This window comes from Molossus molossus, unplaced genomic scaffold, assembly GCF_014108415.1.
Source record: "Molossus molossus isolate mMolMol1 unplaced genomic scaffold, mMolMol1.p scaffold_m16_p_16, whole genome shotgun sequence".
Classification (NCBI taxonomy): domain Eukaryota; kingdom Metazoa; phylum Chordata; class Mammalia; order Chiroptera; family Molossidae; genus Molossus; species Molossus molossus.
The window spans coordinates 63,210,724-63,354,902 of NW_023425351.1; the positions used below are offsets into that span (position 1 = coordinate 63,210,724).

Consider the following 144,179-nt stretch of genomic DNA (forward strand, 5'->3'; position numbering starts at 1 on the left):
ACAGAGATAGGGAGCTGGGGGCGAACTCACAGAAAGGGCACTTCCTGGGAGGTGCCACCTCTCGGGATGGGGCAGCCTGATACGCACCCCCCTGGCCACTGCATTCTAGACAGGAGCCTCTCTCTCCCGGGACTAGTGCTGGGCGCTGTGCCTCCTGCCCTGCTGACCTGCCTCGGGTCCGAGAAGCTCACACGTGCGAGTGCGTGTGGGCACAGTCAGGAGCCCTCGCTGGTCAAGGTGAGGCCACTGCTCTGTTTCTCATCACTGAGCTCTGTCAGCCGGCTCTGCGAAGGCCGGGCTGCTGGTGCCTGGGGTGCTGCTCCTCCTGTTGTTCTTAGAGACCCGGGCCATGATGGGTGAGGTCCCAAGCAGCTCAGAGCACGGGCGCTGGGCTTCAGACGGGACCCAGGCCTTCCTTGTTGTTTGTATGGAATAAGCTTTCCGGTGAGTCTCCTGGGTCTGAGGCCCAGGACTAGGTGTGACTTCAGACCCCTTCTCCTGGGTGTTTCCAAGTTGACGAAGGGACAGACCCGGGATGCTGCTGCATGTTTGGGACTCCACACACGTTTGGAGCCTGAGCTGAAGCTGAAAGTCCATGGACAGTTACCCATGGAGAATTCAACAGGCCTGAGAGAGCTTCCCCTCCCAGGCTCAGACTCCAGCTTTCGTAGAAGTAATTTCAGAGGAAACCGAGCGGAGCCCTCAGGTACATCTCTGCCGAGTGAGGGGGCTTGGATGGGATTCTGTTGTTTCTGAGCCCCTGTGAGTCTCCCACAAAAGGCTGCCTCAAGACTGGCTGTCCCGTCAGGCCTCTCCAAAATACTTTCCGAGCTGGGTTTGATTGCATGGGTTGATACATGAGTCTTTGGATTTATTTCCCTCTATGCAGGACATCATTGAAAACGGAAGCAATGACTTTGTGGTGGGGATTTTTTTTTATTAATTGAGACCATGTCTTGGTTATGGATGACTGGAAGCTGTTTATAATTGTATTCAGTTGCCTCATTATATTTCAAGTTTTGACTGATTAGAGAGCTTCGTTTGACTTCACTAATTAAAATTTTTACTCTTGGAAGTAATCAGCTCAAGGGAAGTAGAATTTTTCTCTTCTTGGTTGCAGGAGCCACGAAAGAACTCGGACATACAGAGGAGACAAAATCCTTTGCAGCCCAGCCAGAGTGGCTTGTTGGTTGAGCTTCATTCTGTGCACCAAAAGGTTGCCATCCCGATTCCCGGTCAGGGCACAGACCTGGGTTGTGGGTTCTAACACAGGATAGATGGACATCCAGAAGTCACAGCAATTTCGATAAGCAGATATATGATCTTGACCCTTGATCTGGTTCCTACTTTTTCTCTGGGTCTCAGTTTCCTTATCTGTTGAATGAATAGGTTGATCTTGATTAGTGGTTTTCAAACTTAAAAAGTTCATTTACTACTCAAACTCCTCATGATATAAAACAGATAGAAATGGATCCCTTGGGTTGAAGGGATGGGGGGAAGAATGGAAGGCAGATTGAGCCACCTTGTCATCTACTTGGTCTTCCATTACTTCCTCTCACCCCTTAACCTTTGAGCAGACCCCTGGGCTTGAGATCATTGATAATCTCTCCCATCAAGTATCTGGAATTCTTTTCCTGCCCCTGTTTTCTCTCAACCTCTTCTCTCCAGTCATTCCGCCAAAAATACATATGGTTGTATTTATTATTTCTTTTTTTTTTTTTTAACCGAAATTGCATAGTTCTAGTATGATTCACTCTGAACTTTTTTGTCTTGGTGGAACTAATATAGATTCTTACTTCCGCTTGTTGCATGTTTGGGGAGTATTTGTAGTCATCGGCCTATTGAGTTGTTAGGTAGTGAGCTCCTTGTCACTGGAGGATCAAGGGCAAGGGCTGGCTTGTCAGTTGACAGTTTTATGTGTTTTATTAAATGGATACCCCTTGAATACCTAGTATGTGCAAAACACTGAAGCACGGGGGAGTGCCAGACAGCGCGCGAGGCATGACCTGCTTCATTAGTTGAGGTTACAGGTAAGTCACATTGTCTCCTACCATTCAGAGTAATTGCTTATGCAAGTGAGAAGAATGTTCAGCTTGCTTTTCTTGGAGGTATGCTTTCCTACTCTCAAGTTTCTCTGGAGGCATAAAGAGCAGTAGCCAAAGAAACAAGATCAATCCATCTGTAGTCACAGATTTTGCTTCTGTCTCTCAAAAATACATTCCTTTGGAAGGGAGTCCTTCTTGGATAAAGGATGGTCCTAGGGCTCCCGTAGGCTCTCACACCTTGGTTTGTACTTGGATGCTCAGCGGTTTTAGTACTGAGGCCACCGAGTTGGGAGGGGCTTCCTGTCCCAGCCACCCCCTGGGCCAGTGCTGATCCTTCTCCATGACTGTCTAGTCTTGGGACTGGGCACTGGTCATCAGTCCAGACTCATTGATCCTCATGGTGAATCCCGCTTTCTTTCCATCACCATTCCGGGGTGCTTTGTTGTTTATTCCAGCAAGTGAACCCCAGCCAGAGACAAACACAATCTATCAGAATATTTCTAATAATGCAAAAGGGTTAAAATCTGTGACCAAAATCATGCCTCACGTACTGTCTGGCACTCCCCCATACTTCTCGTAACTGCCGGGACCCCATCCAGACGCACCTATTCCTCCCAAGCAGCCTCTGAAATCTAGTACTCAAGGGCATGTGGAAGCAGAACTTCTGTCAAGACACAAAAAGGAGCTGCTTCTCCCGAGACCTCCCCACCTTATAGCTGTGGAACTAAGAGGCACTGGTCAAGCCATGTGCCCTTGAGGAGCATCTGCTGCCGGGAGCCCTGCTGGGCCTGTCTAGTCAGAGAAGCAGCTGCCAACTTATAACTGACAGTTCGGTGACGTTTCGCCTGCTAAGTCCTCAGCTCAAACTACAAGAGAGTGGTCCCAGGTGGGACTGTTGACCGAGAGGGATGGCACTGTGGAGAGAAGACAAGATCCCTAGGCACAGAGTGCCCCTGTTGAACCCTTTAGTGACTCCCTATTGCTCTTAAGGTAAAATCAGAGTCCCTTCCCCATGACCTGAGTTCCTGCATGACCTCCCTCCTGCCCGTGGCTCAGGCCTCATGCTCCTCTCTGCCCCTCCACGCTTTGCTCCAGACGTGCAGAGGGGCATGTTTCGCACTGTGTTCATGTTTGTCTCCAGGCTTTCACACTCGCTCTCCCCTCTTTCTAGAACCCCGACAGAGTGGCGAGGGATATTTTAAAATGCTATCCGAGGTGTTTTCCAGGCCTGTGGAGGGAAGAGAATGGCAGAAGGTCCATGCGAACCTTGTGCCTGAGCGTCGTGCCAAGGGATACTTTCCTTAAGTATCTGTGTATGTACTGTCCCCACACGGCAGACACCTTCCAGAATGGAGCCAAGAGCCATTTGAAACTGCCACTGCAGTTGATTTTTAGAGAGAGAGAAAGGGAGAGGGAGAGAGAGAGAGATAGAAACATCAATGAGAGAGAACATCAATTGGCTGCCTCCTACATGTCCCCCACTGGGGATCGGGCCCACAGCCTAGGCATGTGCCCTGACCAGGCATCGAACTGGCAACCTCTTGGTGCATGGGTTAATGCTCAACCACTGAGCCACACTGGCCGGGCTCAATTTCTTTTCTTTTTTTTTTTTTGTACAGATAGAGAGGGAGGGAGAGAGAGGAAGGGAGAGAGAGAGAGAAACATCGACGCGAAGGGACACATCGAGTGGCTGCCACCCGCATGACCAACCAGGGCCGGGGACAAACTGCAACCGAAGTACGTGCCCTTAGCGGGAACCGAACCCGGGTCTCTCCGGACCGCAGGCCGACGCTCTAACCGCTGAGCCAAACCGGCCAGGGCTCAATTTCTTTTCTTTAAACTGAGACTAATATTGTCTTCGTTCAAAGTCTTTGTGGTCATTCAATAAATTATCACATGTAAAGGAACCTGACACAAAGTAAGTATCGAATCCTTTCCACCCATCTCTTCTGTGCTTCCAGGGTCTTATTCCTTTTTTAAGACAAACTAAAATATTACCTCCTCCTGATGCCTTCCTTGGCTCTTCTTGGCCCGTGTCAGTCATTCTTTCCTCCATTCTCCAAAAGCACTTGGTACCTACCTATGATAGCATTGCTCTTCTGCGCCTGCATCAGTGCAAGCATTCTGTGAGCAGCTCTAAGGCTAAGGACCCTGTTAGATGTATCTCTTCACATCAGCCCTATTTGTGTTGGGACACAAATAGGCTCTGTATACTTTTGTTGAATCACCATCTAAGGACTGGTGGTGGAGAAATACCAACCAATAAAAAGTATTTAGACATGATAAAGAGAAAGAAAAAGGAGGATGTATTAGAAAAGGGAGTGATTTTAAGAAATGGATGGAGACCAAGACTGGGTGACAGCCAGAGCTGATGCACCATTTAATGGAGAACAAATGGTTCATCAGGCCCCAGAGAGAATAATTTCCTCTTTCTTCACAGCTCCAAGTTAACTGTTAGGGCAAGGCTTAGCAACTGATGTTTTCGATTATTCTCTTCTCTCATTATGCTCTGTCTTGGAATGGCCTTAACTCTTTTCTGTCTGCTATGATACATTTTTTTAAAGAGAGCTAAAGAACTTCCAGTGAATTCTTATGGAGTTTTCTAGAAAAAATGTATCCATGTGTCCAGTAGTCATTGTCTATCTGTCTATCTATCTATCTATCCATGTGTCCAATAGTCATTGAGCCCTACTATGTGCCGGGCATTATGCTAGATACTGAAGGTATAGATGTAAGTAGGCATGGTTACTACCTTCAGAAGCTCAGTATCTAATAAGGGAAAATGAATGTTTTAAAGACTGTTGTAATCTATGGGATAAATGCAGTAATAGAGATAAGAACAAAGTGCTAGTGGAATCCAGAAGAATGCGTGACTTGTTCCTCCTTGCAAAGCTGGAAGACCCATCACATGCAAGGAGGTAGTTGAGTTGGACCGATAGATTTGGGTGTTGACAGTTTGAGATGGGAGAAGTCGCTTTCAATGGAGGGCTTGGAGTGAGAAAGGGTTCATGGGCACACGTGTGATGAATTCAGGAAGAGCTGTCCATTGAGCTCGAGCACAGTGTTTGGGGAGTCAAGTGCTGGACTGGTGGGCTGAGGCTGAATTGTGGGGAACCTTAAGGGACATTCACAGAATATTGATCCTATTCTTTTCATTTTATTAACATGTATAGGATATGGCCCTTTATTATTATTTTTCTTTAATTTTTAGAGAGAGAGGAAGGGAGAGGGAGAGAGAGATAGAAACATCAATGAGAGAGAACATCGATTGGCCACCTCCTGCACGCCCCCCCACTGGGGATTGGGGCCCACAACCTGGGCATGTGCCCTGACCGGGCATTGAATTGGCAACCTCTTGGTGTATGGGTTGATGCTCAACCACTGAGCCACACCGGCTGGGCAGGATATGGCACTTCAGTGTTTACAAACAGGAGTTACATTTTTATTTCATTTAATCTTTACAACAGCCTTCTAAGAGAGACACGACATATCCTCCAATTTACAGATGAAGAAACTGAGGTGCAGTAAGGATAAGGATTTGATCAATGTTACATAACTAGCAGGTGGCTGAGCTGATACGCAAAGCCACGACTTTGGATCTCAAACCTATGCTTTCAAAAAATTAAACATTTTTTTGAATCATGACATATACACAGAACACGCACATACAAATCACAAATGTATGTCTTGAAATTTTTCACAAAGTGAATATAGTAAAGAGTAATCTCTAAATTAAACTGGGGAAGTTTGACATCTTCCCAATATTACATTTTCCCACTCATGCGCATGGAGTATCACTCCATTTATCTTATTTTCTAATTTCCAGTGTAGAGGCCTTGCTCATATTTCTTAGATTTATTCTTAAAATTCTGATGCTATTATAATACCTTTTATTTGTAAGTTTACTTTATAACTCTTTGTTTTTAGTATAGAGAGGTACAATTGAATTTTGTGTGCTGACCTTGTATCTTACTATCCTGCTAAATTCACTTATTAATTCAAATAGGTGAACTTTATGGAACTGGTACTGGGCTGGATAGGAGTGAGTGACAGTGAACATCCTTGTGTCATTGTTTTAATCGTAGGGGGAAGTCTCTCAATCCTTACCACTGGTATGATGTTGACTCTAGGGTTTTTGTAGGAGTCCTTTATCATATTAAGGAAGTTCTCTGCTCTTCTAGTTTGCAGATGTCTGCAGAATGGAGAGTAGTTTGCAGGAAGGAGAGAGGACGGACGCAGGAGGCCAGTTAGGTACTGAACTAGAACAGGAGCCGTGCAGGTGCAGAGGAGGAATTAAACGGGACCTGGGAGACCAGGCCTGGGATCTCTGTCTTCTCAGTGGTTCTTGCTTGTTCACTGCTCACCTCATAAAAGTTTTAAAAGAGAAAAGAGAGCTAAAAGTTGCCAAGATTCTCTTTCTCTGGGTATCCCCCGAAGTGTGCAGATACTTGATGTTTTGAGATAAAGGGGTGATCAAATTAATTTGAAAAAAATATGAATACTGTATTACCCTCTTAGAGAGTCACACTGAATGGCAGCATATTAAAGGCTCTGAGAACATACCATAGCAAGGGTGGTTACTTAATTTAATTTCACACAGGACCTGTCTTCAGTATCCGTGACTCCAAAAAATGAGATTTAGAAGGAGTTTCATTAGACCTTCGTTTTACCCAGCTGGAGTTAATGATTCTCACTTGTAACAAAATCTGTTCTATGTCAGTGTATTGTCAACCCTAAGGCTATAACCATATCCTTCTCTTTCCCCCGCATGATCAAAACCCACTGAGAAATAGAGATCAAAACATCGCCATTACTGCTGGCAAAGCTGGATGGGAGGAAGCTGTATGGACTGGAGTCCAGTTGGCTTTAGATACTTCCCAGTGAATCAGATGGACTCATGCACCCGGCTGCAGGGAGGAGAAACCCCGCCTCAGTGACTTCCTTCCAGTTGGAAGTAGGGCAGAAAGTAGAATACGGATGTTCTGTGGGGAGGTAGACCCGAAGAAGGGAAGACCACATGGGCATAGATAGGAACCTTGGACCTTCATCTTACCCAGGTGGAGTGTCAACAGTGGGTCCCATACTCTTATTGTTCTGCCAAAAGATAACCATGAAGATGCGGGCGGAGAAGGTTTGGGGAGTAAAGAAAAGCAAAAGCTTAAAAAGGGTGGGAGTTTGAAGACTTGTTTGTGTTGGGACACAGGGAGAGAGCAGCTTGTTCCAAATGTTGGGAAGCTGCTTGTAGCCTCTTTTTGGCTTAATCGTTGATTCTTTTGTCTTTAGGAGAACAGAGATCATGGCTCTGATTAGCCTGGCTATAAAGATGGAGGAGGAAAAAGGAACATTTTCTTAGGGGCCCAGGCTAGAGAAAGGTTGGGGTTGGGGAGCACCCAGCAGCCGTAACTGTACAGAGTCTTTGGTACCACCTGCCAATCTGTTTTCCTTGCACCCTACTTGGTCATGTGCTGATCTTAGCCATAGAGGAGAAGGACAGGAGAGGATGGAGGCCAGTGACCAGAGGCAGCAAAGGGATCCTAACCCTTGGAATGGCATCAATAGTGGACACTTTGAGTGTGCTGCAGGGTGGGTGAGATGCATGCGAGGAAGCGTCCCCATTTTCCTGGGGCAGAACCATCCTCCTACCTTGCCCTTGAGCATTTGGCAAAGATCTTGAAGGTCCGGCTTAACCTGGGCTGGCTTTACACGATGTGGCTCTGAATTATTCCTGATGCAGAGAAACCACAGGAGGAGGGTTCCTTAGCATCCTTGGAGGTGCATTTCCTAGGCTCAGCTGACTCTCTCCGGTGAATGTCAAGGCTCTCAATGATAGTCTGTTGAGTTGGTAACATTTGAATTTTATTACGATGACCAATGGGGAAGGAATGTGCACAATGAGGACCTATTAGAGAAACATCTACTTACCTCAGTGAGGTGGTTGGTTCCAAATTGCAGTGGGCAAGAACGAACTGGTTCCCATGAGATAGGGAGTCAGTGCCCCATCCATTCAGGCCATTGGCTGGGACACTTTGACTCAGTTCCTCCAAGACTGAGCTGATCCTATGCATAAGTAGAAAAGTCAACCGATTCTGTGGCCTCCTTGCCAGGATGGGAATGAATGGAAGAGAAGTTGGGGTTAGACAATAAAGTTCATTCAGCTTACTCAAATATATCCACCAGCTTCTCTGAATTTCCTCAATGTCATTGTTCCTTTGGTTATAAAATTATCTTTTGAACTTTCTTTAAAAAATATAAACCTTCTCTTTGAGAGAACAGCTCATTGGTTCTGATTACTTAGCCCCAGGGGTTTGTGACTCTGGTGCATATTAGTATCACCTCGGGAACTTTAAAACTACTGGGCCGGAGCCTCATGGCTAACCAAAGAAATCAGAGTCTCTGGGATGGGGCCTGGCCATGGTGTGGGGGACAGTTTTAGAAAGCTCCCTATATGAGTCCAACGTGCAGCCACAGTTGAGCCCTAACGAAATAGGATATCAAACAAGTAGATTGTGATAGGAAGATCACAGGGAGAGAGGAAGAAAAGCTTCAGACTGTGTTTCTTTTTTTACAAAGAATTTTTATTGATTTTTAGAGAGAGAGGAAGGGAGAGTGAGAGAGAAAAACAACAATGTGAAAGCGAAATATCAATCAGCTGCACGCCCCCTACTGGGGATCGAGCCTGAAACCTGGGCATGTGCCCTGACTGGGAATCAAACTGATGACCGTTTGGAGATGGTAAGACTCCCAACCAGCTGAGCCACACCGGCCAGGGTGAAAGTTTCAGAGTCCTGACAAAGGCAGGATGTCATGTGGATTTCTATTTTAACAATCTTCTGTCAAAACCCACACTGTGGCTGTTTCAATGTTTGGTGGTTTGCCTTTAATGAGTATATCCCAGTCTCAGAAGTAAAGGTAAATACACAGACTGGATATTTCCAAGAAGGGATTTCCCAGAAGGCACCCAGGGAATTAGCCAAGGCTCTGTAGATAAGCTCAGAATGGTGGGAAAGCTTGGTTTTGTTTAGTTCTTAAAATAGACCTGTTACATGCAAATTTATCTTTTGGATAAAGAAATTGTATCAACTATATAATGAAACATAATTTATTTTTATATGTTTGTAAGAGTTTTCACATGAATAAGTTTACAAGGCAGCCAAAACAAATTTTATTTTTATTTTTTTTAACTTTTTTTTTTTATCCTCATCCGAGGACATTTTTGCATTTATCTTCAGATAGAGAGAGAGGGAGAGAGAGAGAGAGACATCGATGCGAGAGAGACACATCGAGTGGTTGCCACCCACACAGCCCCAACCTGGGCCGGGAATAAACCGCAACCGAGGTGCGTGCCCTTAGCAGGAACCAAACCTGGGCCTCTCTGGTCCGCAGGCCGACGCTCTAACCACTGAGAAAACCAGCCAGGGTCAGCCAAAACAAATTCTCAAAGTATTGGGGATTCTGCTCTGGATTTTGAGGGTGAGGTGCACAGGTCCCCTGTATCCTGTGTCCTCTTAGGTGGGGAGGAGAGCAGGGCCTGCACAGTTCACACCACTGACACAGGTAGCTTAGTGTGTTGTCCTGTGGCCTGAGCTGCTTCCATTCCCCACTGGCAGTAGGAGAGGCGAGCCCAGTGGGGGGATCTGGTGACACAGTAGGAAAACACATGCTGGCTGGAGCGGCTCAGTTGGCTGCGTGTTGTCCTCTACACCGAAAGGTTGCCGGCTTGATTCCCTGGTCAGGGTACATACACACTCGGGTTGCTGGCTTGATTCCCCGGTCAGGGTACATACACACTCGGGTTGCTGGCTTGATTCCCTGGTCAGGGTACATACACACCTGGGTTGCGGGTTTGATTTCCGGTCAGGGTACATACACACTCGGGTTGCCGGCTTGATTCCCCGGTCAGGGTACATACACACTCGGGTTGCGGGTTTGATTCCCGGTCAGGGTACATACACACCTGGGTTGTGGGTTTGATCCCCAGTTGGGGCACATACAGAAGGCAACCAACCGGTCCATGTTTCTCTCTCACATCCATTTTTTTCTCTCTTTCTCTCACCCTCCCTCCCTTCATCTCTCTAAGAATGTCCTCAGGTGATGATCTAAATAAATAAATCTCTTTAAAAAAAAAAAAAAAGAACACACGGAGACCCTGCCTGTGAGCCACTTCCTAACCCGGCCCCACCGAGCTGGGACGTGACACCGACGCAGGTGTTTGAGGGCTCTCACCAGTGCAGCGCGAGGGCTCAGCGAGGTCACATGAACAGCCCGGGAGAAGCGCGGAGTTCCCTGTGTTGCCACCTTCCACAGAAGCGGAGCCTGGAGCTCAGAGAAGTGCCCCTGTGACCTAGTTAGAACATGTGTAGATGAGACCCAAACTCTAGTTGTCCAGCTCTTCTTTCCGGGTGCCAGGCTGGCTGCCCTACCCCGCCCCCCAGCAGTGAGGGCCCCGGGCTTCAACAGGGAGCGCCGCCCCCTCGAACAGATGTGCTGCAGCAAGTCTAACATGTGCACTGTTTGCCATTCTTATTGTTTGGATACAGATATCGGAGTCATGGTAGCTTTCACCCTGAGGAGACCAGGTTGGTATGGGCGTTTCTGTGTGTCTCTTGACTTGTCTTGGGGTGGCCCTGGGAAGAGATTCAGTAGATCCTAAACCAGAGCGTCTCAATCATTTTATGAAGTGGGAGGGTCCCCACGCTGGAACCCTGGGCAGACTGGAGAGGGGATGATGATGGCAGCTACCCTGGAGACTTACCAGGTCAGTCTTCCTGACTTCCTGGAGGATCCCACGATGTGGGCTGGAAACCCTCGACAACCTGTCGTTTGTAAATGTGGATAATGACAGCATCTGCCCAGTGATACGCTGTGGGAAGCCTTGGAGATAAAGTGTGTAAAATGGTGTTCCTGGCACATCGTGAATGTCAAAACATTAAAAAAAATTTTATATGCATTTAGGGAAATATTCTAGCCCATTTCTTTGTCATCAGCATTGCAATAATTTGTAGCATGCTTTGCATTTTACAAGCAGTGTTTCCTATTTTAATGTCATCCTGTGAATTGGGTAAGAAACGTCCTTGTGTCACGTGTGCATTAAACATGCTCGTCAGGGTCAAGCATCCCCCCCCAATTCTAGCACCAGCAGGTGGGTGAAAGCTGGCCCCTGCGCTGTCTCCTGTCACCAGTTACTCTGTGCTCTTTGATATGCCAGCGGCACGGTCGTTCTGGGACGGTAAGCTGTGTGTCCCCTCTACTGGGGCTGTCATGGAGCCGAGGAGGAGAAATCAATTTTTATCAAGAAGGCTTTTATTTTTTATTTATTTATTTATTTTTTATCCTCACCCGAGGATATTTTTCCATTTTTTGTACAGATAGAGTGGGAGGGAGAGAGAGAGAGAAACATCGATGTGAAGGGATACATCGAGTGGCTGCCACCCGCACGACCAACCAGGGCCGGGGACAAACTGCAACCGAAGTATGTGCCCTTAGCAGGAACCGAACCCGGGTCTCTCCGGACCGCAGGCCAACGCTCTAACCGCTGAGCCAAACTGGCCAGGGCTCAAGAAGGCTTTTAAAAATATATATGTTTTTATTGATTTTTAGAGAGAGAGGAAGGAAGAAGGTGAGAGAAACATTGATGGACCGCCTCTTGCACACTCCCCACTGGGGATCGAGCCCACACAACCTGGGCATGTGCCCTGACCGGGAATCGAAACAGCAACTGCTTGGTGCATGGGTTGACACTCAGCCACCGAGCCACACCAGCTGGGCAAAAAGGCTTTTCTTGCTGGGAGTCAGACAAGGAGTGCCCTTGATGACTGACTCAGGGGTTTGAGCAAACACCTTGTATGTTTGTGAAGCCAACATCCACCTGCCCAAACAGCCAAGCTGGTTGTAAACCCTTTGGGCAACTCGGAAGGATTTCTCCAGTTTCCTCTGCAGGGGCTGAGCCACTCCTAGACCAGGGCCTCTCAGGCTGGTCTTCTCTGAAGCAGTTTAAGCTCCGAAAGTGAGTTCAGACATCAGCGTCTTTGAAGCGTCCTTAGTTGCCCCTAATGGATAGCAGGGCCAGCAGCTCTTGGTTCAGGGGGGCAGGAGTGCCCGTCTCTAAGAGGCGGGACCCCCCTCCTCCTCTCCTGCCTGCCACGGCCCACCTTTGTGCAGGCCCAGAGTCATCAGCTGCCCAGGGGGAGATTCCGAATGCGGAGGCCGTTGATGATGAAGATGTTCCAAAAGAACCTTATGTCTCCCTCTGGTAGATACTGTCATTTATTAGAAGCAACTTCCTATTTGAGGATGGAAGTAACTCAGCCTTTTCGAGTAGTCTGCAGAGACCATTGGCCAAGTTCCCAGAACATCCAATGCTGCCTCTGTGAAGCGATCATGGTAGTGAGCCCTTGGAGACCACGGTGGCAGTTCAGGGTCTGGAAGGGACTGACCTTGGGCCTTCTCCCTGGTAACTTTTCTTTGGAAACAGGGTAGCAAGAACTATTATTGGAAGGTTCCTTTGAGACATTTCAGACAAAAGGGATCCCCTTGTGTATATTCTCTTGACATCCCCAGGAGACTTAGATTATTTTTCTTGTCACATGGTGATGGCAAATCAAAGGGGAAAAAATGCTACCTCTTAGAAGGGTACTTTATTATTTTTTTTTAGCACTTTTTATATACCAGGTACTGTCCTGAGTGCTTTGCTTACTTTATGTCATTTTATTCTTATAAAAATCCTGTTAAGTAAGTATTTTGCTATTACCTCCATTGTACCCATGGGGAAACAGGTTCAGAGAGGTAATGACTTGCCCGATCTATCCATGCCTGGGTGGTTCGAGAGCCTATTTTTTCCATTCCACTGTATCTGAAGGTCTCAAAGAGCCCCTCAGGTAAACCCCTGTCTGATGTTTGTCCTTGTCACAATATCCTTTACCAATGGTCCCCAGGCCTCTGCTTGCACACCTCCAGGAATGGGGAACTCACCCCCCACCCAGTGCAGTCTGTTTCACAGTTCAGACAGACCATTGTGGAGAGATCCTTATGCTCATCTGGGTCAAGGCAGACCATAAACAGAATAAATAAACAAATAAGTGAATAAATGAGTAAGTGGACGTATGTGTCTCCTAGAAGCTTCTGCTCATTGGTCCTAATCCTACCCCTTAGAATAATAACAAGAATAACTCATGCTTATTGACCAACCAGTAGGTTCCAGTTGTCATACGAAATGCTTTACATTCATTGTCCCATCTTATACATGAAAGCCCTGAAGTTCAGAGATGTTACCTGACCCGCTCAAGGTTGCGAAGACAGGGCTGGGGTTAGAACCCAGTCCGTCTGACACGGGGTTCCTCATCGAGCCTCTGCACTCTGCTGCCCCCCGAGTCCTAAATAAGAAAGCAAAATGGAAAACTAGTCCCCGCACTCTTCCCGCATTGCTCCCGGACGGCAGAACTTGTGAGAGGCTTTGAGCCGTTTCTGCTCTCTCCCCCCTCCCCAGGCCTCCCTGTTCCTCTGCCTCCTTCCTCCAGGGCCGCCCTCCCCAGCCTGCTGACTCAAGGCCGCGACTTCCCCTGAACCGTGACTTTCCATCCTTCCCAGCAGGGCAGCCACTCTCCAGCCTCTCAGCCCCAGAAAGGGGCTCTCTCAGGAGGCCAGCAGAGGGTCAGGGATGCTCCTATTGTCTGACTAGGGCCTTTTCCAGCGATGAGAAGGTGGTCCCCAAACAGCTTCCAGCTCAGGGGTAATAATAACAATAACAGTAGCTGACATTTGTGCCACATACCATGTGTCAGCTTCGCTGCGTCCTTGTGGTGTGACTTCAGTGAATCCCAGGGCCTCTTGACCTTGGAAATGGTCTGAGAGCCTGGCTCTGAAGAGGGTGTTCATGTTGCTCAAAGGAACCAGCAGGCTCAAGGCCACCCACTGGTTAGAGCCTGGGCTCTGAAATCAGACAAGCCTGGGTTCCAGTGGTGGCTCTGAGGCTCAGGAGCTGTGTGACCTTAGAAACATGACCTGCCTTCTCTGGGCCTTGGCTTCTCATCTGTAAGATGGGTCGGAGAGGGTCGCTGTATTACCATCATGATTAAATGATGCCATTTGTCTTGCATGCATGGCACAGATAAGTGAGGAGAATTGGAGAAATGCCACTAGTGCTGTCAGTATTAGAATTATGTCTCATGTAAGTGTGATCGTAGGTGTACTTCACGATTCCTTTTTTTTTTCTTTTTTTACAATTTCTGTTCAGGTGGAGTTTTTGTGGTTTCTGCATAAGTAAAACTGTCTGGGTCCCTGTTGAGTCATCCTGACACTGTCTTCTGATCTCCATCCTGGGTAGATGCGGAGGCTGGTGGGCCTCCAGGAGAACTCAGTGTGTGCGTGTGCATGTGTGTGTTTGTTTTCTCCAAAGTATCTGAATGACTCAAAGTGACTCTGTGTTTAAGCTTTTCTTCTTTTTTTCAGAAAGGGGATGTTTGGGTTGAAGCTGAAGAAGAAGAAGAATAAAGCAGAGAAGGGGTTGATCCTAGCCAACAAGGCTGCCCAAGGTGAGGTTTTGTGTGTGTGTGGGGGGTAACTGATTGTTACTCTGCGGGTCTCACAGAGTGGACCCCTTCTTGGGTGACATTGGGGTTCACTCTCCATAGGGGTGAGGCAAGAAACATACTGCCTGCTGGGTCTTCATATCCTGCTGATGACAGGTGTGGGCCCAAGGCAGTCTGCCCCAGGATGGCTGGCCACCTGGCCACCTGGTCACCTGGTCATGGAGCCAACAGGGCTGGGTGGGCACCTGCTGGGCATGGGAGGGGTGCATGTGGAGGCAGCAGCTGGATTCAGGCTCCTCAGCGCTCTGAGCCTCAGTGTCTTCCTTCGTCAGATGGACATGATGTGGGTTGCTGGGCTGACCTCACATGGCCATATGGAGAATCAAGTGAGACTTTGAAAATAACAGCGAGCGAAGCAGCTGCTACGGGGGAGGCTTTGTATATATTGTCTCATTTAACCCCCCCATCTCTTACCAGTAGGTGTTTTTGTCCTAGTTTTAGCAACGAGCTTGCAGGGATGCAGAGAGAGTGAAGTGTGGGGAATTTGGACGGCCCTAGTGAAACACAAAATGCAAAGCCACTGTTAATGAATGACTAAGGGTTTCTAGGTGGTGAAGCAGAGAATTAAGCCAAGTTCGACGTGGTCCTTTTTATCCCAGGACCCTGTGTGGCTGCCGTGAACCTGCCCTCCATGGCAGGCACAGCATCTGGAAGCAGTCGGGTTGGGAGGTAAATCCAGGCAGAAATGCCCTGAGAATAGGCTACTTCCTTCTCCTAAAGAGCAGAGCCTGAGTTCGGTGTGAACTGTGCCAGCGACGCCAGGCCGGCATCCGCTTGACTCTCCTGTTCATTGAAAGAAATAGGAACACCTGCTTCTATGGGACAGGTCTGGGTGGTCCCGGGGGACTTCTGCTGGGCGACCCTGACAGCAACCAGTTCGAGGCTAGTTTTATGGGCCGTTTCTAAACCAAAATGGGGCAGTAGGTCTGCTTCATCTTTTACCCCTCTCGTCTCCTTGGGGGGAGGGGGGCCTCCTTCACCCTTCACTGCCATCTGCAACAGGTGTCCTGTGTCACCTGTTGCCCAACCTAAGTCTGCTCCTTGCCTCAGGAAAAACCTAATCTTACAATCAAATATTGTGGAAACTATTCATATTGGTAATAATGAGTCCGAGTCATCTGGGACGGGAGGGGAGAGGCATTACACTTTTAGTGGAGACAAGGCTTAACACTTCATGGAAGTACTTGTCTATTCAGTTAAGTTGAAGGGATCAGGGTGTGGGTAGAAAAGGCTCGGGGTCTTTCCTGGCGTCCTTGAAATTACAACGCTCTGGTAGGTCCTGGAGACACGTGCGCGAATAAGGCACAGTCCCTTCCTTTACGGACTTATGAAAAATAATATTTATGGCACATTTAAGAAGACCCTGATGCTTTCTACTTGACATGCATCGTTCATGACTCTAAAATGTAGATTCCTTTGCCCCTGGTTTACAACAGAGGTTCAGAGAGAGTGAGAGGCTTGCCCAAAGACACGCAGCTAAGAAGAGAAGAAGCTGGCCCCTGAGTCCAGGTCAGTCTCACAGCTGAGCCTGGGCTTTCGTACCCCTGGGCCATTCCCAGTTAGGAGCTCTCACTGCAAAGGGGGGAGGGACGAGCAGGGAGAGTCTTGGCCAGTCAACCCCAGGCATTTCTGAGGAGCTGGCTTCTGTGCTCATTCTCACTAGTCTTCAGCCCACAAAGCAAACAGGGCAGAGAGTCAGGTCCCTCCTAGAAAGTAAATAGCACCCATCCTGCTGGCTAGGGGCCACCCTGTAGGAGACTGACAAAACAAAGTCCAAGACCTGAGTACACATTGGTTTTTCCTTCTTGGCCTGGCCTGAAAAGTTAGGACTTTCCTGGGTGAAGTGTTTTGAGCTTCTTCAAGTCTGTTGCTCTTAGCACATCTACTTGGAAGCATACTGGCCATGCCTTGATTTTCTAAAATTCCAATGACCTTCACTCCTCCATTAATTAGTTACCCAACAAAAAGTTTTTGGGTACCTTCCATGATCATCCATTCATTCATCTACTCATCAGATAGTAATGGAATGTCTGCCGAGAGCGGGGTGCTGTGCTATAATGGTCTAGAAAGGGGGCAGCTCTGTGTAGGACTCTTCTGTTTGCTCCTCCAGATCTATTCTGCACCCTTTCCCACCTGTTCTCTGTCCCTGGAGGCTAACCTCTATGGATTCATGACCCAGATTCCGTCCCCCATGGAGCGTCCCAGCAGGAGGTCTGAGAGAGGGAAGAGAGTGAGGTTATGATCCATGTTGCTCAATGGAAGGATGGTTGCTGCTCCTCAGGGGAGATGACTGAACGCGACGTCTCCTTCTAGGTTCTGGTGGCTGCTCTCTCTCATTCTGTAGGGGAGGGCTCTGAGTGGTAGCAGCTTGGCTGCTGTGAGCCCCAGAGAGCTACACAGCCCTTTGTGGTTTTCCGACACCCACACCTTTGTGGAAAGAAGTCCTCAAATGGTCCTGCTCTAGATGGGCCATCTGTTACCTCTCTGGGCGCCGATGAGGCAACTGCATCACAGGCTGAGAAAAGGAGCGTCCAGACAGTAGACAGTGTGCTGGAACAGACTGTCGGGGAATGTCTTCCAGGGCAGTCAGAGGGGTTCTCTGGGGAGGTAACATTCAAGCTGAAAGTTCAAGGAAGAAGACGAACCCAGCAGGGGATGCACAGGATCAGGAGGGATGTCCGTGAAGACAAATTCCAAGCAGGAGGGAGCTTGTTAGGGCAGAAGGAACTGAAATAGGCTCGTGCGACTAGAAAGCAGTGATGGCAGGGACAGAGGGGCAGAGGGACAGGAGGAGGAGTCGGGAGCCAGACTGAGCAGAGCATCAGTCAGTGAACTTTGGCTTTATTCTAAGTACAATGGAAAGCCACTGAGGGTTTTAAGGAGAGAAGCAACACGAGGTGGGTGTTTTTAGACGGCCACTCTGGATGCTGCATGGGGAGTGGACTGCAGCGAACATGGCAGTAACTCAGTTAATGAATGAACGCATGCGTGCACGCTCCAGAAGGAGCTGACTGCCCTGCTGACCCGGGTCTGTGTCTGTCTCTAGCAGGTAATGCAGAGGGAGGGGTCCACATGTTGTCACCCTTCCGTCCTTGGCATCTCACCTAGCACAGAGTCTGGCACATGGAAGATACCTAAGCATGTTCACGGGAGACTTGAATTGATAACATTTGGTCCCCATCCTTGAGGCCCTTGTAGCCAAGTCAGGGAGAGAGGCTTCGTTGCTCCTGCCCCCGCAGGAGAGCAGTCAGGCGACCCATCCTTTCGGGTGTCTCTGCAGGCTGGCTTGTCTTTGTTTCCGTGGCAAGAGAAGAGTCAAAGGTGACTGCATTCGCTCAGTCTCCCTTTCTGTAACACTGAACACCTACAAATGCCTGTGTCTACGAGCATCTCGGCGTATGGGGTGCATGACTCCATTGGTTACCTGACTGGGCACTGTTTTCCTTGGTTGCGGATTAAAATCAGAGAACCAAGATACATTAAAACTGGAAGGATTTTAGAGATGATTAAGTTGACAAGTTTACCAGTTGGATCCCATGGAGCTCAAGGTTCTGAGGAGTTCTGAGGGGTACCTGAAGAGGGTGGTGTGAGGCCCTGTGGGATGTTCCCTGCCTGGATTTCACCCCAGGGCACACAGCTCTGTATAAATGGACTTGTATTATACACTGGCGTTTGGTATAAAATTACAGTCATGAAAGGGTTATGTAGCTTTTCAAAGCTTTAAAACCACTTTTCTTATCAAATCCTTTCATTTTCTAGCAAGGGGGAAAATGCCAAGAAATTCTGAGTGGCTTGCTCAAGTCACCCAACTTCAAGTCCACACAATGAACGTTCACCAGGTACCTGGCAGGTGCTGTGCTAGGGACTGTGCATACTTTGTTCAGATTTCCTAAGAGCCTTGTGGGGTGGGTAGCACAAGCATTGCCTTGCTTTACAGATAAGGAAACAGGGTTGAATGAAGTTATGTAACTTCCCCCAAATCTTAGAGCAACAGAGCTGGGATTTGAGCCCAAACCTTTTGGAGTCAGGTCTTTGAGCTACACCATGCAGAGTCTCTTTGTGTAGGAGAGTGTTCCATTCACTCTTTAGCGTTTGCCCCCAAACCTGATTAAGATTGGTTCTCAAGATTTGCTCCACAGTAGAACAACCTGGGGAATTTGTAAAAATTTGACATCCAGGTGATAGTCCAGATAAACGAAATTAGAACCCTTCTGGGGCGAGGTGGGGGGGGGGGCAGGTCTACAGAATATGTTTGGTATTTATTTATGGAACTTTCCTTGACGTATTAGTTTCCTGTGGCTGCTGTAACAAATACTGCACGCTGTGTGGTTTTATTCTCTCTTGGTAATGCAGACCAGAAGTCCACCTTCAGTATCACTGGGTCACATCAAGATGGCGGCAGGGCCCCACTGCCTTAGGAGAATCTGTTACTTGCCTCTTCCAGCTTCTGATGGCAGCAGCATTCCTTGCTTTGTGGCAGCATCAGTCTGATCTCTGCCTCATAATCACATCGTATTTTTCTTTTGTCCCTCTGCCTCTCTCTCCTAAGAATACACATGAGTGCAATTAGGGCCCACCTGTGTCATCCAGGTAGTCTCATCTCAGATGCTTGATTTGATCACATCAGCAAAGACCATTTTTTCAAAGAGGTTCACACTTACAGGTTCCAGGGACTGAGACCCAATATCTTTGGGGAGCACTACTCAACCTACATCACCTTGCTACTCAAAATTGGCCCGTAGATGCTGGAACGACCTTATCTGTGACCTTGCTGTTAGAAACCCCAGACCTACTGAATAAGAATCTGCATTTTAACAGTTTCCCAGGGGATCCTCATGCACATTAAACGGTGGTAACGAGGTTCAGAAGAAATAAATTGCTTGCTTTAAGTCCCGTTGTGGCAAGGCTATGACTTGAAAGCATGTCTTTACATTCATAATGGAGTTTTCTTTACATAGTTCTATGCATTTAAATCTACTCATTTTTGGAAACAGAAGATGCGTATTCTTGTAAAAAATTAAGGTACGTGTCTGCCTTTCTGTCAATAATGTGTTAAATGTCATGCTGGCAAGGACTGTCAGATGGTTTCCTTGTACCCCTACAGCATAGTGCTATATGTGGAGTGGAGGCTCAGATCACCACTATGTGTATATTTAACAGTCATTTCTTCCTTTTCTTGCTTCTCTAGATGCTCAAGGTGAAGCAGAACCACCACAGGAAGGCCCTTCTCACCAGGAAGGACTGGGAGGAGATTTTATTTATGATGATGCATCTAGCACTCCAGCCCCCTCAGCTCCTCCAAAGAGAAGGTACAGTGTTTATGTGGGCAGTTAGCATGCATTTGCTGAGCACTTCCCCTGTGCCAGGTGCCCCTGCAGGACATGGATGACAGAGAATAGCTAGTCACTGTCTACAAGGAGCCAAAGGTCTAAGGAAGACCAAGTGCCATGTCCTCATGTCCAGCTTTCCCTGTGGCAATGCTGGCCTCTTGCTCCAGGCCAGTCTTCAGCAGACCAGGGTCCTGGCTGGACCAGCTTTCGCTTAAGACTGGAATCAATCCCCTGAATTAAGGTCCTCATGTCCCTCACACTTCAGAAATGACAGCAGCAACAAGACACAGATTCAGGAGCTATCCCCACCCACTCTTTAATTCATTAATATGCTAGGTATCTTAGCTTTGTGTCTGTCCCAGATGAGATGGTGATCTTACATGACTCAACAGAAAGTCAGAACAAACTGGCCTTCTGAATGCAATCTGTAGTATGAGTCAGCTATTTATGTATACCAAATAATCCCCAAATCCAGCAGTTTAATATAATCAGCATTTATGATTACTCAGGAGTCTATAAATTAATTGAATAGTTGTACTGGTGCCAGATAGTCACAGATACGACACTTATGTGTCTGTGGTCATTTGGCAGCTCTACTGATATTGGTCTGAGGGTTGGCTGGTGGTAGGCTGGTCTAGGTTTGCCTCAGCTGGGATCACTGGGCAATCCTCTCTACGGTATCAGGTCCCCCAACAGGCTCCTCTGAGCTGTTCCAATGGTGGTGACGGCAGCATTTTGAGAGAGAGTGGAAGTACACAGGTCTCTTGAGGCCTAGGTATGGAATTGGCAAGTCATTTCTGCTGCATCCTATTGGCCAATGCAAGTCACAAGACCAGCCCACATCAGAGTTGGAGGAGACTGAGTTACAGGGCAAAGAGCATGGATGCAAGAAAGCCAATAATAGGAACTATCAATGCTTTCAGTCTACCATATTTGTTTATGTCAGGTTCTTACTCATGATAGTTCCTCACGCCATCCATCTTTTCTCTCAGAGAAAACCAGTGCTTCCCTGTGTGTCAGATTCTGAGTTATTACAAGGCTGTGACAGGAAGGCAGTGTATGTATGTAAGGGGCAGAAGGGGTGGGTGACCAGTGGAAAACACAGAAGGTGATATCTCAGAGGTTGACCTTTAACAGAAGACATGAAATTTGTATGAACATACCCACTGCAATACCTTCCCCTTACACTGTACCACAACACTGCCCCACCCCCCCTCCATGAATAGGGGGGATTTCAATTATTTTTAAATATCTTTTAAGGGCTCACTTGCCATTTATTTCATCAGGATAATAGCACTGAGTAGTATGAGTCAGCTATTTATGTATACCAATTAATAATTAATTTTATTAATGAACATATGCATTATCTCCTTTAATCCCTGTGTGGTAGGAATGCTTATTTCCACTTTCCAATTATTTGGAAGGCAGGACAAAAGAAGTCAGGAGTAGTAGACTTTTCTTTTCTCCTTGGTCAGAACATTCTTCATTAGTTGAGAGTCTACACACCAACTCACGCGCAGTTTAGGTCCAGCCGTGGAGTTAAGTCTGTGTTGCTTACCCCAGCTCTGAGGAATTGCTCTCTTCTCTGAACTTCTATGGCATTTTTTTCTATAACATATTTTACACCTACTACTTCTCTACTTAAATGCTTTGTTCCTCTCTCTTGAATAAATTGCTAGCTTTGGAAGGCCAAGATGGTGGCTAATTCATCTTTGTTTTTCCTTTAAGGAGATCACAGAGATTTCACATGGTAAATGACTGATCTAAACTTGCCATTTTATTAATGAACATATGCATTATCTCCTTTAATTCCTGTGTGGTAGGAATGCTTATTTCCACTTTCCAATGAAGAAATTAAGGCTAACATCACAAAATTGGGAAGAACACGTGTTCTGCTTCAGATCAGTTTGTTTCCAAAGCCTTGAGGTTTTTGCTGGTTTACACTGTTCTCTACCAGACTCAATTATCAGAAGAAATGGAATGAAGTCAGATGCAAGATGGTATTGTTAGAAGGCAAGAGAATACATTTAAAAGGAACTCAAGTGTAGTTCATTTCCTATCCATTACAGCTTCTGTGACTGTAAGAATTCTTCATCTCTTTTTATTATCCAACCCCTAAATCCCAGGTGTGGCACATCTGTTTCAATTACTTATGGCAGCCCAAATAAAGGAAATCTTCTGGAATGTGAAATTTCACTGAGATAGCATCGTGGTGGTTCTTTCCAATTTCCCTTTTACTAATTCGTTCAAGTATAACCATAAAACTCAGAATGGTTATATCTAAGGGAAATGGCAAAGGATCCTGTGGAAAAGATCAGACAGGGAACAGGGCCATCCTCATTGAGACCCAGCTCTGCCACTGACTTGCTGGGGAATCTCAGTTTCTCATTCTGTAAAATAAAAGATAAATAATACAATAAGAGCTGACATTTATTCTTGCTAGGTCCTGGGTTAACCATTTACATGCATTATATCATTAAATTGTAGCCTTCACCTCATGTGGTAAGCGCTGTTATTAGATCCACTTTTAGGATGGGGAAACTGAGTCAGAGAGAGGTTAGGTCACTCATCCATTTATACTTATCTCCCTCAGAGATGTAAAGTGAATATGCGATATGATATAAACAAAAGCACTTAGAAACACCTAGGGAAATGTTACCCTGGCTTATGGACCTAAAGTATGTTCTTACTTGATGAAATATATATGTTCAATTTTCTTTCAATAGATCAAAACTGTTGACTAAGATCCATGATGGGGAGGTCAGATCCCAAAATTATCAAGTAAGTGACAGTCTTCCCTGCCAGCCTCTCCACTTGTTGTGAGGAAGGGGGGCCAGGTCCAGAGGGCACACCCACTGCTTTGTGTTGCAGATCGCCATCACCATCATTGAGGCCCGCCAGCTGGTGGGTGAGAACATTGACCCCGTGGTGACCATTGAGATCGGGGACGAGAAGAAGCAAAGCACAGTGAAGGAAGGAACCAACAGCCCATTCTACAATGAAGTAAGTCGTGGAGGTTTCAACGTCCTCTCCCTCAGCACTCCTCACCGCCACTCTCTGGTGTTCTTGAGCCAAATAGAAAACCTGTGTCCCTTGTGACAGCTTCCCATCACTCGTCTAAGCCCGTGGCAAACTCTCTGAGCCTCCTTAACAAACAGTCCTATAAAGCTGAACAAAAAGATTTGAAAGGATAGGTAAGAAATCTTTACTAATTTAAAATACATGACTATATTTTTAGTAAGACCCATTTTCTTGTTGCATACAAGCTCACCTTCATCCATTATAAGCTCTGGGTTTATATGAAAAACTGTGTTGGATGTAGGTTAGTGAGAAGATATGCATTCTTTTGCATAGCAGAGACATTGGAAATGTAATTATTACTTTTGAAATAGGCATGCTGCATTGGAAAGTACAATAGTCCTATTTTTCTAAGCAGTGTAAAATAGTAAAGGAACACATCAAAGATAGACATGAAGCTTCTAAATATTAAGCACACTGCATTCTCTTTTGAAAGTAAAAAGATTATACAGTAAAAAAAAATGGTGAAAGATACAGTGTAAGTTGATATATGGTAAAAAAATATGCCCCACTTACCTCTGATCCTTAATCCCTTAGTCTTCCTGAGAGGCAGCCATCATCACCAGGCATCTGTACATCCTTTTAGAGCTCTTTCCGGCATGTACAAGAAAACAAATGAAGATTGTAACCGAATTGTAGCATTCTATACACCCTGGCCTGGACCTTGCTCTTAGAAAAATGAACCCACATCAGGATGTACAGTTTAGTCTCATTTTCTGCTCATTGCTGTAGGGTTTCCCATTACATTGATGCACTGTAATTGACTAAGCCAGTCAATTTCTCATTGATGGATAATAAAATTTCTTTTAGTATTTGGCTGCTACTTATACTAATATTTATATGTCATAATGAGGGGCAAAGAGTATATGCATTTAAAATTTTGATATCTCCAAATTTCCCTCCAAAGAGGTAACAATGTATCCTCCAAGTGTCCAAGGGTGCTTGTTCTCCCGTAGACACCATGAATTAAAAAATGCAGTAAACTCTTAATTATTTTCCCAATGGGAGTGGTAATTGAAAAGGAAATCAGGAGAGCATGGATAATGAAATTCACAGAAAAGACCCAAATCCCATCACCACTCCTGCCTCTGAGCTTTTTATCATGAGTGAAAGTGGCAGTTGGCTCCTTCCTGGTCTACTCCCCACCTCCATAATTCCTTTGGCTTGGATGTGATAGGAAATAATGTGCATGAAATGCTTTGATGCAAAGCTCTACAAGCTTGTTAATTATTATAATTAGTATTTGCTTTATGCATATGAGTTCTGGGTCTAAATGACATGAACTTTGGCGCAAGTATAATCACATTAAAACATAGAAGTTGAAGTAAAAATTTTTGTTACAGCTTTGACCCTAATTTTCAAGCCCACAATTCATCATATGTTGAAGGAGCTGGTTAGTAGGGGCTGGGGAATATTTTCCAGCTAGAAAAATGTGTGTAGGCTTGGAGGTCTAGGGAACCTGTATGAGGCAGTGGAGTCTGAAATGTGAAATTCAGCAGAAGACAATAAACACTGGAACTAATTTATTGGTCCAGAGGAACCCTCAGCATCTCATGTATCAGAGAATGCAGAAGTATGTGTAAGTGAAGTTTGCACATAATAGAAATTCTGAACACGAGACTCTTAAAAGTTTGAATACATATATATGAAAAATTTCCTGAAATGTTACACATATTTTTCTGTTTTCTTAAACCAAGACACTGGATGTATACTGTAACCTTTCATCAATACCTAAGGGCTGCCATTTTGACTGTCACATTATAATGTACGATGACGTCTTTCAGTTTCCACATCTGGATTTCCTGTTTTGCCGATTAAAAAGGCTGTCGGCAGTCACTCCTCTCTTTCCTGCTGCTGTCATGTTCATCTCTAATGTCCTTGGGTCCTTCCTCCATCCTGCAGCTCAAAGAAAGGGAAGGAAATAATGCACAAAACAACTTCCTAGTTCCACCTCTCCCAATACCCGTTGGTCCCTAAAACACACAACCCATAAAAAAACACCACTCCAATTTTCTGCACCTTAGGGTCCTAGGACCTCACATTTGGAAGGTATTTGGTAAAGTTCAGACGATAAAATATCTAGTCCTCGAGCCCCTTGTGTGATCATTTCAGGAGAACACAGCTTTGGTCCCAGGCCCAGCAATAACTAGCGGTAAGACTCTAGGCACATCCCTCTCTTAAAAAAAAAAAATTAGTATTATTATTTTTATTTTTCAATTACAGTTGACATTCAGTATTATTTTATATTAGTATAAGGTGTACAACATAGTGATTAGACATTTGTATAATTTACGAAGTGATCCCCCAGTAAGTCTAGAACTCACCTGACACCATATACAGTTACCACAATATTATTGACTGTATTCCACACTAAGATATTTTCTTCACCCATCATACTATTTGGGAAAAATAAATAAATAAAAGATAATGTGATATCAAGGCTGGGCAGAGGTGTGGAGAAATGGCTATTTTATGTGCTGCCAGTGGGGATGTAAAACGGCTTAGCTCCCGAAGGAGAAATTTCAGGCTATCTACTAAATATTTACACGCATGTAAACCACGTCCCAACATTCTACTTCTCATTTTAGAGGAAAACTCACGTATGTCCTGTGAAAAGATGTGGTTGGTGCCATTCTTAAAAAAAGAAAAGAGAAGCAAACAAGTTTAGTGATCTTCCTTCCATAGGGGATGGTCAGTCAACTGATGATACATAGATTTATGCCACTGAGGCCCCTGCAGCCACTGGGTAGAAAAATACAGGTTTAAATCTGCTCCAGGGACAGGTTCTTAAATGCAAGGCTGGGATTTATAGTCAGAATAAACTTTGTGTCTTACAGTACTTTGTCTTCGACTTCATTGGGCCTCAAGTGCATCTTTTTGACAAGATCATCAAAATCTCAGTAAGTATATCGTTGGTGGTGGGAGTGGGGGAAGCCAGAGAGATTCCAGGCGTCGGGAACTCTCTGGGGCGCTCGCCTGCTTAGGAGTGAATAGATTCAGGAGGGTGAGTGTGCGCTGGTGAGTTTGAAACCATCAAGACTGAGCTGGAAGTAACCGGAATAGAGGAGTTCAGGAAGGAAAGCCTTTTTGAGAAAATCTATGCTTTTGGAAGCAAGTTATAATCTACTATTAAGCCATCAAGAGTTGAATTGTGTAGCTTACTAATGTGGGAATGTGAAAAAATACACTTCAAATGACAAAGGATTGCCGTTTTTGAGTTGTTGGTTTTTTTTGTGTGTTTTTTTTAGGAAGTAAATGTTAGTGTTTCTCTCTTGGAGTGATCTCCACACTAAGGATAATTAATCCCATCCCATCCCCTCCTAGTTAGTAATACATAGAGAAAGAGAAATAACCAGGAAGGAACCAAATATATCAGTAACGCTGGATGAGAGGATGTGATGTGATTTGGAGCAAGTGGTCACCACTTGGTTGCCTTTGAGTGTACACCTCCAGACCTGCCACGCTGGCATTGGGTCTGCTGCACAGACCCCTCCTTGGCCCTGGCAGGTGAATTCCTGCCTCCACAGATCAAGTGTGAAGAGTAGAGACAGAGAGAGCTTTCTGGTCCAGCCAGGTGTCTTACCCAGGTAGGCCCACCACCTGGAGGACAGGAAAGGGAAGGGAAAGTGCCCATGTTAAATTTAAAGCTGTACTAGTGCACATAAGAGAATACAAATGGGGTCATTCCCAACTCCACACCACTGTAAAAGAACAGAGACCACTGGACGACAGGCTACACCTATCACACCGGTTTGAGAAATTGCTGCTCCTCCCATTGAGAGGGTAGTGAGGCAGTTCATGCCTGAAAGTGGTGGGGTGGGGAGCTGCAGGTTACATATTCTCTTCCAAATAGTTCTCAAAAGACAGAATTCCTACTTTTCATGCCAACCCAAGATGTATGGAGAATGAGGAATGTTTTCCTAACAGTGACACCAACTCTAATGAGAATTGTGAAAATGGCAAAACTTGTATTAAAGACTTCCTTGCTCGTCTTTATTTTTATATTATGTTACACACACACACACACACACACACACACACACACCATATTATATTTCAGTCCTGCATGAGGCTTAGGCAATAGAGAAATTATGATATCTTTCTCAGGGGCAGTTGAAGAATGTGACTCTTGAAGAATGAAAAGTTATCAAGAGCCAAACATGTTTAAATTTCAGGCATGATGACAAGTGGTACAGAGATATTTTGGGACCTGGGACATTGCCCAGGACTTTGTTACTTTGGATAGCTCAGGCAATGACCTGTTTGCGAGATTCAGGTTCCTGAGGGCTGTCTAGATTGCAGATAACCAGTGAGCTTGATTTTTATACTGTATTATAGACAAGGGTCATAACTCTCGGTGGGGCAAGTGGATTTTCAGACAGAGGATTAAAGCTGGTATTGCCCATCTCTGGTCCTCTAACTTAGAAGAAGAGAATACTTTGGTCTCCCAAAATGACCCTTCCGGACAGAGACCAAAGATTTTAAAGGCAAACTTCACTTGAGAAGGGAGAATTTAATGCAAGTTTTCTGCTAGTTCGTGAACTATAAGTCAGCATGCCCAGAATAATTCAATGTGGGGCAAGGAGGGAGTGCTGTAAGCAAATGCTATTGGGACAGACAGCTGTAGTAGACCTTGGTGGTGCCAAAGACCATCTTCCCTTGACAGTGGCCCCAAGTATGCAGGGTCCCCAGCACTTGGTATATGAGCTCCCCCAGAGTTCTGGCAGTCTAATGCTTGACCACACCAGTTGCCTGGCACTCACACTAAGTGGATGATTTGAGGAGGCCTCCTGTGTTATTTAAAGATCCGTTTGCATCCCATCATGCCCACTGGGACGCAGATGCCTTTAACCTAAGAATAGCTTGAGTTGGACTTGTGTTCTTGCTTGGGCCTTTGGAAAGCCACACTAGCAACTGCAAGCAGGGAGGGGTTGGATTGAGCTTGGTGTGCGTGGCCTTAAGTAACTCCTTTGTCAAGCCAAGCTGTCCTTGCTTCCCCTCAGTTCTCTAACACCTTGCAAAGTTTGGGCAAGGGAGAAAGAACGGAAAAGGAGATGGGAAGGGCTGTCATGTTTCCATTTCTTGAAGTCAACTGAATGTGTTTCTCATTGCCTCTACCGGATATGCTGTTTAGAAGCTACAAAAGTCTCCTAGTCACCCATCATTCAATCGGTCAATCATTCATTAATTCACTCAATGTTTATTGAACACCTATTATGAACAAGGCCATCTGGTGGGTAGAAGAAAGTAGGAAACTATCCTTGATTCAAGGGACTCATAGGATTTTATAATTAGAAGAAAAGGAAGAGGTCATCTAATCTAACTTCCGGTCAGCACAGGAGTCCTTCTCTACCACCTCCATGACATGAGGTTCTCGGGCTCTACTTGATCATATCCAGTGATGGGGAGGTCACTACTTCTAGGGAAACGCATTCCATTGCTGAGGAGTTCTGTTATAAAAATTGGCCTTATGGTGAGCTGAAATCTTTCTTCCCTTGACATGGAGCCACGCTGGGAACCTACCCCTCTTCTAGATGGAAGTATTTCCAGCACCTGAAGACACTAAGTTACCGTTGCCCTTCCTTCACATCTCCACTTTTCTCCTTTCGGGGTTAAAGGTTAAATTCCTCCTGATTCTTCAGCAGTGTCTCATACAGTGTTGCTTCTGAACCCAGGGCCATCTTGGACACCTCCTTTTAGAATTTAACTCATCTTTATAGCGTTAGCATTAAAATGTGCTGCTGTAACCATGAGGCACTCTGCTGTCTTCTGATTAGACAAAACATTGCGGATGGCCATCTCTTTGGTTCTGACGATTGTACATGTCCAAAACCTCTTAAGGCTGTATGTGATGAGTCGTCTGAGAAAGTTGTGAGCAAAGTGTTGTGGGAGTGTAGTGGAGAAAGGGAACACTTTCAGTGGTGGGGGGTTGGGAAGGGCTGCTTGAAGGAAGCAACGTTTGCTCTAGGCATTGAAGGATGGGTAAAGTTTCAACAGGAAGAAATGAGTGTTGAAGGGCTGGCTGCAAAAATGTTCATTTTGGTTAAAAAATAAAGAACTTTCAGACAGTGTGATTTGTTAGGTGTCTTTCAATAGAGGATTAGTTGAAAACCTGCTAGGAGAAAGGTACTTCTGGGCGCTCTGTATAGCCATGAGTTCTGGTGACCACGTCATTGTGCTGCAGAGGAAAGCGAAGGCCAGACAAGGGCGAGGCCTCGGATGCTCTTTGAGGTGTCAGGGACCCATTTCACAGGTTTATCCTAACACTCTGCTGGGCTTACTGCTCCCCTCTCCTTAGGTCTTTCACCACAAGCTGATAGGAAGCATACTGATTGGCGCCTTCAAAGTGGACCTGGGCACTGTGTACAACCAGCCTGGTGAGAAAGCATTGCCTTCCAGTATCTCTCTTACCCTTCTCGGTTTACCCCACCTGGAGGTCAACTCATTTACTCACGCATGCATTTAACCATCCATTCAAAAACACTGAGCACCAGTTATAGAAAGTGGAGTAAGATGTGGTTCTTTTCCTTAGTTTAAGATCTAATGACAAAATTATCTTATATATCCATATTGCTGAGCAGTTTTTTTTTTTAAATTCTCACAAATTCTGTCTAATTCAGTGCTGTGAGACACCATCAAGAAAGACAAGTGTTTCGGTTAAGAATATGGACTCTGGAGCTAGCGAGTCTGGGTTCCACGCTACTCTGCTCTTCCCTGGTTGGGCAACCTTGGGCAAATGACCTGACTTCTTCGTGTCTCAGCACTTTCTTCATAGGGTTGTTTGAGGTTTAAGTTAATAAATATACATAAGGTGCTTAGTGTAGAGCCAGCACAGAATAATGACTGTGGTATGCCATATAACGATTTGCTATAATAATCATTATTATCCCTGATGTAGAAGAAAGTGAAACTCAGAGAAGCCAGGTAATTGTCTAAGGTCAAGAACTAATAAGTAATAAAGCCAACAACAAACCTAGATCCGCTCATGAAAGGCCTCTTCCCTTCAACTCTGATTCACACTCACATGACCAGGGCTCCAGGTCATGTGAGTTTAAATGAGCTCTACTAATTAAGTTAGGATTATCATCTACTCAGCTCCTCTACCTTCTGCTGTCGTGTGGAAATGTGCCCTCTGTATTTCCTGGCCTAACTATGTATATATATTTTTTAATTAATTTTTTTATAAGACAGAAATGTGAGATTTTGAAGTTTGACTTACAGTGTAGGTCAAACCAAAAAACACCCACGAGCCACATTTATGGCCTGTGAAATAGTATGTGACTTCTGTACTCCATTAATGTCCTCCTAGCTCATCACAGCTAGAATCCTGGCCAGGGGATTTCCACTAGGTTGGAGGCTTCCCAAACGCCTGTGGCTGGTTGGAGGAAAAGATGGAGAAGGGGTGGGAAGCAAAGGAGCGTAGGGAGAGGAGGAGAGGGAGGAGCATGAGACTTGGAAATAGCCCAAATGAGCTGCGCCCTCAGTAGAGTGTGGGAGACCTTGGGTGTGGGAGAGCACTGGGTGGGGGCGGGGGCTGCTGGGTCCATCTGTGCAGGATATCTGAGCTTCAGGACACTTTTCCAGGTCATCAGTTCTGCGACAAGTGGGCCCTGCTCACAGACCCTGGTGACATCAGGACTGGCACGAAGGGGTACCTGAAATGTGACATCAGCATGACTGGGAAAGGCGATGTCTTAAAGACCAACCCGAAAACCTCGGATGCTGAGGAGCAAATCGAAAAGTGAGACGGTTCATCCAGGACTGAGCAATAGAATGATATGTCCTATTTCCATGTCTCTTTCCCTCCCTCCCCTTCCTGTGGGTACATGAGAATGGCCAAGTTTATGGCTTGTCCACCTGGGATTCTGCTCTGTCCGAGGCACCAAGAGGTGTCTTATCGAAGGTGTAAACTGTCCTTTGGGAGGTCAGTTTCTAGGACAAGAAAAGCCCGTGTTCCTGTAATGACCCATCATAGACAAGCTATTGCTGAGCTTATCTGATTTATTTGAATTTAGCTGAATTTCCTTTGAACGAGTTATCATTTCAACCATGGGTTTGTAAAATGGGGAGACATAATGTACCTCTTTCAAGGTGCAGAGTGGGAGGCAATGTTTATTCTATAATTATAGGGCCTAAATGAGTTTGCATTCACTCTAATCATACCCTTTGCTGTCGTTAAACTAGGAAGAAAACTCATTTCAGCAGTAAATCCTAATCTTTTCAGATTTCTGTCATCTATCAGGATCCTTCTTTATGCTTCCAAATTGCGCCCGTCGTTTCTCTTTATTCTTTCAAGTGAAAGTGCTTATTTATTTATTTATTTATTTATTTATTTATTTATTTTCCCCCTCGAAGGAACCTTTTGGTCCCTCACGGGTTTCCGTCGGAGAGACCCTGGGCCAGATTCTATGTGAGACTCTACAAAGCAGAAGGGCTGCCCAAAATCAACTCCAGCATCATGGCGAACGTCACCAAAGCATTCGTGGGTGACAGCAAGGACCTCGTGGACCCCTTCGTGGAGGTCTCCTTTGCTGGGCAGATGGTGAGGGACTGTGGTCACCAGCAACGGCAGGCCTGGGCCAGCTCCCTGCTCTTTCCCAGGGCATGTCTAGTAAAATGAAACAAAGTTACAATAAAAATTAGGACATGCCTTGGAAGGAAACGTTAGCCACAATGAGCCTCTGAGTCACGTGGCAAGAAAGAAGGGGAGGGTTACTCACTCCCTGTCATTCGTCATGGAGGAGAGGGGCCCCTGGGGGGTCACCGTTCAGGACCCAGGCGGACAGGCCACCTTTCTTGCCTCTGGCTGCTTCTCTGAGCTGTTACCAGCCCCCAGGCCCTGCAGGATTACCCCCGCCTCCCAATCCGCTCCACAGTCTCCCCAGCCAGTCCTTTTCCTGTGTAAGCCTGGGCACCCCTGCTCCCTGCTCAAGAGCCGTTGGAGGTACCAGGGCCTGGGCACATGGTCGGAGCTCAATCTCATTGGCTGGACTTTGAAGCTTTGGCTGACACATGTATTGTCTCTGCCCTTAAATATACGTCTACCCTGACCCTCCACCTGACAGGTGAACTGGAGTATTTTTTTTTTTTTATCCTCACCTGAGGACATTTTTCCATTTTTTGTTCAGATAGAGTGGGAGGGAGAGAGAGAGAGAGAGAAACATCGACGTGGAAGGGACACATCGAGTGGTTGCCTCCCGCACGACCCAACCAGGGCTGGGGACAAACTGCAACCAAGGTACACGCTCTTAGTGGGAACCGAACCCTGGTCTCTCTGGACCGCAGGCCGACGCTCTAACCGCTAAGCCAAACCGGCCAGGGCGAACTGGAGTATTTTTGACTTGGACTGCCTTGGTGGTCAGATAGGACATTAACTCCATTTTATGGTGAGGAAACTGAGGTCCAGACTGGGGAAGTGATTCTCACAGATTCTTACTTTCATAAAACACGAACTTGGGGTCTAACTGTGCTGCATCCCCGGGGTGCAGGGAACAACTGACGTTCATGACACAGGTGTTAGTTTCACCCTGTCCCAGCACGAGGATGAGAACTTTGCCCCAGTGCCTGGCAGAGTAGGGCGCGGAATAGGATGTCAATAATACCCACTGGGTGTGACTGATTTTCACGGGTGTCAGGTAGAAGAAGTTTCATTATTTTCAACAACTCACTTTATATTTCCAGCGGGTTGGTGAGTTTTCTCGGGTCAGTCAGGGCCTGTCAGTCAGGCTCCCATCATCCTGGCCTTGTTTTTAGGGAAGAACCACGGTGCAGAAGAACTGTGCCGATCCTGTGTGGCACGAACAGGTGATCTTCAAGGAAATGTTCCCGCCCTTGTGTCGGAGGGTGAAAATCCAGGTGTGGGATGAAGGCAGCATGAATGACGTGGCGCTGGCAACCCACTTCATTGACCTGAAGAAAATCTCCAACGAACAGGATGGAGATAAAGGTAAAGCCTCACGTGTCTGACTCAGACAGAGGCATCGAAATGATGGATCGCGAGCCCTCTTCTTTAAAATGAGAGGCTTCGGGCAAGCGCCGTGTTAGGCCCCTCCCATGTTCTGTGTGGTCTCTGGTTTGGGTTGGTTCAGGGCTGGTTGGAGCCAGTCTGGGGGCCAGGAGGCTTGGTTGCCGTCCCAGGTCTTCGACGAGCTCCGCGGTGTGTCCTCGAGCAGTCCTGCCTCTCTCTGGGCCTCCGCTTTCTCAATGGAGAAATGAAGCGTTCAGAGTAGATCACGGGTGGCAGACTGTGCTCCATGGGTCTCATCTGGCCTGCCACATGCGTCTGCGTGGCTCACAAGCTAGACATGGGTTTTACATGTTTAAGTGACCCCCCCACAGAGTGCCCCCAGTTCGCTGATGGCAGCAGGGGGCATGAGTCGTGCAGGAAGGCGCAGCTGCCGGTGCACTCGGAGGGCCGGGGCGGGAGCAGCCCAGCTCAGCTACTGAGTCGGGTGGAAGAGCTTGCACCCAGGATAAAGCTCTTTATTCACAAAGCCTAAGTCAGCAGGTGAGGATGCTCCAGACATCCCAACAAACCCTTGCTTGTCCAATCCCAAGGCAGTCTTTCTGTGCACTACAGATCTGGGCCAATTGAGGCATATATTTGTGCACGTGTGTGGGGGTGTGCGTGCACATATACACGTGTGTACCGAAGGCTTGGCATAAGCAGAGGTCGCGATCGCACGTCTGTGCCCCTCACAGAGGGACACCTCTTTCTTCTCACGTCGCGGAGGATTGGCCACAGGTGGCTTCATGCTGGAAGCACACTCTGCCTGTCTACAGGGTCTCTCACCCGATGGAGTGTGTTTTACTCACAGCTTTTCAGGAACACCTTGACGGTGTTCAGGGAGATGTACAACGGTGTTTAAAAAGGAGACAGCAGGGGCCATAAAATCTTTCTATTCTTTTTAACACAGTACCTCTGCTTCTTCAGACTGACTCAACGGAAGGACAGAATCTAGTCCATGGGGCTGCGGGCCAGGGAGAGGAAGCATTTAGACACAAAACAAATGGAAATATCTACTTGTCAACATGGGGGAATTGTTAAGCAAATAATGATGCACTTATTTATTAAGAATAATGGCTAATATTCTTGAGCTCTTCCTAAGGGCCTGTGTGAAGCACTTAATAGACATTATCTCTTTTAATCCTGATAGGTGAGATAGGTACTGTTAGCATCTTCATTTCACAGATGAGGAAAGGGAGGCACAGGGAAGTTATGGAACCTGCCCCAGGTCACACAGCTCAACAGTGGCAGAGCTGGAGCCTGAGACTCCCCGGGAGATGTACAATGGTGTTGTCAGGATGGCCATGCCATGCTGCCTGACACAAAGGAACATTCTGTTGCCCACGAGATGTTCACGCAGATACTGTGCATTTCCCCAGACGCTGTGTATTAAGAAAGGAAAATACTCAGGCTAATAGTAAATTAAAATCATGAGGTCTTTGCAGTTGTATGTTTAGAATAGATCTCAGAACATTTATTTCTCTCAGTCTCCACTACCATCATCCTAGAAGCCACCAATGTCTTCAGTTTTGATGGTGATGTGATCCCCAAACTAGTTTGCCAACATCCATTCTTATGCCCATTCACATAGCAGCCAGACTGATCCTAAAACATACACCCGATTATCTTATATCTTTACTTACATCCCTCTAAAATATTCCCATAATTTCTAGGACAAAGACCTTGTCAAGGCCTCCAAACCCGCTCATGTTGCCAAACTCGTCTCACACAGCTTGCTCTCTGAGCTCCAGACACTGGCTTCCTCTTCAGCCTCTTCTAGCTCTAAGTTCCTTTCCAGAAGACATATGCTATTCCCTCTGCCTGGTAACCTCTCCTTCCCCTGCCCTCTCTCTCTGCCTAACTCCTCTCCCTGCGGTATCAGCCTGTTATTTGTTCTTGCGGCAGGAGGTGTATCTCCTTCGTAGCATCTTAATGTTTAGTGTTTGTATCTGCTTGCTTCTCTGCTGGGCTTTGTCTAGAGTCTAGCATGGTGCCTGGTGCATGTTAGGAGTCAATAAATACTTGATGAATGAACAGACAAGAAGTACATCAGCATCATCTCATTTCAACTGTGAACAAGTGTAAACATTTGTACGAGAGAAAGACTAGAAAGAAATACAGCAAAATGGGCCCTGGCCAGTGTGGCTCAGTGGTTAAAGTGTCAGCCTTTGGACCGAAGGGTCACGTGTTCAATTCCTGGTCAAGGGCACATACCTGTGTTGCAGGTTCAAGCCCTAGCCCTGGTCGGGGTTGTGCAGGAGACAACCAATCGATGTGTCTCTCACATTGATGTTTCTCTCTCTCTCCCCCTCCTTCGCTTTCACTCTCTCTAAAAATAAATAAAAAAATAACCTCAGATGAGGATTAACAAACAAAAAAGAAATATAACAAAATGGTGATTATGACGGTCTATTGGTGCTGTAAATATTTTCTCTTGTCTTCTCTCTATCTTCTACATTTCTAAGTGAATGTGCACTTTCATAAAGCAAAAAATGAAAAAAAAATCAGCTTGTAAACATAACCAGGCAGCTGAGTTGGGATCTTCCTAGGCTTTCTGCCGACCTTCGGGCCTGCCTGGATCAACCTGTACGGCTCGCCCCGGAACCACAGTCTGATGGACGGCTGCCAGGAGCTGAACGAGGGCTTTGGAGAAGGCGTGTCATTCAGGGGCAGAATTTTGGTAGAAATTGCTGTGGAAATCCTCTCAGGAGGGGCGCAGGAGTCTAAATTTTCCAAGACATTGAAGGACCTCAAGTTGACTTCGAAGGACAAAGACTCCAAATCTTCCAAAGGCTCAAGTAAAGACAAGGGTGACAAAACCGATGGAAAAGCCCAGCAGGCTTCAGACAAAACCAACTCAACCGAGGTCGAGGTGGAACCTTTCGATGTACCCCCAGAGGTAGGTCTGAACACTGCCTCACCGCGCACACCTGGGAGGTGGGCAAAAGTGCAGCAGCATCTGCCCGGGTGCCCAAAGGCCTGCGGAGGTCTCACGTTCCCTGCCGAGCCCATTTTCCCGGCAGACCCTCTGCCTCTTCCCGCACACATCACAGCCATCTGCTGATGACATCTGCATTTGCCTTCAGTGTCCCCCAAACACAATTCCCATAGAAACCAAAGGAAAAGAGAAATCAAGTTCCCTGGAGGAGCTGGTGGGAGTGGGTGGTGGGTGATCAACTGAACTATATCTGTGGCCCAGTTTTTTGGGGGCTTTGTTATTAGCTCAGCGTGTGCTCTGGATGCGGGGTAATGTGGGAGCGGGGATGAGAGGAGGGAGAGTGGGTGACAAGCTGGCATGCAGAGACTGAGAAATCTGTGCTCCTGCCCCAAGCCTGTGGGGACATCACAACTCAAGGGAATGCTTATTTCTGCTTATCACTCGACGTGAAGCGCATTAGCATTCTCCAGCGTGGTTCTCTCTGGGAAAGAGGTCCTGGGTTCCAAAACGAACGCAGACTGCGAACAACCTCTCGGCTGTTTAGTTTAGCAACAGTACTTCGTGGTTTTAGCAAATGAGAGGACTTTATGTTTGTTAGTAGCAGAGGTGAGTGGACGCCAGCCTTCAGCTGGGATGGTTCTGTCTCTGGGAGTGTTTCTGAGGTCGGCCGGTCATCTCGGGCGGGGAAGGGAGGTGATGGCCGGTCTCCCAGAGCCGTTCCTTCCCAGGAAAGTCTGGACAGGCGGAAGGATTGTAGCATGTGGGTCACCGTAGCCTGGAAGGTCCGCTTATTTTTACTGCTGGGATCTAACAAATCTTAAGAAACTGTGGGGGAGAGGTTGGAGCACATGGTTGGAAATTTGGGGGGTTGGTTCTAGTCATGGCTCTGATACTAACAACACCCCTTCAGGTTTCGGTTCACTCATCAACAGTGGGCAGTAAGAGCCCCTCGGTGACAGGCATCGCCTGGGGTAAGTGAGGCCTGGAAGTGGTCAGCAGAGTTCTCAGCACATATAAGTAGGCGGGCAACACACCTGCTGCTGCTGCCGCCGCCGGGGCTGCTATGGCAGCCCCCACCACTAGGGGGCAGCTCTTCCGAGCCCTCCATTCCGCTGCTGGTGACTTAACCTGGGGTGTTCTGTGGACCTCCGGAGCTCTCCCCTCTGAAATTATATGTTGGGAAATATTCTCTGGAGATGTGTTACTGTTAGCTTGTGGTTAAAACTGATTGCCTTGATGTGGTTGTGTTTACGTTTCTTCAGAATATAGACCACCTTTGGAAACCTGACTTTTTTGGGACTTTGGCAGAAAATGTGGGTGGTTTAGTAGCCACCTACATCGATATCCCCAAATCTGACCCTGTGTCCATCTTTCCTGCTGCCAAGACTGGCCATCCTTCTCTACACAGGGATTGGATATTTTTTCCCATTTACCTGTAGATAGAGTGGAAGGGAGGGAGAGAGAGAGAGAAACACATGGACTGGTTACCTCCCACACGACCCCATCCAGGGCCGGGGACCAAACCGCAACCAAAGTACGTGCCCTTGGCTGGAATCGAACCTGTGACTCTTTGGTCCGCAGGCTGATGCTCTAACTGCTGAGCCAAACCAGCCCGGGGTGGGGGGGTAGCATCTCCCTGTTTAGCTCTCCAGGGTCCTCGGGCTCCAATCTTGCTGCAGCTGTTCCCTCGTTGCATCTCTGGACAAAAGAGATTCCCTGATGTTTCCTTAGCCAGCTTCCCCTCACGAGCACCATCAAAGCTTATCTCTCCTCTGCCAGACTTACGCAGAGCACAGCTGATCCAATAGATGTCTTCCTCTTTAAATTCCGTGAACACTTACCGAGTAGCTTCTTTTTATAACATCCTCCTCAGCATTGGTAGAAATAAAAATAGAGTGACTCCCTGGAGTTTATGGCACAGAAGGGGAGATGTACGGAATAAATGTGCAAGAAGTAGAGACAGATGAGTGCAATGAGGAGGTGCAGGTAAAATGCTGTTTCCGGGACTGAGGGAACTATATGTTGGGCTCCAAAGGAAGGCAGCTGGATTTAAGTATGGTGCAGTGGATACTGCCCAGCCTCTGGAGAAACACTGCCTCTGTTTGAGTCGTTGGGCAAGTGACTTAAGCTCCTTCTGCTTAATTCCAATAATAACCTCTACTGCATACATAGGCTCACAGAGAGGATTGAATGAATTAATACATGCAAAGTGCTTAGAAAAGAGACGGGCACATAGTCAGTGCTCAGTAAATATTAGTTACGCTGGGCAGATATTTTAATCTTTCATGACACTACAGTGTCCTCATCTTTAGGTGGATGTAATAAAATATCTCCCTCATAGGGTAGCTATGAGAATTACATGAGACATTGTAGGTGAAATTCTTAATACCATATCTGATACGTAATAGGAGTTCAGTCAACATCACCATCGTTATTTTGCTTCTCAGGAGGTGAAGATACGCTTCCAGAAGAAAGAGGCATTAGAATGGAGCCTTGCAGGATGGGTAGGGTTAAGATGTGAATTCTAAGCTGTCGAGAGACTTGTCATGACTACCATCTGTGGCGTTTACATGTGTGGGCTTTATAGTACGAGGTGCTCCGTATGGGTGAACTCATTTCCCCTGCAGCCCATTGTGAAGTTTAGTTCACAGGCAAGGAAAGTGGCGCCCAGAGAGTGGACATGACTCACCCGAAGTCCGCCAGCTGGGAAGCAGCAGAGTTGGGTTTGCAGAGGGTTTGTCTGCCTATGGAGCCTGCTGCCCCTCTTCCAGGCTACATGACCTACATTCCCTCCAGATCTCTGAGTAATTTTCACCCTCCTCCCAGAGAGTAAACTTGGCCCCAGGAAGGTGAGATAGTGGCTGGGTTACAGCCAGGGGATGCAGTGGCAGCAGGTGGGAGGGCTGTGTGTTCTGTGACTAAGGTCCAGCATGGGGCCCCCACCCTGTCCAGCATTATCTGGTCAACAGAGACATTTCCTGCTGATGCTGTGAACACAGGGGCTCTGGTGTGAAGGGAGGGGACCTCCGCCTAATGGTGTGGAAACACTTTGGCTCCCTGAGGATCAGTGTCCGAAGTTCTTGATGGAAAGAGGTGCTTAAACTCTGAGGCCACAACTGCATTAATCCTTAGAGGAATCTTACTGCTTTTTCCATGGAGTTTGATAAATCCAACCACAAAACCAGGAAGCGCCGATTATATTATTTCGTTTCAGCCTCTTTTGCTCAGAAATGTGACACGAGGTCATCATGTCCCAGCAACATCTGCTCCCTGAAGCATCAGCCTGTTCCGTGTCAATAGTTGTCATTTGTAAATAGTTGCCTATTATCTTGGGATGGCACCTGTCTTGTGACCCGTGTGAAAAGTTGGCGTAAGTGAAGCCATTTTAAAATGGAGTCAGGGCAGAGACTCCAGAGGAACTGCCTCGTGTGTCTTATTCCTTGAAACTTTGGAATGTTTGAAGTGGGCAGAATAACCTTTGGAACAGGCCAGAGCAGCATTCTCTCCCAACAACTGTTTGTAGAGCTAACAGGAAAGCAGACCTCCTTGCCACGGGGCCTGAAAAGTGTAGACGTCCTTGGGAAATCAGTAACCAGCCATGTATAGCTACAGAGTAACTTAGGTTATTCGCACCCATGGAAAGTCCTTCCTTCTAGTCATGTAGTTATTTCCCTCCCCTTTCTCACAAACTCCCCTTCCCTTCACCCCATAATTGGAACACTATTTGGGTTTCTGCCTGAATCAGTGCTTCCCAAACTTGTGACTTCTTTTGGATCTCAAGTAAGCACTTGTTGCCTCTCACTTTGGCTTTTTATTTTTAGGGTAACACCTATCACAGCCTTGTCCAGAATGTGGGCTGGGTGGAGACCAGGTCTCAAATGTTGGCTGTCTTCGGCTTTCTGTGTGATCTTCACAGCCCTTCTCTCTCTCTCTCTCTCTCTCTCTGAGCAGATGAACGCTAAGGCCCTTTTCAATGTCAAAGCAATTTACAATGTTGTGCTCCTGGGACCCGCTCACCCCTCATAGCAGCAACCACAGTGCACACAGTCCACCCTGGATGCGCCTGACTGGCTGTTGCACATGCGAATGCCCAGCCCTCCACCCCCTTTATCTGGGCTGGTGCTGTTTCTGGGAGTAGAGTCTGATTTTGAGTTAAGCACCAAGGCATTGAGTTAACACGTTAGAATTCAAAGAGCACCAGGTATGTGGTCAGATACTTGGGAAAGCTACTAACTCAACCTCAAGCTTTAGTGTCTTCAGTTTCCTTATCTGTACAATGAAGTGATCTAAATTTTAACCTCTCAAGGTGGTTAAGAGGAACACATATAATACATATGACCATCCTGTGTATTCCATAAAACTATACTCGAATGTAAGAGTTTAATCCTAGGACTCTGAGTATCTCATCTTTGGTTTTCTGTTTTCTAAATTCCTACTCACCAGAAGGTGATTCCATGTCTCTGTTTCACAACAGCATCTTAGAAAGATACATATGCCAAGCTTATCCTTTCAAATAAAAGGATGCCCATCAATAGGAAATTGGATAAAGAAGATGTGATATATATATATATATATATATATATGTTACTTGGTTATAAAAAAGAATGAGATCATACTATTTGTGACAACATGGGTGGACCTAGAGGGTATTGATTATACTAAATGGAATAAGTCAAATACCATATGATTTCACTTACACGTGGAACCTAAAGAACAAAATAAACAAACAAAATTGAAACAGACTTATAGATACAGAGAACAAACTGATGGTTGCCAAACTGATGGCTGCCAAAGGGGACCAGGTGAAAAGGTGAAGGGATTAAGAGGTACAGATTGGCAGTTACAAAACAGTCACGGGACGTGAACTACAGCACAGGGAATCCAGTCAATAATATTGTAATAACAATGTATGGTGCCAGGTGGGTATTAGGCTGATTGGGGGGATCGCTTTGTAAATTATATAAATGTCTCACCACTATGCTGAACACCTGAAACAAATATAAAATAATACTGAATGTCAACTATAACTGAAAAATAAAAAAATAAATAAATGTCTAAAAAGGAGATTTTTATTGTAAGGTAGAAGCTCTGAAGGTTGAGACTACATCACTCTAGATTAATGGCTGAATTCGGACGTGCCATTTGCAGCTGCAGGTTTCTGCCCGTCTGATTAGCAGGGAAGTTATGTACCATTTCAGGCTGACGCTAAGGCTCAAATGCCTATAAATCACCCTGGACCAGGTTAGCATCAGCATATCAGCATCCCAGTGGGGGGAAAAAAAAACAAAACAGGCCTGTCTCACATATATTTCTTCTTTCTATAGATTGTGCCAGAAAAATATGAGGAATTTTTACTCTTTGGAGCATTTTTTGAAGCTACCATGATTGACCGAAAGATTGGAGATAAACCCATTAGCTTTGAAGTTTCTGTCGGTAAGTGTGGACAAGCACAGTGCCTGGATCATGACATGGGCCGTGCAACCATTTTCTGAGGAAACAGTTAATAATTCCTTGTCCACTCTTGTGTCACTATGTAAGAGAGAGATTTGTTTCCATACTTTAAAATATATATTAAGAGTATGGTTTGGATTCAGACAGATTTGGGTTACTAACCCTGGTTCCATTATCTTCGGCTCACTTAATGTCTCTGGGTCTCAGTTTCTTCATCTGTGAAATAGGAATAATGGCAACTTCTCATTGAGCTGTCACAAGGGTTTAACGAGTCAGTGCAGGCGAGTGCCATGTATGCAGTAGGCGCTGTTATAACTCCTGGCAGTCTTTCTGGGCCAGTTGCATCGGAAACCATTCCAAGAGAGGACAATTCCATCAAAGAAGGTCTTGATTCACATTTGGGAAGCTCTGCTTCAAAAAGAGAAATGGAGATGGAATCCAGTTCATTTGTAACTTAAGTAGTGTTTACAAATGGGACTGGATGGAGATGATGGCTCATTGTCACTGTCAATTTTTTAAAAATGTTTTAATTGATTTCTTAGAGAGAGAGGAAGGGAGATGGAAACATCGATGTGAGAGAGAAACACTATCAGCTGCCTACTGCACGCCCCCTACTGGGGATCGAGCCCACAACCCAGGCATGCGCCCTGATGGAATCGAACCGGGACCTCTCAGTCCATGGGAAGACTCTCAATCCACTGAGCCACACCCACTGGGCTCATTGTCAATCGTATTACTTGTCTGATCATGCTCTTCCCACCTTCATGCTGAGATTTTATTTCCCTTCCTGGGAGGACATGAACTTGGGTCCCTGATGTCAAGCAGCCTGATTCTCTGCTTGTGGACTGACACCTGGCCCCTCTCCCCTTGCTATTGCCTTTGCAGGTAATTTTGGGAACTTGATTGATGGAGGGTCCTATCACGGGAGTAAGAAGAAGTCAGCTGAATCCGCTGAAGAAGACATCCTCCCGCTGCTGCAACAAGGAGAGGGGGATGCAGCCCACGAGGTGGCCACCCCTATGGTCTCCACCACTCGCCCAGAGAAGCCACTCGTGACAGAAGGGAACAGGTAGGAGAAGCAGAAGCAACCGTTTCTGACAGCGGGAGTCTGACCAATTTCTGGGACTGTTAGTTTTAGTCCTTCCCTAAAACCAGAAACATTATTATTATTTTGATCTCAGTTATGGGAGCAAACATAAATCAAGGCAACATGGTAAGTGCCACTCTACTGAATCCCAAGTTACATGTCAACAACTCTCCAAATGACACATCTAGGTAATTCATTTAAGGGCAGAGCAATGATGGTGACTATTCTCAGATCTGAAGCTTCCTTTATTCTATAACTTTAAAGAACGACAAGGTAGGAAGGTCAGAATTTAAAAATTCAATCCAAACTCTATTAACAGTTATTCATCTGAGTTCTCTGCTATTATGTAAACTCAACTTAGTGGCATTATTGAATACATCATCTCTTATTTTATTTAGCCACAGTCCAACTGAAGGACTCCAAAAACGATTGTTAGCCACCAGAAAAGACGATTTCAGCAAATCAGTGGACCCTCACTGATCTCAAACCCATGTAAAATTTCAGCACCCAAAGAGAAGCAAAGTGATAGAATTCTGTTTTGAGGAAGTGGTTCAAGCACCAACCAAGTGCTTTACGAGCATAAGGGAAAGCCGCCCACAGTGAGAGTCCTCCGTGGTCTGAGCCTCGTGCGGTGGATGAGAACTTCACGATCTGCGTGGATTCTCACGAGAGAACATTGCTCTTCTCATTTACGTGCAAGGAGATTGGAACACATCACCGGTGCTCTTCACTCTCTGCTCTTCTCCATCCAGCCTCTCTCTGGGCATGGGCCCATGGCTTGCTGACCACTGTTAGGAAAACAAGGACCCACAGTCTGTTTCCCCGGACAGCCTTCTTTCCTGGGCAGCAGACCCAAACCCCTCCACTTGGATGTCCCATGAATCAGTCTCCGGACCCATTGTCTACACAGACAGCTCTGCTTCTCTCCCTAGCTCCCCATCTCATAGTCGGGTCCTACCACCCTCTGAGTCCTTTTAGCCACAGAGTTGTCAGTTGTTCTCCTTTTGCCTTCCCGCCCACATCCAATCAGCCGTCAAGTCTGGTCAATCCTAGTTCTTAAGCATTTCTCACGTCTGTTGCCATTTCTTTAATTCTGGCAGTTAGCATCTTCACATGGATTATTTAAAAAACCGTTACCTGGCTTCGATGTTCTTCAAGAAATGTAGCAAACTATCTATCTGCACTAGTGACTCGCTAATTAGCATTGTTCACTGGTGGCCGGTGGCTTCCAGGAGCGATTTCAGAGGCCGTGCCTTGGTGTTCCGACCCCATCTACTCTCTACCATCATCTTCGGTCCCTCCCAAATTTCACGTTTCTTCCAGCCAGACGATGGTGCTGCAGTTCCCCAACCTGCTGCTTCCGGGCCTTTTAAACATGCTCTTTCCTTTGCTAGGCAACAAATCCCCTCTTCAGACCTGCTGTCTCCCATTGACCTTCAAGTCAAAGACCAAGCTTCCTCTTCTGAATCCCAAGTCTGATTTGGACTTCACATTCACCTCCTCCAAGCGCTGCGGACACCACATGGAAATGTTCGCTCGTCTGTGTCCCTGTTAGACTGTGAGCACTGTGAGGGCAGGGCCCGTGCTCGTCCCCTGTGTATCTGCTCCTCTCTGAGCCTGGCACACAGGAGATGCTCATAACTGCTTCTGATGAATGAAGGAGGTGCTACAACTGGTTGGGCACAGGGTGCTATGGAAGCAGAGGGAGGGGGGTGACTCTGTACCTGGGGAGGAGGTGAAGAGTTGGGAAAGGTCACAGGAAAGGTAACATCCTGAAGAATGAGAAGGGGCTTAAGGGATAGAGAGAGTTTGGGACAAAGTAGGAAGGAGTAAGCGAAAATAATCTTAGTTGTGCTCTCGTTTTTTAGCATGCCCTGTGTTTTCTAAATCCTATCCCTCCCATAGACCACCTTCCCCCACCCATGGACCACCTTACCCTCTCCCACAGACCACCTTATCCCTTCCCATGGACCACCTTCCCCCCACCCATGGACCACCTTCCCCCCACCCGTGGACCACCTTACGCTCTCCCACAGATCACCTTACCCCTTCCCATGGACCACCTTCCCCCCACCCATGGACCGCCTTACCCTCTCCCACAGACCACCTTATCCCTTCCCATGGACCACCTTCCCCCCACCCATGGACCACCTTCCCCCCACCCGTGGACCACCTTACCCTCTCCCACAGACCACCTTATCCCTTCCCATGGACCACCTTCCCCCCACCCGTGGATCACCTTACCCTCTCCCACAGACCACCTTATCCCTTCCCATGGACCACCTTCCCCCCACCCGTGGACCACCTTACCCTCTCCCACAGACCACCTTATCCCTTCCCATGGACCTCCCTCCCCCCTTCCCATGGACCACCTTCCTTCCTCCCGTGGACCACCTTACCCTCTCCCACAGACCACATTATCTATCCCTTCCCATGGACACCTCCCTCCTCCCATGGACCACCTATCCTTTCCTATGGACAATCTTCTTTGGGGCCTATTTTTGGCCACCATACTTGGTTGCCCATCCTCCTTTACACACACTGAAAAGAACCCCAAATTTCCCAGTCCCTTGATAGCTTCTCTGCATTTTTACAACTAAGGATATCAATGAGTGGGTCCTATAATGGGATCTGAAGCTCTTCTTTGATACCACTCAGAAGTATTCTGCATCCTTTCACTGGGACCAGGAAGCGAGTACATCCCCCACCTTGTTGGGTTAGCCTACTGTTATTGATTATTGGTGACAGTGTCAGGGGATAAAGTGTAGGAAGGGCTGGGGAGATGAGAGGTCTCAAGGGACCCTTGAATGGACCTCATATTAGTGCTGGCCAGCTGGCTCAAGGAGCCCAAAATAAGCCATGCTGGTGTTTATGAGCTTTCTGTGTGTTTATCAGTCACTATATTGAGGTTCTGTCCATAGAGTGGTAAGCTAGGGTGGCAGCAGCTGACTCGGAAGATCCTCTGTCTATAATAGACCCCCATACACGTGTGCACACACACATGCGCAGACACATACACACAATTTATTTGTCTTTTTTCTCCATTAAAATACCACCTTGTAAGGGGTGGTTTAACATGGCACTTAAAATACCACCGTGTGTTTGTTCTGGACTTTCCAGTTTGCAAAGTACATGCCTTCACATAGAATCTACGTATTGGGCCCTGGCCAGTTTGGCTCAGTGGTTAGAGTGTCAGCCTGCGGTACAGAGAGACCCGGGTTCGGTTCCCGCTAAGGGCACATACCTCGGTTGCAGTTTGTCCCCGGCCCTGGTTGGTCGTGCGGGTGGCAGCCACTCGATGTGTCCCTTCACATCGATGTTTCTCTCTCTCTCTCTCTTCCTCTTTCTCCCTCCCGCTCTATCTGAACAAAAAAAAAATGTCCTCAGGTGAGGATAAAAAAAAAAAAAGAATCTACGTATTGGGCTGGAGCTCAGGAATGAGATTGGAGCACAAGACACCTATTGATGGGTCTTCATTTGACTCTCAGGATTCGAGGCCTACCCTTGTCCAAAGTCACAAGGCTGGTCGTGTGTCAGGGCAGCCATTCAAACTGGCAGTCTTCTCTTTCCATTGGCAACGCCGTGCCCTCCCATCTGCTGTCCTCCATCTGCACTGAAATTTACCCGAGAAACCACAGCACCCTGGTCCATGCAGACCCAGTACAACCAGGAGGGCCCTGGGAACCAAAGAGAGAAAGGCCTTGAACATCATTAGCACAAAAGAATTCAAACCAAAGAAACCTTGAAACCAAGCACAACACTAAGAGGAAATTTATTCAGTGGCAGGATTCTCAGTGTAATGATTTTAAAAAGAGATAAAAGAGAAGTTTGGTTCTGACCTCTTTTCTTGTTTTCTTGCTGTAATAACAACCTCATTTTCTGCCAAGAATTTATTTGGCTTCTCTTCTGAATGGGCACCTGCTTGTTTATTTTCTGCAGAACAGACCATGGGGCATGATCTCCAAAAGAAGTCTGGATCGGAGAGCCAATCATGAATTCCTTCAGGCTAATGTTCTCTTTAGCTTTTTGGGATGGAAACAAAACTTTCCCTGCTCTATACGCCCGTGCCTCCAGACACCCACTACATTTATCGGGGCCACCTGTCTTTCCCACCACGACCATTTGAAGAAATTTGCTTTGTCCTTTCTTCCACATTTATTTTTATACAGACCTGGGTGTTTGTGGGAAAATTACAGGGGGTCTTGGGGAAACCTAGTTAAAAATAGAAATGTCATGAGGCAGGGAGCTTCAAGATTTTGCTACGACCTCTCCCATCTCACCTGCCTTCATTCCCATCCCTTTCCTCCTGAAATTTACAAATCAGTTCCTTCTTTCGTGTCTTCAGTCCCATCCTGTTAACTGTCTTTTTCTCATCACATGTAAGCATACCCAACTGCCTGTCACCCTCAAAATTTTCTTTGGCTCTACATTTGCCCTTCTAGCTACTTGGACATTCCTCTTGTCCTTTCTTAGCCAAGTGAGTCACCTACATTATTAGCGCTGATGTCTGGTAACAATAAATATTGACAGATGGATGGATGGATGGATACATGGATGGGTGGATGGATGGATGGCAGGAAAGCCATGAAGTACTGAAGGTTAATCTGAAGCACATGCCTTCATCCTCATGAGTAATATAATTACCCTCTTACCTTTCCCTAACAACGTCAGTTTACAAAATACATTTACATCTGTTATCTCAAGTGATCTGTACACAGTGCCTAGGATATAGACATTAAAAGAAAAATGTTGGCTTTTCTCCCTTCTTTCCTCTCAGTTGAAAACCTACCTCCTTGAAGAAGGCTTGGGTGGTGGATCTTGCCCTCTGGTGACCATTTCTAAGCCTGACTCTGGGTCGGATGCAGTAGCTGTTAGTCCCTCTCCAGTAGCCATATACTGTTCACTGTTTATTGTTCACGAGTCCCCAAGTGTAGGCCCAGGATGGAATTAATAATAGTTTGATAGTTCTGTCACCACCCCTCGCCCACCCCACATAGAACATACAAAACATGGACGTGTAGCTGGAATTGCCTGAAAATCACTGATTGCCAACTAACACCCAGACCTAATGTGTTTTCACAGAAATTACAACTACTTACCATTTGAGGCCAAGAAGCCCTGCGTCTACTTTATCAGTTCCTGGGGAGACCAGACATTTAGGTTGTACTGGTCCAACATGCTGGAGAAAATGGCAGACCTGCTGGTAGGTGACTGACGGGTGATGGATTTGAACATTGGGAAGCTGGAGGCAAAGGATTTTGTTGTTGTTGTTGTTGATTCTGACTTGAGGATATTTTTTCCATTGCTTTTGAGAGAGGGGGGGGGGGACATCAATGTGAGTGAAATACATTGATTGGTTGCCTCCCACCTGCACCCTAACCAGGGCAGGGATCAAATCTGCAACCCAGGTATGTGCCCTTGACCAGGAATCAAACCTGTGACCCATCGGTGCTTGGACTGATGCTGTAACCTCTGAGCCACACCAGCCAGGGCAAAGGATTTTTATTTTATCCACACAGTAGAAGGTCTTGACCTCAGTTTAAATACAAATACATTGAAGTTGTTGCATTTGGAGGACACATAGCTCCTTCTACCACACAGACCCAGAGGAATGACAATATATTTTGCAAAATCCTTGGATTATAAATCAAACTATCTGAATTCAGATCCCTGCTCTGCTTCTTATTGGTATGGGACCTAGATAGGCTGTTTTCTAATCTCCAAAGGGCAGGGGGTTGACAGCTTTGTCACAAAATTGATAGATCCTGGCTTCAACCAACGTAAACGCCTACGTCCCCAACACGGTGGACAGTTTCCTACAAGATCAGGCCAAATGCAGCTGAGAAAAGGAAGGTTCAGTGAGCATGCAGCAGCATTTCCTGGTTCAGGCACAAGAAAATGGGGGAAATCTTCCTTCGTTTCTAAAACAAAAAAAATAGCTAAATATTATTTCTGGGCTGTTACAGTCCATATCGCCAGTACAATGTCCCTGTCCCACTTCTCATCCCTCCACCCATGTGGCTTGTTTTCAGGAAGAAAGTATAGAAGAAGTGAAAGAATTGATCAAGATTTCAGAGGAAGCGCCGGAGGAGAAAATGAAGATGGTGCTCAGTGACTTCATCCGTCAGAGCAGGTACCAGCTGGTGTGCGGGGTGCTGAGCGCACACGGAGTCAGCTTTTAATTATCTTAGAAAATAGTCTATTTACGTGCATTCAGGTGGGCATTGCATAGTGTTCCATCCATCTTTATTTTGTTCAGTAATTTAGCTGGCACTGTTGGGATTACCGTTGCCTCTTGAAACATTAACTAAAATATAAAGCAAAAGGGGAAAGAAAAGAGAAGATGAAAAAGATTTATTGCCAAGATTCTTGATGAAACAAGAAAAATGGCAGCAGTGCCTGGCTGGGTGGCTCAGTCAGTTGGAGCACCGTCCTGTACACCAAAATGGTTGTGGGTTCGGTTCCCCGCCAGGGCACATTCCTAGGTTGCAGGTTTGATCTCCAGTGGAGGCACATATGAGAGGCAACCAATCCATGTTTCTCTCTCACATTGATGTTTCTCCCGTACCTCCCTCCTTTCTCTCTAAAATCGATAAACATATCCTCTGGTGGGGATTAAACAAGAAGAAAGAAAGAAAAATGCCAGCAGTGGTCTTGCCCAGCATGGTTCTTTGCATTTAGTAGATGCTCAGCAGTTATATTAACAATGAGAAGGATAAGTTATAGCAAATACCATTTAATAGAATTTGTCATATAACACATTAATAAAAACCAATTGATGGCTCTTTTTCCAGGAGATAAACAATACAATCAGAGATTCAAAAATAGAGTATCAGTTACTTATTACCAGGTAACAACCCTCAAAGTTAGTGGCTTGACACAGTGTTTATTATCCCACAGCTTCTGTGGGCCGTGAGTCCGGGTGTGGCGTCGCTGGTCCTTCGCTCAGAGCTGCTCACAGACAGCAGTGAGGCATCAGCTGGATTATCTCAGGGCTCAGCTGGGAAGGATTCACTTCCAAGATCACTCACGTGGTTATTTGCAGAATTCAGTTCTTCACGGACTGTTGGATTGAGGACTTCAGTTCCTCTGTAGTGGGAGTTAGAATGGGCCTCAATTTCTCGCCACGTGGGCCTCTGCAAGCTGCCTGTCACAGCGTGACAGCTGACCTCATCAGAGTGAGCAAGCAGAGGCCAGCAATGGGAGTCACGGTCTCTCCAGACCAAATCTTGGAAGTGACAGCCCATCACTCGGTGTTTTCTCTTACGAGCAAGTCCCTGGGCCCCCGTGCACATTCGACAGGGGGGATTACACAGTGACAAGAGTAGGAGATGGAGATCTTTGGAGGTTATGTTAGATCTGTCGACTGCATAAGGAAGTGCTTGGACTAACTTTTGAAATTAAGTCAAGCCCTGGCCAGTTTGCTTAGTGGTTAGAGCATCAGCCCGTGAACCAAAGGGTTGCAGGCTCAATTCCCATTAGGGGCACGTACCTCAGTGGCAGGTTTGATTCCCAGCCCCAGCTGGGGTTGTGTGGGAGGCAACCAATTGATGTGTCTCTCTCACGTCGATGTTTCTCTCTCTCTCTGTCTCCCTCCCTCCCTCCCTCTCTCCCATCCACTCTCTGAAAATTAGTGGGAAAATATCCTCACATGAGGATTAGCAACAACAAAAAAATTAAATTAAAAAAAAGAAATTAAGAAAAGACTGGAGCAAAAATGAAAATGTGTCCTAATGGAGTTAATAGAAAACGGGTAGATACTCAGTTGTTGGAAGACGAACAGCAGTAGGTAGGGGCCGGTGGGGTTCTGGTGTCTGCTCTCCAGATTCCGGCTTTCCTGTTCTCCCAACCACCCAAGCACTTTTACTTAAAAAAAAAAAGAAAGAAAAGAAAGAAATAAGTAGTTTTATGCTTTCTATCTTAATTTCTGTTTTGTTTTTCATTGCAGAAGCAGTATATATATCAGTGCTGCTCTGACTGTGAGCCAAGTGCAACCTGCAATTCCTTTGAAGCATCTTTTTTAAAAAAAATGTATTTTTATTGATTTGAGAGAGAGAGGAAGGGGAAAGGGGGAGAGAGAGAGAGAGAGAGATCAATGTGAGATGATGCCTGAAACTCAGGTATGTGCCCTGACCGGGAATTGAACCGGTGACCTTTTGGTGCATGAGACGATGCTCAACCAACTGAGCCACACTGTCCAGGGCTCCTTTGAAGCATCTCTAAGAAGCCTCATGATCTCATTAAACAGATTTTTTAAATTGTTGGCAGTATTACAGATGTCTTCCATTTTCTCCCTTTCGGCCTCCCTCCACCCAACCTGCCCCTTACCCCAGGCCTCTCCTGTACTATGGGCTGTGTTCATGGGTGATGCATATATGTTCTTCAGTTAATCTCTTATTTTAGAAACTGTTTGTGGGCAAATTAATAGCTCAATAAGTTTTTCTTTGTTGATCTTCACCGAGGATATTTTTTCATTGATTTTCCAGATAGCATGAAAAGGGGGATGGGGGGAACAGCGATGTGAGAGAGACACATCAGCTGGTTGCCTCCTGCATGACCCTGACCGGGGCTGGGGATCAGACTTGCAACCCAGGTACATGCCCTTGGCCCTTGACCAGGAATCAAACCCTTGACCTTCAGTCCTCGGGCCAACACTCTAACCGCTGAGCCAAACCAGCCTGGCCTCAATAACTATTTTATATTGGGGGTTTCATGCGATGATAATCATTCCCCTTTAAAGTTTATAATCAATTGAAAAAATACTCATGAGGGTTAGACAGAGATGAAAACCTTAGCTTTGTATTGGGTAAACCTGGATTTGAGAAAGCAGCTTGGACCTGAGGTCATGGTGGGTTTCCTGGTCCCAGCCCATTCGTGGTTGAGCAGCTGGCCTTTGGCGCCTCCCCCCAGAAGGGAAAGACCACAGCTGGCAGCAGGCTGGCTCTGAAAGATGAGGGCTGAATATAGCCCAGCCGGTGTGGCTCAGTGGTTGAGCATCAGCCCATGCACCAAGAGGTCGCCGGTTCGATTCCCAGTCAGGTTGTGGGCCCGATCCTCAGTAGGGGGCATGTAGGAGGCGGCCAGTTGATATTCTCTTTCATAGTCTCTCTCATTGATGTTTCTATTTCTCTCCCTCTCCCTTCCTCTCTCTCTCAAATCAATAAAGAAAAGAAAAGAAAAAAAGAATGAATATAAAGATATGCCATGGTCGTTTACCCCAATTTTGATGAGGAAATAAGTTCTTTTCCTCCTATGAGGAAGGGAGAGAGAGAGATGAGAAGGTAGAAGTCCCCTCCTCCCACCTCCCTATCTCCCTGGGCTGGTTCATCCTGGAAGAGGATCGGCATGAAATTCCTTTTGCCTCTAGGAAAGGTAGACATGTGCGTCCCTCCTTACAATATAATACTTTTAATTCTTTTTACAAATTAAGAGAAAATGTAACTTGACTAGAATGCCCAAAGAGAATTTCTGACGAGGCCTCCAACCGCCAGGGGCAGAGAGCTTTGGTGTAGAACCCTCACTCGGAGGTGAGGCACCTCAGACCCCCCTTTTGTTCTTTACTAATTGATTTTATTTTCATCATAGAAGCACTACATGCTCATCTTACAAGAAAGAAAAATGCAGGAATGTATAAAGTAAAAGTTTTCTCAATTCTTTCTCCAATCCCCCTCTCCAGGGAGGAGTTTGATTTGTCCTCCTGGATTTTCTCCTGAGCATTTGCAAACAAACACATCCACAAAAACACTGTCCATCTTCACAGATGGTAGCACACACTTTGTCCGGCAGATCACCTTCTCACTCAACAGTATATCCCTGGCGTCCTTCTGCGGGAGGACGTCATGGTCATCCCCACTGTCCAGTCCCTGATGTGTGTCAGATGCAGCCTCTGCTATTGACGCTGCTGCCAGGTATTTGCTCCTATAAACAGTGCCACGGTGAGGATCACTGTGTAAACGTATTCTTACAAAATTTTCAGTTATTTTTGAAGGATGGAACTCTAGTGTAATTCTGGGATCAAATGATACAGACATTTAAATGCTGACAGGTGCTGTCAAATCGCCTCTTGAACATGATAACAATTTACCTGCTCCTAAAATAATGGAGAGTAACTACATCCCCACATCTTCACCACCTTGACTACTACCACATTAAAAAAAAAAAAAAACTTCACCCAAGGATATTTTTTCATTTATTTTCAGAGAGAGTAGGAGGGAGAGAGAGAAACAATGATGTGAGAGAGACACATCAATTGGTTGCCTCCCACACAACCCCAACCAGGCTGGGGACCGAACTGCAGCCAAGGTACGCGCCTTTGACCAGAATTGAACCCGCAACTCTTTGGTCCACGGGCCAATGCTCTACCTGCTGATTCAAACTGGCCAGGGCTGCTACCACATTTTAAAATACATAAAAATGATATCACATTCCAGTTATCACTAATTAGGACAATATCTCATTTCTCCAAGTTTTAAAGCCATGTGTATTTCTTCTTCAATTGCATTTATAACCTTCACCATTTTCCTATCAAACACATTTTTAACTTCATCCCTCAAAATGTTGCTACTCAGTACTTTGTACAGTTTTAAACATGTGGAGACATATCGCAGTAATGAGTCTAAGATATGTGCTTAACAAAATTTCAGGAACCTTTGGTATGTGTTACGTTTGTAAGATAAAGGAAAACTGCTTTATTTTGTGTGTGTTGTTATGGATTTGGACAACAATCATAACGATGTGTACTGAAAGAAACTGGGAAAACAAACATCTGTGTGTCGTTATGGATTTGGACAACAATCATAACGATGTGTACTGAAAGAAACTGGGAAAACAAACATCTGTTCCCCATGTGAGGTCTGGGCATCACTTTTCCCAAATAAGAAAAAATTCTCATTTTGTTGCTTAGAAAAGTTAGTGCATCATTGCTTAACCCTAAATGAAAAGTCTTGGTTTTGTGGCTTCTTTAACTTTGCCATTGGACTGTAGTTTGAGATCTCTGGAATGATACAAATGGGTTGTCACTAAGCAGGATTAAAAATTGTTATTCTTCTCTTCCAGTGCCTTTATCTCTGAAGCAGAAAAAAAGCCCAAGATGTTGAACCAAACCACTTTAGATAAGAAACGGCTTACGCTCTGCTGGCAGGAGCTGGTATGTGGAAATCTATTTATACTTTGAAGAGAATTGAAACGTGCTTTTAAAATAAGCCTCATGGATGAGGCATAGGTCATAGACTACACGAGGAGAAGGTTCTCAAGGTTATATATTTGTGTGATGTAGAGGCGGAAGTGAGAAGAGAAGATATGGGTGAGTTGGAAAGGAACTAGCATTTATTTAATGTTTACAAGAATGAGCCAGAAGCCCACCAGTCCTACATCCTATGCTCATGGACTACATCCTTGCTCATTTTCTTTCTTTAAAACAAAAAAAAATTTTTTTCTTTATTGATTTTAGAGAGAGTAAGGGAGAGGGAGAGAGAGAGAGAACCATCAATGAGAGAGAACATAGATTGGCTGCCTCCAGCATGCCCCCTACTGGGGATTGGGCCCACAACCTGGGCATGTTCCCTGACCCGGAATTGAACTGGCGACCTCTTGATGCATGGGTGGACGCTCAACCACTGAGCCACCCCAGCTGGGCCATTTTCTTGCTATTTGTATTTTGTCAAAGACTGTGGACTCTTTCACTTGCCCTTCGTCTCACAAGCTGAGAGAGCAAAAACAACCACAATAAACAAACAAATAACTCTTCTTTCCCTTCTTGGTTAAAAGTTGTAAGCACTCTTGAAATAGTGCAAATATACAATGGAATACGATTCGGCGGTTAAAAAAAATGAAATCTGGCCATCTGCAATAGCCCGGAGGGGCTCAGAGGGTATTGTGCTGAGTGAGATAAGTCAGACGGAGAAAGACAAATGCTAAATGATTTCACTTACGTGTGGAATCTAAAAAACAACATAAATAAACAAGCAGAACAGAAACGGATTCCTAGATACAGAGAACATTTTGATGGTTCTCAGAGAGGGGTTAAGGGAGTGGATAAAAAAGGTGAAGGGATTTAGAAGTGCGAATTTGTCGTTACAGAACAGTCACGGGGATGTCGAGTACAGTAGGGAATATCGTTAACATTGTAGTAACCCATGGTGTCATATGGGTACTAGATCTATCAGGGTGATCACTTTCTAAGTTATAGAATGTCTCATCACGGGGTCGTACACCCAAAACTAAAATAAGAATGCATGTCAACTTTAATTTAAAAATAAAAAATATTTTGAAAACAGTTATAGCACTTCTTGTGAAAAGAGCTGTCGCTGGTACCCTGCTGTGTCCCAGAGGCCCTGCATGGTGCTGGGTACCTTGTAGATGCTCAGAACCTGCTGAATGATGGATGCCTGAGAAATGCCAGACAATTCAGACCCTGACTTAGCTCACCTCTAAACTTCAGTTCCAGCAGTACACCAAGGGACATTTTATATGAACAGTTACTGCAAAGAGCAATTACTCAGTGTCTGACTGGCCAGGGAAAAGATGTGAGCGGGGCCCAGAGAGAGGAAATGACTTTTTAAAGGTCACCGCTAGTTAATCATAGTCTAGAGACTAAATCTCAAGTCTCAAAACTCCTGGTTCATCCTTCTTTCCAGAACAATACATGAAGGTTTGTGTACTCACTGTACACAAGGGAAGCCAGGTTCCCACCGTACAGACCTCCCTGGCGAGTTCTTCAGCATCTCTGGCTGCCCTGCCCTGTCTCCTCAATGCCATCCACTGCCCATTGTCCATGGAGCTCTGTTGTCTTCTCCGTGTCTGGCTGTGCTTGGCCTGAACAAGCCATGATTTCAATGTCCCTGTGGTGGCCTGGCCCTCCCTCCCCATCTCCAGACCTGTATTTCCAGCCTCCTAGTGGACATGTCACCAGCTTGTCTCACAGCACTCCAAATTCAACACACATCCGACTCAACCCTCATCCCCCCACCTGCCCTTGCTCCCCTTTCTGCACTGGCGCCGCCAGCTAGACTCCTGGCTCCGACCGGAAGCCTAAGAATCAACTTCTAGTCCTTCCCTCTCACCCTAAACTGTCCGTTTGACCCCAGGCCCTGTTGATTCTGCCCCTTAGAGACTCTGGAACTTACTCCACTTCTTCACCCCGGACCCCCTGAGTGCCTTCGCGTCTCTGGCCCAGACTGCCGTACCCGTCTGCCTTTAATCCACATTCCCACCACAGCCAGATGGCGTTCTAAAACAAAACGCTGCCCGCATCACTATTGCTTTAAAAAAAATCACTGGAGATCTTCATCATTCACGGGACAAAGTCCAGACTTCTTATAAATGATGTATAGGGCTGTCCACTGTCTGGCTGCAACCTAGCATCCCAGCCCTGTCCCCCATTCCTCCCTTCCCACATATCTGCGCTGCAGCAGTTTTGAACCCTCAATAATTAGGTGATGTCATATGTAATTGTTCCCTCTGGCTGAACTGTCCTTTGTCTGCTCATCAATTTATTGACTGGTTTGTCCATTCCACATTTATTTAGCATCTGCTGTGTGCCAGGAACACTGTCAGACACTGAGAACAAGACCGAGGAGGCCCCTGTCCTAGTGCAGTTTGCATGTTAGTGGAGAAGATAGAGACACACTGGAAAACAACAGATAAATAAAAATGATTGGAAGTTACGATGATGAAGGAAATTTTAAAAAGTCATATAATGCGGTGGTGGCATTTAAGGCCAGAGAGGAAACCAGCTATGCAGGGTCAAGGAAGAACATTTGAGCAAGAGAAAACCCCAGTCCACCAGTCTTGACATAATGAAGCAAGCTTGGCATGTCTGCAGGCGTCCGGAGGACCGTGTATCTGAGCACAGTGAGTGAAACACTATGGAGAAGCAGGGAGTAGGCAGGGCCAACACACACAGGGCCTTTGAAATCACTGGTAAGTGCTCGGGGTTTCTCCCTAAGCACATAAATGTGGCCTGAGTGAACGAGAGCATTTCCTCACTCCTACTGAGTTCCTTGGCAGCATTTCTTAAATGAGGCCACCGTGGTCTGGAAGTATCCAACAGGCCCCTAGGAAGAGGTGATGAGAACAGTAAGAAGGACTCGGACTCCGGACTCAGCTAGAGGTCAAGTCCACCTCTATGTCTCAGAGCTGCATGACTCTTTCCCCAGCTGTCAAATGGGAATAATAGTACTTACCCTGGTTGCTAAGGTTGCTATGGTTGCTATGAGAATTAAAACAGCAGTTAAAACATTGCCCAGCACCGAGAAAGAGCTCAATACAGTTTAGCTGCTATTATTATAGTTGTTGTTAGTATTAGAAAACCTACATTCGGGTGTTGTCCACGAGAGCGATGGGACCTGGACAAACTCTGACTTTTCTAGGCCCCAGCGTCCCATGTGTGGAAGGGGAGTGAGATGGTATTCACTGCCTCCATACTCCTATGAAGCTTCTGTGAAATGGGCAGCATGCTCAGCACGGGGCCCTGACAGCCCCATGAGCAGCTCAGCGTGGAGCTGAGGAACACCTTCTCCGCCAGCGGGGCAGTGCTTGCTGCCCAGAGTTCTAGAAAGATCTGCACTGACTCTTGTCTTGTTTTAGGACATGATGGCCAAGAAGGCCAAGGTGATCCTTCAGCAGCAGAAGAAAAAGTTATCACTCGAGGAAATGATCCATGAAGCTCAAGATTTTGTGGAAAAAATCCGCTTTCTGGTGGATGAGGTAATCAACTCTAATAGCCAACCTCATTTGGAAGGTTAGGCTGGATGTCTTTTTTTTTTTTAATTTTTAAAATTTATCTTTCTTGTTGAAAGTACTACAGATGTCCCTGCATTTCCCCCCATTGACCCCCTGCTCCCCACACTCCTCCCCTTCATCACAGTATTGTCTGCGTTCATTGGTTGTACATATGAATATAAGTTCTTTGGCTTATCTCTTCCCACCCCTTCCCCCTTCCCTCTGAGGTTCATTGGTCTGTACCCTACTTGACACCGGATGTCTTCCCAGTGAGGTTTGACTCTCCTGATAAGAAGGAAAGATCAGCAATGTTGTTTCCTGAACCTGCTGAGCTGAGCAGGCACTATTAGTTTGGGTGACCCCTCCCGCAGGTCGAGCCACGAGGACTCTAGAGGGGGATGAGAAGGGACAAGAGACACGAGAAATGGAGACACGACAGGATTCTGATCAAGTCTTGTTTATTCTGGGGAGATCCACACTATATATAGGGCAAGAAGCAGAAAACCAATAACATTTGTCGCCAAGCGATAAGTTTGTGGTAACCACCGCGAAGCAATTTCAGGTAAATATCCCCGGTGGAACAAAAGATAAACAGAGCATAACTGGTTGAGTAAATGGTTACTTAAAGGAATGCAGAAACATTGTATACAGAGGTATTCTGCCTTGGGGCAGGAGATGGCAGAGCAGATTTTAGCAAAATGGATGCCATGCAAATAGTCTCCCACATTAGGGGTGAAAACGGAGATTTTAAAATTAAGCCAAACATCTATGGCTTTATTGATTTTTTAAAAAATGAAGCTTCACTATTTAGCAGAACTAAAAATCATGTTCCTTAATGGACTCAAGAAAAGTCAAAATTAGCACAGGATGCTTGATAAGTTTTCAACAGAGGATTTGAACTCATGTCCAGTAAAGGTCAAATCAGCTTCTCATTTTCAGTTAGTTGTAACCAGTATCTTCTGGTGACTTCTAGAATGATCTAAAAAGGCCCTTTGATTCGCTTCTGTCGGACAGGGGAGTTTGTGCGGGAAGTTGCAGGAAGAGGTGCTGATTTACTGCTTCTGTCATCCTCAAAAGTCGTATTTCTTGCTGCAAATCAATTATTCTGTGATGGCATAGTGAACAGTGAGATGGGCAGTCATGTTAGTAGATGTAAGGATTTTAATAAACACCCCGAAGGTTTAAACCAGGCATCAGGGCTTCGTGTCTGTGACTGACCAACCCTGTGACCAGGAAAGCGTCCTCAAGGATGCTTGTTTCCATATGGAGGGAGAAGGGAACCTGAGGGGCCGGTTACACCGAGTGTTGGAGATTTTGAAATACAGAGCATCTGCGTCCAGCCCAGGAATGTCGAAGCCTAGTTTAGGACAACATACTCTTTGTTTCCTCAGCTACGTGGGCTCGGAAATGGACATTCAAGCACTCCTAACACAGCGGGCCTCTTGCAGGGAATTCTGCAGCTCCCACGCTGACAGTCAATTCTACAGTCTTGTTTCCATGCACTTGAGTCCAATTTCTCCTGAATAACCACCTCACGCGGAGCTGAAATGCTTCCAATCACATTTTAGATCGAAAGTCCCCGTGGAATTGTTTTCCCTTCCAAGAGTAAATGGAAAGACATTCATGGAGTTTTGTTTTTTTGCTTGAAGATTCTTAGGAGACCCAGTGCTTGAAGCTAAATCACTATTACAAGATTGAAAGAAAAAACACGTCCATGGGAAGGTATAGGAAATGTTTGCTCTGCATGGAGAAAAGCAGGTTCAGGCCACTGAAGATGCCAGGTCTCTAGTCCAGTTTGTATTTCCTTGAAGCACAGTGAGCAGTCTGGCAAACGGCTTTACATGTACTGCTAATTCGTGACCTAAAGCTTCCTCTTTTAAAGACGGTACACTTACCTTGCTTGATTGCAGAGATGTTTTAAGTACCTGGATGGGCTAAGTCACCGAATTTGCTTTGCAGAAGGGGCACTATTTCAGGATAGGAGAACCCCGGACATGCACTTGTTAAACGCCAACCTATCAAATCCATTCCCCTCTGTTCCTGCAGCCACAGCACACCATCCCCGATGTCTTCATCTGGATGCTCAGCAACAACAAGAGGGTGGCATATGCCCGCATCGCCTCCAAAGACCTGCTCTACTCCCCCGTCAGGGAGCAGATGGGCAAATACTGTGGAACCATCAAAACTCATTTCCTCAAAGTAAGTCTGCACTCCTTTTTACTCAAAGATGAGAAATCTGTTTTCCCTGGGTGGCTGAGCATTCTTATTGTGTGTCTCCGTATTTCTGACTCTTCCCCAAGACTTTCAAAGGTCTGAGGACAATTGGAATACCTGCCCCCTCTTGGTTTGAGTTGTGATTCCGAAGACTGTCTTGATGCTGAATATTTTCCAATTACTATGTCACCAGACACAAGCAAGTTTTCTCTTTTAATCTAGTGGGTGCACCTCAAGGTTACTTTAATTTTTACTTCTTTGATTACTAGGAAGAAGGTACATTTTTCTATTAGTTACCTCTCTTCCTCTTCTCTGATGTAATTTGTCCGTGGCAGTTTTTCTCACATAAGTTCATCTGTATTTTCAAAATTGATTTCAAAGAACATTACAAGAGAAGAGGTTTATATTCCACAGAACTGCTATTTCAGGATTGCTGGTGGCTTTAAACTGTAAAAATATGATAATCTTTTCAACTTGGGTCCGTGTACCTTTCATAAAGACAGGGCCCCCCAATACCTCAGAAGTGGACACCCATAGGAAAAATCCCGGATGGGTTCTACTGTCTCTAACTTAAGATGTGAGCCTTTCTGGGAGACCCTGGTATTTTACCCCTACTACAAAGACATTTCTATCCCAGACTCGAGCAAATATGAAGAAAGAGTGGTCCGAAGGCTTAACACTCACCAATGACGGATTAATTTTCTTAACTCTCACTAGCCTATCCTGACAATTCCAGTTTGGATTTCTTGCTATAACATAATTATTCTTCTGCTTCCCCAGAAGGAGGGTGAAAAGGTCCAAAACCATGCCATGTGAAGGCTGGATGAAGAGATAGCAGTGCTTAAGTGAGAAGATGTGGCAACATGATAGAGACGTTAAGTGTTTTTAGGGCTACCCATCACATGGATGATGGGTTGAGTGTGTGCGTGTGTGCATGCATGTGTGTGTGTATAGAATGAGGACTCATGACAGAACCAGAGGATAGAACTGGGACCCATGATCGCCGCTATGGGGAAATAGTTCTCTAAATGGAGGTTCATGTTATTCCTCGTCCCTCAAGTGTCAACAGAGGCTGGACAACTACTTGATAGAAATATGGCAGTCAGCAGCCAGGACAGAGAGCCCCTCAGGGCCTTCCAGCTGCTTGAGGCCACTGCAGATGTGATGGTAACTGCCGCAGGCAGAAGAGGCAGTGTGGGCAATGGGTTAATGCGTGGGCTTTGAAATCAGGTGAATCTGGTTTGCAATTTGTATTAGTTTGCTGGGGATGCTGGAACAAAATACCACGGGGGGCTAAAACAACAGAAATGTATTATTTCACAGTTTTGAAGGCTGGAAGTCTGAGGTTAAGATGTCTGAAGGCAGTAGGGAAGGACCTGTTCCGGTCTCTCTTCCAGCTTCTGGTAGTGATGCTTATGGCAGCATAACTCCGATCTTCCCCGTCTCTCCCTGTGTGTGTGTCTCCTCCCACAGTGTCCTTTTTATAGAACACTACTCCAGTCCAACCGTATCTTAAGTTATACCTGTAATGGCCCTACTTCCAAATAAGGCCATATTCTAAGACATTGTAGTTAGGGTTAGGACTTCAACATATGCATTTTGAGGAAATACAATTTAATCCATAACCGAATTCCAGGGCCAATATTTATCAGCTGTGTCACCTTGGGTAAGTTACCATTTCTGTGTCTCCTGTTGTTCAGTCACCTGGAGGTGGAGTTGAGGATTAAGTGGATGAGTGTGTGTTCAGAACACAGCGTGTGCTTCCCCCAGAGTAATCACCCAGTAAACACTGGCATTCAAACAGATGGGCATCCACCACCTACAGGATGTTTCTGGAAGTGTGTGCCCCCTTCATACCCAGTGAAGTGTTTTGGGCTCCATATATTATTTTCTATCATGTGTGGAAAATGATTTTTAAACCTGGCCCTATAAAATTTTAACTGAAAAAGGAAATGTTTACCCAAGTTATTCACCATGAGTATCAGAATTTTTTCAGCTTTCTCTATCCAAGAAATTCTGGGGTCACAAAAAACATTTATCTTAAAAATAGCAAATCATTTCTGGAGGCCCTGTGCTAAAATACTAGAAAATCAGTGGAATGTTGCTCCCTCCTAAATATTTTGATATGTCCTGGCATTATTTAAAATTAGAACAAAGATAGGGAAAAAAAGGAGAAACATCTGTAACAAAAATAAATTAATAAAAAATTTTTTAAAAATTAGAACAAGGAACATCTGTCAAATGAAGCCAGAGGGTAGACATAACTCAGGACTGAGAACTGGGCTTACTTTGTATTTTCCCTCTGCCACCGGGTCTGCTTTGGGTGATAGCTTTGTAAGTTTCGGTGAATTCCATTGTACTGACATGATGACTTATGTGGATAAGATGACTCAGCAAAACTGCTTTTAGTCCTATTTTGATGGTCACCCCTGCTGTTCACTCCCTCCCTCCACCTGCCTTTATGCTCTTCTCATTGAATCGGTAAATCTGAAAAATCCAAGAGCTGCGCCAGGGAGACAGTCTTCACACTCCTGCCACTCACCTCCCGTGTCTTCGCTGAGAATTAGGAAGTGCAGTAAGACACAGGGTAGAGTGTAAATTAAAACCCCAGGCCAGAGTTTTCTCAAAGTGTATTCTATGGAACAGCTGTCCTTCGAGTGGCTCCATAAACATTCCTTGTTCAAGCACATTTGGGAAGTTCGAGTTTAACTTTTATAGCCCAGGCTTGCCAATCTTATTCATCTAGAATAGATATTTACAAATTTTAGGAAGCTACGGCCCTTAGGGTCCCCGTTTGGGGAATATTAACCTAAGGAAATGAAGGTGCCTCATCTGAAGACACGTGGCTGATTAATAGCAAATCTGTAATGGCAACCAGGGTTTTGCAGTCCCTGACTCCATGATCTTTCTTTTTCTGCAACTAAAATATATTCATAATGCTACTAACAATGCTGGAACACAGTTTGTTGAGGTCAGCCCCATCCACCATTAGAAAAAGCAGAGTTCTCCCCCTTCAGTCTTATACCCACAGTGCCCCCAGTGGCCGAAGGGCAGAAAAGGACATTCATCCCTCACCAAAAGGAAACTTCATATCACCTAGAGCCCAGCCAGAAGGTAGCGGTCAACCTTCCTTTTCTTTTCTCCTCAAGTCACCTCTCTGTGCAGTTCACCCGGCGTTAACTCAGTCTGTGTGAATTCAACTCTTCCTTTTCGGACTTGCCAAGATTTCTCTTTCTTTCGAGCCAGTTGGCATTCACCAAGACCCCAAGCGAGGTGGGTGGGGCATGGAGAGGCGAAGACTTTAGCCTTCTGTTTTATGCAGTGTTTTTACATTGGTGGTCATTGTTTTTTGATGCACTTTTGCATTCTTTAATTCTTTTTCTCTGTCTGCCCCGCCCCCGGTCTTACCATGCTATTCTCAAAAAGAAAGATGTTGCTGTGGTTGGTTAGGCTACAGGGGCTCCTGAGAGAAGAGAGTGAGGAAGAGGGGAGTCAGGGGAAGACACACCTGTGGAAATGCCTGTGAAGCTAAAAGTGGGTGCTGTTGCTGAAAGTAGTGTGGGGGTGCTCGGCAGTGCCACCTGCATTCTGGTGGGATACTTAAGTGAGGCTCTGCATTGTCTTGGAAGCGATTTAAATTTGAGTATTTTACTTTGTGGGTTTTTTTTTCTTTTTTTTTACTTATTTTTATTTTTAGATTAAATTTATTGGGGTAACATTGGTTGATAAGATTATATGGGTTTTGAGTGTGCGACTCTATGATACATCATCAGTATATTGTACTATGTACCCACCAGCCAAAGTCAGTCTTCTTCTGTCAGTTCATGTGTATTAAAAAAGGTGCATAAACCTGCAAACTTAGGAGTGCAACAGTGGTTCTTGTGTAACATCTTCACAAGTTGTTAGCTGAGTTTTGGTTCTCACCATGAACACGCACACACACACACACACACACACACGTTTTTATAGCAGTAGAAGTGAATGATGGTTTTGTTTTAGTTTAAGAAGCAAAGGATGTCAGACCAGCCTGGGGAAGTGCAACATAGTCAGTTAAGAGTCTTGGTACTTAAATACTTAAAACTGTGCTTGGTAGACCAGCAGGATTATCACCAACAGGGAGAAATGTAGAATCTCTGACCCCAATCCTACTGAATCAGAATTTGCATTTTAAACAGATGTCCAAGTAATTCTCATGCTCTGATACACGTCAGTGTATGAGGAGCGCTGGCTAAGAGTATGGGCATTGAACCAGGTAGAGCAGGGTTGAGTTTGGCTCCAACCCTGCCTCTCTCTATGACGTGGACGATTTTCTTAACTGCTCTGAACTTCCATGTCTTCATATTTAAAATACACACAATAAAAGTATCTACTTTATAGTCATCATGAAAATGAACGATTACCTATGACTTGTTAAAAGTATGTCAGTAACAGGACATTCTATGTGTATGAAGAAACGTTAGATCAGGGCTTGGACAACGTAAGTGCTCAATGCATGTAAAATATTTTTGTTATTATTATTAGAAAAATAGATAATTCAACAAATATTTACCAAGTGCTTCCTGAGTGCCAAGCCCTCTTTTAGGCTCTGGAGACATCACTGTGAACTGACAGACAAATTCCTGTGATACCTACCAATGCAGAGGGGTTGCTTTCATTACAACACAATAACCTTAGGCTCTCAATAAATATTTGTTTTATTGAACAAGTGCTCAATGCATCTTAGCTATTATTATTATCATTATTATTATTGAAATGATGAATTGAAATTGTCTTATTATAAATTTTAGAATTATAAGTTACAGAGTGGTTGTCTTTACCAACAACAAAACAACCTCTTGTGCTATTTGTAAGCTGAATAAAGAACACATCCCACTCCCTAAAGAATAAAATCCAAACTCCTCCACATGACCAGCAGGATCCTTCCATCTTGTCTATGTCATTCTCTGTCCCAGCTGTTTCTTTTCTGAAAGCTCTTAGCAAAACCGTCCCTGGCACAGAATAAACACACACTAAACTTCAGCCCATATTACCACTGTTGGTTCCTGCCCCACATTTTTGTTCGGGCACTTTCCTCTCCCAGGGGTGCCTCTCTACTCGTCCAGCTCCAACGTACTGAGTCTTACAGAAACGATGAAGTGCCTACTGCTGCTTTTCTGCTCCTGTAGCATTTTCTCTCTTACACTTGACTTTGCATTTGAGTTAGTGAAGGCAAGTTGGCCTCCGTGTCTAGACTCAAGCTTTTGGGTGGGCGGAGGGTGGGTGGGGGGGGCGGGGGACTGTATCTTGGTCATTGTGATGCCTTCCTGACCCTCCTCCTTCAGCAATTCTGGAGGCACTTGTATTAGATTTGAATTGAGCTGCTCAGAATCCTCTTGCACCCAGAGAGCAAGACAGGAAAATGAACAACTGGGCTCGATGTTGGATTCAGGGGCTCTCCAGGGCGCTTTGGGAAAGTCAGAGCAAGCTATAGCCTCTCATAGGGGAATCTTGTAATTCTCTGGAAAAGAAGAGGTGCAGAAAAAGAGGGCAATGATAGGAAATCCTAAAAAACACCAAGAAAGGACACTTAATCTGTAGAGGCTGCTAGTTCTTAGAGCAAGGCCTTGCCAGCAACCCTGAACACAGCCAAGTCTGGGGCCTGGGACTCCTTAGATGGGGGCGAGGAGTCTCCTACTCCTGGTGATGGGTAAGGGAATTAGAAACCACACAGTGTAAGGAAGGAATGAGAGGTTCTTAGCCAGGAAGAAAGAACGTGGTAGGGCAGGTGGGTCCCTTCAAGAACATGGAGGCCTGACCTATGGAAGAAGCACCTGAGTTCTTTGGAGTGAAGCAAATAGGTAGAGGCTGTCGCTGAAGCTCCAAGAGTCTAGATCTGAAATCATCTCTCCCGGCTCTGTCCCTTAAAAGCTGAGTGTTGTTTGGGAACTTACCTAACCTCTCTGAGTCTGAGTTTTCTCATCAATAAAACGGGGGCAATAACCATGCCTACCTGGGATGTTTAAATGATCCAAGGTTCAGAAATGCTTAACACAGTGCCTGTCTGAGCCTCAGGCCCCACCAAACATGTATCTTCCTCCAGAACTGTGTAAAGTGGCAACTGGGGTCATTGGTCTCATTTTGCTATAAGATGAGCTCCTGAGAATTGCTCTCTGAATACCCCCTGGGTGCCCGGCCAGTGTGGCTCAGTGGTTGAGCATCGACCCTGCACCAAGAGGTCTCCAGTTCGATTTCCAGTCAGGGCACATGCCCAGGTTGTGGGCCAAATCCCCAGTGGGAGGCATGCAGGAGGCGGCCAACCGATGTTCTCTCTCATCGATGTTTCTATCACTCTCTCCCTCTCCCTTCCTCTCTCTCTGAAATCAATAAAGAAAAAAAAAATTGCATACCCTCTGGGTATGTCCCTAGGTACCCAGGAAGGACCCCGTCTCTCAAGGAGCAGGCCCCATGATCGGCTCTTTCTAATGAAGCGGGCTTCCCTGTGACCTTTCCGCAGCTTCCCGGGAAACGGCCAGCCGGCTGGACGGTGCAAGCGAAAGTCGACGTGTACATGTGGCTGGGCTCCAGCAGACACTCCGGGGCCGTGCTGGACAACTTGCCGGCAGGCTATGCAGCAGAAACATCCTCCAAAGTGGCCGGCTCCATTCAACCTCCAGCCAACCTGATCTACCAAGGTACCACCCCACTGGGCAAAGGGGGTCCTCACGTGTCTGGGGGGGGGGCTTCTGAGAGAAAGGAGGGAGACAGGCATGTGCTGTGTATGCACTATTTTAAGAGCAACTTCTTTTCCTTCTTTTCATATAGTTTCTAAGTTTTCTTCCTCACCTTCCAATGTCTGATCTAAAAGAATAAAGTGAAGTCATTCAATACACCTGAAGTGAAACTTTATATTATTTCGTTAATGGAAAGAAAGCGATTTGAGTTTCTTTGTAGGTAGATCTTCTAAGTTGAATTTGAATTTTAAGCGAAAGATGTGTTTTAACTAAATACCAGTGAGATCTATGTTGGTACGGCCTGTGGAATTTCATCAGACTTTCCCTTTACGGGGCAGCGGGGTCCGAGCCATCAGCAGTGGGCACTGTCAGCGTGTCCACTCGTGTCCCTCTAGCTTGCTTCTTGACTCGGCTGCTTTGGGAAAGTCAGATTGCTTTATGCTGTCCTTTCTCCTTTGTAGCTGTTTTCCGTGAATGCCATCAAGTTTACGTTTTCCTGTAACTTAAATTTTGCTTTGAATATGTATGCCTGGTTTCCACATTGCTTCAGTCTGCGGGGGGTCTGGCTGCCGGATTCGGGGAGCAGAGCAGCGGTACCTTCGCTTCGCCGGAAGCTGAGCTCTGCCTTGAGCCAGTGTCGGGGAGGCCGGAGAACGTCTGCGCACCCAGGTTTCCTGTGTCGTACAAGGCTCCTCTGATGATGGTTGACCTTGACTGCCAGTGGAATCTAAGGGCTCAATTGTCAGAGAAGACAAGCTTCTGGAGATAGCACCCAGCACACGCCAAGCACTGTGCTCCGCACTTTATACATAAGATTTAATTTCTCACAACAACCCTGGGTGGTCTCTTCATTTACATATGGACAAAGGATGCATCAGAGATGCTTAGAAACTGCCCAAGATCACACAATCTCCAAATCTTGCTTTATTTCCACTGCTTTCCATCCTGACTTTAGTTTTATCTTTGAGTGAAAAACACCCACATAAGGTTATCTTCTTTTTTCTATAGACCCTACCTCTAGAGACCCAACATTCCTGGACATTTTTGCCGCGCCAGCTACAAACAATTCAGAGGAGAGGAAAGACTTATCCCAAAGTTTTCTGATTGTCTGCAGCATGTCTTCCTGGGGTGACCCAATAGACTTTCTCTGCTGTGAACTTCTTAGCTCTTACTTGTGTTTCCCCAATGAAGCCTGGTCTGCCCCCACCTGCGGCCCTCTGTCTGCCGCCCGTTCTGTCACACAGGTGTGCTCACTCCTGCCTCCAAGCTCCCATGTCCTCTGTCTGTTTCTCTCTTGGGACACTTAGCTCTGACCTCCTGTCACTGTGACTGAGATGTTTGTGTTCTCCATTGCTCTCTCCATAGAGCTCCCCAAGGGCAGGGGCTGTCTTAACTACTTCACAACCTTAGAGGCCAGAACTGTCCCTGGTACACAGCAGGTGCTCAAAATGACCTTGGCTGGCTGAATGGCAGAAGGGATGAATGGGCGGCTCAAGACTTTATTGAGTTTATTGAAGCAAAGACCATTTGTAGAGAAGACCCTTTCTTACACACACACACACACACACACACACACACACAGCAGTGGAAACAAGATTTACTAGGAATTAAAATGTGGCATTTTAGAAAGAGAAGGTGGTTTTGGAACCTGCCAGAAATGAAACCTAGACTCTGTCAACTTGGAAAAGTATGTTAGCCTTTCTGTGAGCCATTTCCCTCATCTATAAAGTGGAGATGATTATATATATTTCACAGGGTTGTTGTGAAGATTTAAACCCACTGTGACAGCACCAAGGAGAACGCCTGGCTCCCGAGCACCCCTCAACGTGACCTCTTTGCTGTGCCTGTTTCAGCCTCAGCAGCGGGGGGTGCCGTGGTCTCCTCTGTCCGTCTCTGGATCCACCCGCGGACACGCATCGCACACACACACCGTGCGCACTCAAGGTTCCTAAAAGCCCTTTCTGCTCTCTGTCCGCAGACCGGCATCTCTTTCAGCTGAGAGCTCACATGTACCAAGCCCGGGGCCTCATCGCGGCTGACAGCAACGGACTTTCAGACCCTTTTGCCAAAGTCACGTTCCTTTCCCATTGCCAGACCACAAAGGTAACCAGGGAAGCCGCCTGCCTTCTCCCTGCAGCCACAGCCTACCCCCAGCACAGCCAGGACAGAAAAAGCAGGGCCACATTGCCAGTTCCCGTGGCTCCGGGAACATGGGTGTGTCAGACTCAAAAGCACGTGTGCAAGGAAGGACAGATGGGGTTGTTCCAGTGTGATCCACTGTCCTGAGGCCAAGAGAGCAAGTTCCCGAGGCAGAGGAAGGGTGGCAGGAAACAGAACTGGCACCTAGATCTCCTGCTGAAATGCCAGGCACAAGGCCAAGTTCGGTGGGGAATGAACACATGGGAAAGCAGCACGCAGACCACCCACACGAGACTTGCGGTCCAGGCTGTCTGAGGGGTCTTGCTGGGAAGGAAGGTGCCCGGCTTGGTGGTCAGGAAGCCTACCCTTGGCACTGTTGCTTTGCATTTACCAGCTGGGGGACTTTGCATACTTTCAGCATCTCTGCAACTCAGTGGCTCTCTCTTCTGTAAAATACAACTTCCTGATAGATGCTGGGGGGCTTCATAGAGCTGGATCTATACCTGTTTCCTCTTGCTTCTCCCTTTCCTGTACTCTGACTGCTGAAGTGGGAAGAGGGTTCCTAATCAGCACGAGCCCGTTAGGCTCTCCGTGGATGGTATTCGCTAGGATGTACCTGTTCTCCGAGGATGCACCGTGCTGAGAGAGGGAAGCTCCGTACAGGATTTGCCCACCCCTGGGAGTGAAGACACAGGACACAAAGAGACCTGAGGCTTCATTCTAGCTCATCTATTTTCCAGCTGCGTTTACTCACTAAACCTTGGTCTGTCCTCTTAAAATAGGGCTACTGTGAAGAAGCAAACAGTGAAGGGAATAAGCGATTGATGAATGGTGACCATTATGTTGGTCGATGTTACAAGGGGTGATGTTTCCAAAGTGAAGCCTGTGATCTGGGTGACGGATGAGATTGCATTTTGATTTATGACACACAGACGGAGATCATAATGTGAACCAGGGATGTGCCCACTTCACCGGTACCTGCCGAGTGCCCGCTCTGTGCCAGGCCTGGGCTCCGGTGAGCGGGGGTGGGACCAGGTCGACCCTGCTCCTGTGTGCTGTGTGACCTGGGTGTGGAGACAGGCAGTCCTCTGGACGGATGAGTCAGCTACGGTGTGATAAACCCCAAAGTGCTGGGTCTCCCAGAGGCACTGAAGAGAGGGCTTCGCTCTGTCTGGGAGGGAAGTGAGAGAGACCTCAGAAGGAGGTGACTCCATTCTAAAGAACGAGCTTGAAAACAGACGACTGCAGAAGATTTTGCCTTTGTCCTGAGAGGTAGTATGTAGTGCAGCGATGAAGAGTCAAATCCTGGAGCCACATTGCCTGGGTTCGAATCCGAGCTCTTCCAATTATTGGCTTGTGTGAACTCAAGCAAAAACCTTCTCTGTCCTCAATTTCTTGATCTGTAACATACAAATAATGACAGTGGATTTACCTCTCACAGGGTAAAGCACTAGGACAGTGCCTTGCTTATCATAGCTTCTATGTGACTGCTTGTCCTGCTGGTCACTGAGGCTGCCCACCAGAGCAGGGGGCATTCTCTGAGGGTGGACCCCTGGGACCCCCCTCTGCCAGCTATAGCTGTGGAATCCTGACGCTCAGAAGAGATCTCAGAGACCTCAGGGTGGGGCAGAGGCTTGAATGAGTTCCCTGGGCTGCCACGTGATCGCCCTTCTATTTTGTATCTCCAATAGCATCTTCATTTGATTCAGACCCATATCTCAAAGGGACGGATGAGATTTGTTTATCAAATCATTGTTTGAAAGGGAAAACAGGTTCTGTTGAGCCCCAGGATTTGCCTCCATACTTTGAACCAAGGACCTAATTCTTTTCTTAAATTTAAATTTTTTATTTTATTACTGTCATTTACTAAAAGCTCCCCGTGTGTCGGGCATGATGCTAAACAGTGTGCATGCATTGTGTGCTGCACCTCATTGCAGCCCACAGGTGGATGTTATTCATGTCCCCATTCTGCAGATGAGGAAGGCAAGGCTAAGAGGCCATACAGGGAGCAGATGGTAGAGCCACAATGGATACCAAGGTTGTCTGATTCCAATGTCACTTTGCTTAACGATTCTGCTCCCAGTTTCCAGTTTCTCCTCCTGCTTCAGTGTTGCGCTGCCTGGGGAGGACTGGTCTGTGTGTGACAGCCCCTCTGCTACTCTTGATGACGGGGAAAGCTGAGCCCGGGTCCCCGCCGTCGTACCTGAGCTCCACCAGTTCACCTGGTAGCTCCCACCTGAACCTGCCACACGAGCTCAGGGCGAACAGGCTCCGAAGGGCTGGCCCTGCACACCAACCCTCTGTAAAGTGACGTAATGGTACAGCATATTTCAGAAGGGAATTCCGTCATCCCAGACACCACTGAGGATGTGGGTCTTAGAAATCTCGTGGTGATTAAAGGGTAAAGGGAGTGGGAGAGAGCCCAGAGAGAGGGGCTTTGGGGAACGCAGCAGGGAGGGCCTGGGTGGCTGAGAGGAGGGCTTAGGGCAGTCGGGTGCTCTCTGAGGGCGCAGAGGTAAGGCCTGAGATTTCCCAGCCAGACCGATGCTGAGTCCCGAGGACACGAATGGTCTTTGTTAGACACCAGTACCCGGGCGCACCGACGGACAGTGGTAGGTGTTTAGTAAATGTTTTCTCACTTATAAAAGAGTGTTGGTGGAGTGGAGTGGGGGTCACAGCACTTACTGAGTGCCTACTGTGTTCCAGGTACTGAATACACTTTATCTCAGACAGTGGTTATAACAACTCTGCAGGGTAGGTTCTAGCCCCATTTAAATGAGGGAGACTGTGGATCAGAGAGGTTGAATCACCTAGGGGCACCTGATGCTAAAGCCATGCACTATACATGGCACCTCACTCTTTCTTTAAAGTTTTAGCCAAGTGGAACTATAATCTCCCAAATAATGTTATTTAACATGATTATAATGCATAACTCCTTAAGGAAACTAAGAAATGAGGCTAGTGGCGGGCACTTCGGCAGTGAAGTGGAAGAATATTTATTTTTTGTTTGGGTGAGATTGACAATACCTCTTGAAGGTGCCCATGGAAACAACTCTGAGGAGAAGCCAGTGCCCACTCATTCATTCATGCAAATAGCTCTGGAGCACCTGCCAAGCACAGGATGCTGTGTTGGTGCCTAATACTGTGCCTAGCACATCGTAGGTCCTGAATAAACACATGTTGAATGAATGAGTGGATGAATGCCGGGCTCTGGAATTTTATCAAGTGGCGAGTGCCAAGGAATACATAAAAATATTTCTGTAGGAAACACACTGTGAGGATCATCATTTGCCGTGGTATCACACCACTGGGTGAATGCTGCAAAAGAGATTACATTTCTGCCCTAGCCAGTTTGGCTCAGCGGTTGAGCATCGGCCTGCGGACCAGAGAGTCCTGGGTTCGGTTGCCGCTAGGGGCACATACCACACACATAAAAAAGAGATTACATTTCTATTTTTAAAAGCAACATAGGAACACGTGGTTCTTTGTGATATCCATCACTGACACGGGCTAGCTTTGCATAGCAACACCCTAACTCCTGTTTATCGACTGGTTGAAATGATTCAGTTTTAGTCCAAAATGTTAAGATTTTATCTGAAATGTACATCAAAAACCTTGCCATGTCAGAGGCATAAAATACTCTATGAACAAAAGCAAGAGAGGAAGGAAACTGGAATGAATGCTATTTTTATGACTCAGATAAAGAAGAGCCGTAAAAAAATTCTTTGGTGACCAATGTGCCAGTGATTTCATGCTGTGTCTAGAGATGGCACTTGATGTAAAATTCTAAGATGACAATTTTATTTGGGCTTTGGAACCTAGACAGTTACTCAAGGCCAAATATCTCTCTCTGCTCCCTCCTGGAGTGAACAGTGAGAAGTTAAGGTACAGTTTGGAGGTGGTGTGGAAGTTCCCCGGGACCCTGCAGCCTCTGGGCCATGGTCACCTGTGAAGCCCCCCATTTGCCTGCAGAGCCTGGAAGAGAGAAAGATGTGGCTGTAGCTTCTTTCCAGGACTGGCCTCACATCTCAATGGGCAGTTTCTGCCCAGGTGCAGAGTCCATCATCCTACAAACAACCGTAGCCCTTAGCTCTGTAAAACTCACATGTTTCAAACATCCAACTAAACAGAGTAGAGGATGTAAGCCCAATGACAACCTCCTTTCTGAAGGTGCCACTTGAATGGCCTGGCAGGGGGGCTGTGAGCCACTTCTAGGGGAGCCGCTTGTAGCTCTGGACCAATTATGCAAGTTGTGGTCCTTCTTTGTCCTTGGCTTCTCCATCTGAATAATGGGTGTAGCCAACTACCAAGATCACAGTTTGCCGAGGTAGAAAGAATGATGTCGCCCTGGCCGGTTTGGCGCAGCGGTTGGAGCGTCAGCCTGCGGTACTGAGAGACTCGGGTTCGGTTCCTGCTAAGGGCACGTACCTCGGTTGCAGTTTGTCCCTGGCCCTGGTTGGTCGTGCGGGTGGCAGCCACTCGATGTGTCCCTTCACATCGATGTTTCTCTCTCTCTCTCTGCCTCTCTCTCCCTCCTGCTCTATCTGAACAAAAAATGGAAAAATGTCCTCAGGTGAGGATAAAAAAAAAAGAATGATGTCATGCAAAATGGTGAGGGTTATTTTGAAGACCCTGGTCTCTTCAATGCAGTCAAATAAATATCCACAAACTAGTAGAATTTGATAGAAGAAATATTAGATGCAAATCCCACTTTAGAGTATTTGATGACAAAATTTTATTTGCTCACAAGTGAAGAACCATCAGCTATCTCTATCCTCAATTTATCCTTCAATAAAATGGAGATATTAACATCTACTTGGTGAGGCTGAGTGAGTTTAGCACCCTGGGCTTTGGTACCAGAGACCCAGGTGGAATCTCAGTCTCTGGATCAGTGAGCCTCGGTTTCCTGGTCTGTAATGTGAGTAGATGACTGTATGCACCTCCCAGAGACAGTGCATGTGAAGTGCAGCAGCTGGCACGTAGTAAGTGCTCAATAAAAGGGTAGCGAGTGTTATCATCACAGCACTCCTGTGAGGACTGAGTTGAAATGATGTATGCACCCAGGGTATTACACATTGCTGTGACTCTACCCCCTAAAACACATGTAAACATCTGCAGGGCAGGGAATCTTTTCATCCACTGGCATCTAGTACTTAGTAGTACATTGGTTTACATTTCCCATGAATGCTGAATGAGTGAGTGATGATGACAAGGGTGCATTCTCTTTGCCATTCATAAGTTATCTGTGGAGTGCACCTTGGAACCCCTACACTCTAAATTGAATGATCTTTCCCTTTACTTTGGCACCCCCCTTCCAGGTCATTTCCCAGACCCTCTCCCCCACCTGGAACCAGATGCTGCTGTTCAATGACTTGGTGCTGCACGGAGACCACAAGGAGCTGGCCGAGTCCCCACCTCTGGTGGTGGTGGAGCTGTACGACAGTGACGCGGTGGTGAGTGTCCCAGGACGGGTTCACTGTGCCTTGCTCAAAATGCCCTGTTCTACTAACATACCTTGTTCAACCAGCCTGTCAATGCTTAGGATCTAGATGTGCCTGGAGGCAATCCTGACCTGGGAAAGCCACGAATAAAGATCCAGTTACAAAGGCTAAATTGGTGACAGTACCCCTCCAGTTCTGAATCAGAGACCCAGGGAAATCGGAGGTGATCATTTGCGTCACTAAAGGGATTTTCACTTAGAGTACCCTTTAGATTGCAGTGAAGTAGGGTCTGGGTCGCAGAACGTCGGTGGACACAGCCTCAGGAATAGGACACTTTATAGAGCAACCCCACGTGTGCCTGGCCGCTGGCTGGTCCCATGTCCTGTTGCTTCTTAATGAAAATGTCCGTGCCTTTTGAAACAGGGGGTGTCTACTGGTCTCGCCTGGCTGGAAGGAAATGGATGGGTATTGTCACCGATTCACCCTTTGTAACTGATTCTTCCTTTTTTTCTTGGTTGTTGCTTCTGAAACCTGCAACACCGCATTCATCTCTGTCCCATTTCTGTTATGGTGTTAACTCAACCTCACCCTCTCCAAAGGTTTCTGTGTTCTGAAATGTTGGATAGATTCAGAAGCTAACTGGAGATTTTTTAAAATTACAAATAAAATATTTTTAAAATTAAGAGGTCTAAAATGAAAGGCAAAAGTTTATTTATTTTCTTTGATGTTTCTACTTCCTCGGAAAGTAGCAGAAGCACAAATATAGTAAGGCACAACATTTGTTCTGAAAGGCCTTCCTAAAGGTTCCTCACCTCCTCACCTCCAAGCGTCCCCGCAGCTCTGACCTTGACCCAAGGTCAGGAGGAAATCAGGGTGGGAAAATTACAGAAGGTGAGCAGGCGCCTTGGAGCGCACAAATCACCCTCTTGCTTCCTAGAGAAGAAAACGGAGACCCAGAAAAGTCAAATGCCTTGTTCAAGGTCACAGCTAGCTGGAGGTAGAGCCAGAACTTGAACCTACCTCCTGTGTCCACTCTGTTCTGCACATGTGGGCGTGGCTGGTGTGGCTATGTGCCTGGAGAAACACATTCTACTTCTCCATCTCCCCTGCCCTCCGCCCTCTCTCCCCACCTCACCCCCCGGGTGCCGTTTCCCCGGCTGTAAGTTGGAGCGAGATGTATATATTTATGGAATGTGAATCCTACTCTTGGGCATATGGCGTAGAGTTTCTGTAGAGACAGCTACAAAATAAGCACCTTTCCAATTCTGTTCCTAACAACATGGTTCCAATCCTGTTTTTTATTTTAAAACCAGTAACCACAATCAAGCACCTTAGAAAGCGCCCCTAGACCAGCCTGCTCCATGGATTTCCCTCGGACGCCCTTCGCTGTTGAGACTCCTACGTCTCCATTCCATGCTTGTTGCCCCTCCCCAAACCAAACCCTGCACAGAAAACCAAACTTACATTCTCACATGTAAAGGAAAAAGAAATGGAGGAGAGAAAAAGAATTATGAGCGTTTTGTACTTTCCTCCTGGAGAGATGAATCTAGACAGGCAAAGATCCCGTTTGTCCCCACAAGCCACAGCTGCTCTGGGCCCACAATCCTGTGGGGACAGTCGGATCCGAGGTTCGGACTCTGGCAGATGTGCACATTCAGTCTAGAGCTTTCCTTGTGCCCTCGTTAGGGTCTGCTGACTGTCTAGGAAATAAGCTTATGTTTGGCAAGTTTGTTGCTTGGGTTTGTGTTGACTCTTTTGGTTCCAGGGCTAATTTTAATTATTCCCGTTGGATCATGGACAAAACAAGTATAAGCATGTCATTCAGCTGCCCGACCTGCACCCAGATTAGGAACAGATCTGACCCTACCAGTGGATACCAGCAGGCGGCTTTGTTTCTGAGCGCGACTGAACTAAATCCCATTTCCACCTCCCCCGAGCTTCCGTCAACAACCAGGAACGCACATGCTGGTCCATGATCCAAAGGCAACAAAGTGGTGCAACTGCTCAAACCCAGCCTCAGCCAGAGGGAATGTGGGCGCTGTCCTTGGACTTCAGAAGACGTTACTCCAACAGCTTTCACTCCATAGATACGTAATGAGTGACTGCCCTGTGCCAGGGGATGCAGCAGTGAATGAAGCAGTCAACCCTGCCTGTATGGAGTTTACATTCCAGGAGCCCCTGAGATGAACGGCAGGCAAAGCAGCCCCATGCTCTGGCCCATGCTCCCGGGAGCAGGTGTGGGGAAGAGGCAGGAGATGGTGCCATCGAATAGTTCTTAACCTCACGGACCACGTCCATCCACACATATAAAAATATCTTAGCACCCTTGTTTACCACCAAAAAAAAAAAAAAGGGTAGAACTGCCCTATCACTTAAAAATACTGACCTCTCATCATCATCATCATGATCATCATCATCATCATCATCATCATAGTCATCATCTTACATGTGTTGAGCACTCATTGTATGTCAGTCACTGTGTAAAGCACATATGTCATCACATCAACCTTCATGTCCTTATTAACAGGTAGTAGTTATTTTTTTAATCCTTACCCAAGGATATATTTATTGATTTTGAGAGAGAGAGGAAGGAGATGGGGGGGAGGGGAGAAAGAGAGAGAAACATTGATCAGCTGCCTCCTGTACACACTTCAACTGGGGATCGAACCTACAACTTTTTGTTGTAGGGGACGATGCTCCAACCAACTGATCCACCTGGCTGGGGCAACAGGTAGTAGTTTTAACCCCCTATGTTAGGCATAAGGCTCAAAAGAAGGTTGAGTCAATGGCCAAAGGCCATAGGGTGGTGGGACTCCAGCTGAAGGTCTAGTGTCCCGCCTGAGCACACTGGTTTCCTGCCCTGGAGAGCTTTGGGAACGTTGGGTACCACCTTATTTCTCCTTTTCCTCTTCAAGTCTACCCTAGATGATTATTTTAATTTTATTCCACTGAGCTCTATATGCCGAGGAGAGAGAGCCCCTTAAGATAGTATTGGGCCAGGAAGTCCCAAGGTGACCTTCTTGGAGCTTTCCCTGGGAGCCCAAGCCTTGGAAAGGTATACGAGGACAGTAGCAAGAGGGAGACGCTGAGGCTGACAGTTTTGCGAAGATTGTTTCCAAAATTGTGCTGATGCTGGTCAGAACCAGGGAGTTGGCAATGGGGGCCGAAAATGTGTTTCTTTTGTGCCTTAGGGTAAGCCAGAGTATTTGGGAGCCACAGTGGCTGCTCCTGTTGTGAAGCTGGCTGACCAGGACTATGAGGCACCCAGGCTGAGCTATCACCCCATCTTTTGTGGGAATCTCTCTGGAGGGGACCTCCTTGCCGTATTTGAGCTGTTGCAGGTAAGTGAAGTAAAAATGCCATCTGCACTCGTCGTCTATCTAGTTTACCTGGCCAGAGAAGGGGCCTCACTGGAAGTGAACATCAGTGAAACTGTGTGCCTGGTCCCTCCCTGCACACCTGTGTCTGGAGGTGTCGCCTTCTGGGCATCTGAGAGGTGTCACTTAAGAACACAGGCGATTCCCAATGCCCCTGTGCTGACGTTAGAATCCCAGGAAGAAATATTCTTCTGGGTTTAGTCAACAATGCTTGAGTAGCCGTATGTACAAGTCCCTGAGCTCCCTACAGACCATAAGGGGATAGCAAAGAAGAAGGGAGCAGACATTGGTGGGCCTTCCCATGTGCCTGGTGGTGTGTTTGCTGCCTCACGCACCTTTCATCCTACTGGGCCTTCCTCAGTCCTATTAAGATAGATATTATGATTCCCATTTCAAAGATCGTAACTGATTGTGAAGGCAACTGACTGGCTTACCTGATCATGCAGCTAGCTGGTAACTGGCCTGAGAGCTGAATTTAGACCTTTCAAGCTTTTTGCTCCTTACACCATATCACACAGTGTCCTGAAGACAAAGAGTTCTTAATCTGTCCCACTGAAAGTAGGGGAGTCTATAAACACATGTCTTGGAAGAGTTTTTCAGGAAGCAAAGTCAGGAAACTTGGCCGGAAAGCTAAGACTCTTGAGTCTGGCTGTCCAGTAGAGAACCAAATGTGACAGGTGGGCCTCTGTCAGAGAGATTAATCTCCTGGACCATTTCATTCCCTGAGGACAGGTGGCACTTTACCTTTGGGTTAGACCAGTCCCTCTACAGGTAAGCCTGTTTTTCAGAAATCCCAATTTCCAAAAAAATCTCACTAGTAGAGAAATGAAAGACAAGCATTCCTAACACAAAGAATAAGTAAGAGTGAAGGCGATGGAGTTGTTGCTGGTGGAAATAGGGTTCTTGCAGGGAGACAAGAGAAAAGCATCTGCGGGACCCACTCATGGGGGGTGGGGGGTGAGGTGTGGTGGTAAGATTTACTGGAGTGAAAACAAAGGCCTGCCCCAGGTGCTGGGCGCTGCATCTACACCCAGGCGGCTCGGCTCCCTGTCGCTGTGGGAGGGTCCCAGGCCTGCTGAGCATCGGCGGCGCACACAGGGGTCAGGGTCCAGGAGCCATCACGCTGGGCCCAGGTCCTCCAGCTCAGCCTCTGCTGGGGCGCGCTCCAGGGGCACTGCGCTGCTGCACCGGCGCGGGGGCCTGCACGCCGAGCCGTGCGGCTGCCACAGAGAGGACACGTGTGACAAATGGGCGCCTGCACAAACTACCCAGATGGGCCTTCGCTAAGCTTTGATTATACGTGTACCTCCAGCTTGAGAGAGAGCAGGCTTTCTTTCAAACGAACCGGTCTCCTACCCAAGCCCTCACAGGTTGCCCGCATCCCCTGCCTATAAAATCAGTCTTTTCCCAGGTTTTCCAGGCTGGACTTCGCTCTTTCATGTCGCCATTTGGGCGTCTACTGCGCATGCCCCCAGATTTCGCTGCATCATCTGGTTTCTACTGCGCTTGCGCTTACTTCCCCCTGCACCGTCTTGGTTCTGCTGCACATGGGCCTAATAAAGGAATTTCCCCCACTCTCGTCCACCCGATAATCCTGCTTCCAGACTGGTTGTTCCCGGGGGATTCTTCCTGACAGTTTGCGGATTGCTCAGGGATTAGGTCTCTTTGGTGGAGGACGTGGCGGTCCTCTGGGTAGCCTGTGAATTCCTAGTGAATCATGTTTAATGTCCAGTTGAGCTCCCTAGTTCATTAGGCTTAATGTCTGATTCCATTTGCTCCCCTCCTCTGTGAATACCTAGCTAGCTACCTATGCTAACAGAGTGGATCCCATGGGTGCAAAGCTCATTTCCATCACTTCTTAGAGTAGACCTTGGGTGAGCTACTTAACCTCTCTGTGTTCCACCTGCAAAGTGGGGGTGGTAATCTGCCTAAAGTCCTTGGCTTGGAATAAACACTCAATAAATACTACCTATTTTATTAGTAGTAATATTATTATTTTTAATCCTCACCTGAGGATGTTTTTCCATTTATCTTCAGATAGAGTATGAGGGAAAGAGAGAGAGAAAGAAACATCGATGTGAGAGAGACACATCAACTGGTTGCCTCTTGCACAACCCCAACCAGGTCTGGGACAGAACCGCTACTGAGGTATGTGCCCTTGACTGGAATCCTAACCTGCAACTCTTTGGTCCTAGGGCCAACGCTCCAATCGCTGAGCCAAACTGGCCAGGGCAGTAGTAATATTATTATGAAATGGAACACTGAAGCAAAATACAGTGAAAAGAAAGTTTAAGAAATGCTTCACATTACATATTCCAATAACATGTTTTGTTTTAATTTTTTTTTTATTAATCCTCACCGGAGGATATTTTTCCATTGATTTTTAGATAGAGTGGAAAGGAGAGAGGGAAAGAAAGAGAGAGAAAGATCGATGTGAGAGAGACACATCAATTAGTTGCGTCCCAGACAACCCCCACGAGGGCCGGGAATCAAACCTACAACCCAGGTATGTGCCTTTGACTGGGAATTGAACCTGAGACCCTTCAGTCTGAGGGCTAATGCTCTAACCACTGAGAAACCAGGCAGGGCTTGTTTTAATTTTTAAAGTACTTTCAATTTATGGCAAGTGGTCCTTGTTTTACTTAGCCTCAGGAAGCTCCCTTTTTAAAGACAGAGCCATGCGTGATGACAGCGTTGCCTGGAGAACAGCACACGTGGTAGAAGTAGGAGCGGCCTGGCTAACGTGGGGAAGCTGGTCTAGCCCAGGCTCCCATTTCACGTGTCAGAAAGCTGAGGCTCGTTTCGTCAGTGGTTTTCTTCCTTTTTGTTTTATATTCCAGCTTTTCTTACTTAGCATAATACTCTCAAAATACAGCCATGTTGCAGATGGCAATATTCCATCTTTTTGTGGCTGACTAGTATTCCATTGGGTATATGTACCGCATCTTCTCTATCCAGTCATCTGCTGAAGGACACTTAGGTTGTTTCCACGTCTTGGCCACTGTGAATAAAGCTGCAGTGAGCATAGGGGGACGTATACCTTTATGAATGAGTGTTTTTATGTTTTTCTTTTTTTTTTTTATCCTCACCCAAGGACATTTTTCCATTTTTTGTTCAGATAGAGCGGGAGGGAAAGAGAGGAAGAGAGAGAGAGAGAAACATCGATGTGAAGGGACACAACGAGTGGCTGCCACCCGCACGACCAACCAGGGCCGGGGACAAACTGCAACCGAGGTACGTGCCCTTAGCGGGAACCGAACCCGGGTCTCTCTGTACCGCAGGCTGACACTCCAACCGCTGAGCCAAACCGGCCAGGGCTGTTTTTATGTTTTTCAGGTAAATACCCAGAAGAGGGATTGCTGAATCATGTGGTAGTTTTATAAAATATATGGTAAAAGAAGGAAACTAGAGCTGTAGCTGGCTGCTCAGTGGTTAGAACATTGGCTCACAGGTTTGATTCCTGGTCAAGGGCATGTACCTGGGTTGCAAGTTTGATCCCCGGCCCTGGTCAGGGTCATACAGGAGGCAACCAGTCAATGTGTCTCTCTCCCATCGATGTTTCGCTTGCTCTCTCCCTTCCTTCCACTCTATCTAAAGATCAGTGGAAAAATATTCTTGAGTGAAGACTAACAAAAAACAAAAAAAAAGAAGAAGGAAACTAGACATTGGGTGTGGGGCATGCAATAGAGTATACAGATATCAAGTTATAATCTTGTACACCTGACAATTATGTTTTTAACCGGTGTTACTCCAACACATTTAATTACTTAACAAAAAAGAAAGCTGAAAAGCTGAGACTCAAGGTTAACTGAATTGGATTCAGTCGACTGCTTTTTTCATTACACGAAGCTTCCTGAAGTGCCCTGAGTGTGAGTCCCCTAATCTGCCAGTGAGGGGCTGGACCTGTTGATCCCTACGGGCCCTCTGAGCTCGGGCTCTCTCCATTCCATGGTCCACCTCTCCTCCTCCCTCACTTCCTGCAGGCGGCAGCTCCCCGACAGCCAAGTTAATAGAAGAAGCATCGTCAGAGGCAAGCAGCCTCAGAGATGAAATTCATTAGGGTTCCCTTAGGACTTCTTACTTGATCACTTGTTCTAAAAGTAATTTGATTACCAGCACAGCTGCCGGAGCATGGTGCCTGCCGTACGTGCTGAGCCATGGGAGCTGGAAAATGCCTTCCTTTGTCACCCGCTGCCCTCAGTCTCATCTGGAACACTTTCCTGTCTCAGGAGAAGGACTTAGGACCTTGTGTTTCTGTGCCCCAGACTGAGTTCATTATCTGTTTCCTACCCCTGCCCAGGCTAGCTGCCTCCTCCCGCCCCGTCATCCTGATCCTGGCTGGTAGCCCCGCTGTTCTTCCAGCCTTGAAAATTCAGACTCCGCTTTAATTCTTCACTCTGCATCTGGGTCCAAGCCAGGCCAAGCCTGTTCCTTGGACGGCTTTCTTCTCCCTGTTTTCACAGACTCTTTGTCTCCTCGGGACTGTGGCGTTGACCTCTTTCCTGGTAGTTTAGCTTCCTGCCCTTTTCTTGTTCACTTTATCCTCCACAGTCCTTCCAGAACACAGATTGGACCATACCACCCTCCTCTTCAGAAATCATCAATGACTCTCTGCTTCTTATTACCTCCAGAAACATTTCCCAAAGTCTGTTGTTTTTGTTCTTGCTGTTACACTAAATGCAGTCCCTCCAAATAAGTGAAAAGACAGTTTGGGAACTGCCTCGGAGTAGATCCCTCTGGTGGGTTGGAAATACCCATGACCATGCTTTAGACTGAGAAGATCTAATATTTTCCAAAGGTTTTTGACTATGAAACATTTTTGTTTTTGCATAACTCTTTATAGCTTATGAAAAAAAATCTGACCTATACGAGAATGTCAAATTTCTATAGATTGGCATTTAAACTCTCTTTTTTTTTCTTTCTTGATTTTAGAGAGAGGAAGGGAGAGGGAGAGAGAGAGAGAACATCAATGAGAGAGAACATTGACTGGCTGCCTCCTGCATGCCCCCCACAGGGGATCGGGCCCATAACCTGGGCATGTGCCCTGACTGGGAATCGAACCAGAGACCTCTTGGTGCATGGGTCGACACTCAGCCACTGAGCCACACTGGCCAGATGCATTTAAACTCTCTTTAAGCTGCTTGTTCAACCCCACACTTCGTCATATTACTCTACCCACACTATGGGCTCTTTATGGCAGGCTGCTCCAGCTCCCGGACCTCTTCACACAGATGTTCGCTGCTTTTATCATGCAGTCACCCTGTTTAAAATGTCTGCCCCTCTGCCCACCCCAACCTCCGAACTTCATTGACCTAGTTCGGGAAACGCTCATCATCAAAGTTCAGAACAAGAGAGGCCTCCTGCAGGAAGCTTACCCTACCCCCACCTCAGTCAGATTAAATGTCTCCCGTCCTACAGCACGTTGCTTGGGTTTCTGTCTAATTCAGGCTGTCGTAAAATCAATTGTTTACAGGCTTGTCATGCATGACCCCGAGAGGGTTCCTTTTGCACCCCAGGTCCCATCCTGGCCCTGCAGCTGGACCTCCTTTGAGGTTCTGATGTTTTGTCTCTCCTGGGATATTAGAGCAATCTGGCTTTTGGGCCAACTTATCCTGCTCGCCCCTGATTCTTCCCATTTTGCCTTCATAACAACTCTTTATCTTGCCCTGGCCCCGTGCACCCAGTAACTACACACCATGTAGTTTTATAAGCCAGCAGCTGCCCCGTTTCATTGTGAAAAAATTTCATCCTGGCTGGGAGCAAAGTCGTTTAATCTCCAGCGTGCAGTGAACTTCAGGCTTGTGCTGAGCACTAAGGGCTCTTAGACACTCACAGAACAAAGCTTCGCCAGGGCATTTCCCAGAACGAGCAAACGAACATATGGACCTTTTTAGCAGCCACGACCAGAGGCACCGCCCTTTGCCCCATCCCAGCTGTTCTGTGCCTGCACCTGCGGAGCTCGAGGACCAGGGAGCTCTCTCGGGGGCTGACGCCGTGCAGCTGAGTCGCTCAGCCCTCGCCGCCAGGCAGCATGAGGCATGCATCCTCATTAGGTCCCAGCTTCTCTGTCTGGTTCATTCCGCACCTTCCTTGGTTGAGCCTGTTTGGCATTCGCAGTGTCTGCTGTCTGCTTTTTCTGAGCTTTCTTATAATTAAATTGATCACATCTGCCACTGCCAACTAGACTATGTCTGTGGAAAAGAAACGGTGATATGTTTGGGCTTTGCAGGTTGTGATGAGCAATTAGGCTTCTCCAGGCATATGGAGCTCACGTGAGTCAGCCAGTAAACATTTACCAAGAACTCACTGCATGTGGAACACCCCTGAGGGGCTTGGAGAATGAAATGAAGTAAACTCTTCCTCTTGGCCAAGCCAGACAAACACCCCCAGTGACGAGACCCTCCTTCCCCAAAGCAATGTTAAACCGAACATCTGACTTCCAAGGTGCTTGAAGGGTCGCCTGGTCCAATATCAGAGGCCCAGGGAGGGAAGGGGACTCATGCAGGGTCACATAGAGAGCCTGGTGTCCAGGCTCAGTCCATGAATTTCTGCACTAAGCTTCTAGAGAGGACACGCTTCGTTCCAAGGACTGAAGGGTAGGAGAATGGCCCCAAGTGGCCGGGGTCAAATCAGGGGCAGCACCTTGAAAGATGTACGCGTTGAGCCAGGTCCTGAAGGCAGGAGGGGTGGCCTGCACGGGGAGAAGGACCCTTTCCTTGAGGACTCTCAGTCCTTTGCGTGAGATTGAATAAAGGCTGATCGTTCCCCTGCAGTTCTGTCAGCACCAAATGCACAGGAAGTGACGTCTTCTCATCCTTGGAGGTCTGCCTCCGAAAGACTTCATTTTCTGTTTCACTGGTTGCTCGTGGTTTCTGTTGGATTAACCGGGAATCCTGTAGCAGTGCAGAATGGGGACTAGTTAAGTCTCAGAGGGTCAGCTTCTGATAGGAACCCCTTCCCTAGTCCACTGCTGGAGTTCCCGGTGTCGTTTCTTCAGGTCTCAGGGGTCTGTCTGCTTTTCTCCACCCCACCCCCACCTCCCTCTTTAGGAGCTTATGGAGAGCTCATTACCCATGAACTTTGTGGCACCTCATCAAGTGCTCACTAAATGAGGGTCACCTTGTGAGTGAATGCACTTGTCAGTTAATAAACAAGGGTGGTAACACACATCATCTTGGTTGCATTTTAAGCTGGAAACATTGCTTTTGTTAAAATTATGACTGTCTTTTTTATGGAGGAGAGGGTTTTGATCAATTACATAATTCAGCTAATGGTGATAACATGTGAATGAGGGAAAAAACAAAAAAGAAAGCAACTCAGATTCATCAGTGAGCCACATGTGTCTCACTGGGGTGGGACAGTCCCAGAAATACCCTCTTTCCCTCATTCTCCACTTTCAACTACCAAGTCCAGTGACACATAAAACACGCATGACCTTCCTCTCCATCCCCACCGGCACATCCGGCCCCAGCATTCATCATCTCCTGCCTAGATTGTTATCCAGTCTGTCTGTGTTTCATCTACGGCCAGGAATTAAGGTATTTAGTTATGAGAATGTCTTTCTACTGAAATGAAACCTGTCTGCTTATATACCTTCTTTTCATGGGTCATTTTTTAAACTTTTCAATTGTAGTCGACATACAATATTGTATTAGTTCCAGGCATACAGAATAGTGATCAGACATCTATATAACTTATGATGTGATCACCCCAATACCTCTAGTCCCATCTGACACCAAACACAGTTATTACAATATATTGACTCAATTCCCTATGCTGTACCTTCCATCTCTGTGAGTGTTTTTATAACCGCCACTTTGTACTTCTTAATCCCTTCAGAGAAAGACAAACACCAAATGATTTCAGTTATACGTGGAATCTAGAAAACCAAATAAATGAACAAACAACGCAGAAACAGACTCCTAGACACGGAGAACAAACTGACAGTCGCCAGGTGGGAGGAGGGCTGGGGGACCCAGGGCTCGGGGGCTCTGCTAGCCTTCCTTAGCTGCCCGTGACCTTCTAACCAGCACTTGTTCTTTGCGGCAGGTCCCTTCATCTGGGCTGCAAGGGCTCCCTCCCACTGACCCACCCGATGGCTCCCAGCTCTACCCGGTTCCTGCCAGCATCCGTCCAGTGCTGAGCAAATACCGAGTGGAGGTATGGCGCAGGGAAGGTCTGGGTTGATCCTTGGGACCCCAGGGCAGTGGCGCATTGCAGCACAGTAGCACATTGCAGGAGGGGAACGGTGGGGTGGGAAGGAGACTGGTTGGTCCGACGGGGCCCTGGGCTGCTGCACAGCCCGTTCCTGGAAGAACACAGAGTTCTCAGGCAGCATGTGGACTTTCCTGCTGGCTCCTTCCTGGGTCTCTGAGTGACAGCTCTGCGGGTCGTCTCCTCAGGTCCTCTTCTGGGGGGTCCGAGAAATGAAGAAGGTGCAGCTGCTCTCGGTGGATCGTCCCCAGGTTCTCATCGAGTGCGGGGGCCGAGGAGTCAAGTCCTGCGTGATCCAGAGCTACAAGAACAACCCAAACTTCAGCATCCAGGCAGACGCGTTCGAAGTGGTGCGGGCACCTCGTTTCCCCACCTGCTCCCGCCCTTCATTCCTGCAGATTGACTTGCCTGGGGGAGATGTTTGGGAGTTTGGGGTGCCTGCTACCTGAAAGGAAGAACAGTCGGACTTAGTACAAAGCCAGAAGTTCAGAATGAGAGAAAATAGACGTTTTGTTGTTGTGTTGTTTTGTTTGGAAAGGTTGCAGGTTAGATCATACAGGGGTTCCCCAAAGTGTAGCCCCTCCATGCATCAGCGTCAGCATCACCTGGGATGTTTTAGAAATGCACATTCTCAGGCCCTACCCCACACTTGCTGAATCAGAGACTGCTGGGGGCTGGGGCTCAGGCAGCACTGGCTGAACCCTTCCATACACACTCAAGTTTGGGGGCCACTGGCCGAGAACATACCCTCAGAAAACTCATTGTAATGGTTAGATTAACAAAACTGTACTTAATGTGGAAGTAGTTTATATGTGAATTTATGCTTCCACAGTGATTTCCTTAAATGGCTCGCTTTTGTATCTTGGGCCTCGGTAAGCCTCCATTGGAGATGCAAGTTCTCCTGGTGAATAATGACAAAGTAAAACGTGGCAACTACTGCCGTTCGGAAGTGGGTGGCTTTGCCCTTCAAGCCTGGGATGAACTCTGAACGCCGCTCTTCACATTTGGGGTGATCACTCCTTGGCTTGGGAAGGCACCGCTCCACACTCCTGGCAAGCTATAGGGGTGGCCTGGAAGAACAGAATGACAAGGAGGGACAGGGGGAGGAAGGGTTTCAGGCGTACTGTGGTCCTGCCCCCAGACAGGTCAGCCGCCAGCAGCCAGCTCAGCCCAGGCAGTGCCCCGACTTCATCCTGGCCTCTCCCCTCAGGAGCTGCCCGAGAATGAGCTGCTGCACCCGCCCCTGAGCATCTGCGTGGTGGACTGGAGAGCTTTCGGGAGGAGCACCCTGGTGGGCACCTACACCATCAACTGCTTGAAGCAGTTCTTGTGCAAATCCAGGGAGCCCCTTGCCCTCACCTCCCAGGTGGATGGGACACAAGCTGGGCAAGGTAAGAAGCTCCTCCGGGGGTCTGGGGCTGCAGACTGCAAAGCCTTGTGCCCCATGGGACCTGCGGAAAGATGCCCCTGGTCAACTGGATCCTTCTGAAGAATTTTCTCCTTAAGTCCCACTTGTTTGGTTGCCAGAGTCTTACTTCAAGAATGATGGCAGGGCCCTGGCCGGTTTGGCTCAGCGGTTAGAGCGTCGGCCTGCGGTCCTGAGAGACCCGGGTTCGGTTCCCACTAAGGGCACGTACCTCGGTTGCAGTTTGTCCCCGGCTCTGTTGGGGTCTTGTGGGTGGTGACCACTTGATGTGTCTTTCTCACATCGATGTTTCTCTCTCTTCCTCCCTCTCTCCCTCCTTCTCTGTATCAAGATAAATACAAAAGTGTCCTTGGGTGAGGATAAAAATAATAATAATAATAAAAATAAGGACAATGAGGATCAGAGATGTTGGGAACGTGCCGTATTTGCATCCAGATCTGTCTGATGCCCAGCACTGGGCCCCTGAAATGAACTCCTTGTACTACAGCCCAGTTGCCTCACCTGATGTGCTTTCATTTCACTTATTTCAGATTCACTAATAGCCACTGAGCCCTCTGGGCCCCTCAGCTCCTCCCAGGAGCCTCCAACAGATCACATCTACGTGGATGTTGAGCCACCTCCCACGGTGGTGCCCGACTCTGCCCAGGCTCCGCAGGCCAGCCTGGTTGACATCCCTGACTCATCCCCTATGCTGGAGCCTGACCACGCACCTGCAGCCCGGGCACCACCGCAGGACGGAAAAGCTAAGGTCAGAATATTATCCCTCATCGTATGTACAAGGCTCGTTAGAGTTTGCTCTCGATGCTAATCCCCCCACCTACTAGCTGTGCGACCATGGGCAAGCAGCTTCACGTTGCTGAGTGTCAGTTTCCTCATCTGTAAAATGGGGATAGCATACCCACTTTGCAGCACTGATGTAAAATCAGATTTGTCAACGTATATGAAATTACAGTGCCAGTCGAACGGGACAGTAATAGTTAATTGAACAGAAACTTTTGTCAGTTTATTAGCTTGGAAAGACAGTGGTTTCTGCATCTAGACCTAGTCCACAGATATTTAGAATCGACTTTGTACAAGGTCATGTGGAACAAAAAGATGCATCCTCTGATTCTAAAAGAAGTGACATTTCTCATCATCCCCTGCCAGCTGAGATTCTGGAAGGGGAGATGGACACATACACAAAGAACCATAAGCCACGGATGTGATTTATCGTTCTGTGCTGTAAATTTAAGTACAACATCCTGGGCACCAATTGACTTGAAGAAGAAGGCAGTTTTAAGAAAGTCCTAGCAAATGGTAAAGGCCGAAATGAAAAGCAGGGTAACATAGATTGATGGATGTCTGCTCAGGCTGTTCCCATCTCATTCGGGCTCAGTGCGCCCCTTTATGACACCTCGAGGGGTCCTCTTCCTCCCGCCAGCATTGCACCAGCACTTTATGTTAGAATTCTCATCTTGTTTGTTGCCACAATAAAACTGTGTGCCCCACTAGGTCAAAGATAGTTTTTTAAAAACATCTCTGTATTCCCTGGATTTGATAGAGTGCTGGCACATCATGGGTAAGGACTCAAGAGATGTCTGAGAGAATGAACAGATATTGGGTACATGATATGCCTGCTTAGATAGCTTCCTCCAATGGGACAGCGTCTTCTCCAACAGATATGACCTTTCTGCCAAACATGTATCACTGCCTCTGCTACCCCATCACTTATATTGTAGGTGTCATTTATTTGCACCCATTCAAATCAGAAATGACGCTGAAGGAGAATTACCTACATTATGCCACTTGATCGTCAACAACTGTGAAGTAGGCAGGTATCATTGCCCCAAATTTGAATTAATTGCTGAAGCTAATGCCCTGTCCACTATACCACATTGTGTCAGAAGCCTGGTTCCCCACCTGAACTCCAAGCTTCCCAAGTGTGGGGATTGTGTCTGATTCCCCCCTCATCCCCGAAGTCAAGCACAGTATCTCGCATCTGTCCAGTAAACGCTTGCCGAGTAAACGCGCAAGTGAATGAACAGATTGTTCAACGTTCACTTTTGAAGCGGTGCAGAGAGCTGCAACCACAAAACCTGCCAACGCCTCCACCCACCTCCCAGAGTGCACCGGTGTGTTCTCTTTTCAGGAAACCAGTCGGCCACCAGCAGATCCATGGGCCCGACTCACAGTCTGTCCTCGTCTTTTGCCAGGATGCCAGGAAACCTTCCCGGAGGTCTACCAAAAGGAGGAAGAGGACCATAGCGGATGAATCTGCTGAAAACGTCATTGACTGGTGGTCCAAATACTATGCCTCCCTGAAGCAAGCGCAGAAGGTAGCGACTCCCCTGACTGTGGCGATCAAGGGACCCGATAAGAACCTTGTCTCTACCACCACTCTCCCCATCCCACATCATCCCCTCTTTTAAATTCCACTATAGCAGGCCCTACTCAGGTGTGACCCTGCTCACTGCAGAAGGGTTCGAAGCCTGGAAGGACCAGGGACCCAGAGTGCTAGCTCCCCACCCTCTGGCTGGAGCTGCCCTGGGACACCAGCTGTGCTGTAAACGCTGGACGGAGGTTCAGTCCAGCATGGCATCTGGAGGATCTGCCCAGCAGTCAGGCTCGGGAAGGAGAAATGGGGTCTCTGGACAGGTGGGCATCAGTGATGGGGGCTTCAGGTACATCTGGAGATACCCAGCTCAAAGGGCTCCAGGTGTCCGGCGGGATTCTAAGTTCATATGGAAAACTGTCCAAGTAAAGGCAGAGGTCTAAGCTTAGCAAATGGGAGTGGTCAGAACGTTGCCAGAGCAGGGCCTCATGCACACGGAGCAAGAAAGGGGTGGAGTTAGAAAGCTGGGGAACCAGTAGCGAGGGGGTCTCAGTGGCTGAATTTGGTAAGATGGCTCGTCCCCGAATAAGAAAGGAAAGGAGCCCTGACCAGTTTGGCTCAGCGGTTAGAGCGTCGGCCTGCGGTCCGGAGAGGCCCGGGTTCGGTTCCCGCTAAGGGCACATACCTCGTCGCAGTTTGTCCCCGGCCCTGGTTGGTCGTGCGGGTGGCAGCCACTCGATGTGTCCCTTTCATATCGATGTTTCTCTCTCTCTCTCCCTCCCACTCTATCTGAACAAAATACTGAAAAGTGTCCTTGGGTGAGGATTAAAAAAAAAAAAGAAAAGAAAGAAAGGAAAATGAGTCAGATATCACCATATATAATTGCATAGAAAGTCTTCTGATTCTCGAGTTTGGGAAGACCGTAGTTTCTGCATCTAGGACTGTCCCTGGAGCTTGATATATAGTTAAACAAACAAGCCAAATGTCAGTCCCGGCCTCCCACTCCCTCCTTTTGTTGCGCTGGACACACCACTTCGGTGAGTGCTCAGCCCTTTCTCCTCTCTCTGCTAACGTCCCCAGTCCCTGGGACCAACCCAGCAACCCAACATGCCAGAGGCAAAACTCACAGCTGCAGACTGAGGTGATCCCACTGAGATGATGCTCCAGGGAACTGGGAGATGGGGGGGGGGGGGGGCATCGCTTTCCCAGCGGCTGAGAGACACTCACCTGGGGACAAGGGAGTCTGAAGCTTGGTGGCACTGTTCTCGGATATGTGGGCACCTTTTCTCTGGGGCAGAGGGTGGAGATAACTGGATTAGGACTCTTAGCAGCCAGGATTAATAAAGAGGCATGCCCGTGTCGATCATCTTGTCTCTGTCTTTTCTCAAAGGAAAGGGAGAGACATCCCAAAGAGAAAAAAGGCGATACAGGTACGTAGCTGTTCTGGGGACATTTGCACATAGAATCAGGCCATGTGGGTGAGGGGTTATACAGTGGAAGCCATGGGAGGACGTCAGAGCTGTACCCTCTCGGTTCCCAGGCGAGGAAACAACCTCAGGAGGGTGACGGCACTTTAAGAAGGTTGTGTAGCTGATTTGAGCTGGTTTGGGACCAGATCCCAAGTCTCCTGAATCTAGTTCAGTGATGAAATCCACCCTTTGGCTCATGTCCCTACATTGACAGTCTTAATGTAGAAACAGCAGAGTAAGAATAGAAGTAGCTGGGATGACAGGCCAAAACCAACACGATAAACTCTAATAGAGGTGACCTGGATTTAGCCTCCAAAACTCAGTTTACAAGGATTGGATGGATCTGGTCTGGCGGTAGGTAGTCCAATGAAAGAGGCCTTGGATTAGAAATGACTGTTAACTCAGTTCAGGCCAACAGAAGGTCTCGGCCTAAAAACAGCAGTAACACCAAGTGACCAGTGCTGTTTCAAGTGACATCGATGGGAGCAGGAAAACCAGAGTCAGGCTCAGTTCTAAGACCATCTGGTGATGTAAGCAGTACTCTCTTCATTTTGTAGATGATGAAACAGAGGTACGAAGAGGTTGGGTGACATGCCCAAGTTTACCCAGCTAGAGAATAGCAGGGCTAGAGGTCTGTCTCGGGCAGTTTATTTCTAGAGCCTGCTTCTGCTGAGTAATCTCTCTAACTACATTCATGACTGTGCAAGACCCTGAACATATGTGTGCCTCAGACTGTTAAACTAGATGAATCTCAAGTTCCAAAACAGATCTGAGAGGGAATGTAACTCAAAGCTTTGGAGTCAGCCCTCCTGGGTCTGTTCTTTGCTAGTTGGATGACTGGACAAATTATTTCGTCTGCTGTGTGCCTCATTTATGGACAGGCCAGCACACTGCCAGGCCCCATGGGTCTGTTGCCATTGCGTTACTGTGAGTGGCATCTCCTCTGGTTCTGTAATGCACAGACTGTAGCAGTCCTACAGCAAAACGCTATTTGTTTTGGAAAAGAAGCGTCATGACACATGCCAGAGCAAAGGGAACAAGGGAGCTTGACTTTGTTTCTTCTCAACAGCCACGAGAAGTCTAACAATTTCCATTTGATATTCACAGAGGCAAAATCAGATGAAGTAGCAGTGAATATAGAAGATGGCCCGAAGAAGAAGAAAGACAAAATGCTCAAGAAGAAAGTCAAAGAAGATGAAATCCCCAACCTGGCTGTCATGAAGGTGTGTGGACACAGCCGTCGCCACCATGGATGGGGTGGGAAGCTCAGAAGGGGTTCTGTTGATGCCCCATCAAGCCTAGTAATGCCTTTGTCTTTATTATAATCTTAACAAGCAGCCGAGACCGTGGAGCTTGCTAATGTTCCGCTTTCTACATCCTCATATTAAAAGGGGCATAACTCACATTGGTTAGCTGGGGTCCAACCAGGTAACTGACTCACCTCTTCAAGCTTGTCATCATCAGGCAGGTGTGCACACACTCCAAATAGCAGGAGTTTTAACTCACGCTCAAGTCATTTCTGCCAGACCTATTTTAACATTAGCCAGAGGCTATTGGGTATGAAAACTGGGAGTATGAAATTATGTATTAGATAACAAATTTAGGTAAGTAATTTTGATAGAAAATTTGAATAAGTGATTTAATTTTATTACCAAACCTAAAACTCAATTCAATTTTGCATTTCTATGTATAATTTCCCATTTGGAAAACACATGTCAGTATGTATTATAATAAAAACAACTATTTCACCACTTTCTATGTGTTAAGAATTAGATGCTTAATGAACATATATTGATTTGAATATGTCCTTAAAATATTATAGTCTACCCCTGGCCAGTTTGGTTCAGTGGTTAGAGCATTGACCTGCGGACCAGAGAGTCCCAGGTTTGGTTCCCGCTAAGGGCATGTACCACGGTTGCAGTTTGTCCCCAGCCCCGGTTGGGGTCGTGTGGGTGGCGACCAGTTGATGTGTCTCTCTCATATCAATGTTTCTCTCTCTCTTTCCCTCCCTCTCCCCCCTCTATCTGAAGATAAAAGCAAAAAAAGTCCTCGGGTGAGGATAAAAAAAAAATTTATATATATATATATAATAGTCTATATCCAGAAACCAATGACATCCATTAGCTATTAAAAAGTTTGTCATAGTTCTACTTTCATATTATATTTAAAATTTTTGGTTTAGTTATAAATACTTTTCTTGGAATTGCAAAGTTTATCAAAAAGGTTTTATAAATTTTAGAGTGATAGTTAGATCCAGGAATGCTGAGTACATCATATCCTTATTTTGCTAATGGTAAATTAACAGCTGCCTTTAGATTTTCCCAAGAGGTGTATATCAAGCCCTGCTTTGGAGACTCGTGGCATTTTTCATTAGCTCAATCCTGAGCCTTCTTTCCCTTGTGCACACTCTTCTCCCTAAAGATATATGATGGTGACCTCGAGAGTGAGTTCAACAGTTTTGAGGACTGGGTGAAAACCTTTGAACTCTTCAGAGGGAAGTCCACCGAGGATGACCATGGCCTGGATGGAGACCGAGTCATAGGAAAGTTTAAGGCAAGTTCCAGAGGTAACTCTTTTATTTGGTTCTCCTAACCATAAATGTCAGATACGACTTAATTCTATTAATGGGACTGTGATGTGGGATGTGTATAAAGAAAATCTGACATCCTTATACAACAGCGGTTCTCAAACTGTGGGTCACGACCCCGTTGGGGTCGAACGACCCTTTCACAGGGATCACCTAAGACGTAACAGTAGCAAAATGACAGTTATGAAGTAGCAATGAGAATAATCTTATGGTTGGGGGTCACCACAACATGAGGAACTGTATTAAAGGGTCACGGCATCAGGAAGGTTGAGAACCACTGTTATACAAGATGCTCTCTAGAGCCCCCAGAAGACCCAGGCCCAGTCTTTTGAGATACTTGGGTCATGGCCAGTGACGTGGGTTGGAAGTCAGTCTACTGGAATATAAGGAGAGAGAATTGTTGCCTAAAAGAATCACTGAATTTTACTTTGCTCTTCCCAACCCTGACCTACCAAATGTGTAGGTTATGCAAACCTACCAACACAAACCCTTCATCTGGCAGAGGTAGGGTCAGCCTCACAAAGTGGTAGCCAACACTTACTATGAACCTGCTGCGTGTTGGGCCCCTTAAATGCAGTGTTGTGTGTTGGAAATAGCATGGGTGTTGCATTCCCAATGTAGATTTTCATCCTAGTTATAACACTAAGTAGCCTCATGTACTTGACCATTGCTTGACCACTCTGAGCCTTGGTTACGACATCTGAAAATTGAAATACTGCAGTCAGGATTGAGTAAGAAAACAGGAGAAAGCCTTAGCTCAGCACCCACGTGTCAAAGGCACTCCCATCCGACTCTTCTATTCATGCTCCTCACGTAAGAGCCCTGTGGGGAGGTGTTGGTCTGCCAACACCGATTCACTGATGTGCCCTGGACAAGCTCAGAGACAAGCAGGCTACAGTGAATTTCCTGAGGACACCCAAAGGGCACGGGGAGCCCCCTGATGAGTCCCGGCTGTGTTCACTTTCCCAGTGTTATGCCCTCTGTGGTTTCGGGGAGGCAGAGGACCGTCTTGTTTCAATGGTCGTGCTTTGTGGTTCCAGGGCTCTTTCTGCATTTACAAAAGCCCTGAGGATTCCAGCTCCGAGGACAGCGGGCAGCTGAGAATCCAGCAAGGGATTCCACCCAACCACCCCGTCAAAGTCCTGATCAGGGTGTACATCGTGGCGGTGAGCTACCCTTGTTCACCGTGAGGATTGTCTTAGTCTGCTTGGGCTGCCGTAACAAAACACTGCTGACTGGGTCACTTCAACGCCAGGCATTTATTTTCTCACAGTTCTGGAGGCTGGGAGTCCATGGTCAAGGTGCTGTGAGGGGGTGGTTTCTGGGGAAGCCTCTCTCCCTGGCTTGTAGATGGCCACCTTCTTGCTGTGTTCTCACATGGCCTTTTGTCTGTGTGCCCATCCAGAGTGGGGGGGACGGGGGGAGGGAGGGAGATCTCGTGTCACTTTCTTTTTTTTTATAATATTTTTTATTTACTTATTTCAGAGAGAGAGGAAGGAAGAGGGGGAGAGAGAGATAGAAACATCTATGAGAGAGAACATCGATTAGCCGCCTCCTGCTTGCCCCCTACTGGGGATTTGGCCCACAACCTGGGCATGTGCCCTGACTGGGAATTGAACCAGCGACCTTTTGCTGCCTGGGTCGATGCTCAACCAGTGAGCCACACCAGCCGGGCACTCTTCTTTTTTTTTTAAATCCTCACCTGAAGATATTTTTCCATTTATCTTCAGGCAGAGTGTGAGGGGCAGGGGAGAGAGAGAGAGAGAGAGAGAGAGAGAGAGAGAGAGAGAGAAACATCAATGTGAGAGAGACACATTGATTGGTTGCCTCCTACTCGACCCCAACCAGGGCCGGAGACCAAACTGCAACCGAGGTACACGTGCCCTTGACTGGAATCAAACTCGAGACTCTTTGGTCCTTGGCTGACACTCTACCCGCTGAGCCAAACTGGCCAGGGCACTTCCTCTTCTTATAAAGGTCATTAGTCTTAACAGATTAAGACACCACCCTTAAGACTCCTTTAACTTTAACCACCTTCCTAAATGCCTTAACCCTAACCCTAGTCACAATCGGGGTTAGGGCTTCCACATATGAATTTTGAGAGACACAATTCAGTCCACGACAGGAGGTATGAAATTTGCTTGGTAACTTAGACATTCAGTTGCTGGCTTCCAAGCTTTATTTCCGTAGCTTGATTTGCTCTCTGGGTTTGCCTGCTAACTGGGAAGATAACCAAACAGGAAGCTCATAGGCAAGACTGTTAGAAAGACGAACAAGGCAGCTTCCACTGTGAAATCCACCCCCTTCCCACCCCAGCTATGTCTCTGCACTGGCAGACAGAAATCTCATTTTGAATGTATTTTCAAGAAAAATATTATCTGCCCTACTTTCCGAATATGTAAGCACTGCAATAACTTTAATTGTGAAACTTTTGGGTCTGATTGCTGGGAAGCTCAGGGCCAAATTCGATTCTCAACCAAAGCAGTTGTCTGCTGGACCTTTGCAGTTCATGTGTCTGTTTTCATCTCCTGAACTTGGAGTTGGTTTTCATAGTCTTATTTGATTGCATAGTCTTATTTTACATGAACTCTTTGCTCACATTACCTGCACCCTTTTTTTAACAATAGAAATGAAACATACAAGAAAAATGAATTCTTTATGTGAAAGGAGAACAAAATGTTCCTCTTCCCATCATGCCATTCTCATGTTTCCTTCATCATCATCACCATGGCCACCTGTGCCGGGCACGTACTACTCACTGGGGATGTTGAGATGAGAGGTACTTGTAAAGAGTCACTGGCAGTGCTGGGTAGTCTGTTCTGAACACCCACCCACAGGATAGTGTAGACTAACCTTGTCTAAACTTCCTTCAGGAGATCACTCATGTTTTGGGAGGTGTCTTAGGAGAGATAATTAATATGCATTTCTTTGAAATGGACTATGTGTACAAATACATTTGAGAATTGGTGCTTATCACATTTTTCTCTCCACTAACCCGAGGTTCACAAGCACATTCAAGGCTCTGAGAATTCCAGAAGCAAAGAAATCTTTAACCGCTGAATCTTTAACAGTACTTTCTAAACTTATGGCCCCATTTCTTTTTCCTCTCTACAGAAAACTCTGCAGGACTACGGTTCTATGGGACAGAGTTTGGGGAACCCAGAAAGAGAGGGCATGAGCAGTACAAGGAAAGGGAGAAAGTTTTTGAACTACGGAGACCGGGGAAGGATCACTGTTTATTGGTTCATTCAGCAAATATCTACAACACTTTTATGTGTCCAGTGCCCTTTAGACAAAGGCCAGAGACTCAGATCAGGTTCCTGCTCAGGAAGCAGCTTGGAGGAGGGAGGGCTTGGGCTGGACTTGAGGACAAGCAGGATTTGAACACGTGAAGAGTCAGGGGCTGGCAGCCCTGGGTTGCAGGACACAGGATAAATTCACTGCGGTTATAGACAGTCCATGCTTTTCACGGACATTTTACTAATAGTGTGCAGTTTGCTCTCTCACACCAAGATTTAATCAATCAACTACATAATAAGTTAATTTAAAAACTTTTAATTCAATAAAACAACAACAAAGTAAAAAATAAAACTATTCAAAAGTTGCATAAAGAAAGAAAAATCCTCTCACCTCTGCAATTCTACCCCCAGAAATAACTTACTTTTTTATGTATATGCAAGTGAATCTCTATTTCCACTTGTCTACAACTCCACCCAGGAATTTATTTAATAGAGTCCTGCTTGACATATTACATATTGATCTCCTATTTTCTTTTCTTAGCTAGTAATATAATTTGGACATTTTCCCAGATCCGTACATCTAGGTCTTCCTCATTCTTCTTAGTAGCCATGTAACATTCTTCTGAATTAATGTTAGCATCCATTTATTTATTAATTTCATATAGATTAAGTTTTGAGGTCCTAGAGATAATATAATGAATAAGACAGCTAGTGCCCTTGCTCTCTTGGAGATTACATACTAGCTAGAGGTGGAGGGGATTAAGAATATATTAAAAATCAACAAAGGAACAGATAAATAAGATGAATGTCAGAGATAGCTGCTACGTGGACAATTAAAATCGGGTGATGTGTTTGGCTCAGCAGTTAGAGCGTCGGCCTGCGGTCCGGAGAGGCCCGGGTTCGGTTCCCGCTAAGGGCATGGACCTTGGTTGCAGTTTATCCCCGACCCTGGTTGGGTCGTGCTGGTGGCAGCCACTCAATGTGTCCCTTTCACATCGATGTTTCTCTCTCTCTCTCCCTCTCTCTCTCTCTGAACAAAAAATGGAAAAAAATGTCCTTGGGTGAGGATAAAAAACAAAACAAAAACAAAAAATCGGGTGATGTGATGAGAGTAGTTGGGGAAGGAACTATTTTGAATTAAGTTTCCCCTGAAGTAATTGCGATATATATATAGTTTGTCTACAAATTTAGCTACTAAAAATGCTCCTGTGAACATCCTTGAAAATACAGCTTTGTGTGCTCATCCATTTGAGCTGCAGGAGAGAGTCCTGGGTACGGATTGTTCCTGAGCAATCATCTCTGCAGACTTTCTCCATCTTTTCAGTATCATTCCTCACTCGCCCCAACGCCAGCCTTCTCTTAGAAAGTGTTTGCTGCCCTGGCTCGTTTGTTGGAGCATCGTCCTGTAAACTAAAAGTCGCGAGTTCGATTCCTGGTCAGGACACATACCTAGGTTGTGGGTTTGATATCTAGTCGGGGCACGTCCGGGAAGCAACTGATTAATGTTTCTCTCTCACATTGATATCTCTCTCTCTCTCTCTCTAAGAATCAATAAAAACATATCCTTGCGTGAGAATTGAAAAAAAAAAATAAAGTGTTTGCTGGTGATGGTTTAATGCCCAGCTTGTCTGGAGTCAGACTTCACTCTGAGAAATAGATCATTGCTCCACCAGCCAGTACTAAATGCAAGACTGGCGGGGTCATGGGTTCAGAGCCCATCCCTCTGGGAGGACCCTTTGGGGGTCCACCCCATGGTTTCACAGACAGATCTCAGACCACTCAGAACTAGAGCCAGAGCTCAGATTCCTGCCTCTGCCTCCTGGGCCAGCATGCTGCTCATCGCTCTGTGCCAAGCCCGGTTTTCCCCTGGGAGACCACTCCAGGGAACGCGGAACTTCGACAAGCTGATGACTCTTCTCTCAACAGCACAGTGGAGGGGCTAAGGCAGTGGGTTTTAACCTTGGCTGCACACTAGAGTCATCTAGGGAGTGTCTAAAAAATCCCAGAGCCTAGGGCCAATTAAGTCAGAATATCTGGGGATGGAGCTCGGGCATTTTTTGAAGCCCCCTGGGGATCCCACTGTACAAGCCGGTGTTGGGAACCACTGGACCAAGGTGCTCTCCTTTCTCCGTCCCAGGCATTTAGTCTCAGCCCGGCCGATCCAGATGGCAAATCGGATCCCTACATTGTGGTCAGGCTTGGCAAGACGGAAATCAAGGACCGAGACAAATACATCCCCAAACAGCTGAACCCGGTATTTGGAAGGTCAGTGGCCATCTGGGTGGGATTGCATTGTCCTCTCTGCATTTGCTCCTGCTGTGCTTCTGTCGGGGCTGCTGTGTCCACGTGAGTGTGTCTGAGTAAGTGGTGGCAGGAGGTTAAATGCTGGCTTCTGCTTGTGATAAGAGCCAACCAAACCTACCCTTAGTGGAGAAAGGCCAGGTTCTTTCCTCGGTCCCTTCAGGTGTAAGGTGGTTTGTGGTGATTTTCATGCCTGTGGTTTTCCGATAACGATTTTCCTACATATTAATCGTTCCTACATTCAGCCTCCTGCATTTGGACAGAGAGGTTTCCCTTTTCACAAACAAAGCAACCAAGACCCAGAGAGGTTTAGAGACTTATTCAGGTGCATACTGTTTATGGGTAGAGGAGAAAGGGCCAGACCTTTGGTCTTGTCTCCTACCAAAGGGATTTTCCCATCATATCATTTTGCAGCTCATTTGAGGTGACCCCTGAAGTAAAGAAATCGAATCACATTCCCCATTTGTGCTGTGTTTTCCTGCAGGGTGTTTTAAAAAGCATTGCATTTGTGTATGTTTAGGTGAAGCAGGCATTTCCCAGTTCACAGAACCCCCCTCCCCCATTTGTCTTCTAATGGGGAGGGTCACACATCTGTGTTCTCTGCTGGAGCTTGTGCACCCAATTACTGTTAATTTCGGAGTCCAGCAGATGTGGATTCCATTCCGCCACATACAGGCTGTGTGACTTTATGCAGGTGGCTTAACCTCTCTGGTCCTAGTCTTCCTCATCTGTAAAGCAACAACAATGATGCTTGACTCTCTGGCGCCTTCAGGAGATTAAATATACAGCACCTCGCACATTGTCTATGCCAACCCCCAGGAGATACTCAGAACACATTCGCTTCCTTTCTCTCTCTCCCTCAGTAATCATTTTAGCAATGGATACATTTTAAGTGTATTTAATTTCCTTTTTTCCTGAGTAACAAGGAGCGTGGGGTGAAATCCTCATCAGCTTTATTTAAATTCATTTACACATTTGCAATCTCTTCAGACCCTGACATTTGATGAGCACCAGACTCTTTCTTTCCTGCTCCTGAGGAAATAAATGACTTTGCCTGTGCAAGGTTATGAGAATGATTAAAATGATGCCGGGGAACTGTACCCTTGCTTCCCTGACCCAGAGGTGACCTCTCTCATTACCTGCCATTCGCGTAACTAGCAATTCAAAGTGCTTTGCAGTAAGTTTTCATCAGCTACCCTCAGCACAGCGCCCTGAATGGACTGCTTTTATTACCTGCCGGTGGCTGTGGTAAACGGGAGGAGGGATGATGGATGTTCTCTCTGCCTTGGCATTGCAGAGACTCTCCCAGAAACCCTCCGCACATGGGCGCCTTGTCGGAAGGGAATTTAATGGTTACTCAGGGACGAAAGTCGCTGGCCCAACCCTGCAGTGTTCCAGTGGGGAGAGCGCAGCTCCTGGGCCTGCCCTGGGTCTGGGGCCCCCCTCATCACCGTAGGAGGATGCCACAGGCTCCACCCCTGATCTCTGGCACCTTGCTTGCTTTTCCTTATAGCCCTTGACATGCGTATCTGTTTATTAGATGTCCCCTAGCTCCCCACTAGAATGTAAGCTCCCTTGAGCAGGGACTTGGTCTTCTGGCCTGTTCAGTGCCCTGTCCACAGCACCTAGCACAGGACATGGCATGGCACGCATGCCCAGTAAGGACCTGTAGATCGAATGAGTGAATGAGTGAATGAAGAGACGGATGGACTGTCCTCCAGCACGTTACCAGTGGAATTTACTGAGACCTGTCACTCTGCATCAGCCTGAGGTGGTACATGTCTGCAGACTTCGGTGGTTTCTCCTTTTCTTAAAAACCACAGTGCCTGGCACCTACTGGGTGTGTAATGAATGTCAAGTGAATGAAGGAGTTAACAAAAGAAAAAGTGAGCAAAGGAACAGTGGGACATTGTTGCTGTGAAGCTTAGAGGCACTAAATGTTTCACAGGCCCAGTTTTTACCAGCTCACGGTGCCTGCTCCCTATAACCTCCACTGTACCTGAGGTCGTGCCCCATCGACACACACGTGGTATAAGTCTAGCTTTCCCCTGGGAAGCCCCACAGGGTGGGCTGTGGTTCTTACTAATGACAGCTCCAGTGGAAATCCCAGAGAGTTGACTCTGTGCGCACACAGCCCAGGGAGCCGGAACAGGGCCGAGGAGTCGCCACGTTGCAGTCAGCACTGAAGAAGTCCTTTCTCGGTGGCAGCAGCCATGGTGACAACTAAGCTGAGGCATAGGCGGCTGGAGGCATCCTTGGGAGATGCCTCTGGAATCAGTTCTTGTTTGGGATCCAAACTCTGGAGCCCCAGGGAGGCTGGACTTTGTCTTTAAGCAGAAGATGCTCATTTCTTCCCCACCCAGCCGCATCCCTGGCCTGCTCAGTGCGTTTCTCACAGGAGCTCTGAGCATCGCTGCAGTTTTCTCTCTGGGGAGGGTTCATGGGCTCTGGCTGTGCTGTGACCGTGCTTCCTGCCACACTGGACAGTGACAGTCAGGCTACGTGGATCTGACCACGCGGGCAGCAGCCCAGACAGGCTGGTGGACACGCAGGGAAACAGTGGGCCCTCATCCTCCCTTCCTCTTGCCTCCTCTCTGTCCCTCGCTCCCAGCCCACCCCACCTTGTCCCGGGGCAGCCAGAGTTGGAAACAGCTAGAGAAACATCGTTGTGCCTTGATTTGGTTTCCAGAAAGACATTTCCCTGAAATGCAGGGTTGCACTAAAAATTTAATTCTTATCATCTCTAACGCTCAGTGGCATGATAATGCATTGTCACAGGAAGTCGTTGGCACCGATGTTCCTTTCAACACCGTCACTGGTGTGGCATCCTGGAAAGAGCCAGGACCAGGAGTCAGAACACAGACACTTGTATCAGTTAGGCCTGACTACGCTCCTGGCCAGGTCACTTGTGCTCTGTGTTGTAAGTCCCTCACCTATAAAGTGAAGGGATTGGACGCGGTGATCCCTGAGGTCCCTGACAGACGGCGGAGACATGTCCTGTCCACTCCCTTCAGGTAAAGCCCAGCTCTAATGAGGACGAGATGAAGAGGGTGGCTCTCTGTTCTCTGGGGGCTCCCCATCTTTAGAGACGCCATCCCAGCCCTGCAGTTCCATGTCTTAGGATTGGTCCACCTTCGACAGGGCTTCATTTCAAGTAAACTCAGCTGGTGTTCCCCGAGGAAGCTAAGTGGAGGGAAAGCGGATGGCAATTTACTGGGCACCAGTTAAATGCCTGGGAGTAAACAACATTTAACCGCCTGCTGTCTCACAAAGGAGACATTTATCCCCATTTACACAGAAGGAGGCTGAGAGGGATGAAGCAACTTTCCCAAGTTACTGGTTCGAAATCAGGGTTGGAAATCAGTTTGAGACCCAAACCCTTGGCCTAGCTGCCACCCTGGTCAAAGACTGCAGCTGATGGTCATGAAGGAAGAGATGATTGGACACTGAAAAGTGACAACAGAATTGGAAACTGTTTGTATCTCAGTAAAAAATTAAACCACATAAATATCCCCTCAGTAGTGAGTGTTTAGTGCGTTCACATGAACTGCGGGCTGGCTCAGTGCGAAGCTGGGAAACCTTCCGTGTCACCAAATGTTGACTCCTAAAGCCTCTATTTGGACTGCAGGTCATTTGAGATCCAGGCCACCTTCCCGAAGGAGTCCCTGCTCTCTGTCCTGATCTACGACCACGACATGATCGGGACAGATGACCTCATTGGCGAGACCAGGATCGACCTGGAGAACCGCTTTTACAGCAAGCACCGGGCCATCTGCGGCTTGCAGAGCCAGTACGAGATGTGAGTTCTCCCGCCCAGAGGCTGCCGGCGTCGGGGCGCTGAGGCTGCGGCGCAGGCCCCGGCTCTGGAAGGCCAGCCAAGGCGCAGCTTCTGGGAGGGTGTTGGATGGGGAGGCAGGGCTGACGGAGAGCCAGGAGCCCAATGGCATGTGTTCACCCCATCCGCTGGGCCCGGTGGGCGGAGAGACGCAATGGGGAATGATGCTGGAAGAAGGGTGACTAATGTAACACCATGCGGATGTCCCCGATCGTGCTAACTAACACGAGACTGCGTGGTGTGCCAAGCGCTTTAGTGCAGTGTCTCATTCATCCTCTCAGAACCCACGGAGGTGGTACCCCAGCCTAAAAATGAGGCAAGTGTGGGCCCAGCTCTCACTCTTCGCAAGGATTTTGAATTCTGCTTCATTTCAAAATATGGACGACTAGCTTTATTTATTTATTTTTTAATATATTGTATCTGATATCTTAAAGAAAAAATTAAAATCTTATAAATTTCAGCCAGGAAAAATATAAAAACTTTCATTAGATTTTCATGGTATACTTGTAGAAATATGTTTTCTGAATATAAAATATGTATTCATTGTAGAAAATTTAGGAAAATTCAGAAAGCATAAAATAATGCTGAAATTATTCCACCCAGAGATAATTTATGTAAAAATTGTTTTATGTATTTCCTTTTATTCTTTTTTTCTATGCTACTTTCCCCCAAAGGTAGATTTATACTTTCTGTGAATTTTGTAAATTACTCATCTTGCTAACACTTATGTCATAATAAGCATTCTATAATATCATTTAATATTCTTAAAAGTCATTATTTTACTAGCTCTGTGGTGTTCCATCATATGAATTTATTATAAAATGATAAAATCAATTTGCCTTCATGAACTTTAGGGCAATTATATATTTCTTCTTTTTTCCATTAGAAATATTGTTGCTATAAGCATTCACATTGAAAAGCCATTGTACACCCCTTTGATGGTTCACTCAGCAGTCACCTGTAGATGTGGATTATGCCGTTAAAATTAGTATATATGACCAAATGGCTCTCCAGGATGGCTGTCCCCATTTAGACTCATAGGAACAGAGTCTGGGTACCTGCTTCTTTCATGGCATGATTTTCAGACACGTCTCTACCTCTGGCTCTCCTTGGAGCCCAGAAAGCCAGTGGGTTCAGTGCTGAGACCCTCGCGACTGTATAAGTCTCCGAGGTATTCACATCACCCTCAAGTACCTGAGCGAGTACCATTCAGAAAATGATTAGCTGATCTTACTCCGAAGTCAGGGGGGGAAGCCGCAGACCAGCATGGTGCATCCTCTGTTCCGAAGAATTTCCAGACAGTGGAACTACCAGGGAGCAAACTCGTTTCATCAGCGAAGTTATAACCTCTGTTCACTGAAAAGGTTTTCAAACAAGACAAGAGCACCTGTGTCTGGGGAGGCCTGCGTGGCCCCCGGCATGGTTTGCATGGACACTCTGGGATCTTCATAGCTCTAGTACAATGTAGTGGTTTTATAGGCTTCTTTTGATTCATTTAAATGCTTAGACAAGTTAAATTCTGAGGCCTCCTGTGTCCCAATGTGCAGAGAAATCCAAGCTCATCTTGGTCATGGCCATTAGAGAGCAGTTCATTGCCTGTTAATAACTTTTAAACAGCTCGTTTTCAAGGGACGAAGGGGTTGGAAAGATTTAGAAATTCAGCACCAGGAAAATCAGTGATTAGAGAAACAACAAATATTGACTTTCTGCCTGTGTCATGAGTCTATGTATGATTGGGGGATGGGGGAAAAAGCAGAGAAACTGAAAGAATGAGCTAGGCTTTTCTCTTAGAGTAAATAGCAGCCCAAATGGCTATTCTGCTAGAAAGAGAACAAAAACCAAGCAAAGACGTCCACGGAGAACAGCTGGGTGAGTGCCAAAGGCCGGAGGGAGGAGGAAGGAGGAGGAGCTGCTTCATGGGTACAGAGGTTTCTTTTGGGGCGATGGAAATTTTTTGGAACTGGATGGAGGTAGTGGTTGCACAACATTGTGAATGTTCTAAATGCCGCTGCATTAGGCAACTTTAAAATGGTTAATTTTATGTTCTGTGAATTTCACTTCAATTTTTTAAGGCACACTTCTTTAAAAATAAAAAACTACTTGCAAAGGATTTTTATGTCAAGCTATTCAGAAGTCCTGCTTTTCATACAAGCATACATATGCAGAGGTTTTGACCAGAAAATAGAGAAAACAAAACAAAGAAACAATAAACACCAGCCCAAGAGCACAGAATGGCAAGTTGAATCTTAAGGAAACTACACAGATCATACTTGGGTGGCCCTTTGAAGAGGGGCATCGAGTATGTCCTCCAGGGGAAGCCGGGCCTCACCCTGTCTGTCCTTCCTCCACTTTTCAGAGAAGGATACAATGCCTGGAGAGACACGTCCAAACCCACCGAAATCCTCACCAAGCTTTGCAAAGACAACAAGCTGGACGGACCCTACTTTCATCCTGGGAAAATACAGATAGGGAACCAGGTCTTTTCTGGAAAGACAGTCTTCACTGAAGAAGACTCTGGTAACTCCCCGCAGTGCAGCCTCTGGCTTCGCTACTCTTTGAAAAGCCTGCTTCTCCTGGGGTCTCTGTGGCTGGGGACAGTGGTCGTCTATTGGGAAAGTACTACGTGCTCATGGGAGAAAATGTGGAAGAGTAAAGAGGATAGTGAGAATCGCTTACAATCCCCCAAATCAGAGATGAGCATGTTGCGTGCTGGTATATTTCATTACAGCCTGTGTGTGTGTGTGTACGCCATATATCACATTTTTATAGAATTGTGAATGTGTCATACAGCTTTGTATCCTGCCTTTTCTATTTCCAGTAGATATGACAATTCTCCCTTGTACTTTGAAACGATCACTGATAATATTCATTTTTTATGGTTGTGCCATTTATTTACATTGTGTTCACTTTTTATAGTGACACTTATTGCTACCATGAACTTCCTTATACATATTTTTGCACATTTCTAATGTTTCTACAGTAGAGATCACATAAGTAGAATTGCTGTGTTAAAAGGTAGGCAATAACCTTAAAAAGAATGTTATATACAGTAAATCAATGAACACAGCCAAAATTACCTCCATAAATGTTAATACCAACAACTCTCCTGTTTCAGCACTAAGAGGGAGATTTTCCACAGGGACATCCTGGTGTCTACCAGGAGGTCCAGGAAGGCTCTCATACCCTTAGGAGGAGAACAAACGTCACCTCTACTGAGTGATACAGAGCAGTTCTGTGCCGTCACCCTTGTCTGTTTGATGCTTGAAAATGACCTATTTATGGTTCAGGTGCTTTTGATGCAAAGAGCCCAGTTAAGGACATGCCACAGGACATGACACTGTCATGTTGACCCCATCACTCGGATGCCAAGATTTCTTTTTACCATCTTGTTTTGACCCCAAAAACTTTTTGAACAATTTTACATGCAGAGTTAAATGACATTTAGATAGTGAATTGATGGCATATTGATGAATTTATGTTGAGAAATAGTCTCTTTCACAATATAGTTTATAAAGCCAATTTAGTTCCTTGGTCAATATCCTGTATTTTATGATATCCTGTATTTCATTAAACAGTTGTTTGCTCATCAAAAATATGAAATTATGTTCATCAAAATTAGTTCTTGATGGATTACACTTCATGACAAAGATTTAGTCCATTGATTACTTGTTTGTCCCTACCAACGTTTACTGATTGTAATTGCTAATATTGGGAAATTTCTTTTGTGGCCTCCTTTAAAAAAAAAAGGAAGTTCAATATCCTATGTCAAATGTCAAATTTGACCATTCTAAACTTTGTCAAGAAAATTGGATCCTTTCAACAACTTTGCCTTATAATGTTTGCAAATAATGTTTCTGCCAGTAGTTATCATGAATTACCTTCTTTGGTAAAATGATGCATCAACGAACCTTTTCTGTGAGCAGGAGTTGGTAGGAGGAAAATCTCAAGCAATACAAGAAAAGACAGAAGATATCCATGGACACACATTGTGCCCATTTTACCACCTTATGTAGGGTCACCCTGATTCCTCTGGCCTCTCACACTACTGTGTTATCCAACAGTTCTGTATCTCCAAGAAACATACCCTCTCTGGTACCGTGAAGCCAAGCTTGTGATTTGTAGACTCTGCAGAAATCTGATTCAAGAAGCTCTGCATTCCAAGACCCCTGACTGCTCTCTGGGTCTTCTTATCAACCCATCTCAGGTCTCGTCCTCTAACCTTGCCATCTCCTTCCCCGTCCTACCATGCCACCCTCACCTCTTTCCATTCTCTCTCTGTTCTTTTTCTCTTTTGCTGGCTTTTCGTGTGCCTCAGTATATTTAGAGAAACCTTTAAGTGTGACAGCCCATTCTGTCCCCTCCGGAACACACAGCTGACAAGTGCCTTCATATTTCTTTCTTTCATGCAGATGAGACAGTGGAGTCTTATGAGCACTTGGCCCTGAAGGTTTTACACTCTTGGAATGACATCCCAGAGGTTGGATGCCGGCTGGTTCCTGAGCACATAGAAACCCGGCCACTGTACCACAAGGATAAGCCGGGAATGGAGCAGGTAGTGGCCAAGTCCCTTCTGGCCCCGATAGAAGTGTTCATCCCCAAGGAATGTGACTTTTCCCCTAATCTTGTGTGCCATAGAATAATGGTTCTCAAACAGGGACAATTTTGACATACACACTGCCATGCCCTAGGACATTTAGCAATGTCTGGAAATGTTTTTGGTTTTCTCAGGCAGGTGGAGGTGCTACTGACACCTAGTGGGTGGAGGTCAGGATCCTATTAAACATCTGACACTGCACAGGACAGCTCTTCGCAACAGGAATCAATCACTCAGCCCAAAATGTCAGTAATGTCAAGGACAAGCAACAGTGCCCTAGAGTCAGTGTTGAACTTAGCACCTTTTCCTTTTTATGATTTGAGCTGTCAAACCCTTTTGGAAGAACTCTGACATTTGAGAAACTTCAAAACCCACTGGATATGTTCAAGCCCTTGTCCAGAAGTCTATCAGTAGCACACAGTCCACTGGTTTTCCCACAGGAGCAGTGGCTGGTGGCTTACCTCGAACTGGCAAGAAAAAACTGTGTGTGGAGAGACAACTAGAAATCCAGGTTAGAACTCAGAAGAGCAAACAGACTTTATTAAGAGCCTTCTATGTACTAGGTTCTTTACTTAAATGATCTCACATAATTTGGATGATCATAGAATTATTTATCTGAACTATGGCCATTTTGAGAGGGGAAGAGGTCACTACTAATAATCATGCTGGTACAAGGGACTTTTCTAGGCAAACAGGGCTACGTGGGTCACCTTACTCTTATTCCTTAATATAGACTCATGATGTATGTAGTATGATCCTTTTAAGATGAGGGAATAGAGGTTCAGAGAATTTGAATAACTTGCTCAGAGTTACTCAGCTGATAACTAGAGCTGGGATTAACCCAGGCAGTTTGCGTCCCTTGTCCTGTCCCAGCACTGGACTCACCGAGTAACTTGGGCAAAGCACATGAACTTGACCATGACGGGGCAGGAAAACCCACCTTGCTCCCACACCCTAGCAGTGCTGGAGTGTAAGCCTAGTGATAGCATGTGTCAGGGAATGCCTTGGAAGGGCAAACCTTTGTCAGAGGTAGAAGCTCACGATTGTGTCCTGAAATGTACTATGATGTTTGAAATTCCTTAGTCACTGGTATCCTTCCTTTTGCCTGTCAGATGGGGCTTTTTGATGAAATTTGTTGATGTGTCTTTAGAGAATAAATCATCCCACTTTGCTCTAGGACTGTAATCCTACATTGAATTGGTTCTTCTCGTCCTAAACGCTAAAGTTTTTCTTCTATTGTCCCTTCCCTTGGGAAGTCGTTTTTCCCTTCTAAGCAAAGCCCCCTCCTATTTTATGAATATGCTTCCCATTCTAGTGAAAGCCCCCTCCCTTCTTGTAAAATCTCGCCTGACCACTCCAGCCCAGTCCTTCTTACCTGAGCTGACAGAACTTAGACTGTACACAGCAGGGCTGAGCATGGAATCCACCAGACCACCTCCCCACACGGGCTCCTGAATTTCTTGCAACAGAGTAAAGTATGGCGTATGGAGTTCAAGGCAATGGATGGAAGACCCTGGTCTGCCACTAATTAGCCGCAGGATTTCGGCTCGTTTCTTTGACTTCTCTATGTGTTTCAAAGAAATGTTGTTAGGGTGAGCATTTAGTGGAGGTAAAGGATGTTAAGATACTCTGGAAACAATAAAGCATGGTACTGCTGATGGACACTATTATCATCTTTTTAATCTTTAGGAGTTTGTAGAAAGAGCAGTCTTTGGAGTCAACAGACAAGGGTTGAACCCAGACTACTACGCAGTGTCTGTGTCAGCATGGCCAAGATGTTTACTCATCTGCTAAGTAGGAACACTAACGTCTACCCAGCGGAGACCCTGAGAGAGTTAATGGGATGATGTTTATCAAGCCCAGAGTGCTCGGTCTACCACATAGCAGATGCTCAGTCACAGTTTGCTTGCCCTTCTCCTGGTCTTAACATATGCTCTGACTAATTCTTAATTAAAATGTCAGTTATGCCTTTGTCAACAAATATTCTTAACATGTATAAAGCTACCAAGCTGTATCTCATATCCATTTCTAGTAAAGAGATCTGTCAAAACTGTGAATTCTCCATTGCTTACGTGGTACGCCTCCCCAAAGCTAAAGGAGTTCTTTTCTTAACCAGGGCCGCCTGCAGATGTGGGTGGACATGTTTCCCAAAGACATGCCTCAGCCTGGACCTCCTGTTGACATTTCGCCAAGGCAACCCAAAGGGTAAGTTAACTGCAGCCCCACCTTCCGGAGAAGAGACCGTGGTAGCAGACTGAAAGGTCATGACATTTGAATTAGTGTCTCATGTGTTATATTGATCGATTGGCACCTGAGAATTATCCCTCACTTTCTACCTGGCCAATCACAGCAGGGGGCGAGTGTGGAGATTGAAAGGGTGGCCCCTGTTTTATGGTAAGGGCGACAACTGAGCTTCAGAGCCCGGTTACTGGAAGGAAGATCTTCTCAGAGAAGTTCACGTCCTTGTGATTCCAGCTGGGACACTTGGTTTTGATGGAGCCAAGACCTTAAACTGTTGATATTTTTGAACTTGGTAAAGTTGAGGAAACTTACAGATTCAAACAGAACCAGAATCCCATAGACACCTGTTGACTCTGTTTCAGAGTTTTCAACTAATGCTGCCTTCCCTTATTCCAGATACGAACTGAGAGTAACCATCTGGAACACCGAAGATGTCATTTTAGAGGACGAGAATATCTTCACAGGACAAAAGTCAAGTGATATTTATGTTAAAGGGTAAGGTCATCAACCAACTCCATCCTCCCTACCCTTCCCTCCTCACCTCTTTACCCCCAAACCTGTGCCTCCTGGATCTCCTCTGCCCACACCCCGTGATCCCACAGTTCGTCTTACTCTCCTGGTTAGAACAGCGCCCTTTCTTTGTCAAATATTCATCTCATTCCGGCATTTTGTTAAGAATTATTATCTTACGAAAATATTTTTGTGAGGAAATCTTACATAAGCATTTCTTCAAGTTTCATATTGTATACTTAGGCATTTTGCTTAACATTCAAAATACATTTACACCCGAAGGAAATAGAGTGATATGATCTATTGATGAAAGATTAAGTGATAAGAAGATTGTAAGAATAATACAAATGCTAAAACTTAAAACTTCCCATTTGCTGATAAAAAAGATACCAACCCAGGACACGGGGAACTAAGGGTTTTTATCTGTCTTACACCTTGGCTTCCTTTCGGCTTCTAGTCAGGGACAGAGGTAAGGGAGTAGAGAATCAAGTGACTAAACATGTACCCTCAGAGAAAAGGTAATCTCAGCTTCTTGTATCTCTTCGTCTTCCCCAACCAAGAAATCTTCTTCCTCGTGGGCGCCTCCGTTTCTAGTAGGCTGTTAAACTGTGTCTATTTTACCTCTCAAATAACTCCCCGCGCATGCTCCCAGCACGTTCAGTATCCCTCTTGCTTTCTGCTCTCTCGTCCATTGAGCTTCTCTCCCTTGTCCATGGGCCTTTGCACATCTCTCTCTGGTGACTTCTGCCCCCCCCCCATCTTTCCCTCCCTCTCCCTCCATGAAGTCAAGGACCATCTGTTTGCTGTCCATCGCTCCCTTAGCATCTAGCTCAGTCCTTCCCTCTTAATAGATGCCACATGTCTATTGCTTGAGCAAGCAGCGTCTTCAGCTACCTGATTGCGTCCACACCCCAAGTGGTACCGCTTCCCCAGAGGGGCCGGTCTTGACCTTCCCCTGCTGTGGGGGAGGGATGTCTGCTTTCAGGAAGCATATGCTTTGGAATGATTAATTTGTTTGTATAAAAAGTATCCATCTTTCTCAATAATTAATTCACCATGTACTAGGAGAAAATGTATTAATTGTAGCTTACTTTATGCTGGGTATGGAGGAGAAAGACCAGACAACACTAAGAAGAAGGGACAGTGTAGATAATTCGGGGTTCACTGAAGCACTCAGCAGGAATCTCATACAAGGCCTCCAACATCCCTCTGAACAAGGTGCTGTCAGCTTCCATTCTCCGGAGGAAAAGAAGGTGCGGAGAGGTTAGATAACGCGGCTACAGCTGCACAGTAGGTGGTAGAGCTCGGATGGGAACCCGGTGGGTGCAGGCAGCCCTCCACCCTCCAGGCTGCACTGATGCAGGCCTGCTGGGTTTTTGAGACCCACAGCCGGGGAGAAGGGGCCAGTTACAGGCCTGACATGGCAGGTCGAAATGAGGCCAGTTTCAGAGGCCCCCGTGTCGCAGGTGCTCTGCCTGTAGCACCCAGGTGCAGGCGTGGCCCCCCCGCAGAGGGCTCCCGGATGAAAGGACCCCGGTTCTACCCACACACCCTGACTTTCCTTCTTCACCGCGGGGGCTTCAGGCCTCCCCAAGAGCAACCGCGTGCGCTTCCCCAACCTGACTCAGGGGGAGAATCTGTTCCAGTTTCAGGCCCTTTAACCTCTGTTTTCCCTTTTCGATTCAACAGAAGCTTCCATCTAAATCTAACTGGAGCATAGTCTCAACACTATGATTTAGGACCACGTTGGAACTAGTTAAATCACTCTCGATTACACTGGTGCCTGAATAATGCGAGTTCAACTCTTTGCCTCCCTTTGTGCAGGTGGCTCAAGGGTTTGGAAGACGACAAGCAGGAGACAGACGTGCATTACAACTCCCTGACCGGCGAGGGGAACTTCAACTGGCGCTTCCTGTTTCCGTTTCAGTATCTCCCAGCCGAGAAGCAAATGGTCGTCACCAAGAGGGAGAACATCTTCTCCTTGGAGAAGATGGAGTGTAAGACGCCAGCTGTGTTGGTGCTCCAGGTGTGGGACTTCGAAAGGCTGTCCTCCGACGACTTTCTGGGTAGGCCACTGGCTTCCTCAAGCTCGTATGGATGCAGAGGGTCGTGTCCCAGGCTCGGGGCAGCTTGCTCTGATTTCGCTGCAAGGATCGTGAATTCAGTGCTGTTCATGATGGTAAAAAATTGGAAGTACTCCCTATATCCTTTTTAGGGGATTGGCTGAATAAGTCATGGTGCTTCCATACGGCAGAAGATATATATTCATACAGATTCAAAATGACCTTTGCTCTACCACTAAGAAGCTATTAAATTCTGAGCTAATTAGTGGCTCATGCTGTGCCTCAGTTGTAAAAATGGGGATTGTAATATTGCATAGCTCAGAGGGTGTTGGGAGCTGTATAAGTGATAATATAATTTAAAAACTAAGCACAGCCCTGGCCGTTTGGTTCAGCGGTTAGAGCATCGGCCTGCGGTCCAGAGAGACCCAGGTTGGGTTCCCGCTAAGAGCGCGTACCTCAATTGCAGTTTGTCCCCAGCCCTGGTTGGGTCGAGTGGGTGGCGACCACTCGATGTGTCCCTTTCATGTTGATGTTTCTCTCTCTCTCTCTCTTCCACTCTATCGGAACAAGATATCGAAAAAAAAAAAACAAAAAAACTAAGCACAGCGCCTCATACATACTAAGCACTCAATAAGCAATAACCCCGTAGCCATTAAACATAGCAGAATATTTAATGAGTTGGCTAGATATGCATTAAGTGGAAAAGGGTGTAGGAAAAATCCTTTTTCTGTAAAATATGTATTTCTATGTATAGGAGAAAGTGATAGAAACAGTCAAGGAGAAGGACAGACATAAAGAAAACTAATCCATAGAGCAGTGGTCAACTTTTGGGATACAAAATTATGGAAGATTTTTCTATTATTACTTTTTTGCTTATGTGCATGTTCTAAATATTCACAATGAACAAACATCACTTTTGTAATAGGAAAGATTATTAGAGAGATATATGACGCCCCCATGGATCTCATGGACATTATCTTAGTTTGCCTCATATTCGTTCACTGAAAATACATTGTTGAAAAGCCTACTAAGGTCTTAGAGAATCGCCATAAAGACAGTAAGACTTAGTCCCCGACCTGGTGGGGTTTAATGAACTCAAAGATGGAGCTGTGGTTGGAGAAGGGGGTCCTCATAGGCTGATGTATGCCAAGTCAGGAGAAGACTCAGAAGATAGGCACGTGATTCAGACTGCAATCAGGGAGCAGAGATGCCCAGCATCAAGGTTGGAAACCAAGGCTTGAAAGTTTTGTATCGTAGCTCTGCCCTTGTCTCCTACCTGCTGCCACATTATAAATGCTTTGAGGACACCAAATGTGTCTTGGTCATATTTGTATCCCCGGTACCTAGCACATGCTAGTGATCCAGTATGGTGCTGATTGAATGACTAGTGAGGGATGGATGGGTGGATGAATGGAAGATTAATGAATGATGAATGAATGAATGAATGAGTAGATGGAGGGATGACAGGTGAATGAATGGGTGGATAGGTTGAAGGAAGATGGATGGGTGAATGAATGGGTGAATAAGAATGGTGATTGGTTTTAAAAGCCCTTCCATAACAGCTACGGGCATCTCTTCACAGGCTCCCTGGAAATGAACCTCAATAGTTTCCCCCGAGCAGCCAAGTCTGCCAAAGCCTGTGATCTCGCCAAGTTTGAAAATGCGAGCGAGGAGAGCAAGATGTCCATATTCCAGCAGAAGCGCGTGCGGGGCTGGTGGCCTTTTGCTAAAAGCAAAGAACTCACAGTAAGTGGCAGCTGTAGGAGATGGGGTGGAGGGCAGGCAGGGAGCTTCATGCTTTAAATGAATAATTCTGTGAGCTTCAGATGAAGTGCCTTGCAGTGAATGACACGGAGCTCTTTAGGGCAAAGGTTCTGCTGAGAAGCAAGAATTCTGAACACTTTATGCTGAGAAGCAAGAATTCTGAACACTTTATAAATGCATTAAGCCTTCCCTCCTACAGCATTCTTGATTTGATGGCTAGCTCTGTCAGGGTGGTTTTCTAGCCCCTGGGCTTGAATTTATGCCCCTGCGTTAGTTTCTTTCTTTTCAACATTTCTTGAAGTTATGCGTCAAGTCCTGACCGATGTCAAGTTTTACACAGATACCTCATCCTTTCCCCTCCTTTCATCCCTTTTTAAATGAGCCTCCGTTTAAAAAGGGATCCATCCTTGGAAACTTCCTCAAGAGGGTGACCACAGGGAGAGCCATTCATCCTGTCCCTGCACTGCCAACTTGGTCCCACTGTGTGGCACACGCTGTAGGAATTCAGACCTTTCACGAATTCTGGGAAGAGAGTTTCTTCTGCCCCTTCCCACCGTCTCGGGAAGGGACCTGAGTGAGGCAGGAAGTTGAGAAAGGGCAGGAGCTGCATCCGTGGCCTCTGTTCTCTGCTGCTGACCTCTTGGGGCGAGCGTGTCCGCTCTGCTGCTGTGCCCGGTGGCAGGGCACATCCAGGCCGGGACCCTTCTGGTAGCAGCTGTGGATGGAGAGCGCTCTCTCTCTCTCTCTCTCTCTCTCTCCCTCCCTCCCTCCCTCTCTCTCTGCTCTGGGGACCCAGTGGGAGCTGAGGCGAGGGCACCCTTTGAACCTGGCTGGGTGAATGGCAGCTGCCCCCTGTCTCCATGTGTCTGGTTTGATTATGTTTTCCGGGAGTTTTCTCTTCCCTCCGTGCGCAGCGTGATTCCCCTGGCTGGTGGCGCTGGGTGAAGGGCATGAGGCCCAGCAGACTCATCCTTCCCCATCTCCTAAGTGCTCACTGAGGGTTCGCTGCGTGGCAGCCCCTGGACGCAGTCTGGCTTCACGGCCCAGCACATAACATCCTCAGTCCGTGGACTGGTGGACACACGGATGAACGCAGAAACGAGGCAAGCGTGGCCCCCACCCTCAGCCAGCCCCGGGTCCAGGGGGAGGACCGGTGTGTCAACAATGCGGTCATGCATGAAACAGTCAAGGTGTCAGTCACATGGAAGGAGGGCGGAATCTGAGTCTCTGCACGGGGTTGAGGGGTCAAGCAGGCAGAACGTGAATTTTCCAAGAACAAAGGATGATGGAAAGGTAAATATCACCCAGGAGCAAAGACGATTCCTAACACCTGGATCTTGGTTTCTGGACACCAGTTCCTACTAAAGGAAACCAGGCATCTTTGGAGAAATGGCCGACTCCAGGTCTAGGGCAGACAGCACACAGGATGAGTCTGGAACGTCTCACCGTGACGAATAGGACAGTTCGAACATCCAAAAGAATCATGACTGTGCTTTGTGCTGAAAGTTTTTTCTGTTTTGGATTCTTTCCTTAATGTAGCTGCCCAGAAATAGAAGTCCTAGGTCTAGAATTTGGCAATATAAGATAACGCACGCATGCTCACATGGACACATATGTATGCATATATATGTATTTGTGTATGTGTGTGTATATTCCTCTTCCTAAAGGATTTCTCCAGCATGCATCCCCTCCATCCATGTACGAGGACGCCCCCTCTCAGGCAGGGAGGGCTGTGTTCTAACAAGCAAGCGTTATAGCTGAAGGAGGCATGTCCGACCTGAACACGGTCACGTCTCAGCCTCCGCGTGTCACTCTCTCGGCCTGGTGAGGTTTGAAGCTGTAAATAACTTGAGCAGTAACGTCACATCTAGTCTCTTAGGAGCTTTCTTTCCATCCAGAGGTGTCATTGGGTTAATAGAGAGTCTCTCAAACTGTCCATTTTTTTTTTCCGGTTCTGATTTAAAATTACATCTGGAGGATGTGATTAGCTTAAGACCTTTAGTCGGTGCTCGGTTGAATACTGATGACTGGCGTGGGGCCTGGAGCCCCGTGTGTGCAGCGATAGGGGATGAGGAGCAGAACTTACCAGAACGTGGCCGCAAGCACCTTCCCCCTGCCGCCTCCACGGTACCAAGTGGATGCTTGGGGGCCACTCAGGCGGGACAGGGGCAAAGGGACGGGCTCTTCATGCTGTGAACGGATGACTCCTGTGCCTAGGGCAGAGCTAATTCTATAATCTCTGCCTCCCTTTTCTTTGCACTTTATTTCCTGTGGGAATGTGCGTCCCTGGGACACCCCCGGGTGTTTCCCGTATGGGCGGGATGTCCTTCCCGTTTAGTGATGTGTTTCTGTCCATGAAGTCGTGTCAAAGGTAACAACTATAAGTGTTTAAGAGGTTACTATTTACCAGGCACTAGATTGAGCCCTGTATATATGTTATTTCATTTGTCTTTCAAAGCCACCTTATGGGATACAGGCTGTTAACATTCCCAGACCAGTGAGACGAAGGAGGGACGGTCAGGGAGCCAGGGTCACACAGCTAGTAAGCGGCGGAGCCTCAGATGCAGCTCAGTCTGCACCAAATCCTGTCCACTCAGCTCTGTGCTGCACTGGTATATGCTGTGTGCAATGTTCCGTAAGCTGCCCAAGGTCAGCCTTCCATGAAAGTCCAAACCATGTTCACGCAATAACTGGGGCTCTCTTCTCGAACATTTCAGAAAAGGTGTATTTATTCATGGTCACATAAATATCCTGCTCCTTTTCTTCCATGAAACGGGGTCACCTGGACACACACCACAGCAGAGGATGGAATCTGGTGTCAGAGGGCCTGAGCACAAATCCTAATTATATAACGCAAGTTGGCAAACATCATCCAGCCTTGGCTTCCTCTGCTGTAAAAGCAGAATGACAATGTTGCCTTCCTTGCTGGGTTGTGGAGAGGTTTCAAGAGAATAATGCATGATGGGATAGTGCAAGTTACCCAGCACTCTGCGGAGGTTATTAGTAAGCAGCGAAGAGCCAAGAGGCGGCTGTGGTTCTTTCTATTCTGGTCCTAACTTGCTCTGTGTTGATTTTTGTCCTTTTTTCCAAACATCTGGAGCCCGGCAACTGGTTAGCAACTCTTAAGTTGACTCTCTTTCAAGTACAGAGGGGTCGTATGAGGTCCCCAGTGTGTAAATGTACTGCTCGGTGGCACTGAAGTCACCTCTGAAAAACCTCTGGAAAGAAGCCCTGTTTACTTATTGAAATCCCCTTTGCCATGAGTTGGGGGCTGGCTTCTTGGAATTCTTGCCATCAAGTCTGGCAGGGACTCCCAAAGTCGTGAATGAATGAACAAGAAAGAATGACTGTCACCTCTTGCAGAGGCCCTGACTCATTCTTTGATAACCCAAGACTTACATCACAAGTGGTAGAATAAACAGATAATTATAAAACAATTAGTAGGGACAACAGAAACAATGAAGGATGACAGAAAAGCCACTCAGCAAATGTAGGGACACAGCCACCTCCTGAGGATCAATGACAGAGAATAAAGATGGTAACAGATTATAAAGGCTTCTGCCACTCAAGTGAGTAGTCCTCTTTCTAATTACTCTAAATGTCTATAGTTAACATTTCTTCATACATTAAATGATTACAAATTAAATAGCACATGTGACTGAGTGTACTTGTGCCTGTGTACATGCGGGACTCTCTTTTCACAAAACTCACTGTAACATCATGTGAGGGCTTGTTCATCATCAAAATGGCTTCTCCCAGGACCAAAAAGCTAACAATATTTCTTAAAACAAAGCAGTGGGATAGTCTAAATGCTTCCTGGCAATCTCCCACGGGATAACACTTTTCTAGAAGGTTGGCGATGCCCCCCAGGTCTTTGTGACACGTCCTCTCTGCAGGGGAAGGTGGAAGCCGAGTTCCACCTGGTCACCGCAGAAGAAGCTGAGAAGAATCCCGTCGGGAAGGCGCGCAAGGAGCCGGAGCCCCTGGCCAAGCCCAAGTGAGTGGAGTCGTGGGTGGGAGCATCAGACGTGGGAAGGGCCCCCTGTGGTCCCCACATCAGAGGATGGGGCTGTTGCCCTAGAGGACTCTCTGGGAGAACCGAGAAGCCAGCGGGCAGCCAATAGGCGCCATCCAATCCACATAGCTTTTTGTTTCTATCATTGAAAAATATTCTGAAAACAGTATAGAGGCCAATGGAGAGGGTGCTTTTCTGTGATACTACCCCAAAGCGTTTCTAGAATAATTCCATTTCTTTTTCACTCACTTTTTATGTGAGTTTCATGTGAATTTTTTTCTACTTGTTCTCCAATCGTGCATACAAAATTGTCCTCGTGTTTCATCCATCTTTCACTGAAAAGTGTTGCTTTGTTTCCACAGTTGTCATAATTAGGGTTTTTAATGGTTATGGAATGTTCCATAGCCTTGATGCCCATAACTGAATTGGTATCACCCATAATTGAATATTTTATTTATACCTTTTTTTTCCTTATAATATGAAAATGTTTCCCCTTTATGAATTATTACTCTAAAGTTAATTCCCAGAAGTAGAATTACTAGAAGGGTTACTTTATTTAATTTAACCCATGGTTATATATAAATTAAAAAGTAAATATATACAGATATGAAATACGTATACAAAATACTCTTTCAAATTGTATTAGTGCTATCCGCCCCCACACCGCATGTCTAAAGGTAAATGATCCCTTCTCTGAACCTACCTTTCATCTGTCATAGTGTAGGAACTTATTTATTAATTCAAATTATTCATGAAGTTCCTACAGTGTGTACCTACTGAAAAAACACTTTGAAGACCACTGAAGACATGTAAGATGAGGCTGTGCCGTCCAGAAACCTACAGTCTGTTTAGGGAGAACACACAGCCTCTAAAATACTTATCAGAGGGTAGAAGACAAATACGTTAAGTTCAAAAAGGGGGCGAGTCGGTGATAGGTAAGCTAGAAATTCAAAATGAGGGGCCTGGGGTGGTCACTGTGGACTTCATGGAAGAGGTGAGGCTTGGGCCGGAGAGGGGGGCCCGATGGAGGGCACTCAGACCTCTGTCTGGGTTCTAACTAGACTCTTGCCCTCCTCCAGACCAAACTCTAAATGATAAGGAATCGTTATTGCCCCCAAAGGATAGACTGTGGCTGCTTTAAGGCAGCATGGTCTCCTCCTGTTCTCGGGCTTCTCCCTGTGGAGAAGTGGGGGTCAGGAATACCCCCGAAGCCCGGAGAACCCTGTGTGGACACCGTGGCCCCTTCCCTAATTTTCTCTCGGTTCGCTTTCAGCCGCCCGGACACCTCCTTCTCCTGGTTCGTGAGCCCCTTCAAGTGCCTGTACCACCTCATCTGGAAGAATTATAAGAAGTACATCATCATCGCTTTCATCCTGATCATCCTCATCATCTTCCTGGTGCTCTTCATCTACACCTTGCCAGGAGCCATCAGCCGGAAGATTGTTGTGGGCTCCTAGAGGTCATGGAGGACACAGACCCCCCTTTCTACGAATTCTCGTTTTTCCTCACCTGTAGATATGTAAGAATGTGTGCTCTGTGCAGGCACTGTGCTGGGTGCCGACGGGGTGCACCCAAAGGGCCCAAGAACCGGTCCCTATGTCTAGGGACAGAGCAACGCTTCCAGGAGGAGATGGGAAAGGAGCAGCCCCTCCCCCAACCCCTGCCACCAGCTGCCACACCTACACACTTCGTCACGTTTCCACCCACGGGCAGCGTGAAATAATGACTCCTTTGCCTCCGAGTAATCAGTGGTGACCTCAAATCGCCTTGGGCACATGCCTGCTGTATGTAACTGGTTTTATTCTGGGTCTGAGATTTTATTGCAAGTCTTTTAGGTAAAAATGTTACAGCAAATAAACAATACATTTTAGCAACTACTAGGTGTCTAACCTTCCCATATATCTTAACCTTACAGTTTACAAAACACATTTACTTATTTAGGCTCAAAACTAGCTTAGAGAAAACTTCATATGGATCATCTAAAATACTTCATTGTTGAAATTGCCATCTGAAGAGGAGATGTTGTGGTTTTCCATTAAAGTCAACCCTTGAGGAACTTGTGATCAGCAGGAGTAGTGAGTTCTGGAGAAATCCATTTGGATTTACGTTCTATGGCAATTTCTGTAAATATAAAATACAATTTTGTGCGTGTGTAGGGGCAGGGGCAGAGCTCCAAGTATCAGTAAGAATTCTCTTCGGCCAGATCCGTGAGGCCCACCAAATATGTGTTCCCAGAGGCTGTGATACGGATGACCACCCTTGGCACCATTCAACTGTTAGCCATGCCGCCGTCCATGGTGATTCTGCCGTGACTCTCAAGCACAAATTAATTTCAAAAACATCTTAGAAACAATAGCCTATGCACTTGTCAGATGGGGCCAGTTTTTCTTGATCTTCAAAGTAACCCAGTCTGGATCTGCTACCCCATCTAAAGCAGGGGGTGGACGTGAGGGGCTGGTGTTCTCAGCTAAAATAAAAGCACAAAGGTGGTGGGATGGTTACCCTCAGAAACAAGCAAACGTGGCCACCGCTTCTTCCTCCTATCATGAGGGGCCGTCGGATGGTACTGAGGAGGCTTGACTGGGGTTCCCCTCTTGATACATAGTCTGGCACATAATGTAACTTCTCTAAAATGAAGGATGTTTACTTCCACATAGAAAGTCATTCTGGAATGTTCCTGGTTTATCAAAAAAAGATCAAAGGATGTTCTGTGTGATGTTAGACTTAGGGTTGTTCACTAAATTCTGGCCCTAGATAGTCAATCCCTAGTAACCACGATGCCCATTTTCCTGAAGTGCTGAAAATTAGGGCATGTATGACATTGGCCATGTTTCCTAGTGGGAATAGTTACATCAACTGTGGAATAACAGCCCCAGTAATGAAGTAGTAAAAAATACTTGAGGGTATGTAATATATATATTGAGTACATTGCAAGTTTAAAAACATAGGTTAGAAAACTGTACGTATAGCATGATGTAAAAAGAAGATATACATATATATACACACACACAAGCATAAATAAAACATCTGGTGGAATATGCCAAAATGTTAATAGTGATTATTTTTAAGTAGCTGTATTTTTTCCTTGTTGTTTATCTGTTTCTCCTAAAACATCTAGAATAGAAACATATTATTTCTAATGTAAAATGTTTAACAAATATGTTCATTTCAAAATATTTATTGGGCCCTGGCCAGTTTGGCTCAGCGGTTAGTGCGTCAGCCTGCGGTCCGGAGAGACCCGGGTTCGGTTCCCGCTAAGGGCACGTGCTTCGGTTGCAGTTTGTCCCCGGCCCTGGTTGGTCGTGCGGGTGGCAGCCACTCGATATGTCCCTTCACGTCGATGTTTCTCTCTCTCTCTCTCCCTTCCTCTCTCTCCCTCCTTCCACTCTATCTGTACAAAAAATAGAAAAATATCCTCGGGTGAGGATAAAAAAAAAAATTTATTGGGTGTCTCCTATGTGCTGGGCAGTGGGGATGCAACAGAGATAAGACAAATATGACCATGAATTTCACATTCAAGTAGTTTCTCAAAATATTGTTTTATCTCCAAATAATGGGGTATCCAAGAAGAGCACCAGGTAGGGCCTATGTTTCATGCATGAGGTTTAAGAAAAAGCAAAACAATTAGAACATTTTATTTTATTATTGAATTTATTGGGGTGACATTAATTAATAAAATTATACAGGTTTCACATATACAAAAATAAAATACAATCTGACATGTACAAACAGGAGTCCAGTATTTGTGATTTACTAGACTGTGGCTACACAAGGACCGAGATTTCCATTGTTTTGCTACTCTGCCCCCATGACTGTGATAGAATTCTGCACGTAGTAGGAATTTAATAAATATTTGTTGAATGGGGAAAATATGAATCTGTGGTATTGTTAAAAAGGAAAAGAACAGTATTATTTTAGGTTAGATTTAGAAGTAAGGTATCCTACTGTCTGCTGGATTCTAAACAGTAAAATGACAGGTCAACTCTAGATAAAACAATGCACCTTGTTCCCATCCACAGTAAAAACAAGCTAAAAGGGGGAAATCCTTTAAGTTAAATAGAGCTCATCAACATTGCTTTAATGTCCAAATGCTGAAAAGCCTTGAGCACAAGTATTTGAAACACTTTCGGATCAGGTGGCGTCAGAAATACGTGAGAAGCAGCAGTAAACAAGGATCATTTTGGACCCAGCAGTCTGGTGTTCTATACGTAGGCGATTGCTGATGGCCGTGCTGCATGTGAAAAACAATACAGTAATGGTCTGGGCCCGATTGTGCAACCCTGCCCCTAAAGATATTACAGTTTAAAAACAAAAATATTTTTTAAAAAACTCATTTCCCAAGAAGTTGTTATTGTTATAGTTCCTACTTGTGTTTTTAAATAAGATTAATTTAAAAATACTCGTTTGGAAAATTAAAGGCTTTTTTTAACAGCCTCAATCTGTTTCAGAGTGGTTTTGTTTATGTGTTTTACATTTGAATTCTTGTCCCAAAACTAAGTAAAACAAAATGAACACCAGCAACACTACCACCAGCAAACAGCCCACAGGATGGGATATCCAATTCTATGTCTCCAGTAGTTGAAACGTTTGGTACCTTTTTGCTCTTCCCTTAAAAGATACAGAAATGGCAAATACAGGGTTGACTTCATAGCGAGGGCCAGTTGGTGTTTATTTATTCAGTAGGTAGGTATGTGCTCCATCCTAATTCCAGGTGCAGGGATCAACACTGGGGACACAAAAATACACAATCAGATAAAGTATCTCTGCTCTAATGGGGCATGGAGTTTGACAGAGGGAAGACATTAATCAAATAATCACACACATAGATATAATTAGACGGAAGGATTGAACAAGGGCAACATAGTGGGAGCAGGAAGAATATCCACAGCTAGTCTGGGAGTCAGGAAGGAAGGCTGGGGAGTCATGGCTGAAGGGAGATGAAGGATAAGGAAGAAGGATAGAGAGGAAGCAGAGCACTCCAGAGAGAGAAGATAGCATGTGCAAAGGCCCTGAGGTGGGAGAGAGGGAGGCATTTGGAGGGATCTGAAAGAGAATGGGTATCAAGTGAGAAGCAGAGGGTCCTGAAATGGGGCTGGGAAGTCATGTAAGGGCCACATCCTTAAGGGTTTGGGTCATTAAAAGCAATGGACAGCAAAGGATTTTTAAGCCATGGAGAGGCATGATTAGATTTTCATTCCACGTAAAGAACAGATTAAGGGCACTGCAGTTCTCCCCATGAGAGAAGACAGTTGTTTTCATTAGTAATGGCGGTAGAGGAGGGAAGGGGAGGGATCAGGGATTATCTCTTTAAGGCTGAAGGGTGGTCTAGTGGGAAATTTGGGGTCTAATATTGACTCTGCTTTGCCTGTGTGATCTAAAGCAGTTAACTTCACATCCTTGATGTATACTTTCCTTGTTTAACATATGGGAAGGTTTGCATATATGGGGATGAACATCCATGGCATATTCTGGTGCAAAGTTAACATGTCGATCGGTCTGTGGCATAAAAATTTCGAAGGGATGAATTGAATCCAGAGCCAGATTGTGAGGGCTTTGAATGCCATGCTAAGAAGGTTGGCGTTTATGCAACAGAAAGTGGGGACCCCTGGGAGGGTTTAAGCAGAGAAGTTGAGCACCGGAGAAGTTGCTCTGCCTACAGTGCACGACGGATTGATGGAGATGAGATCCAGAAATGGGGGATATTCTAGGAAGCAACGGCCAAACCCTGGTGAGAGATGAGAACCTGTGTCAGGGCCGTGGCATGGGGATGGAGAGAGGAAGAGCCAGGTTGCCACATGGTGACGTGAAGTTCTCCAACCCCCTTCCCGTAACCCCTCATCGCCAGCCAGAGAAGACAGAGACGCTTGAATCCTAGCTGCACCATTTCTACCTGGACAGGTCAAGTAACCTCTCAAAGTCTCAATTTTCTCAGCTAAGAAGAAATCATTACTTTCTTGGCAAGCGTTATGAAGACTGGAGAAAAGGCATGTAACGCGTCTAGCATGTGCCTGGCATGAGGCCAGTCCTCTAAGGATAATAGTGTCACAAACATCATTCTATAGGTAGAATCAACAGGATGTGGAGTCTAATTGGATATGAGAAGTGAGGAAGGCAGATCAGACCTATGTTTTTGAAATATTCTGGCACATGGACCAGGAAAGTTTTCAACCAGTAACACTCCCAAGTTGATTTGTTTTCTATTGCTGCTATAACAGATCCCAACAAATCCTGTGGATTAAGACAGTGCAAACTTATCACACAGTTCTGTAGGTCAGAAACCAACACGGATCTCACTGAACTGAAGTCAAGGTGTCTACAGAGCTGCCTTCCCTCCTGGAGGCTCCAGGGGAGAATCAGTCTCCTCTTCCAGCTTCCAGAGGCCACAGCCATTTCTTCCTCCACCCTCAAAGCCAACCACGTTACATCTCTCCGTGCCTTTCTTCTGCAGTCGCATTTCCCTCCAACAATAGCTGGAAAAGTTCTTGCTTTTGAGGACCCATGAGACTATATCTGACTCACCCAGATAATCTAGGGTAATCTCCCCATCTCAAGGTCTTCAATTTAATCACCTCCTCAAAGATTCTTTGCCTTGTAAAGTAACGTATTCACAGATTCTAGAGATTAAGACATGGGTTTTTATTTTTTGGCAGAGGGAGGCATTATTCTTCAGCCACACTGAGTATCATCACCCAGGCCTTGCAATTCAGCTCAATTTGGAAAACCTTTCAGCAGAGGTTTGAAAGTTGGTGGGACGATTATGGTGAATGGAAGAAGCAGGCTCCACAGACAATTTTCTGTCTGGGACAAGATGTTTCCATTTGTTGTGCAGCCCCTCAAGTAACAATAGTCTCAGGAAACAAAAGGAAGGATCCATCCTATCCCTCCTTGACTCATTAGTTTCTAAGTCAGCCTCTGAAATGCAACTTTCCTTGAACACAGCAGTGGTTCCTTCCAAATCCAGAAAGAACACTTGATTGTCTCTGCTCTCCATTGTTTGTAAAGGGCATTTTGAGAAGAGAACACTCTAATTTTCTCGAGCCATTGTACTATGAAAACACTGATATTATAGGAGTGAAACTTGGGCAGAGACACAGTCTGGCTGTGTGACCTTGACCAAGTTACTCAACAACTCTGAATCTCATCTTTCTGATAAATAGAATGAAGATAACATCCATCCTACAGGATTGTCTGTGTGCGGGCATGTGTGGTGGTGAGTGGTGGTCATTTACTGGGGATGAGGTGGAGGACCATTCATAAAGTGCCCAGTTTACTGTCTTCTATATCTCAGTATCCAAATTAATGATCACTTACTATTTAAGGAACAAACAACTGATGTTTGCTGAATGCTGTTGTAGATTACAAAGTAATACGTATATTTTCTCACTAATTGCCCCAACTATCTCATTTTGTACACAAGGTCACAGCTCCAGGGATTTCTGAGATCACCCAGCTCATCTGTAACAGATCTAAGATCAAAGTCCAGACCCACCCCTCCTGTCCCTCTGCTCTCTCCTTTCTGAAAGGTTGTCTAAGGCTGATTTAAGGTGGGTGGGGCGGCCTCCAGTCAGAAAATTCTTTAATAATTTTTGATGGTTCACCCATGCCTTTGGGGTTCAGCCACAACCCTTGGAATATTTCAAATGTATTTTACACAACACTGTGGATACATGCTCGAATCTCTTTTTATATGCACCATCACGTTTGATGTTAAGAAAATGTAACAGAAATCTCTCATTTATGCTCCCCCAGGTCTTTTTGAGGTGCCTTTCTCATTTTGCTGTTTCTTGTAATGAGAATCTCCCCATCCCAAGCAGAGCGATCTCTGGAGACATTTAATTGTGCTCTTTGTAAGTCAGACATAGAACTCAGATTTGGAAATGAGTTATGTGAAGAAGCAGGCAGGGTCGAAGGCGCTTGGTCATCCCAGAGCCTGCTGGCTGCTTACCAGGTGTCCATTTTCACCTGCTTCCCCAGTCACAGAAGCCCCGCTCTACTTGGGGCAGCAACGTGGTGAGCTCAAAGAGAATGTCTTTCCGTTTCTTGCAATTGGGGTCAGTGGTGTGGCGTACAGGAAATCTCACTGAAGGGGGTTCACTCAGCTGACAGACTCTTTGTGCCTTTTTCTCTTCATCTTTCATCCCACCTGAATTGTGGATGTGATGGCTGGGGCTCCATCGGTTATCTTGGATCATGAGGCAACCTTGACTATGAAAACCACCACAAAGAATAGTGGGGCAGAAAGATAGGATGGTAGGCTGCTTTGATCATATGGACCCTGCATATCAACACTAATTCCACAATTGCCAGGAAAATAGAGCGATGAGTCTCCAACACTTATTAAATGCTTTCACTTGGAAGTAACACAAGACACTTCCACCCACATTTCATTGGCCAAAACAAGTCATGTGGACACGCCCAACTTCAGGAGAGCAGGGGAATACCATTGCCCCGAGTACACAGACTAGAGGAGAACCAGATGTTGGAGAATAACAGTATTGCTTACTCCATGTGGGTACGACTATCCCAATTTACAGATCAAATAACGAGGTGCCATAGCTCATTACTAGGAAGTTCTGTTTGTTTGTTTATTTTTTTAATTTATTTATTTTTGTTACAGATGTTTCTCCTTTTCTGTTTGGTTTTAAAACAACCTTCCCTCCTTATCTCCAATGCAAAAGCTACTACGTTATAATATGTTGGATATAGGCTATTTTCTTCCTAAAGAATTATCCAATGTTCTGCCTGTACCAGTCTTTGGGATGTTTATGATGATTTCATGAAAGTGCTTGCTAACTGTAGGCTGATTTTTAATAAAACAACAAAACTCAGAGAGTGGAAAATCATCCTGATGGCTTTCTGGAGCTCCTCTAGAGAACCACTCGTGGCTCTAAGAGTTCACTGGGGCTCTCAGGAAATACCCACGCAGCCCTTTCCTTCCGATGGCTTTTAGCAAGCCCAGCCGGAGTCTTAGCGGTTAGGGTCTGGGCATGTAGAGGCACCGGCAGTGGCCACTAAGTAGAAGTAAATTTGCATAATGTCAGTTGACAATGCATTGATGTCCATTTTTAAAATATGCATTAGAAGAATCTGACGCTCTCCTCATATTGGTCCTCCCCACCAGGAGGGGGCTCCCTTCCCTCTGCCCAGCCCCAGTGCACTTGGACTTCTCTTATGATCCAGACACATTTGATCTGACTCTAGAATCAATATGTACTTGTCATCATGCCTTATTTATTCATCCTTGCATACTGAGTTTCCTCAGGTCCTCGTGACTGATGGGTAGAAACAGGATTGCAGTAACAGTAATAACCCCCAAATTGGGACTCTCTTGACCCAATTTGGTCTATAGGATCTCAAACCACCTAAAAAGTCTTATTCCCTCACACACTTCTAGAAGCTTTAACATAAAACCTTAAACCAGGCCTAGAACAGTTCACCCACGATCATTTCACCAACAGCTACAGGGTCAGGAACAGATATGTGGACATGGGTGAGACTTGTATGGCCATGTGACAATTGTTGGTCAGTGACAGGTATTAAGAAGTCTGCTGGCTGGGGCTTTTTGCCTGACAAAAGGAGTGGCGCAGTTTTTTTCCCCCTTTGATCCTACCCTTTGATTCCTTCCTGGAATGCAGATGTGATGTCTGGAGCGGCAGCAGCCATATCTCCACATAAGGACTGAAACCAAAGTAATGATAGTGCATCAAGAAGTGTGTAGAGGCCTAAGTTCTGCACTGGTCCCCTTTAGACTTCCTTTACAAGGGGATGTGGGGGGTACCTCACCTGTCAGTCAGGTGTTCTGTGGCTTGCAGTCAATAGGAATCCTAACTGGTGCAGAATGGCAAGGCACATGTCTCCAAAATTACAGGTGATCTTAAATTACTTTTAAGGAAAAACACACCCATCTGAGTTGAAGTGGTAGAGGAAAGGCAGGGCAAAAGGCGGGGACAGACGTCTACAAAACTATAGACTATGGTAACCTATGTTTAAAACATTGTCTCACTCACATGTAAGCCGAGGGCAGGGGCAAGGTTGAAACTAAGACTTCATAAACACTCTTCAATAATTCAGTGACTTGGTCATTTGGTGAGCTGGCTTTCAGTGAATTAGCTTTCAGCAAATTGATTTTTCACAAAGCCTGTGTTTGCAGCTGAAACCATTGCCATTTCCCAGGGCTGCAGTACCTCCTGCAGTGACCGAGCTCCTCTCTGCCGGAGCTGGGCTGTGGCCCAGCTGACAGGGAACAGCGCCCCTGTCCTGCTCACTGCCCTGGCAGGGAGCTGCTTTGTCCCAGAGCCCTGCAGGGATCTTGGCAGAGCAGCTCAGGGACAGTCTGACGCTCTCTGGAGGATTCAGGCACCAGCCGCTTGAGTTGGGCGCAGAGACAAACCCCTGGGAAGGCCTGGGCTTTACTTACACCTAGTCTCCCTCTGAGGACTGGTGCAGCACCGCGAGTAAGGAACACGAGAAGCCTGTCCCAAAGTTACCTGGTGACCTTCCAATCACCCAGTGGTAGTACTGTGGTGCTAAGGCAGTATCTATTTCCTGCCCTTCCCTCCTCAGTCGTTATCAACTGTAAGTTCCTCTCTGGATCTCCTCAAAACAGACCATATTATCTTCTTCCTCCCCACGTACCTCCTCTGAATTGAGATTGTAATTTAAGTAGCATTTAAGTAGCATTTCCCACCTTCTGGGCAGGCATGGCTGAAGATATAATGTGCTCTATTATCAGCTTAACTGAGCAGATAATTCTGATAGATATTTGGTCTCAATTCAGCTGCTGCCTGAATGCAGGACCTTAAATGTCCCTAAGACTCTTCATTCAAAAGTGGAGCTGGGTGGCCTTGTTCCCCCAAGCGTCAGCGTGCCCCTGGGGAGGGGGGTGCGAGATCGGAACCGGTGAGGCAGGGACTGCTCTGTACGCTGTAGGGCACCGTCCAGAGCTTTGCAACCACCTATCAAGGGATTAGCCTATTTGCCCAGACCACCTTCCGCCCACCCCTCTTAGGTCTGGGCTCTGGGACCGTAATAACGTACGCGTGGTCTCTGCTAGGATTGAAAAGCAAAGCTCCCAACCGCGTTCCCACTACTGACTAATGGAAACTCGCTTTTTCTTTCTTTTTATCTGAAGAGAAAAACAAACACTTTAAAAATGACAAAAGTCCTTCAGTTAAGAAATTGGACTGAGACCTAGAAAAGCCAGACAGTAAGCACTCGAGCCTGCAGGGAGTAAAGCTCTCTCCTGAGTATTCGCTGCAGAGGCTGAAATAAGCCTTTTGAAAAAGCACGCAGGTGGATCTCATCCCCTTTGTGCCAGTTTACTGCAAATTCCATTTCAAGTTCCGTCTTAGAAACAGGAAATAATGAAACAAACAGAGACAGTCACACACTCAGACAGAGGACCCTCCACCCCCAGAGGACGGCATAAGTAGGCAGCACCCCATGTAACACGGTGGCTGCTGGAAAGCCACCTGGCTCCTCAAATACCACGGCTCAGCTCAGCCCCTCCAGTTCCACCCCAACCTGCCGCATGATCACAGCTCAACTCCACTGTAATTGTATTCTTTTAGGTTAAAATGTTGTCCCTGTGCCCTGGCTCGTGTGGCTCAGTTGGTTGGCTTTCATCCCAAGCATAGAAGGATTGCGGGTTTGATTCCCGGTCAGGGCACATGCCTAGGTTTCGGCTCCATCCCCTGTGGGCGGCATGCAGGAGGTGGCTAATCGATCAGTGTTGCACTCCCACATCGATGTTTCTCTCTCTCTCTCCCTTCCCGTCTCTCTAAAAATCAATAAAAGACTATATATATAAAGATATTATCCCCACAACCCACTCCAGGTATTGGTAAAAAGGACCAAAATTATGCAAGTCAAATTCCAGGTTTTTTGCAGAAAGAAATTCACAACAGAGAAGCCCCTGCAGGATGTCTCCCAAGAAAATACTCTAGCCTGGTGCTTCTCAAACTTCGGGGCATCCTAGAATCACCTGGAAGGCTTGTTAAAACCGATTGCTCCTCCGCCCCCACTTACACGGAGCTGGATAAAAACGTCAGGTTCAAACGTGCGTATCCTCAACACCCCGAGGCCGACCCTCTGTGGTCTCCTGTCGTCTGAGGTGGCTACTGAGAAGCTGGTGTAACTGTGATTCCCGTCCTTTGGAGGTGACCCACCTCTCCTCCATGGTAGCTATGAAAGTTTCTCTTTGTGTACTTATTCTGAGGCACTGCTACACTGTGTCCAGGTTTGGTTTTGTTTTCTTTGGGATTTTGTTTGTTTTTGATTCCAGCTGGTCAAATCCCCCCCCCCCCCCCCCCCCCCCCCCCCCCTTTGAGAGCTCAAGTCTTTCTTCAGTTCTGGACATTTCTCAGGCAAGAAATCTTCAAATGTCACTCTCCAGCAGTGCATTTTGTCTTTTTAAATTCCTATTCGATGTATGGTGTACTTCTTGCTCACTTCTATTTATCCTTTCATTTTTTACCCTTTATCTCTTCATATTTAATCATACAGGTCACTGCTAACTCTTCAGCAATCTCCAAAATGCTCGACTTGTTAAAAGAACAAATTGACTCCCTGTTCTTGCTTCATAATCAACTGTTCTTGTTCAATAATCAGTGGCTTTTATTCATTCTTTTATCTCTTTGAGATTATTAGTGTCCTTTGATCCGCAAACCCCATACACACACTGCTGATGGTTAATGTCTCTTTTTCTTTAAAAAAACATTTTTTTTCTTTATTGATTTTAGAGACAGGGTTAAGGGGAGAGAGAGTGGGTCGATGCTCAACCACTGAGCCACACCGGCCGGGCGGTTTATGGTTCTTTTTGAAATTTGTGCCTGTTTCTGGCCTATAGACTTTCCCCTGTGTTACTTTAGTATGCTGTCACACATTTTTACTTTTTAATTTTTATTATTTCTCTGTGCTTTTGAAGTGAGAGCGCTTTCCCCATGTTCAGCCCATCACCGTGAGGGGGAGTCTCAGCACGGGCCCTCCATTACCCCCGTTTCCAGCAGCCTCCAGGCAGCCAGGCTCAGGATGCCTCCAAAGCCCAGAGAGCAACGTGCAAAATGCACGTGGCCCCCCTCAGAGAAGCGCCCGTTTCCCTTCCCCTTCCTCGCTGTGACGGGAAGCACGGTGCGCGTGGTGTGTCTAGGTCAGTGTGCTCACCCTTCTTCATCTCGTGGCACACGTAAGCTAGTTGCTCATATTCTGCAGCACACCAAAATTATACTCTTTGCCAATCTGACCCCCGAAAAGTAGAATTCTGATGCATTCCTACCAGACAACTATCGTTGTGTTGGTGGTTGTCATGGTTTTACTTGACAGTCTAAGGGGAGAGGTCAGTGCCCCTGATCAGAGTCAGGTGTTGCATGCTTTAAAGTTCTTGCAGCTCACTGGTTGAAAACCCCTGGTCTAGATACTTCTTTACTCCCTTGGTTCCGTTTACTACATAAAGAAAAGAAGAAGAAATAAAGCCATTTGCCCAGGTTCCCAGCTGAGGGGCATAACAGCATGCATTTCCCACTTCTCAACCCCACGACAGCATATTTATCCCAGAAACAGCAAATCCGTAGCTTCCCAACGGGCCTGGTGTTCCACGGGCGAGGCTGTCGGTGTCCTCCACGGCTGTACCCCACGCACCTCGCGCGGTACCTAACACACAGGCTCGTGTGTGATCTGCGTACCGAGCGAAGGAACGATCCTGAGAAGAAAGCGGGGTGTGTTCTAGCAAAGCCATTTCTTGGTTGAGGACATGGAGGGTCAGAGTCACTGCCAGGTACAGAGATAGGGCTGGAACCCAGACTTGCTCTCATGTGACCCCATTACACCCATCCCCGGAGAAACAAGACAACTTTTGTTGATAATTCACTAACTAAACATTTTTCAGATCTATGTACTCGTTGGAATCCACAAAAGATATTCACTAAGATGCCTGGAGGGAAAACTGTAATTAAATGAATTATGACTAAATAATTATCCATTTTTTCTTCATCTTTTTGCATTCATGGAACATCCCAAAATTAAGTAACAGCTTTAAGACACCACCACCCCCCGACACCGCATTGCGCATTTGTACACAAACAATTGATGTTACATCAATTTCAAAGGGTTCCCAGAGCGCCTATAACTGAGTTAAACCTTAAAAATCCCTTTCAAAATCTTGAAATTTTAGGTCTTACAAGGGGCCTTAAAGAAAATGGATTTTAATTTCCTCATTTCACAAATGTGAAACTGAAGACTAGAGACAGGGAGTTACTGGCAGATTGATCTCGGAGTAGATGCGGAGAGGGCAGGGAATGTCTACGTGCTGGAAGTCCCCTCACTTAGCTGGGGAGGAGATCCCCCACCTCCTTGGACATGGCTTTGCCCAGAAATGTTCTGCCGTCCACGCTCACCTCCCTGAGCTTCCAGTTGGCAGAAGGACCTTCTCAGAGCGTCACAGTGAGTTCGGAGAAGTCCTGGTTCTAAACCCAAGTCTCCTGACTCCCAGCCCATTGCCATTTCCAGGACAAATGTCCCCCAAAGTCTCTTTAAACCCCACTCTCAGCCTCCCAGCCAACTTCTCTCCTCCCTTCCTCCCTTCTGGGTTCTGTTTGCACTGGCTGCTTTCTTGTATTGCATTTTTTTTTTAATTAAAAAGTCAAAATTGCAGTCCATAAAGTGACAAATAGATTAGGATGATTGAAACAAACAAAAAATCACTTGTATATTTCCAGTGTAACCAAACTCTAAAAGTAAATAAATAAATCATGACATTTCACTCTTTCCAACCCCAAGAAAACAGCAACATAAATATAACATGCTGATGGGACAATAAACCTTGATTACCTTAAAGTAAATTAAAAGGAAAAGAAATATCTATGGAGAGATATGTGCCCAGAACAAAATTATGTTTTGCTGTTGATAACACATTGTGATTAAACCAAATGAATTGATCCTTCCTGATAATAAAAATTGGTAACTGCCTCAGAAACTTAATTACATAATGACTGATGAAGCAGGGTCATTCCATAGAATAAAACAAAACAAAATAAAAACAGACAAACAACAACAACAGAAAAAAAGAATACTCTTTCCAGGGTTAACCCCTGCAAGGCCCCCCAAAACACATGAAGGACAAGATACTTCTGAGTGTTTGGCCAGTGGTGGAACCCAGGTCTCGGCAGGGGACTGACTGACCCAAATTTTACGGCAGTTCAGTGATACAGGCTAGATTTCCAAGTGAGGCCACGACGTCTCTGAACTGGTTTTTCTTTAAATAATAATAATGTAAGTTTGCTTTCAGCAACCACTGCAGAGGTTGTGTGGGCCTTCTCGCTGAGGACCCAGAAGGCCTAGATGGAGTAGAAAGAAGGCCTATTTAAAAGCATTAGGAAGCTACCAAGGCAAAGAGAAGTTACTGGGCCAAGGTCTGGCAAAGCCAGGGAGAGAGAGGTCAGAAAATGGAGCACCTTTCTGACTCAGGCTCTTGATTCCAAAAACAAAAGGTGAGCCTAAGAGGCTGAGTAGACTTTTTAGGGTTCCCACAGGACTAGCGGGGACTAACACGAAGTTTACAGTCCTCCAGAGGATGAGCTTTGGGAAATACGCAGGGCTTTTCCCTGGACCACGGGAAGAGCGCCACCTGGAGTGACAGTGGCCGGAAACAGCATTTCTCCCAAGGACAGCCCTCTAACCATTTCAGTCCCTGGTTTGATAAGGTGGTCTGCCTTTAGCTTCGTTTAGACAAGTTCCAACAGTGGAACAAAAAACAAACGTGGCATGCAGAAAACAAATAGCAAAATATCAGACTTACACCCAGCCATATGTATAATTATATTAAATAAAAATGGACTGAGCATGTCAATACAAAGGCAGAGATTATCAAAATGGATGAAAAATCAATATCCAACCATATGCTGTCTATAAAAGATGCATTTTATTTGTTTGTTTGTATCCTCCCTCGAGAACATTTTTCTATTTTTTGTTCAGATAGAGTGGGAGGGAGAGAGAGAGAAACATCGACGTGAAAGGGACACATCGAGTGGCTGCCACCCGCACGACCCAACCAGGGCCGGGGACAAACGCAACCGAGGTACATGCCCTTAGCGGGAACCGAACCCGTGTCTCTCAGGACCACAGGCCGACGACGCTCTAACCGCTGAGCCAAACCGGCCAGAGCAAAGATACATTTTAAATGCAAAGGCACAGATACATTTAAAGCAAAAGGATAGAAAAAGGTTACACCATGAAGAAAACTAAGCATGAGAGATCTGGTGTGCTTGGGTTAATATCAAAGTTGATGGCAAGATAAAAAGTGTTGCTAGAGATAAAAATAGATACTTCTGAAAAATAAAAGTATCAATTCTTTAAGATATAACAATCCTAAATGAGTATGTACCTAATTACAGAAGTTTAAAATTCTGGAAGCAAAAACTGGTCAAAACTCACAGAAAAAGAGAGAAATCCACAATTATATTATGGTGGGGGAATTGGGGAGATGTTTAAGTATACAACTTTGCAACTGGTAGATAAATGAATCCTGGAGATCTTATCCACAGCATAAAGATTATACTCAACACAGTGTATTATAAACTTCAAAGTTGCTAAGAGACTAAATCTTCATTGTTCTCATCAAAAAAGAAATAATTATGTAATGTAGTGGTGTTAGCTAATGTTAAGTGGCAATCATATCACAATATTTAAGTGCAGCAAATCAACGTGCTGTACACCTTAAACGTACACAATGTTATATCACAATTATATCTCAGTAAAAATAGAAGGCTCCAAAATAAATCATCCAATCCCCACCATTAAAAGTTAGAAAAAAAAAGAAGCAATTTAACCCAATGTACAAGGGAGAAAAAGAACAGTGACAAGATTAGGAATCAGTAAAATAGTTAACACCAATAGAAAACAAACAGTAGAAAAGGTAACAAAGCAAAAGTAATAAAAACAGAATGGCTAATATTTGTATGAGACCTAGGATAAGGCAATATTATAAACAACTTTATGGCAATAACTTCAGCAGCTACACAAGTTCTTTGGACCAAAGATGCTATATCAATTAAAGAAATTAAACTCATACTTTTTTTAAAAAGTCCCCAGAAAGCCAGATGGTGTCACTGATCAATCCATCCACTGCTTACGGAAGGAACGGAACAGTGTGTGTCAGAAGGTCAGCAGCAGGCCACCATGCACATGGACCCCAGTCTGCCCCTTTCTCCAAAGGCCCAAATTCCAGAGAAGAAATTGTACTGGCCCATCAGGGGTCAGGTAGACACTTCTAGAAAAATCAAACCACCCATGGCCAGCAAGGATGGGGAGCATGGGCAGTTAGAAAGCACTGACCAGGGCTGACTGTGCTCCTGGAGAAAGGGGGTCACCAGGTAGTCACACCCAAGGCACCTACTGCACCTTCTGGAGCTGGTCTGAGAAACATTCAGCTCCTGCAACAACACACACAGTCTAGGAAAGAAACACTGTGACCCAACTCCCTACATGCACAGTTTTGTCCTCTGGCTCTCCCAGAAAACCAGACCCACTCGCCGTGAGGTTTAAGACACATCAAAGGAGAAGGTGGAACACACGGAGCATGTCAACAGCAAACAAGCCCAGAGATCACAACCCGAGATAGGAGAGCCCGTCCTTGGAACAGTCACCGAGTTTTCTCAACCTGTCCCCAAGCTCATGCAATCCTAAAACAATCTCCCTCCCCACACAAAACAAACAAACAAAACAACAACCCACAACAACAATAACCTTTTAGATCACTACCCCATCTGACTTTGGATCCGGGTTGTCTTATGTTGTGTGATTCCTACCTACATCATTCTATCACTTCAGAAGATAATTTAGGGCCACTTTAATTTCAGTTGGCCTAATGGGTGCCAAGTAGATTGGGAAGGTTCGGCGTAATCATCAAGGCAGGTTCTATTGCTTTTCTGTGCTTTTCTGCTCCCTGATGTTTCCTGTTCTGCCAGCCTCCCCATTTGGTTGAGATTCTTTTGTGTCTACCAAGGTGGACATGAGGACAAAGACCACAGAGCAGACCTGCTGTTCAGTTCGCCAAATGTAACAGAAGAGCGCAAAACATACATATTTAAAGAGGCTGGTTTTTTTCAAAGGCTGAGTGATTATTTCCTCTCAGAATAAAATTATGTAAATCCATTCGCTGCAAGGAATGGGAAAGATAGCCTTTGGAGAAGGAAGCTCAACTAATTTTAGCTCAATCTGCATTTATTTCTAGTACATGAATCACTTCAGTTCGGAGCGTGGAGGAAGGAGGGAAGCTGATGGGCCCAATTACAGGCCCTAAAAGGGGCAGGTCAGAGAATGCTTACGGTGGGCATGATGGGTAAGCTTTGGCACACGCTGGCAGGCCGATGACATCCCTCCCCCCTTTTCAGCCGTCCTTTCCTGGGCCAGCCAACCTTGACCTGAATGCCAGGACTCAGAAGGGGCAGCATGATTCGTGGACGGAGTGAGGGTGGATTCCTTGTGTGTTCTTCTCTGTGAAACGGAAACAATTCATGGTCCCTGTAATGGCCCAGCTCATCACGTATATAAAGCCCCTGGCACAGCTGGACTTCCAAGAAGGGTAGTATGAGATCATAGGAAATAAATGCTGGTCTCTGCCCATGGTTCCTGGCACAGGGCTCCTGAAACCCTTGGCATTTCCTGAATGGTGGGAGTATCTTTTGTTCTAATGTGATGACCTCCGTGAGGCTGGCCACCAAAGGCTGAGTCATGATTGGAGGCTTGGCATTTTCAGCCCCGCCCCCATTCTCTTGAGAAGGGACAAAGCTGACAATGAATTTAACGATCAATCATGCCTCCGTGATGAAGCCTCATAAACCCCCAAACTATGGGGTTCAGGGAGCGTCCAGGTTGGCAAGCACATCCATGTACCGGGAGGGTGACACACTCAACTCCACGGGGACAGACCCCCTGCACCTGGGGCCCTCCCAGGCCTCACCCTAATGTGTCTCTTCATCTGGCTGTCCTCTGTCCTTTATCATAGCCTTTAATGAACCGGTAGATGTACACGTTTTCCTGAGTTCCGTGAGCCGCTGTAGCAAAGTAGTGGAACCCAAGGAGAAGGTTGGGGGATTTGAGGTTTGTGGCCAACTCAGATGGAAGTTGGGGGTAACCTGTGCACCTGCTACTTGCCATCGGCCTCTGGAGTGGGGGCAGCCCTGTGGGACAGGCCCCTTAACCTGTGCGATCTGACACTGTCTCCAGGCAGATAGTGTTTGAATTGAGTTCAGTTGTAGGACAGCCGGTGTGATGGAGAATTGCTTGGCGTGGGGGGAAAATCCCTACACGTTTGGCGACCAAAAGTGTCAGAAGTGATGTGTTCTGAGTGAGTGGTAAAGAAAGACTCACAGGAGGAAAAACTGTAGCTTTTTTCCTGTGGGGTGGGTATCATTAGTGTGGCGGAGCCCACCCTTCATCCTTGTTCTCCATCCCCCATCCCGAGAGTGTCCTCGAGGGGCAGCCGTGTGAAACAGACCCAGGTGTCGGCCGAAGTCCGGCAGGGGATGGGTTCCTGAAAACCCTTCTTCCTTCCCGTGGTCTGAGTCAAACGAGATGCAAAATGGACTCGGTACCCTCGCTGTTCATAAATAGATAAAGAAAACTCACGGTGACTAATGTTATAAAGCAAAGACTTGGCTCTTTTTTTTTTTTTTTTTTCAATTTCTTTTCAATTTATTGTGGATTGTCTCTTTTTCTGTTTGTTTGTCTTGAATGTGTAAATATTGATTCGCCTGTATTCTGTATTCCATTTCGTTCTGAGTGATGAAGATTGCAATGATATGCTTCTACTTTGTAACTGGTCTTAAATTATACTTCAGACAGAATTGATCAGTTTTAATGTTATAATAAATCATTGTAATGTACAAAAGAATCTCAGCTCTTCAGTTCTCTGACTTATCAATTCGGGTCTCAATGTGGGTGAATAGATGCCCAGTATGGAAAGAGCCAGTGCGATGTGTGTCCTTGGGAGGCAGGGAGGTAGAAAAAACGAACTGTCCACGTATAGTTTCGTGCAGGTTGAAATGAAACAAATAAAATACCCCTAGCTTTAAAAATAAAATCAGTTCTTTTTAAAAAAATTTTTTCTTCATTGATTTGAGAGACAGAGGAAGGGAGAGGGAGAGAGAGATAGAAACATCGAGGAGAGAGAACATCGATTGGCTGCCTCCTGCATGACCCACACTGGGGATCAGGCCCACAACTTGGGCATGTGCCCTGACCGGGAATTGAACCCAAGACCTCTTAATGCATGGGTGGACGCTCAACCACTGAGCCACACAGGCAGGGCAGTTTTATCTTTTTAATAGTAAATTTTGTTGAAGTGGTTCAAAAGTATAGACAATATCTAAAATCGAGTATTAAGGGAAACTTCTCTTTAGAAATTGATGTCTTCCTTATTTCTAATCTTGACCATAACTTTTTCCCTTTTGACATACTAATCTAAAGTGGTATGGCCTAATGCAGGACAGGAAAATGGAAAACTTGAGTCCCAGCTCCAGTATTCACACTCTCTGGCCTTTATTTTTCCATCTGTAAAATGGGGAACATACTCGCACATAGTAGGTGCCATTGGTGTCACTGGTGTGCAAAACAAGCCTGATGATGCACTGTGATCAAAACATACTTTTTTTTTATCCTTACCCACGGACATTTTTTGCATTTATCTTTAGATAGAGTGGAAGGGAGAGAGGGAGGAAGAGAGAGAGAGAAACATCGACGTGAGAGAGACACATCGACTGGTTGCCACCCACACAACCCCAACCAGGGCCGGGGACAAACCGCAACCAAGGTACATGCCCCTGGCGGGAACCGAACCCAGGACTCTCCAACCACTAAGCCAAACCGACCAGGTCTCCAACCACTAAGCCAAACCGAACAGGGCTCAAAACATACTTGTTTGTTTGTTTTAATTTATTTTCTTTATTGATTTTAGAGAGAGAGGAAGGGAGAGGGAGGGAGAGAGAAATAGAAACATCGATGAGAGAGAACATCGGTTGGCCGCCTCCTGCATGCCCCCCACTGGGGATCGGGCCCACAACCTGGGCATGTGCCCTGAATGGGAATTGAACCAGTGACCTCTTGGTTCATGGGTCGATGCTCAGCCACTGAGCCACACCGGCCGGGCTCAAAACATACTTCAGTTGTTTTTCTCACATCCCTTTAAATGTGATTCCTGGGGGTGGAGAGGGAGGAGGTCCACAGGTACTCTACTCACACGTAGACAGTGGATGGTCTAAAGGCTACAGACACAGCCTTAATTCAGCAATTGCAAAATCCAATCCTTTTGAATAATCCCAAACTCTGAACGTGACCCAGCTTCCAATCGGGCGCCTTCCGAGCTCAGGCCCGCTTCAGTGACAGCGGGGAGGGAGAGGCTGTCTTCCCCCTGCGGTCTCACTTCGCCTTCTCCTGCTCCCAAGCTGCTCTCCTTTCTCATCTGCCACCAGGATCCGGAAGGGGGGGCCGAGGTGAGAGAAAGGACAGTCATCACTCAGCAGTTGCTCTGTACTGTCTGATCTGGGTAAGATGCCAGGGACCACATTCCAAAGATCTGAGAGGCCCCGAGGCCCTCCTCACTGGGCTTGAGGCTAGAAGGTGACACCCCCCCTCTCTTTATCAACCTTCTCCCAGTCTTTCATCATTTCAGACCAGGTAAGGCAGTCAGTAGGCAGAACAGGTTATTCTTCGTTTCCAGCATAAATCCTGCGTGTGGTGAGGTCTCTCTCGTTCCCTGTCCTCATAACCAGCACACTGATGGATCCCTTTGTGAAGACTGGGTCCACGCGTCTCCTTTTAACATCCTGTCACCTAAAGATTAGAAATAATATATCCCAAGTGATTGGCTTATAGTAGGTGCTCAGTGAATGATTGACATGGTATAATTCTTCATAACGTTTTTCTTCCATCTGGCGGACGAGAGAGGACATTATGGGAAAACCCCAACAGGTGCCTGTGTAGATGCATCAGAACCCTTTTCTCAAAATGCTCTGTAGGCAACAAGTTTAGATTTCCCAAAGCCAAATTCTTGTTAATTATTCAACATTTTAAGAAATGCCACAAGCAAAACCACATGCTTTAGAATTGAAAACTCTACACAAAACATCCTGGGGTTGGTATATCCAGTGCTTGTTGGTAATGTTCCAGAACCAGGATTAAAACAAGGACTCCGCTGTGGGTTTGAGTCTCCTTAAAAAAAAAAAAAAGCCCTGGCCGGTTTGGCTCAGCGGTTAGAGCGTCAGCCTGTGGTCTGGAGAGACCCAGGTTCGGTTCCCGCTAAGGGCACGTACCTCGGTTGCAGTTTGTACCCGGCCTTGGTTGGGTCGTGCGGGTGGCAGCCACTCGATGTTTCCCTTTCACGTCGATGTTTCTCTCTCTCTCTCCCTTCCTCTCTCTCCCTTCCACTCTATCTATACAAAAAATGGAAAAATGTCCTCAGGTGAGGATAAAAAAAAAAAGTGTCATTTTCTGCACGTCACATGAAAGTCTAAAATTTGAATAATGGTTCAGAAATCCCACTGCAAACCGGACTCCACCGGCTGAAGAGGGAAAATGCAGACAGCGGGCTATTCTGCTCTACCACGCCTGAGCTTGGCAAAGGAAGCTTTGGGCTCTTTCCCAGCCAACCACCTCAATCGAAAAGCACGAACCTTCCAGGAAACCGAGACTGTTAATTACCCAGAGCTGTGTGCATGCATGTACGACGTGCGCGTGGTGTGCTCGTGTCCTGCCCCTCTGCGGGGCCGTGGGCGTTGTCCTTCAGCAGCATCAAGGAATCCCCACTGCTCTGAACCCACAGCAGTCTGGCTGACTCCCACGGAACACAGACCCTCTTCCAAAGCTCGAGGTAGCTTTGGTAGTCAGGGGGAACTGAGGTGCAATGCTTTCATGTGCTCTGGGCAGGACCCTTTGGTACCCCCGGTGAGGACTGGGGTGTTTCCCTTCAGTTATGGTGGAAATTATGGGCTCCAAAACCCACTTTCCTTTGTGAGTCAAATTTCAATCCCCCAACACCTCCCCTCCACCCCTTATCATGGTAGCTGGCAGCCTTCTTGGCCTCTGGCTGTCCTCACTGCCCTGACCAGCAGCACCCCGCTCCCCCACCAACACTAGGGTCAACCAACCAACCCCCTGCCGAAGCCTCGCTTTCCCCTCCCCGCCCGTCATCTGATTCTTTCTTAGGAGTCCATTTCTCTGCTCCCCTTACCCCTCTGTTTTTGTACGTTGTCTACTTTTTCCATTACAGCCCTTCATTTATTAACCATAGTTATTTTAAATAGCTGGTCTGATAAGTCCAACATCTGTAATGTATCTGAGTCTGGTTCTGTTGCTTACTTTGTCCCTTCAGACTGTGTTTTTTCTTTTTTCTTGACGTTTGGCATGTCTTATAATTCTTTGTTGAAAGCTAGACCCGATGCACTGAGTCATAGGAACTGAAGTAAACAGGACTTCACTGTGATGTTCTATGTTACTGCCCAGTCACTGGCCTGTGTTTAATGTTTGCTGGAGCTGTAAGTGCCAGAACCTCCGAGACCCTTCCTGAAACCCACTCTGCACCTTGTCGCCTGTGAGCTGAGCTTCATCTCAGTGCACTGGAGCCCCGCTGAGCGACAGCGAGACGTGGAAGGAAAGTGTCCCGTCATCTTGTTACATCTCCGCTACGCAGTGGGCCCATGTCCCTGAACTGCCACCTTCACAGGGGTTTCTTCATCTCTCCCCATCCCCCACCACCTTGAGTGAAACAGGAAGGCTACGGGGGCTGGAGTCTACTAGATGCCCCCCCTCAGGTGCAGGAAGGCTGTGGCCGGCTTTTCCCTTCTGGGCAGGCCCTCGCCGGCAGGGTGCTCTGACATGTTTCCAGTGGTTACTCTTCCCCTCCCGCTGCCAGAGCCACGGGGGATGATTCTTGGTTTTCACTATGAGAAGCCAGTAGGGTTATTGGAGATAAAGCCCATGAAGATGTGACCACCCCCCCAAGACTGTGCCCCCGAGGATTCTCTCACTCTCAAACTAGTCCACGCTCAGCCTTTAGAAATTCACTCGATGATCTATGGCTAGATATGAAAGGATTTCCTCTCCCAGTAAATTTCTTCTATTCCAATAGCACTGAAGTGACCATCGGAGTAGCTCACTATTTGTCACAGTCTTAATTATGTCCTCCGGCTAAATGTGTGGACACGGCCACCTTAAAGGGAAGTACAAGTAGAGCTTCTCCGAAGCACAGCTGCTTGCTCCCCTGTGGGCAGAGACTGCAGCAATTCGCAGCTATCTGCAGCCCTCTGACCTTCAGTGTCACTGAGCATTGTTTTCTTAAACGGACCATCTGGTACGCTAAAAGTGGTATGGCACTTTTCAAAAGTTACTTTTATTTACTTACATGTGAGACTCATCATTTAGAGAGTCATTATAGGTGTCTGTTACTATTAAACTTCTAAGCAGTAAGAGGGCAGATGGGAACACTAGAAGCTTGGAAGGGTCCCCCAGGTAGACCAGACAAATGGCAGGTGGTGCCATTGTAGCTCAGCAGCCAGTGGGCAGGACCTGGGGGACCAGGCCGGACTGAGGCAGAGGGAGGCCGCTCTCATCTCATCTTGACACCAGGCTTCCCCTGTCACTCAAGAGGTCATTTCATATGTCTGGAATTCTTGGGCTTCTTTCCTAGAAAAGCATCTGCCATCCAGCTGAAACGCATGGTTGTTGTCATAGTGAGCAGATTGAAAGCATGATTGAATTGTGTTGTAGAAGTACTAGCGTTATTTATACATGAATATAAGAGCTCACACACAGAGCCCTGGCTTGCTTTAATCCTGGCCTTCCCCTCCATGCCGAACCCAGCTCCGATCAGACTATAATTAACTCATGTCCCAGCCGGGCTGTAACGACAGTCTCGTGGGATGAATGCAAGACGATTGGGGCTGGACCTGGTAGGAAGAGAAAGGGCTTTCTCAACAGCTGCTCTTAGATTTCATCACTGGCCATCTTGCTGCTCAACAAATTCACAACAATGATAGTGACTTGCGTTTGTTTCCAAAGGATTTTTGATCCCAAGTCCTTGAAGGCAAGAACTCTCCAGGCGCCCAACTTCCTGGCTTGAACTAGCGACACCTCATATCACAGCTTCATGTCAATTTATTGAATTGGATACAGCAAATTATATTTCAGTGAGTTGAGTTGTCTAGACTCTGGCATTAGGGGGACCCCTGTGCTGGTAATAGCTGGCATATCAGGATAACTAGCAACCAAGGCCTTAAAAATACACTTGCTTCTTCAGGCTATTTCATTTGGAGCATTAGATATTATCAGATCTGGTCGGGTCAGGTGTGCTAAGGGGCAATCTGATACTTGGAAGTCCATGAACTTGAGACTTCACACAAAGACACACTCACTCCTTGAAGTACTGCTATAAATTTGGATCCTACAGACACAGAAATTTTCATAGATTCCTTTTTTTCAGTTCCCATCAATAAAAGAAAAGAAGTGCCCTGGCTGGTTTGGCTCAGCGGTTAGAGGGTTGGCCCATGGACTGAAGGGTCACAGGTTCAATTCCCCATCAAGGGCATGTACCTGGGTTGCAGGTTTGATCCTTGGCTCTGGTCAGGGTTGTGCAGGAGGCAACCAATCGATGTGTCTCTCTCACATCAATGTCTCTCTCTCTCTCTCTCTCTCTCTCTCTCTCTCTCTCTCTCTCCCTTCTCTCTCTCCCTTCCTCACTTCCTTTCACTTTATCTAAAAAATCAGTGGGAAAATATCCTTGGGTAAGGATTAACTAAAATAAAATAAAATGAAATAAAATAAAAATAAAAAGTAAGATGCATTAGTCATTGTATACATTACATTCTATGGCTTGTTCCTGGCAGGAGAGTACTTGCCATTTGAATAGGCATTAATGAAAACAGAATACACCAGGTATAATTTTACACATTTGATGCCTGGAACAGTTGTACACAGAGTAGCTTCTGGTAGCTTCTGGCTCTGTTTCCCACCTTGTTTTTCCTTCATTATTCACCCCCAGTGGCCAGCACAGGAAAGCATGCTCCTGTAGCTAGGTGACCTCTCGCCCTGCTTGTCTGTGTCTCTGTGGCTGAGCAGGCACAGTGGAGGGCCGGAGGGTTCCCGAAGGCAATACGACCTGCTGTTCAAACCTGGTGCCCGGGTCTGGTGGGAGTTCACGTTTCTGGTTCCTGCCCAAGTAAGGCCAGCCACTGTCCGGCTGTCCCCTGGTGACCGGTGCGTCCTGAGGTTGCCCAACCCTGGGGGCTGGTGTATCTGTTTCTGTAGGACAGGTGTGCAGTACACTGAGGGGTGCCTACTCAGAGGTGTGAGAACCCCCCACATTCTCCAACCCAGAAGTCACCAGGGAGAGCTTTGCCCTTGGGGCTACAGGTCCCTGATCAGCTGTCATTTCCTAAGTTGGCATTGCAGGCTTATCTGGCTCTTTGGACTGCTTCTTAATAGTTAGAATCCAGATGCTGGGGAAA

The 144,179-nt window shown here is 46.3% G+C and overlaps 1 protein-coding gene across 1 annotated transcript; it reads left to right on the plus strand.

Annotated features, from left to right (window-relative positions):
- The first annotated feature begins 14,489 nt into the window (after positions 1-14,489).
- Positions 14,490-119,147, plus strand: FER1L6 (fer-1 like family member 6). The gene is made up of 40 exons (XM_036263931.1): positions 14,490-14,572; positions 19,818-19,938; positions 22,686-22,740; positions 22,831-22,962; positions 25,875-25,937; positions 29,336-29,414; positions 30,622-30,778; positions 31,393-31,579; positions 32,791-32,983; positions 35,593-35,942; positions 41,306-41,414; positions 42,318-42,501; positions 47,602-47,722; positions 48,552-48,652; positions 53,575-53,665; positions 57,106-57,225; positions 59,287-59,439; positions 65,948-66,125; positions 68,143-68,267; positions 73,622-73,756; positions 76,936-77,085; positions 85,171-85,281; positions 85,524-85,685; positions 86,546-86,726; positions 87,292-87,509; positions 88,954-89,076; positions 90,463-90,502; positions 91,649-91,764; positions 92,963-93,094; positions 94,169-94,294; positions 98,505-98,632; positions 102,297-102,467; positions 104,860-105,020; positions 106,913-107,055; positions 109,214-109,302; positions 109,735-109,833; positions 111,673-111,914; positions 113,494-113,657; positions 117,572-117,672; positions 118,964-119,147. The coding sequence occupies exons 1-40, from the start codon at positions 14,497-14,499 to the stop codon at positions 119,145-119,147; spliced, it is 5,571 nt and encodes a 1,856-aa protein (XP_036119824.1). The 5' UTR covers positions 14,490-14,496.
- The last annotated feature ends 25,032 nt before the right edge of the window (positions 119,148-144,179 follow it).

Bases quoted from the DNA above. Each gene is read 5' to 3' on its own strand.
- FER1L6 (XM_036263931.1), top strand. From the start codon at position 14,497: ATGTTTGGGTTGAAGCTGAAGAAGAAGAAGAATAAAGCAGAGAAGGGG. The intron at 14,573-19,817 runs GTGAGGTTTTGT...TTGCTTCTCTAG, and splicing joins AGCCAACAAGGCTGCCCAAG to ATGCTCAAGGTGAAGCAGAA. The intron at 29,415-30,621 runs GTGAGAAAGCAT...ACACTTTTCCAG, and splicing joins CACTGTGTACAACCAGCCTG to GTCATCAGTTCTGCGACAAG.